We start from the raw sequence: 140,872 nt of genomic DNA on the forward strand, positions 1-140,872 counted from the left end.
AATTCATCTCACAGAGTTACATCTTTCGCTTCAAAAAGCCTTTCGCTAAGGCTGTTCTTGTGGAATTGGCAAAGGGATATTTGGAAGACCATAGAGGCCTATGGTGAAAAAGGAAATATCTTCCGTTCAAAACTGGAAAGAAGCTTTCTGAGAAACTGCTCTCTGTTCTGTTCATTCATCTCACAGAGTTACATCTTTCCCTTCAAGTAGCCTTTCGCTAAGGCTGTTCTTTTGGAATTGGCAAAGGGATATTTGGAAGCCCATAGAGTGCTATGGTGAAAAAGGAAATATCTTCCTTTCAAAAGTGGAAAGAAGCTTTTTGAGAAACTGCTCTGTGTTCTCTTCATTCATCTCACAGAGTTACATCTTTCCCTTCAAGAAGCCTTTCGCTAAGGCTGTTCTTGTGGAATTGGCAAAGGGATATTTGGAAGCCCATAGAGGGCTATGGTGAAAAAGGAAATATCTTCCGTTCAAAACTGGAAAGAAGCTTTCTGAGAAACTGCTCTATGTTCTGTTAATTCATCTCACAGAGTTACATCTTTCCCTTCAAGAAGCCTTTCGCTAAGGCTGTTCTTTGGAATTGGCAAAGTGATATTTGGAAGCCCATAGAGGCCTTTGGTGAAAAAGGAAATATCTTCCGTTCAAAAGTGGAAAGAAGCTTTCTGAGAAACTGCTCTGTGTTCTGTTAATTCATCTCACAGAGTTACATCTTTCACTTCAAGAAGCCTTTCGCTAAGGCTTTTCTTGTGGAATTGGCAAAGGGATATTTGGAAGCCCATAGAGGGCTATGGTGAAAAAGGAAATATCTTCCGTTCAAAACTGGCAAGACGCTTTCTGAGAAACTGCTCTGTGTTCTGTTAATTCATCTCACCGAGTTACATCTTTCCCTTCAAGAAGCCTTTCGCTAAGGCTGTTCTTGTGGAATTGGCAAAGTGATATTTGGAAGCCCTTAGAGGGCTATGGTGAAAAAGGAAATATCTTCCGTTCAAAACTGGAAAGAAGCTTTCTGAGAAACTGCTCTGTGTTCTGTTCATTCATCTCACGGAGTTACATCTTTCCCTTCAAGAAGCCTTTCGCTAAGGCTGTTCTTGTGGAATTGGTAAAGCAATATTTGGAAGCCCATAGAGGCCTATGGTGAAAAAGGAAATATCTTCCGTTCAAAAGTGGAAAGAAGCTTTCTGAGAAACTGCTCTGTGTTCTCTTAATTCACCTCCCCGAGTTACATCTTTCCCTTCAAGAAGCCTTTCGCTAAGGCTGTTCTTGTGGAATTGTCAAAGGGATATTTGGAAGCCCCTAGAGGGCTATGGTGAAAAAGGAAATATCTTCCGTTCAAAACTGGAAAGAAGCTTTCTGAGAAACTGCTCTGTGTTCTGTTAATTCATCTAACAGAATTACATGTTTTACTTCAAGAAGCCTTTCGCTAAGGCTGTTCTTGTGGAATTGGCAAAGGGATATTTGGAAGCCCATAGAGGGCTATGGTGAAAAAGGAAATATCTTTCGTTCAAAAGTGGAAAGAAGCTTTTTGAGAAACTGCTCTGTGTTCTGTTCATTCATCTCACAGAGTTACATCTTTCCCTTCAAGAAGCCTTTCGCTAAGGCTGTTCTTGTGGAATTGGCAAAGGGATATTTGGAAGCCCATAGAGGGCTATGGTGAAAAGCGAAATATCTTCCGTTCGAAAGTGGAAAGAAGCTTTCTGAGAAACGGCTCTGTGTTCTGTTAATACATCTCACAGAGTTACATCTTTCACTTCAAGAAGCCTTTCGCTAAGGCTGTTCTTGTGGTATTGGCAAAGGGATATTTGGAAGCCCATAGAGGTCTATGGTGAAAAAGGAAATATCTTCCGTTAAAAACTGGAAAGAAGCTTTCTGAGAAACTGCTCTATGTTCTGTTAATTCATCTCACAGAGTTACATCTTTGCCTTCAAGAAGCCTTTCGCTAAGGCTGTTCTTGTGGAATTGGCAAAGGGATATTTGGAAGCCCATAGAGGGCTTTGGTGAAAAAGGAAATATCTTCCGTTCAAAACTAGAAAGAAGCTTTTTGAGAAACTGCTCTGTGTTCTGTTCATTCATCTCACAGAGTTACATCTTTTCTTCAAGAAGCCTTTCGCTAAGGCTGTTCTTGTGGAATTGGCAAAGTGATATTTGGAAGCCCATAGAGGGCTATGTTGAAAAAGGAAATATCTTCCGTTCAAAACTGGAAAGAAGCTTTCTGAGAAACTGCTCTGTGTTCTCTTAATTCGTCTCACAGTGTTACATCTTTCCCTTCAAGAAGCCTTTCGCTAAGGCTGTTCTTGTGGAATTGGCAAAGGGATATTTGGAAGCCCATAGAGGGCTATGGTGAAAAAGGAAATATCTTCCGTCCAAAACTGGAAAGAAGCTTTCGGAGAAACTGCTCTGTGTTCTGTTAATTCATCTCACAGAGTTACATCTTTCCCTTCCAGAAGCCTTTCGCTAAGGCTGTTCTTGTGGAATTGGCAAAGGGATATTTGGAAGCCCATAGAGGGCTATGGTGAAAAAGGAAATATCTTCCGTTCAAAACTGGAAAGAAGCTTTCAGAGAAACCGCTCTGTGTTCTGTTAATTCATCTCACCGAGTTACATCTTTCCCTTCAAGAAGCCTTTCGCTAAGGCTGTTCTTGTGGAATTGGCAAAGTGATATTTGGAAGCCCTTAGAGGGCTATGGTGATAAAGGAAATATCTTCCGTTCAAAACTGGAAAGAAGCTTTCTGAGAAACTGCTCTGTGTTCTCTTAATTCTCCTCACCGAGTTACATCTTTCCTTTCAAAAGCCTTTCGGTAAGGCTATTCTTGTGGAATTGGCAAAGGGATATTTGGAAGCCCATATAGGGCTATGGTGAAAAAGGAAATATCTTCCGTTCAAAACTGGAAAGAAGCTTTCTGAGAAACTGCTCTGTGTTCTGTTCATTCATCTCACAGAGTTACAACTTTCCCTTCAACAAGCCTTTCGCTAAGGCTGTTCTTGTGGAATTGGCAAAGGGATATTTGGAAGCCCTTAGAGGCCTATGGTGAAAAAGGAAATATCTTCCGTTCAAAACTGGAAAGAAGCTTTCTGAGAAACTGCTCTGTGTTCTGTTCATTCATCTCAGGGAGTTACATCTTCCCCTTCAAGAAGCCTTTCGCTAAGGCTGTTCTTGTGGAATTGGCAAAGGGATATTTGGAAGCCCATAGAGGGCTATGGTGAAAAAGGAAATATCTTCCGTTCAAAACTGGAAAGAAGCTTTCTGAGAAACTGCTCTGTGTTCTGTTAATTCATCTCACAGAGTTACATCATTCCCTTCAAGAAGCCTTTCGCTAAGGCTGTTCTTGTGGAATTGGCAAAGGGATATTTGGAAGCCCATAGAATGCTTTGGTGAAAAAGGAAATATCTTCCGTTCAAAAGTGGAAAGAAGCTTTCTGAGAAACTGCTCTGTGTTCTGTTAATTCATCTCACAGAGTTACATCTTCCACTTCAAGAAGCCTTTCGCTAAGGCTGTTCTTGTGGAATTGGCAAAGGGATATTTGGAAGCCCATAGAGGGCTATGGTGAAAAAGGAAATATCTTCCGTTCAAAAGTGGCAAAAAGTTTTCTGAGAAACTGCTCTGTGTTCTCTTAATTCTTCTCACAGAGTTACATCTTTCCCTTCAAGAAGCCTTTCGCTAAGGCTGTTCTTGTGGAATTGGCAAAGGGATATTTGGAAGCCCATAGAGGGCTATGGTGAAAAAGGAAATATCTTCCGTTCAAAACTGGAAAGAAGCTTTCTGAGAAACTGCTCTGTGTTCTGTTAATTCATCTCACAGAGTTACATCTTTCCCTTCAACAAGCCTTTCGCTAAGGCTGTTCTTGTGGAATTGGCAAAGGGATATTTGGAAGCCCTTAGAGGCCTATGGTGAAATAGGAAATATCTTCCGTTCAAAACTTGTAAGAAGCTTTCTGAGAAACTGCTCTGTGTTCTGTTCATTCATCTCACAGAGTTACATCTTCCTCTTCAAGAAGCCTTTCGCTAAGGCTGTTCTTGTGGAATTGGCAAAGGGATATTTGGAAGCCCATAGAGGGCTATGGTGAAAAAGGAAATATCTTCCGTTCAAAACTGGAAAGAAGCTTTCTGAGATACTGCTCTGTGTTCTCTTAATTCGTGTCACAGAGTTACATCTTTCCCTTCAAGAAGCCTTTCGCTAAGGCTGTTCTTGTGGAATTGGCAAAGGGATATTTGGAAGCCCATAGAGGGCTATGGTGAAAAAGGAAATATCTTTCGTTCAAAAGTGGAAAGAAGCTTTCTGAGAAACTGTTCTGTGTTCTGTTAATTCATCTCACCGAGTTACATCTTTCCCTTCATGAAGCCTTTCGCTAAGGCTGTTCTTGTGGAATTGGCAAAGGGATATTTGGAAGCCCATAGAGTGCTATGGTGAAAAAGGAAATATCTTCCGTTCAAAACTGGAAAGAAGCTTTCTGAGAAACTGCTCTGTGTTCTGTTAATTCATCTCACAGAATTACATGTTTCACTTCAAGAAGCCTTTCGCTAAGGCTGTTCTTGTGGAATTGGCAAAGGGATATTGGGAAACCCATAGAGGGCTACGGTGAAAAAGCAAATATCTTCCGTTCAAAAGTGGAAAGAAGCTTTTTTGGTAACTGCTCTGTGTTCTGTTCATTCATCTCACAGAGTTACATCTTTCCCTTCAAGAAGCCTTTCGCTAAGGCTGTTCTTGTGGAATTGGCAAAGGGATATTTGGAAGCCCATAGAGGGCTATGGTGAAAAGCGAAATATCTTCCGTTCAAAAGTGGAAAGAAGCTTTCTGAGAAACGGCTCTGTGTTCTGTTAATACATCTCACAGAGTTACATCTTTCCCTTCAAGAAGCCTTTCGCTAAGGCTGTTCTTGTGGTATTGGCAAAGGGATATTTGGAAGCCCATAGAGGGCTATGGTGAAAAAGGAATTATCTTCCGTTCAAAACTAGAAAGAAGCTTTTTGAGAAACTGCTCTCTGTTCTGTTCATTCATCTCACAGAGTTACATCTTTTCTTCTAGAAGCCTTTCGCTAAGGCTGTTCTTGTGGAATTGGCAAAGTGATATTTGGAAGCCCATAGAGGGCTATGGTGAAAAAGGAAATATCTTCCGTTCAAAACTGGAAAGAAGCTTTCTGAGAAACTGCTCTGTGTTCTGTTAATTCATCTCACAGAGTTACCTCTTTCCCGTCAAGAAGCCTTTCGCTAAGGCGGTTCTTGTAGAATTGGTAAAGGGATATTTGGAAGCCCATAGAGGGCTATGGTGAAAAAGGAAATATCTTCCGTTCAAAACTGGAAAGAAGCTTTCTGAGAAACTGCTCTGTGTTCTCTTAATTCATCTCACAGAGTTACATCTTTCCCTTCAAGAAGTCTTTCGCTAAGGCTGTTCTTGTGGAATTGGCAAAGGGATATTTGGAAGCCCATAGAGGGCTATGGCGAAAAAGGAAATATCTTCCGTTCAAAACTGGAAAGAAGCTTTCTGAGAAACTGCTCTGTGTTCTGTTAATTCATCTCACAGAGTTACAACTTTCCCTTCAAAAAGTCTTTCGGTAAGGCTATTCTTGTGGAATTGGCAAAGGGATATTTGGAAGCCCATAGAGGGCTATGGTGAAAAAGGAAATATCTTCCGTTCAAAACTGGAAAGAAGCTTTCTGAGAAACTGCTCTGTGTTCTGATAATTCACCTCACAGACTTACAACTTTCCCTTCAACAAGACTTTCGCTAAGGCTGTTCTTGTGGAATTGGCAAAGGGATATTTGGAAGCACTTAGAGGCCTATGGTGAAAAAGGAAATATCTTCCGTTCAAAACTGGAAAGAAGCTTTCTGAGAAACTGCTCTGTGTTCTGTTCATTCATCTCACAGAGTTACATCTTCCCCTTCAAGAAGCCTTTCGCTAAGGCTGTTCTTGTGGAATTGGCAAAGGGATATTTGGAAGCCCATAGAGGGCTATGGTGAAAAAGGAAATATCTTCCGTTTAAAACTGGAAAGAAGCTTTCTGAGAAACTGCTCTGTGTTCTGTTCATTCATCTCACAGAGTTACATCTTTCCCTTCAAAAAGCCTTTCGCTAAGGCTGTTCTTGTGGAATTGGCAAAGTGATATTTGGAAGCCCATAGAGGCCTTTGGTGAAAAAGGAAATATCTTCCGTTCAAAACTGGAAAGAAGCTTTCTGAGAAACTGCTCTGTGTTCTGTTAATTCATCTCACAGAGTTACATCTTTCACTTCAAGAACCCTTTCGCTAAAGCTGTTCTTGTGGAATTGGCAAAGGGATATTTGGAAGCCCATAGAGGGCTATGGTGAAAAAGGAAATATCTTCCGTTCAAAACTGGAAAGAAGCTTTCTGAGAAACTGCTCTGTGTTCTCTTAATTCTTCTCACAGAGTTACATCTTTCCCTTCAAGAAGCCTTTCGCTAAGGCTGTTCTTGTGGAATTGGCAAAGGGATATTTGGAAGCCCATAGAGGGCTATGGTGAAAAAGGAAATATCTTCCGTTCAAAACTGGAAAGAAGCTTTCTGAGAAACTGCTCTGTGTTCTGATAATTCACCTCACAGACTTACAACTTTCCCTTCAACAAGACTTTCGCTAAGGCTGTTCTTGTGGAATTGGCAAAGGGATATTTGGAAGCACTTAGAGGCCTATGGTGAAAAAGGAAATATCTTCCGTTCAAAACTGGAAAGAAGCTTTCTGAGAAACTGCTCTGTGTTCTGTTCATTCATCTCACAGAGTTACATCTTCCCCTTCAAGAAGCCTTTCGCTAAGGCTGTTCTTGTGGAATTGGCAAAGGGATATTTGGAAGCCCATAGAGGGCTATGGTGAAAAAGGAAATATCTTCCGTTTAAAACTGGAAAGAAGCTTTCTGAGAAACTGCTCTGTGTTCTGTTCATTCATCTCACAGAGTTACATCTTTCCCTTCAAAAAGCCTTTCGCTAAGGCTGTTCTTGTGGAATTGGCAAAGTGATATTTGGAAGCCCATAGAGGCCTTTGGTGAAAAAGGAAATATCTTCCGTTCAAAACTGGAAAGAAGCTTTCTGAGAAACTGCTCTGTGTTCTGTTAATTCATCTCACAGAGTTACATCTTTCACTTCAAGAACCCTTTCGCTAAAGCTGTTCTTGTGGAATTGGCAAAGGGATATTTGGAAGCCCATAGAGGGCTATGGTGAAAAAGGAAATATCTTCCGTTCAAAACTGGAAAGAAGCTTTCTGAGAAACTGCTCTGTGTTCTCTTAATTCTTCTCACAGAGTTACATCTTTCCCTTCAAGAAGCCTTTCGCTAAGGCTGTTCTTGTGGAATTGGCAAAGGGATATTTGGAAGCCCATAGAGGGCTATGGTGAAAAAGGAAATATCTTCCGTTCAAAACTGGAAAGAAGCTTTCTGAGAAACTGCTCTGTGTTCTGTTAATTCATCACAGAGAGTTACATCTTTCCCTTCAAAAAGCCTTTCGCTAAGTCTATTCTTGTGGAATTGCCAAAGGGATATTTGGAAGCCCATAGAGGGCTATGGTGAAAAAGGAAATATCTTCCGTTCAAAGCTGGAAAGAAGCTTTCTGAGAAACTGCTCTGTGTTCTGTTAATTCATCTCACAGAGTTACATCTTTCACTTCAAGAAGCCTTTCGCTAAGGCTTTTCTTGTGGAATTGGAAAAGGGATATTTGGAAGCCCATAGAGGGCTATGGTGAAAAAGGAAATATCTTCCGTTCAAAAGTGGAAAGAAGCTTTCGGAGAAACTGCTCTGTGTTCTGTTAATTCATCTCACAGAGATACATCTTACCCTTCCAAAAGCCTTTCGCTAAGGCTGTTCTTGTGGAATTGGCAAAGGGATATTTGGAAGCCCATAGAGTCCTATGGTGAAAAAGGAAATATCTTCCGTTCAAAACTGGAAAGAAGCTTTCTGAGAAACTGCTCTGTGTTCTGTTAATTCATCTCACAGAGTTACATCTTTCCCTTCAACAAGCCTTTTGCTAAGGCTGTTCTTGTGGAATTGGCAAAGGGATATTTGGAAGCCCATAGAGGGCTTTGGTGAAAAAGGAAATATCTTCCGTTCAAAACTGGAAAGAAGCTTTCTGAGATACTGCTCTGTGTTCTCTTAATTCATGTCACAGAGTTACATCTTTCCCTTCAAGAAGCCTTTCGCTAAGGCTGTTCCTGTGGAATTGGCAAAGGGATATTTGGAAGCCCATAGAGGCCTATGGTGAAAAAGGAAATATCTTCCGTTCAAAAGTGGAAAGAAGCTTTCTGAGAAACTGCTCTGTGTTCTGTTAATTCATCTCACAGAGTTACATCTTTCCCTTCAAGAAGCCTTTCGCTAAGGCTGTTCTTGTGGAATTGGCAAAGGGATATTTGGAAGCCCATAGAGGGCTAGGGTGAAAAAGAAAATATCTTCCGTTCAAAACTGGAAAGAAGCTTTCTGAGAAACTGCTCTGTGTTCTCTTAATTCATCTCACAGAGTTACACCTTACCCTTCAAGAAGCCTTTCGCTAAGGCTGTTCTTGTGGAATTGGCAAAGGGATATTTGGAAGCCCATACAGGGCTATGGTGAAAAAGGAAATATCTTCCGTTCAAAAGTGGAAAGAAGCTTTTTGAGAAACTGCTCTGTGTTCTGTTCATTCATCTCACAGAGTTACATCTTTCCCTTCAATAAGCCTTTCGCTAAGGCTGTTCTTGTGGAATTGGCAAAGGGATATTTGGAAGCCCATAGAGGGCTATGGTGAAAAAGGAACTATCTTCCGTTCAAAAGTGGAAAGAAGCTTTCTGAGAAACGGCTCTGTGTTCTGTTAATACATCTCACAGAGTTACATCTTTCCCTTCAAGAAGCCTTTCGCTAAGGCTGTTCTTGTGGTATTGGCAAAGGGATATTTGGAAGCCCATAGAGGGCTATGGTGAAAAAGGAAATATCTTCCGTTCAAAACTGGAAAGAAGCTTTTTGAGAAACTGCTCTCTGTTCTGTTCATTCATCTCACAGAGTTACATCTTTCCCTTCAAGAAGCCTTTCGCTAAGGCTGTTCTTGTGGAATTGGCAAAGTGATATTTGGAAGCCCATAGAGGGATATGGTGAAAAAGGAAATATCTTCCGTTCAAAACTGGAAAGAAGCTTTCTGAGAAACTGCTCTATGTTCTGTTAATTCATCTCACAGAGTTACATCTTTCCCTTCAAGAAGCCTTTCGCTAAGGCGGTTCTTGTGGAATTGGCAAAGGGATATTTGGAACCCCTAGAAGGCTATGGTGAAAAAGGAAATATCTTCCGTTCAAAACTGGAAAGAAGCTTTCTGAGAAACTGCTCTGTGTTCTGTTAATTCATCTCACAGAGTTACATCGTTCCCTTCAACAAGCCTTTCGCTAAGGCTGTTCTTGTGGAATTGGCAAAGGAATATTTGGAAGCCCTTAGAGGCCTATGGTGAAAAAGGAAATATCTTCCGTTCAAAACTGGAAAGAAGCTTTCTGAGAAACTGCTCTGTGTTCTGTTGATTCATCTCACGGAGTTACATCTTCCCATTCAAGAAGCCTTTCGCTAAGGCTGTTATTGTGGAATTGGCAAAGGGATATTTGGAAGCCCATAGAGGGCTATGGTGAAAAAGGAAATATCTTCCGTTCAAAACTGGAAAGAAGCTTTCTGAGAAACTGCTCTATGTTCTGTTAATTCATCTCACAGAGTTACATCTTTCCCTTCAAGAAGCCTTTCGCTAAGGCTGTTCTTTGGAATTGGCAAAGTGATATTTGGAAGCCCATAGAGGCCTTTGGTGAAAAAGGAAATATCTTCCGTTCAAAAGTGGAAAGAAGCTTTCTGAGAAACTGCTCTGTGTTCTGTTAATTCATCTCACAGAGTTACATCTTTCACTTCAAGAAGCCTTTCGCTAAGGCTTTTCTTGTGGAATTGGCAAAGGGATATTTGGAAGCCCATAGAGGGCTATGGTGAAAAAGGAAATATCTTCCGTTCAAAACTGGCAAGACGCTTTCTGAGAAACTGCTCTGTGTTCTGTTAATTCATCTCACCGAGTTACATCTTTCCCTTCAAGAAGCCTTTCGCTAAGGCTGTTCTTGTGGAATTGGCAAAGTGATATTTGGAAGCCCTTAGAGGGCTATGGTGAAAAAGGAAATATCTTCCGTTCAAAACTGGAAAGAAGCTTTCTGAGAAACTGCTCTGTGTTCTGTTCATTCATCTCACAGAGTTACCTCTTTCCCGTCAAGAAGCCTTTCGCTAAGGCGGTTCTTGTAGAATTGGTAAAGGGATATTTGGAAGCCCATAGAGGGCTATGGTGAAAAAGGAAATATCTTCCGTTCAAAACTGGAAAGAAGCTTTCTGAGAAACTGCTCTGTGTTCTCTTAATTCATCTCACAGAGTTACATCTTTCCCTTCAAGAAGTCTTTCGCTAAGGCTGTTCTTGTGGAATTGGCAAAGGGATATTTGGAAGCCCATAGAGGGCTATGGCGAAAAAGGAAATATCTTCCGTTCAAAACTGGAAAGAAGCTTTCTGAGAAACTGCTCTGTGTTCTGTTAATTCATCTCACAGAGTTACATCTTTCCCTTCAAAAAGTCTTTCGGTAAGGCTATTCTTGTGGAATTGGCAAAGGGATATTTGGAAGCCCATAGAGGGCTATGGTGAAAAAGGAAATATCTTCCGTTCAAAACTGGAAAGAAGCTTTCTGAGAAACTGCTCTGTGTTCTGATAATTCACCTCACAGACTTACAACTTTCCCTTCAACAAGACTTTCGCTAAGGCTGTTCTTGTGGAATTGGCAAAGGGATATTTGGAAGCACTTAGAGGCCTATGGTGAAAAAGGAAATATCTTCCGTTCAAAACTGGAAAGAAGCTTTCTGAGAAACTGCTCTGTGTTCTGTTCATTCATCTCACAGAGTTACATCTTCCCCTTCAAGAAGCCTTTCGCTAAGGCTGTTCTTGTGGAATTGGCAAAGGGATATTTGGAAGCCCATAGAGGGCTATGGTGAAAAAGGAAATATCTTCCGTTTAAAACTGGAAAGAAGCTTTCTGAGAAACTGCTCTGTGTTCTGTTAATTCATCTCACAGAGTTACATCTTTCCCTTCAAAAAGCCTTTCGCTAAGGCTGTTCTTGTGGAATTGGCAAAGTGATATTTGGAAGCCCATAGAGGCCTTTGGTGAAAAAGGAAATATCTTCCGTTCAAAACTGGAAAGAAGCTTTCTGAGAAACTGCTCTGTGTTCTGTTAATTCATCTCACAGAGTTACATCTTTCACTTCAAGAACCCTTTCGCTAAAGCTGTTCTTGTGGAATTGGCAAAGGGATATTTGGAAGCCCATAGAGGGCTATGGTGAAAAAGGAAATATCTTCCGTTCAAAACTGGAAAGAAGCTTTCTGAGAAACTGCTCTGTGTTCTCTTAATTCTTCTCACAGAGTTACATCTTTCCCTTCAAGAAGCCTTTCGCTAAGGCTGTTCTTGTGGAATTGGCAAAGGGATATTTGGAAGCCCATAGAGGGCTATGGTGAAAAAGGAAATATCTTCCGTTCAAAACTGGAAAGAAGCTTTCTGAGAAACTGCTCTGTGTTCTGTTAATTCATCACAGAGAGTTACATCTTTCCCTTCAAAAAGCCTTTCGCTAAGGCTATTCTTGTGGAATTGGCAAAGGGATATTTGGAAGCCCATAGAGGGCTATGGTGAAAAAGGAAATATCTTCCGTTCAAAGCTGGAAAGAAGCTTTCTGAGAAACTGCTCTGTGTTCTGTTAATTCATCTCACAGAGTTACATCTTTCCCTTCAAGAAGCCTTTCGCTAAGGCTTTTCTTGTGGAATTGGAAAAGGGATATTTGGAAGCCCATAGAGGGCTATGGTGAAAAAGGAAATATCTTCCGTTCAAAAGTGGAAAGAAGCTTTCGGAGAAACTGCTCTGTGTTCTGTTAATTCATCTCACAGAGATACATCTTACCCTTCCAAAAGCCTTTCGCTAAGGCTGTTCTTGTGGAATTGGCAAAGGGATATTTGGAAGCCCATAGAGGGCTACGGTGAAAAAGGAAATAACTTCCGTTCAAAACTGGAAAGAAGCTTTCTGAGAAACTGCTCTGTGTTCTGTTAATTCATCTCACAGAGTTACATCTTTCCCTTCAAGAAGCCTTTCGCTAAGGCTGTTCTTGTGGAATTCGCAAAGGGATATTTGGAAGCCCATAGAGGGCTACGGTGAAAAAGGAAATATCTTCCGTTCAAAAGTGGAAGGAAGCTTTCGGAGAAACTGCTCTGTGTTCTGTTAATTCATCTCACAGAGTTATATCTTTCCCTTCAAGAAGCCTTTCGCTAAGGCTGTTCTTGTGGAATTGGCAAAGGGATATTTGGAAGCCCTTAGAGGCCTATGGTGAAAAAGGAAATATCTTCCGTTCAAAACTGGAAAGAAGCTTTCTGAGAAACTGCTCTGTGTTCTGTTCATTCATCTCACAGAGTTACATCTTTCCCTTCAAGAAGCCTTTCGCTAAGGCTGTTCTTGTGGAATTGGCAAAGGGATATTTGGAAGCCCATAGAGGGCTATGGTGAAAAAGGAAATATCTTCCGTTCAAAACTGGAAAGAAGCTTTCTGAGAAACTGCTCTGTGTTCTGTTAATTCATCTCACAGAGTTACAACTTTCCCTTCAACAAGCCTTTCGCTAAGGCTGTTCTTGTGGAATTGGCAAAGGGATATTTGGAAGCCCTTAGAGGCCTATGGTGAAAAAGGAAATATCTTCCGTTCAAAACTGGAAAGAAGCTTTCTGAGAAACTGCTCTGTGTTCTGTTAATTCATCTCACAGAGTTACATCTTCCCCTTCAAGAAGCCTTTCGCTAAGGCTGTTCTTGTGGAATTGGCAAAGTGATATTTGGAAGCCCATAGAGGGCTTTGGTGAAAAAGGAAATATCGTCCGTTCAAAACTGGAAAGAAGCTTTCTGAGAAACTGCTCTGGGTTCTGTTAATTCATCTCACAGAGTTACATCTTTCCCTTCAAGAATCCTTTCGCTAAGGCTGTTCTTGTGGAATTGGCAAAGGGATATCTGGAAGCCCATAGAGGGCTTTGGTGAAAAAGGAAATATTTTCCGTTCAAAACTGGCAAGAAGCTTTCTGAGAAACTGCTCTGTGTTCTCTTAATTCTTCTCACAGAGTTACATCTTTCCCTTCAAGAAGCCGTTCCCTAAGGCTGTTCTTGTGGAATTGGCAAAGGGATATTTGGAAGCCCATAGAGGGCTATGGTGAAAAAGGAAATATCTTCCGTTCAAAACTGGAAAGAAGCTTTCTGAGAAACTGCTCTGTGTTCTGTTAATTCATCACAGAGAGTTACATCTTTCCCTTCAAAAAGCCTTTCGCTAAGGCTATTCTTGTGGAATTGGCAAAGGGATATTTGGAAGCCCATAGAGGGCTATGGTGAAAAAGGAAATATATTCCGTTCAAAACTGGAAAGAAGCTTTATGAGAAACTGCTCTGTGTTCTCTTAATTCATCTCACAGAGTTACATCTTTCCCTTCAAGAAGCCTTTCGCTAAGGCTTTTCTTGTGGAATTGGCAAAGGGATATTTGGAAGCCCATAGAGGGCTATGGTGAAAAAGGAAATATCTTCCGTTCAAAAGTGGAAAGAAGCTGTCGGAGAAACTGCTCTGTGTTCTGTTAATTCATCTCACAGAGTTACATCTTTCCCTTCAAGAAGCCTTTCGCTAAGGCTGTTCTTGTGGAATTGGCAAAGGGATATTTGGAAGCCCATAGAGTGCTATGGTGAAAAAGGAAATATCTTCCGTTCAAAACTGGAAAGAAGCGTTCTGAGAAACTGCTCTGTGTTCTTTTAATTCATCTCACAGACTTACATGTTTCACTTCAAGAAGCCTTTCGCTATGGCTGTTCTTGTGGAATTGGCAAAGGGATATTTGGAAGCCCATAGAGGGCTATGGTGAAAAAGGAAATATCTTCCGTTCAAAAGTGGAAAGAAGCTTTCGGAGAAACGGCTCTGTGTTCTGTTAATTCATCTCACAGAGTTACATCTTTCCCTTCAACAAGCCTTTCGCTAAGGCTGTTCTTGTGGAATTGGCAAAGGGATATTTGGAAGCCCTTAGAGGCCTATGGTGAAAAAGGAAATATCTGCCGTTCAAAACTGGAAAGAAGCTTTCTGAGAAACTGCTCTGTGTTCTGTTAATTCATCTCACAGAGTTACATCTTTCCCTTCAAGAAGCCTTTCGCTAAGGCTGTTCTTGTGGAATTGGCAAAGGGATATTTGGAAGCCCATAGAGGGTTATGGTGAAAAAGGAAATAACTTCCGTTGAAAACTGGAAAGAAGCTTTCTGAGAAACGGCTCTGTGTTCTGTTAATTCATCTCACAGAGTTACATCTTTCCCTTCAAGAAGCCTTTCGCTAAGGCTGTTCTTGTGGAATTGGCAAAGGGATATTTGGAAGCCCATAGAGTCCTATGGTGAAAAAGGAAATATCTTCCGTTCAAAAGTGGAAAGAAGCTTTCTGAGTAACTGCTCTGTGTTCTGTTAATTCATCTCACAGAGTTACATCTTTCACTTCAAGAAGCCTGTCGCTAAGGCTGTTCTTGAGGAATTGGCAAAGGGATATTTGGAAGCCCATAGAGGGCTATGGTGAAAAGGGAAATATCTTCAGTTCAAAACTGGAAAGAAGCTTTCTGAGAAACTGCTCTGTGTTCTGTTAATTCATCTCCCAGAGTTACATCTTTCCCTTCAAGACGCCTTTCGCTAAGGCTGTTCTGGTGGAATTGGCAAAAGGATATTTGGAAGCCCTTAGAGGCCTATGGTGAAAAAGGAAATATCTTCCGTTCAAAACTGGAAAGAAGCTTTCTGAGAAACTGCTCTGTGTTCTATTCATTCATCTCACAGAGTTACATATTCCCCTTCAAGTAGCCTTTCGCTAAGGCTGTTCTTGTGGAATTGGCAAAGGGATATTTGGAAGCCCATAGAGGGCTATGGTGAAAAAGGAAATATCTTCCGTTCAAAACTGGAAAGAAGCTTTCTGAGAAACTGCTCTGTGTTCTGTTAATTCATCTCACACAGTTACAACTTTCCCTTCAACAAGCCTTTCGCTAAGGCTGTTCTTGTGGAATTGGAAAAGGGATATTTGGAAGCCCTTAGAGGCCTATGGTGAAAAAGGAAATATCTTCCGTTCAAAACTGGAAAGAAGCTTTCTGAGAAACTGCTCTGTGTTCTCTTCCTTCATCTCACAGAGATACATCTTCCCCTTCATGAAGCCTTTCGCTAAGGCTGTTCTTGTGGAATTGGCAAAGGGATATTTGGAAGCCCATAGAGGGCTATGGTGAAAAAGGAAATATCTTCCGTTCAAAACTGGAAAGAAGCTTTCTGAGAAACTGCTCTGTGTTCTGTTAATTCATCTCACACAGTTACAACTTTCCCTTCAACAAGCCTTTCGCTAAGGCTGTTCTTGTGGAATTGGCAAAGGGATATTTGGAAGCCCTTAGAGGCCTATGGTGAAAAAGGAAATATCTTCTGTTCAAAACTGGAAAGAAGCTTTCTGAGAAACTGCTATGTGTTCTGTTCATTCATCTCACAGAGTTACATCTTTCCCTTCAAGAAGCCTTTCGCTAAGGCTGTTCTTGTGGAATTGGCAAAGGGATATTTGGAAGCCCATAGAGGGCTATGGTGAAAAGGGAAATATCTTCCGTTCAAAACTGGAAAGAAGCTTTCTGAGAAACTGCTCTGTGTTCTGTTAATTCATCTCACAGAGTTACAACTTTCCCTTCAACAAGCCTTTCGCTAAGGCTGTTCTTGGGGAATTGGCAAAGGGATATTTGGAAGCCCTTAGAGGGCTATGGTGAAAAAGGAAATATCTTCCGTTCAAAACTGGAAAGAAGCTTTCTGAGAAACTGCTCTGTGTTCTGTTCATTCATCTCACAGAGTTACATCTTCCCCTTCAAGAAGCCTTTCGCTAAGGCTGTTCTTGTGGAATTGGCAAAGGGATATTTGGAAGCCCATAGAGGGCTATGGTGAAAAAGGAAATATCTTCCGTTCAAAACTGGAAAGAAGCTTTCTGAGAAACTGCTCTGTGTTCTGTTAATTCATCTCACAGAGTTACATCTTTCCCTTCAAGACGCCTTTCGCTAAGGCTGTTCTTGTGGAATGGGCAAAGTGATATTTGGAAGCCCATAGAGGGCTTTGGTGAAAAAGGAAATATCTTCCGTTCAAAACTGGAAAGAAGCTTTCTGAGAAACTGCTCTGGGTTCTGTTAATTCATCTCACAGAGTTACATCTTTCCCTTCAAGAAGCCTTTCGCTAAGGCTGTTCTTGTGGAATTGGCAAAGGGATATTTGGAAGCCCATAGAGGGCTATGGTGAAAAAGGAAATATCTTCCGTTCAAAACTGGCAAGAAGCTTTCTGAGAAACTGCTCTGTGTTCTCTTAATTCTTCTCACAGAGTTATATCTTTCCCTTCAAGAAGCCTTTCGCTAAGGCTGTTCTTGTGGAATTGGCAAAGGGATATTTGGAAGCCCATAGAGGGCTATGGTGAAAAAGGAAATATCTTCCGTTCAAAACTGGAAAGAAGCTTTCTGAGAAACTGCTCTGTGTTCTCTTAATTCATCTCACAGAGTTACATCTTTCACTTCAAGAACCCTTTCGCTAAAGCTGTTCTTGTGGAATTGGCAAAGGGATATTTGGAAGCCCATAGAGGGCTATGGTGAAAAAGGAAATATCTTCCGTTCAAAAGTGGAAAGAAGCTTTCTGAGAAACTGCTCTGTGTTCTCTTAATTCTTCTCACAGAGTTACATCTTTCACTTCAAGAACCCTTTCGCTAAAGCTGTTCTTGTGGAATTGGCAAAGGGATATTTGGAAGCCCATAGAGGGCTATGGTGAAAAAGGAAATATCTTGCGTTCAAAACTGGAAAGAAGCTTTCTGAGAAACTGCTCTGTGTTCTCTTAATTCTTCTCACAGAGTTACATCTTTCCCTTCAAGAAGCCTTTCGCTAAGGCTGTTCTTGTGGAATTGGCAAAGGGATATTTGGAAGCCCATAGAGGGCTATGGTGAAAAAGGAAATATCTTCCGTTCAAAACTGGAAAGAAGCTTTCTGAGAAACTGCTCTTTGTTCTGTTAATTCATCACAGAGAGTTACATCTTTCCCTTCAAAAAGCCTTTCGCTAAGGCTATTCTTGTGGAATTGGCAAAGGGATATTTGGAAGCCCATAGAGGGCTATGGTGAAAAAGGAAATATCTTCCGTTCAAAGCTGGAAAGAAGCTTTCTGAGAAACTGCTCTGTGTTCTGTTAATTCATCTCACAGAGTTACATCTTTCCCTTCAAGAAGCCTTTCGCTAAGGCTTTTCTTGTGGAATTGGCAAAGGGATATTTGGAAGCCCATAGAGGGCTATGGTGAAAAAGGAAATATCTTCCGTTCAAAAGTGGAAAGAAGCTTTGGGAGAAACTCCTCTGTGTTCTGTTAATTCATCTCACAGAGTTACATCTTTCCCTTCAAAAAGCCTTTCGCTAAGGCTGTTCTTGTGGAATTGGCAAAGGGATATTTGGAAGCCCACAGAGTCCTATGGTGAAAAAGGAAATATCTTCCCTTCAAAACTGGAAAGAAGCTTTCTGAGAAACTGCTCTGTGTTCTGTTAATTCATCTCACAGAGTTACATCTTTCCCTTCAAGAAGCCTTTTGCTAAGGCTGTTCTTGTGGAATTGGCAAAGGGATATTTGGAAGCCCATAGAGGGCTTTGGTGAAAAAGGAAATATCTTTCGTACAAAATGGGAAAGAAGCTTTCTGAGATACTGCTCTGTGTTCTCTTAATTCATGTCACAGAGTTACATCTTTCCCTTCAAGAAGCCTTTCGCTAAGGCTGTTCTTGTGGAATTGGCAAAGGGATATTTGGAAGCCCATAGAGGGCTATGGTGAAAAAGGAAATATCTTTCGTTCAAAAGTGGAAAGAAGCTTTCTGAGAAACTGCTCTGTGTTCTGTTAATTCATCTCACCGAGTTACATCTTTCCGTTCAAGAAGCCTTTCGCTAAGGCTGTTCTTGTGGAATTGGCAAAGGGATATTTGGAAGCCCATAGAGTGCTATGGTGAAAAGGGAAATATCTTCCGTTCAAAACTGGAAAGAAGCTTTCTGAGAAACTGCTCTGTGTTCTGTTAATTCATCTCACAGACTTACATGTTTCACTTCAAGAAGCCTTTCGCTAAGGCTGTTCTTGTGGAATTGGCAAAGGGATATTTGGAAGCCCATAGATGGCTATGGTGAAAAAGGAAATATCTTCCGTTCAAAAGTGGAAAGAAGCTTTTTGAGAAACTGCTCTGTGTTCTGTACATTCATCTCACAGAGTTACATCTTTCCCTTCAAGAAGCCTTTCGCTAAGGCTGTTCTTGTGGAATTGGCAAAGGGATATTTGGAAGCCCATAGAGGGCTATGGTGAAAAAGGAAATATCTTCCGTTCAAAAGTGGAAAGAAACTTTCGGAGAAACTGCTCTGTGTTCTGTTAATTCATCACAGACAGTTACATCTTTCCCTTCAAAAAGCCTTACGCTAAGGCTATTCTTGTGGAATTGGCAAAAGGATATTTGGAAGCCCATAGAGGGCTATGGTGAAAAAGGAAATATCTTCCGTTCAAAAGTGGAAAGAAGCTGTCGGAGAAACTGCTCTGTGTTCTGTTAATTCATCTCACAGAGTTACATCTTTCGCTTCAAAAAGCCTTTCGCTAAGGCTGTTCCTGTGGAATTGGCAAAGGGATATTTGGAAGCCCATAGAGGCCTACGGTGAAAAAGGAAATATCTTCCGTTCAAAACTGGAAAGAAGCTTTCTGAGAAACTGCTCTGTGTTCTGTTAATTCATCTCACAGAGTTACATCTTTCCCTTCAAGAAGCCTTTCGCTAAGGCTGTTCTTGTGGAATTGGCAAAGGGATATTTGGAAGCCCATAGAGGGCTACGGTGAAAAAGAAAATATCTTCCGTTCAAAACTGGAAAGAAGCTTTCTGAGAAACTGCTCTGTGTTCTCTTAATTCATCTCACAGTGTTACACCTTTCCCTTCAAGAAGCCTTTCGCTAAGGCTGTTCTTGTGGAATTGGCAAAGGGATATTTGGAAGCCCATAGAGGGCTATGGTGAAAAAGGAAATATCTTCCGTTCAAAACTGGAAAGAAGCTTTCTGAGATACTGCTCTGTGTTCTCTTAATTCATATCACAGAGTTACATCTTTCCCTTCAAGAAGCCTTTCGCTATGGCTGTTCTTGTGGAATTGGCAAAGGGATATTTGGAAGCCCATAGAGGGCTATGGTGAAAAAGGAAATATCTTTCGTTCAAAAGTGGAAAGAAGCTTTCTGAGAAACTGCTCTGTGTTCTGTTAATTCATCTCACCGAGTTACATCTTTCCCTTCAAGAAGCCTTTCGCTAAGGCTGTTCTTGTGGAATTGGCAAAGGGATATTTGGAAGCCCATAGAGTGCTATGGTGAAAAAGGAAATATCTTCCGTTCAAAACTGGAAAGAAGCGTTCTGAGAAACTGCTCTGTGTTCTGTTAATTCATCTCACAGACTTACACGTTTCACTTCAAGAAGCCTTTCGTTAAGGCTGTTCTTGTGGAATTGGCAAAGGGATATTTGGAAACTCATAGAGGGCTATGGTGAAAAAGGAAATATCTTCCGTTCAAAGCTGGAAAGAAGCTTTCTGAGAAACTGCTCTGTGTTCTGTTAATTCATCTCACAGAGTTACATCTTTCCCTTCAAGAAGCCTTTCGCTAAGGCTGTTCTTGTGGAATTGGCAAAGGGATATTTGGAAGCCCATAGAGGGCTATGGTGAAAAGCGAAATATCTTCCGTTCAAAAGTGGAAAGAAGCTTTCTGAGAAACGGCTCTGTGTTCTGTTAATACATCTCACAGAGTTACATCTTTCCCTTCAAGAAGCCTTTCGCTAAGGCTGTTCTTGTGGTATTGGCAAAGGGATATTTGGAAGCCCATAGAGGGCTATGGTGAAAAAGGAAATATCTTCCGTTCAAAACTGGAAAGAAGCTTTCTGAGAAACTGCTCTCTGTTCTGTTCATTCATCTCACAGAGTTACATCTTTCCCTTCAAGAAGCCTTTCGCTAAGGCTGTTCTTGTGGAATTGGCAAAGTGATATTAGGAAGCCCTTAGAGGGCTATGGTGAAAAAGGAAATATCTTCCGTTGAAAACTGGAAAGAAGCTTTCTGAGAAACTGCTCTGTGTTCTGTTCATTCATCTCACAGAGTTACATCTTTCCCTTCAAGAAGCCTTTCGCTAAGGCTGTTCTTGTGGAATTGGCAAAGGGATATTTGGAAGCCCATAGAGGGCTATGGTGAAAAAGGAAATATCTTCCGTTCAAAACTGGAAAGAAGCTTTCTGAGAAACTGCTCTGTGTTCTGTTATTTCATCTCACAGAGTTACAACTTTCCCTTCAACAAGCCTTTCGCTAAGGCTGTTCTTGTGGAATTGGCAAAGGGATATTTGGAAGCCCTTAGAGGCCTATGGTGAAAAAGGAAATATCTTCCGTTCAAAACTGGAAAGAAGCTTTCTGAGAAACTGCTCTGTGTTCTGTTCATTCATCTCACAGAGTTACATCTTCCCCTTCAAGAAGCCTTTCGCTAAGGCTGTTCTTGTGTAATTGGCAAAGGGATATTTGGAAGCCCATAGAGGGCTATGGTGAAAAAGGAAATATCTTCCGTTTAAAACTGGAAAGAAGCTTTCTGAGAAACTGCTCTGTGTTCTGTTAATTCATCTCACAGAGTTACATCTTTCCCTTCAAGAAGCCTTTCGCTAAGGCTGTTCTTGTGGAATGGGCAAAGTGATATTTGGAAGCCCATAGAGGGCTTTGGTGAAAAAGGAAATATCGTCCGTTCAAAACTGGAAAGAAGCGTTCTGAGAAACTGCTCTGTGTTCTGTTAATTCATCTCACAGACTTACATGTTTCACTTCAAGAAGCCTTTCGCTAAGGCTGTTCTTGTGGAATTGGCAAAGGGATATTTGGAAGCCCATAGAGGGCTATGGTGAAAAAGGAAATATCTTCCGTTCAAAAGTGGAAAGAAGCTTTTTGAGAAACTGCTCTGTGTTCTGTTCATTCATCTCACAGAGTTACATCTTTCCCTTCAAGAAGCCTTTCGCTAAGGCTGTTCTTGTGGAATTGGCAAAGGGATATTTGGAAGCCCATAGAGGGCTATGGTGAAAAAGGAAATATCTTCCGTTCAAAACTGGAAAGAAGCTTTCGGAGAAACTGCTCTGTGTTCTGTTAATTCATCACAGACAGTTACATCTTTCCCTTCAAAAAGCCTTACGCTAAGGCTATTCTTGTGGAATTGGCAAAAGGATATTTGGAAGCCCATAGAGGGCTATGGTGAAAAAGGAAATATCTTCCCTTCAAAAGTGGAAAGAAGCTGTCGGAGAAACTGGTCTGTGTTCTGTTAATTCATCTCACAGAGTTACATCTTTCGCTTCAAAAAGCCTTTCGCTAAGGCTGTTCCTGTGGAATTGGCAAAGGGATATTTGGAAGCCCATAGAGGCCTATGGTGAAAAAGGAAATATCTTCCGTTCAAAACTGGAAAGAAGCTTTCTGAGAAACTGCTCTGTGTTCTGTTAATTCATCTCACAGAGTTACATCTTTCCCTTCAAGAAGCCTTTCGCTAAGGCTGTTCTTGTGGAATTGGCAAAGGGATATTTGGAAGCCCATAGAGTGCTATGGTGAAAAAGGAAATATCTTCCGTTCAAAACTGGAAAGAAGCGTTCTGAGAAACTGCTCTGTGTTCTGTTAATTCATCTCACAGACTTACATGTTTCACTTCAAGAAGCCTTTCGCTAAGGCTGTTCTTGTGGAATTGGCAAAGGGATATTTGGAAGCCCATAGAGGGCTATGGTGAAAAAGGAAATATCTTCCGTTCAAAAGTGGAAAGAAGCTTTCGGAGAAACGGCTCTGTGTTCTGTTAATTCATCTCACAGAGTTACATCTTTCCCTTCAACAAGCCTTTCGCTAAGGCTGTTCTTGTGGAATTGGCAAAGGGATATTTGGAAGCCCTTAGAGGCCTATGGTGAAAAAGGAAATATCTTCCGTTCAAAACTGGAAAGAAGCTTTCTGAGAAACTGCTCTGTGTTCTGTTCATTCATCTCACAGAGTTACATCTTCCCCTTCAAGAAGCCTTTCGCTAAGGCTGTTCTTGTGGAATTGGCAAAGGGATGTTTGGAAGCCCATAGAGGGCTATGGTGAAAAAGGAAATATCTTCCGTTCAAAACTGGAAAGAAGCTTTCTGAGAAACTGCTCTGTGTTCTCTTAATTCATCTCACTGAGTTACATCTTTCCCTTCAAGAATCCTTTCGCTAAGGCTGTTCTTGTGGAATTGGCAAAGGGATAGTTGGAAGCCCATAGAGGGCTATGGTGAAAAAGGAAATATCTTCCGTTCAAAACTGGAAAGAAGCTTTCTGAGAAACTGCTCTGTGTTCTGTTAATTCATCTCACACAGTTACAACTTTCCCTTCAACAAGCCTTTCGCTAAGGCTGTTCTTCTGGAATTGGCAAAGGGATATTTGGAAGCCCTTAGAGGCCTATGGTGAAAAAGGAAATATCTTCCGTTCAAAACTGGAAAGAAGCTTTCTGAGAAACTGCTCTGTGTTCTGCTCATTCATCTCACAGAGTTACATCTTTCCCTTCAAGAAGCCTTTCGCTAAGGCTGTTCTTGTGGAATTGGCAAAGGGATATTTGGAAGCCCATAGAGGGCTATGGTGAAAAAGGAAATATCTTCCGTTCAAAACTGGAAAGAAGCTTTCTGAGAAACTGCTCTGTGTTCTGTTCATTCATCTCACAGAGTTACATCTTCCCCTTCAAGAAGCCTTTCGCTAAGGCTTTTCTTGTGGAATTGGCAAAGGGATATTTGGAAGCCCATAGAGGGCTATGGTGAAAAAGGAAATATCTTCCGTTCAAAACTGGAAAGAAGCTTTCTGAGAAACTGCTCTGTGTTCTGTTAATTCATCTCACAAAGTTACATCTTTCCCTTCAAGAAGCCTTTCGCTAAGGCTGTTCTTGTGGAATTGGCAAAGGGATATTTGGAAGCCCATAGAGGGCTTTGGTGAAAAAGGAAATATCTTCCGTTCAAAACTGGAAAGAAGCTTTCTGAGAAACTGCTCTGTGTTCTGTTAATTCATCTCACAGAGTTACATCTCTCACTTCAAGAAGCCTTTCGCTATGGCTGTTCTTGTGGAATTAGCAAAGGGATATTTGGAAGCCCATAGAGGGCTAGGGTGAAAAAGGAAATATATTCTGTTCAAAACTGGCAAGAAGCTTTCTGAGAAACTGCTCTATGTTCTCTTAATTCTTCTCACAGAGTTACATCTTTCCCTTCAAGAAACCTTTCGCTAAGGCTGTTCTTGTGGAATTGGCAAAGGGATATTTGGAAGCCCATAGAGGGCTATGGTGAAAAAGGAAATATCTTCCGTTCAAAACTGGAAAGAAGCTTTCGGAGAAACTGCTCTGTGTTCTGTTAATTCATCTCAAAGAGTTACATCTTTCCCCTCAACAAGCCTTTCGCTAAGGCTGTTCTTGTGGAATTGGCAAAGGGATATTTGGAAGCCCATAGAGGGCTATGGTGAAAAAGAAAATATCTTCCGTTCAAAACTGGAAAGAAGCTTTCTGAGAAACTGCTCTGTGTTCTCTTAATTCATCTCACTGAGTTACATCTTTCCCTTCAAGAATCCTTTCGCTAAGGCTGTTCTTGTGGAATTGGCAAAGGGATATTTGGAAGCCCATAGAGGGCTATGGTGAAAAAGGAAATATCTTCCGTTCAAAACTGGAAAGAAGCTTTCTGAGAAACTGCTCTGTGTTCTGTTAATTCATCACAGAGAGTTACATCTTTCCCTTCAAAAAGCCTTTCGCTAAGGCTATTCTTGTGGAATTGGCAAAGGGATATTTGGAAGCCCATAGAGGGCTATGGTGAAAAAGGAAATACCTTCCGTTCAAAACTGGAAAGAAGCTTTCTGAGAAACTGCTCTGTGTTCTCTTAATTCATCTCACAGAGTTACATCTTTCCCTTCAAGAAGCCTTTCGCTAAGACTTTTCTTGTGGAGTTGGCAAAGGGATATTTGGAAGCCCATAGAGGGCTATGGTGAAAAAGGATATATCTTCCGTTCAAAACTGGAAAGAAGCTTTCGGAGAAACTGCTCTGTGTTCTGTTAATTCATCTCACAGAGTTACATCTTTCGCTTCAAAAAGCCTTTCGCTAAGGCTGTTCTTGTGGAATTGGCAAAGGGATATTTGGAAGACCATAGAGGCCTATGGTGAAAAAGGAAATATCTTCCGTTCAAAACTGGAAAGAAGCTTTCTGAGAAACTGCTCTCTGTTCTGTTCATTCATCTCACAGAGTTACATCTTTCCCTTCAAGTAGCCTTTCGCTAAGGCTGTTCTTTTGGAATTGGCAAAGGGATATTTGGAAGCCCATAGAGTGCTATGGTGAAAAAGGAAATATCTTCCTTTCAAAAGTGGAAAGAAGCTTTTTGAGAAACTGCTCTGTGTTCTCTTCATTCATCTCACAGAGTTACATCTTTCCCTTCAAGAAGCCTTTCGCTAAGGCTGTTCTTGTGGAATTGGCAAAGGGATATTTGGAAGCCCATAGAGGGCTATGGTGAAAAAGGAAATATCTTCCGTTCAAAACTGGAAAGAAGCTTTCTGAGAAACTGCTCTATGTTCTGTTAATTCATCTCACAGAGTTACATCTTTCCCTTCAAGAAGCCTTTCGCTAAGGCTGTTCTTTGGAATTGGCAAAGTGATATTTGGAAGCCCATAGAGGCCTTTGGTGAAAAAGGAAATATCTTCCGTTCAAAAGTGGAAAGAAGCTTTCTGAGAAACTGCTCTGTGTTCTGTTAATTCATCTCACAGAGTTACATCTTTCACTTCAAGAAGCCTTTCGCTAAGGCTTTTCTTGTGGAATTGGCAAAGGGATATTTGGAAGCCCATAGAGGGCTATGGTGAAAAAGGAAATATCTTCCGTTCAAAACTGGCAAGACGCTTTCTGAGAAACTGCTCTGTGTTCTGTTAATTCATCTCACCGAGTTACATCTTTCCCTTCAAGAAGCCTTTCGCTAAGGCTGTTCTTGTGGAATTGGCAAAGTGATATTTGGAAGCCCTTAGAGGGCTATGGTGAAAAAGGAAATATCTTCCGTTCAAAACTGGAAAGAAGCTTTCTGAGAAACTGCTCTGTGTTCTGTTCATTCATCTCACGGAGTTACATCTTTCCCTTCAAGAAGCCTTTCGCTAAGGCTGTTCTTGTGGAATTGGTAAAGCAATATTTGGAAGCCCATAGAGGCCTATGGTGAAAAAGGAAATATCTTCCGTTCAAAAGTGGAAAGAAGCTTTCTGAGAAACTGCTCTGTGTTCTCTTAATTCACCTCCCCGAGTTACATCTTTCCCTTCAAGAAGCCTTTCGCTAAGGCTGTTCTTGTGGAATTGTCAAAGGGATATTTGGAAGCCCCTAGAGGGCTATGGTGAAAAAGGAAATATCTTCCGTTCAAAACTGGAAAGAAGCTTTCTGAGAAACTGCTCTGTGTTCTGTTAATTCATCTAACAGAATTACATGTTTTACTTCAAGAAGCCTTTCGCTAAGGCTGTTCTTGTGGAATTGGCAAAGGGATATTTGGAAGCCCATAGAGGGCTATGGTGAAAAAGGAAATATCTTTCGTTCAAAAGTGGAAAGAAGCTTTTTGAGAAACTGCTCTGTGTTCTGTTCATTCATCTCACAGAGTTACATCTTTCCCTTCAAGAAGCCTTTCGCTAAGGCTGTTCTTGTGGAATTGGCAAAGGGATATTTGGAAGCCCATAGAGGGCTATGGTGAAAAGCGAAATATCTTCCGTTCGAAAGTGGAAAGAAGCTTTCTGAGAAACGGCTCTGTGTTCTGTTAATACATCTCACAGAGTTACATCTTTCACTTCAAGAAGCCTTTCGCTAAGGCTGTTCTTGTGGTATTGGCAAAGGGATATTTGGAAGCCCATAGAGGTCTATGGTGAAAAAGGAAATATCTTCCGTTAAAAACTGGAAAGAAGCTTTCTGAGAAACTGCTCTATGTTCTGTTAATTCATCTCACAGAGTTACATCTTTGCCTTCAAGAAGCCTTTCGCTAAGGCTGTTCTTGTGGAATTGGCAAAGGGATATTTGGAAGCCCATAGAGGGCTTTGGTGAAAAAGGAAATATCTTCCGTTCAAAACTAGAAAGAAGCTTTTTGAGAAACTGCTCTGTGTTCTGTTCATTCATCTCACAGAGTTACATCTTTTCTTCAAGAAGCCTTTCGCTAAGGCTGTTCTTGTGGAATTGGCAAAGTGATATTTGGAAGCCCATAGAGGGCTATGTTGAAAAAGGAAATATCTTCCGTTCAAAACTGGAAAGAAGCTTTCTGAGAAACTGCTCTGTGTTCTCTTAATTCGTCTCACAGTGTTACATCTTTCCCTTCAAGAAGCCTTTCGCTAAGGCTGTTCTTGTGGAATTGGCAAAGGGATATTTGGAAGCCCATAGAGGGCTATGGTGAAAAAGGAAATATCTTCCGTCCAAAACTGGAAAGAAGCTTTCGGAGAAACTGCTCTGTGTTCTGTTAATTCATCTCACAGAGTTACATCTTTCCCTTCCAGAAGCCTTTCGCTAAGGCTGTTCTTGTGGAATTGGCAAAGGGATATTTGGAAGCCCATAGAGGGCTATGGTGAAAAAGGAAATATCTTCCGTTCAAAACTGGAAAGAAGCTTTCAGAGAAACCGCTCTGTGTTCTGTTAATTCATCTCACCGAGTTACATCTTTCCCTTCAAGAAGCCTTTCGCTAAGGCTGTTCTTGTGGAATTGGCAAAGTGATATTTGGAAGCCCTTAGAGGGCTATGGTGATAAAGGAAATATCTTCCGTTCAAAACTGGAAAGAAGCTTTCTGAGAAACTGCTCTGTGTTCTCTTAATTCTCCTCACCGAGTTACATCTTTCCTTTCAAAAGCCTTTCGGTAAGGCTATTCTTGTGGAATTGGCAAAGGGATATTTGGAAGCCCATATAGGGCTATGGTGAAAAAGGAAATATCTTCCGTTCAAAACTGGAAAGAAGCTTTCTGAGAAACTGCTCTGTGTTCTGTTCATTCATCTCACAGAGTTACAACTTTCCCTTCAACAAGCCTTTCGCTAAGGCTGTTCTTGTGGAATTGGCAAAGGGATATTTGGAAGCCCTTAGAGGCCTATGGTGAAAAAGGAAATATCTTCCGTTCAAAACTGGAAAGAAGCTTTCTGAGAAACTGCTCTGTGTTCTGTTCATTCATCTCAGGGAGTTACATCTTCCCCTTCAAGAAGCCTTTCGCTAAGGCTGTTCTTGTGGAATTGGCAAAGGGATATTTGGAAGCCCATAGAGGGCTATGGTGAAAAAGGAAATATCTTCCGTTCAAAACTGGAAAGAAGCTTTCTGAGAAACTGCTCTGTGTTCTGTTAATTCATCTCACAGAGTTACATCATTCCCTTCAAGAAGCCTTTCGCTAAGGCTGTTCTTGTGGAATTGGCAAAGGGATATTTGGAAGCCCATAGAATGCTTTGGTGAAAAAGGAAATATCTTCCGTTCAAAAGTGGAAAGAAGCTTTCTGAGAAACTGCTCTGTGTTCTGTTAATTCATCTCACAGAGTTACATCTTCCACTTCAAGAAGCCTTTCGCTAAGGCTGTTCTTGTGGAATTGGCAAAGGGATATTTGGAAGCCCATAGAGGGCTATGGTGAAAAAGGAAATATCTTCCGTTCAAAAGTGGCAAAAAGTTTTCTGAGAAACTGCTCTGTGTTCTCTTAATTCTTCTCACAGAGTTACATCTTTCCCTTCAAGAAGCCTTTCGCTAAGGCTGTTCTTGTGGAATTGGCAAAGGGATATTTGGAAGCCCATAGAGGGCTATGGTGAAAAAGGAAATATCTTCCGTTCAAAACTGGAAAGAAGCTTTCTGAGAAACTGCTCTGTGTTCTGTTAATTCATCTCACAGAGTTACATCTTTCCCTTCAACAAGCCTTTCGCTAAGGCTGTTCTTGTGGAATTGGCAAAGGGATATTTGGAAGCCCTTAGAGGCCTATGGTGAAATAGGAAATATCTTCCGTTCAAAACTTGTAAGAAGCTTTCTGAGAAACTGCTCTGTGTTCTGTTCATTCATCTCACAGAGTTACATCTTCCTCTTCAAGAAGCCTTTCGCTAAGGCTGTTCTTGTGGAATTGGCAAAGGGATATTTGGAAGCCCATAGAGGGCTATGGTGAAAAAGGAAATATCTTCCGTTCAAAACTGGAAAGAAGCTTTCTGAGATACTGCTCTGTGTTCTCTTAATTCGTGTCACAGAGTTACATCTTTCCCTTCAAGAAGCCTTTCGCTAAGGCTGTTCTTGTGGAATTGGCAAAGGGATATTTGGAAGCCCATAGAGGGCTATGGTGAAAAAGGAAATATCTTTCGTTCAAAAGTGGAAAGAAGCTTTCTGAGAAACTGTTCTGTGTTCTGTTAATTCATCTCACCGAGTTACATCTTTCCCTTCATGAAGCCTTTCGCTAAGGCTGTTCTTGTGGAATTGGCAAAGGGATATTTGGAAGCCCATAGAGTGCTATGGTGAAAAAGGAAATATCTTCCGTTCAAAACTGGAAAGAAGCTTTCTGAGAAACTGCTCTGTGTTCTGTTAATTCATCTCACAGAATTACATGTTTCACTTCAAGAAGCCTTTCGCTAAGGCTGTTCTTGTGGAATTGGCAAAGGGATATTGGGAAACCCATAGAGGGCTACGGTGAAAAAGCAAATATCTTCCGTTCAAAAGTGGAAAGAAGCTTTTTTGGTAACTGCTCTGTGTTCTGTTCATTCATCTCACAGAGTTACATCTTTCCCTTCAAGAAGCCTTTCGCTAAGGCTGTTCTTGTGGAATTGGCAAAGGGATATTTGGAAGCCCATAGAGGGCTATGGTGAAAAGCGAAATATCTTCCGTTCAAAAGTGGAAAGAAGCTTTCTGAGAAACGGCTCTGTGTTCTGTTAATACATCTCACAGAGTTACATCTTTCCCTTCAAGAAGCCTTTCGCTAAGGCTGTTCTTGTGGTATTGGCAAAGGGATATTTGGAAGCCCATAGAGGGCTATGGTGAAAAAGGAATTATCTTCCGTTCAAAACTAGAAAGAAGCTTTTTGAGAAACTGCTCTCTGTTCTGTTCATTCATCTCACAGAGTTACATCTTTTCTTCTAGAAGCCTTTCGCTAAGGCTGTTCTTGTGGAATTGGCAAAGTGATATTTGGAAGCCCATAGAGGGCTATGGTGAAAAAGGAAATATCTTCCGTTCAAAACTGGAAAGAAGCTTTCTGAGAAACTGCTCTGTGTTCTGTTAATTCATCTCACAGAGTTACCTCTTTCCCGTCAAGAAGCCTTTCGCTAAGGCGGTTCTTGTAGAATTGGTAAAGGGATATTTGGAAGCCCATAGAGGGCTATGGTGAAAAAGGAAATATCTTCCGTTCAAAACTGGAAAGAAGCTTTCTGAGAAACTGCTCTGTGTTCTCTTAATTCATCTCACAGAGTTACATCTTTCCCTTCAAGAAGTCTTTCGCTAAGGCTGTTCTTGTGGAATTGGCAAAGGGATATTTGGAAGCCCATAGAGGGCTATGGCGAAAAAGGAAATATCTTCCGTTCAAAACTGGAAAGAAGCTTTCTGAGAAACTGCTCTGTGTTCTGTTAATTCATCTCACAGAGTTACAACTTTCCCTTCAAAAAGTCTTTCGGTAAGGCTATTCTTGTGGAATTGGCAAAGGGATATTTGGAAGCCCATAGAGGGCTATGGTGAAAAAGGAAATATCTTCCGTTCAAAACTGGAAAGAAGCTTTCTGAGAAACTGCTCTGTGTTCTGATAATTCACCTCACAGACTTGCAACTTTCCCTTCAACAAGACTTTCGCTAAGGCTGTTCTTGTGGAATTGGCAAAGGGATATTTGGAAGCACTTAGAGGCCTATGGTGAAAAAGGAAATATCTTCCGTTCAAAACTGGAAAGAAGCTTTCTGAGAAACTGCTCTGTGTTCTGTTCATTCATCTCACAGAGTTACATCTTCCCCTTCAAGAAGCCTTTCGCTAAGGCTGTTCTTGTGGAATTGGCAAAGGGATATTTGGAAGCCCATAGAGGGCTATGGTGAAAAAGGAAATATCTTCCGTTTAAAACTGGAAAGAAGCTTTCTGAGAAACTGCTCTGTGTTCTGTTCATTCATCTCACAGAGTTACATCTTTCCCTTCAAAAAGCCTTTCGCTAAGGCTGTTCTTGTGGAATTGGCAAAGTGATATTTGGAAGCCCATAGAGGCCTTTGGTGAAAAAGGAAATATCTTCCGTTCAAAACTGGAAAGAAGCTTTCTGAGAAACTGCTCTGTGTTCTGTTAATTCATCTCACAGAGTTACATCTTTCACTTCAAGAACCCTTTCGCTAAAGCTGTTCTTGTGGAATTGGCAAAGGGATATTTGGAAGCCCATAGAGGGCTATGGTGAAAAAGGAAATATCTTCCGTTCAAAACTGGAAAGAAGCTTTCTGAGAAACTGCTCTGTGTTCTCTTAATTCTTCTCACAGAGTTACATCTTTCCCTTCAAGAAGCCTTTCGCTAAGGCTGTTCTTGTGGAATTGGCAAAGGGATATTTGGAAGCCCATAGAGGGCTATGGTGAAAAAGGAAATATCTTCCGTTCAAAACTGGAAAGAAGCTTTCTGAGAAACTGCTCTGTGTTCTGTTAATTCATCACAGAGAGTTACATCTTTCCCTTCAAAAAGCCTTTCGCTAAGTCTATTCTTGTGGAATTGCCAAAGGGATATTTGGAAGCCCATAGAGGGCTATGGTGAAAAAGGAAATATCTTCCGTTCAAAGCTGGAAAGAAGCTTTCTGAGAAACTGCTCTGTGTTCTGTTAATTCATCTCACAGAGTTACATCTTTCACTTCAAGAAGCCTTTCGCTAAGGCTTTTCTTGTGGAATTGGAAAAGGGATATTTGGAAGCCCATAGAGGGCTATGGTGAAAAAGGAAATATCTTCCGTTCAAAAGTGGAAAGAAGCTTTCGGAGAAACTGCTCTGTGTTCTGTTAATTCATCTCACAGAGATACATCTTACCCTTCCAAAAGCCTTTCGCTAAGGCTGTTCTTGTGGAATTGGCAAAGGGATATTTGGAAGCCCATAGAGTCCTATGGTGAAAAAGGAAATATCTTCCGTTCAAAACTGGAAAGAAGCTTTCTGAGAAACTGCTCTGTGTTCTGTTAATTCATCTCACAGAGTTACATCTTTCCCTTCAACAAGCCTTTTGCTAAGGCTGTTCTTGTGGAATTGGCAAAGGGATATTTGGAAGCCCATAGAGGGCTTTGGTGAAAAAGGAAATATCTTCCGTTCAAAACTGGAAAGAAGCTTTCTGAGATACTGCTCTGTGTTCTCTTAATTCATGTCACAGAGTTACATCTTTCCCTTCAAGAAGCCTTTCGCTAAGGCTGTTCCTGTGGAATTGGCAAAGGGATATTTGGAAGCCCATAGAGGCCTATGGTGAAAAAGGAAATATCTTCCGTTCAAAAGTGGAAAGAAGCTTTCTGAGAAACTGCTCTGTGTTCTGTTAATTCATCTCACAGAGTTACATCTTTCCCTTCAAGAAGCCTTTCGCTAAGGCTGTTCTTGTGGAATTGGCAAAGGGATATTTGGAAGCCCATAGAGGGCTAGGGTGAAAAAGAAAATATCTTCCGTTCAAAACTGGAAAGAAGCTTTCTGAGAAACTGCTCTGTGTTCTCTTAATTCATCTCACAGAGTTACACCTTACCCTTCAAGAAGCCTTTCGCTAAGGCTGTTCTTGTGGAATTGGCAAAGGGATATTTGGAAGCCCATACAGGGCTATGGTGAAAAAGGAAATATCTTCCGTTCAAAAGTGGAAAGAAGCTTTTTGAGAAACTGCTCTGTGTTCTGTTCATTCATCTCACAGAGTTACATCTTTCCCTTCAATAAGCCTTTCGCTAAGGCTGTTCTTGTGGAATTGGCAAAGGGATATTTGGAAGCCCATAGAGGGCTATGGTGAAAAAGGAACTATCTTCCGTTCAAAAGTGGAAAGAAGCTTTCTGAGAAACGGCTCTGTGTTCTGTTAATACATCTCACAGAGTTACATCTTTCCCTTCAAGAAGCCTTTCGCTAAGGCTGTTCTTGTGGTATTGGCAAAGGGATATTTGGAAGCCCATAGAGGGCTATGGTGAAAAAGGAAATATCTTCCGTTCAAAACTGGAAAGAAGCTTTTTGAGAAACTGCTCTCTGTTCTGTTCATTCATCTCACAGAGTTACATCTTTCCCTTCAAGAAGCCTTTCGCTAAGGCTGTTCTTGTGGAATTGGCAAAGTGATATTTGGAAGCCCATAGAGGGATATGGTGAAAAAGGAAATATCTTCCGTTCAAAACTGGAAAGAAGCTTTCTGAGAAACTGCTCTATGTTCTGTTAATTCATCTCACAGAGTTACATCTTTCCCTTCAAGAAGCCTTTCGCTAAGGCGGTTCTTGTGGAATTGGCAAAGGGATATTTGGAACCCCTAGAAGGCTATGGTGAAAAAGGAAATATCTTCCGTTCAAAACTGGAAAGAAGCTTTCTGAGAAACTGCTCTGTGTTCTGTTAATTCATCTCACAGAGTTACATCGTTCCCTTCAACAAGCCTTTCGCTAAGGCTGTTCTTGTGGAATTGGCAAAGGAATATTTGGAAGCCCTTAGAGGCCTATGGTGAAAAAGGAAATATCTTCCGTTCAAAACTGGAAAGAAGCTTTCTGAGAAACTGCTCTGTGTTCTGTTCATTCATCTCACGGAGTTACATCTTCCCATTCAAGAAGCCTTTCGCTAAGGCTGTTATTGTGGAATTGGCAAAGGGATATTTGGAAGCCCATAGAGGGCTATGGTGAAAAAGGAAATATCTTCCGTTCAAAACTGGAAAGAAGCTTTCTGAGAAACTGCTCTATGTTCTGTTAATTCATCTCACAGAGTTACATCTTTCCCTTCAAGAAGCCTTTCGCTAAGGCTGTTCTTTGGAATTGGCAAAGTGATATTTGGAAGCCCATAGAGGCCTTTGGTGAAAAAGGAAATATCTTCCGTTCAAAAGTGGAAAGAAGCTTTCTGAGAAACTGCTCTGTGTTCTGTTAATTCATCTCACAGAGTTACATCTTTCACTTCAAGAAGCCTTTCGCTAAGGCTTTTCTTGTGGAATTGGCAAAGGGATATTTGGAAGCCCATAGAGGGCTATGGTGAAAAAGGAAATATCTTCCGTTCAAAACTGGCAAGACGCTTTCTGAGAAACTGCTCTGTGTTCTGTTAATTCATCTCACCGAGTTACATCTTTCCCTTCAAGAAGCCTTTCGCTAAGGCTGTTCTTGTGGAATTGGTAAAGCAATATTTTGAAGCCCATAGAGGCCTATGGTGAAAAAGGAAATATCTTCCGTTCAAAAGTGGAAAGAAGCTTTCTGAGAAACTGCTCTGTGTTCTCTTAATTCACCTCCCCGAGTTACATCTTTCCCTTCAAGAAGCCTTTCGCTAAGGCTGTTCTTGTGGAATTGTCAAAGGGATATTTGGAAGCCCCTAGAGGGCTATGGTGAAAAAGGAAATATCTTCCGTTCAAAACTGGAAAGAAGCTTTCTGAGAAACTGCTCTGTGTTCTGTTAATTCATCTAACAGAATTACATGTTTTACTTCAAGAAGCCTTTCGCTAAGGCTGTTCTTGTGGAATTGGCAAAGGGATATTTGGAAGCCCATAGAGGGCTATGGTGAAAAAGGAAATATCTTTCGTTCAAAAGTGGAAAGAAGCTTTTTGAGAAACTGCTCTGTGTTCTGTTCATTCATCTCACAGAGTTACATCTTTCCCTTCAAGAAGCCTTTCGCTAAGGCTGTTCTTGTGGAATTGGCAAAGGGATATTTGGAAGCCCATAGAGGGCTATGGTGAAAAGCGAAATATCTTCCGTTCGAAAGTGGAAAGAAGCTTTCTGAGAAACGGCTCTGTGTTCTGTTAATACATCTCACAGAATTACATCTTTCCCTTCAAGAAGCCTTTCGCTAAGGCTGTTCTTGTGGTATTGGCAAAGGGATATTTGGAAGCCCATAGAGGTCTATGGTGAAAAAGGAAATATCTTCCGTTAAAAACTGGAAAGAAGCTTTCTGAGAAACTGCTCTATGTTCTGTTAATTCATCTCACAGAGTTACATCTTTGCCTTCAAGAAGCCTTTCGCTAAGGCTGTTCTTGTGGAATTGGCAAAGGGATATTTGGAAGCCCATAGAGGGCTTTGGTGAAAAAGGAAATATCTTCCGTTCAAAACTAGAAAGAAGCTTTTTGAGAAACTGCTCTGTGTTCTGTTCATTCATCTCACAGAGTTACATCTTTTCTTCAAGAAGCCTTTCGCTAAGGCTGTTCTTGTGGAATTGGCAAAGTGATATTTGGAAGCCCATAGAGGGCTATGGTGAAAAAGGAAATATCTTCCGTTCAAAACTGGAAAGAAGCTTTCTGAGAAACTGCTCTGTGTTCTCTTAATTCGTCTCACAGTGTTACATCTTTCCCTTCAAGAAGCCTTTCGCTAAGGCTGTTCTTGTGGAATTGGCAAAGGGATATTTGGAAGCCCATAGAGGGCTATGGTGAAAAAGGAAATATCTTCCGTCCAAAACTGGAAAGAAGCTTTCGGAGAAACTGCTCTGTGTTCTGTTAATTCATCTCACAGAGTTACATCTTTCCCTTCCAGAAGCCTTTCGCTAAGGCTGTTCTTGTGGAATTGGCAAAGGGATATTTGGAAGCCCATAGAGGGCTATGGTGAAAAAGGAAATATCTTCCGTTCAAAACTGGAAAGAAACTTTCAGAGAAACCGCTCTGTGTTCTGTTAATTCATCTCACCGAGTTACATCTTTCCCTTCAAGAAGCCTTTCGCTAAGGCTGTTCTTGTGGAATTGGCAAAGTGATATTTGGAAGCCCTTAGAGGGCTATGGTGATAAAGGAAATATCTTCCGTTCAAAACTGGAAAGAAGCTTTCTAAGAAACTGCTCTGTGTTCTCTTAATTCTCCTCACCGAGTTACATCTTTCCTTTCAAAAGCCTTTCGGTAAGGCTATTCTTGTGGAATTGGCAAAGGGATATTTGGAAGCCCATATAGGGCTATGGTGAAAAAGGAAATATCTTCCGTTCAAAACTGGAAAGAAGCTTTCTGAGAAACTGCTCTGTGTTCTGTTCATTCATCTCACAGAGTTACAACTTTCCCTTCAACAAGCCTTTCGCTAAGGCTGTTCTTGTGGAATTGGCAAAGGGATATTTGGAAGCCCTTAGAGGCCTATGGTGAAAAAGGAAATATCTTCCGTTCAAAACTGGAAAGAAGCTTTCTGAGAAACTGCTCTGTGTTCTGTTCATTCATCTCAGGGAGTTACATCTTCCCCTTCAAGAAGCCTTTCGCTAAGGCTGTTCTTGTGGAATTGGCAAAGGGATATTTGGAAGCCCATAGAGGGCTATGGTGAAAAAGGAAATATCTTCCGTTCAAAACTGGAAAGAAGCTTTCTGAGAAACTGCTCTGTGTTCTGTTAATTCATCTCACAGAGTTACATCATTCCCTTCAAGAAGCCTTTCGCTAAGGCTGTTCTTGTGGAATTGGCAAAGGGATATTTGGAAGCCCATAGAATGCTTTGGTGAAAAAGGAAATATCTTCCGTTCAAAACTGGAAAGAAGCTTTCTGAGAAACTGCTCTGTGTTCTGTTAATTCATCTCACAGAGTTACATCTTTCACTTCAAGAAGCCTTTCGCTAAGGCTGTTCTTGTGGAATTGGCAAAGGGATATTTGGAAGCCCATAGAGGGCTATGGTGAAAAAGGAAATATCTTCCGTTCAAAAGTGGCAAAAAGTTTTCTGAGAAACTGCTCTGTGTTCTCTTAATTCTTCTCACAGAGTTACATCTTTCCCTTCAAGAAGCCTTTCGCTAAGGCTGTTCTTGTGGAATTGGCAAAGGGATATTTGGAAGCCCATATAGGGCTATGGTGAAAAAGGAAATATCTTCCGTTCAAAACTGGAAAGAAGCTTTCTGAGAAACTGCTCCGTGTTCTGTTAATTCATCTCACAGAGTTACATCTTTCCCTTCAACAAGCCTTTCGCTAAGGCTGTTCTTGTGGAATTGGCAAAGGGATATTTGGAAGCCCTTAGAGGCCTATGGTGAAAAAGGAAATATCTTCCGTTCAAAACTTGAAAGAAGCTTTCTGAGAAACTGCTCTGTGTTCTGTTCATTCATCTCACAGAGTTACATCTTCCTCTTCAAGAAGCCTTTCGATAAGGCTGTTCTTGTGGAATTGGCAAAGGGATATTTGGAAGCCCATAGAGGGCTATGGTGAAAAAGGAAATATCTTCCGTTCAAAACTGGAAAGAAGCTTTCTGAGATACTGCTCTGTGTTCTCTTAATTCGTGTCACAGAGTTACATCTTTCCCTTCAAGAAGCCTTTCGCTAAGGCTGTTCTTGTGGAATTGGCAAAGGGATATTTGGAAGCCCATAGAGGGCTATGGTGAAAAAGGAAATATCTTCCGTTCAAAAGTGCAAAGAAGCTTTCTGAGAAACTGCTCTGTGTTCTGTTAATTCATCTCACCGAGTTACATCTTTCCCTTCATGAAGCCTTTCGCTAAGGCTGTTCTTGTGGAATTGGCAACGGGATATTTGGAAGCCCATAGAGTGCTATGGTGAAAAAGGAAATATCTTCCGTTCAAAAGTGGAAAGAAGCTTTCTGAGAAACGGCTCTGTGTTCTGTTAATACATCTCACAGAGTTACATCTTTCCCTTCAAGAAGCCTTTCGCTAAGGCTGTTCTTGTGGTATTGGCAAAGGGATATTTGGAAGCCCATAGAGGGCTATGGTGAAAAAGGAATTATCTTCCGTTCAAAACTAGAAAGAAGCTTTTTGAGAAACTGCTCTCTGTTCTGTTCATTCATCTCACAGAGTTACATCTTTTCTTCAAGAAGCCTTTCGCTAAGGCTTTTCTTGTGGAATTGGCAAAGTGATATTTGGAAGCCCATAGAGGGCTATGGTGAAAAAGGAAATATCTTCCGTTCAAAACTGGAAAGAAGCTTTCTGAGAAACTGCTCTGTGTTCTGTTAATTCATCTCACAGAGTTACCTCTTTCCCGTCAAGAAGCCTTTCGCTAAGGCGGTTCTTGTAGAATTGGTAAAGGGATATTTGGAAGCCCATAGAGGGCTATGGTGAAAAAGGAAATATCTTCCGTTCAAAACTGGAAAGAAGCTTTCTGAGAAACTGCTCTGTGTTCTGTTAATTCATCTCACAGAGTTACATCTTTCCCTTCAAGAAGTCTTTCGCTAAGGCTGTTCTTGTGGAATTGGCAAAGGGATATTTGGAAGCCCATAGAGGGCTATGGCGAAAAAGGAAATATCTTCCGTTCAAAACTGGAAAGAAGCTTTCTGAGAAACTGCTCTGTGTTCTGTTAATTCATCTCACAGAGTTACATCTTTCCCTTCAAAAAGTCTTTCGGTAAGGCTATTCTTGTGGAATTGGCAAAGGGATATTTGGAAGCCCATAGAGGGCTATGGTGAAAAAGGAAATATCTTCCGTTCAAAAGTGGAAAGAAGCTTTCTGAGAAACTGCTCTGTGTTCTCTTAATTCACCTCCCCGAGTTACATCTTTCCCTTCAAGAAGCCTTTCGCTAAGGCTGTTCTTGTGGAATTGTCAAAGGGATATTTGGAAGCCCCTAGAGGGCTATGGTGAAAAAGGAAATATCTTCCGTTCAAAACTGGAAAGAAGCTTTCTGAGAAACTGCTCTGTGTTCTGTTAATTCATCTAACAGAATTACATGTTTTACTTCAAGAAGCCTTTCGCTAAGGCTGTTCTTGTGGAATTGGCAAAGGGATATTTGGAAGCCCATAGAGGGCTATGGTGAAAAAGGAAATATCTTTCGTTCAAAAGTGGAAAGAAGCTTTTTGAGAAACTGCTCTGTGTTCTGTTCATTCATCTCACAGAGTTACATCTTTCCCTTCAAGAAGCCTTTCGCTAAGGCTGTTCTTGTGGAATTGGCAAAGGGATATTTGGAAGCCCATAGAGGGCTATGGTGAAAAGCGAAATATCTTCCGTTCGAAAGTGGAAAGAAGCATTCTGAGAAACGGCTCTGTGTTCTGTTAATACATCTCACAGAGTTACATCTTTCACTTCAAGAAGCCTTTCGCTAAGGCTGTTCTTGTGGTATTGGCAAAGGGATATTTGGAAGCCCATAGAGGTCTATGGTGAAAAAGGAAATATCTTCCGTTAAAAACTGGAAAGAAGCTTTCTGAGAAACTGCTCTATGTTCTGTTAATTCATCTCACAGAGTTACATCTTTGCCTTCAAGAAGCCTTTCGCTAAGGCTGTTCTTGTGGAATTGGCAAAGGGATATTTGGAAGCCCATAGAGGGCTTTGGTGAAAAAGGAAATATCTTCCGTTCAAAACTAGAAAGAAGCTTTTTGAGAAACTGCTCTGTGTTCTGTTCATTCATCTCACAGAGTTACATCTTTTCTTCAAGAAGCCTTTCGCTAAGGCTGTTCTTGTGGAATTGGCAAAGTGATATTTGGAAGCCCATAGAGGGCTATGTTGAAAAAGGAAATATCTTCCGTTCAAAACTGGAAAGAAGCTTTCTGAGAAACTGCTCTGTGTTCTCTTAATTCGTCTCACAGTGTTACATCTTTCCCTTCAAGAAGCCTTTCGCTAAGGCTGTTCTTGTGGAATTGGCAAAGGGATATTTGGAAGCCCATAGAGGGCTATGGTGAAAAAGGAAATATCTTCCGTCCAAAACTGGAAAGAAGCTTTCGGAGAAACTGCTCTGTGTTCTGTTAATTCATCTCACAGAGTTACATCTTTCCCTTCCAGAAGCCTTTCGCTAAGGCTGTTCTTGTGGAATTGGCAAAGGGATATTTGGAAGCCCATAGAGGGCTATGGTGAAAAAGGAAATATCTTCCGTTCAAAACTGGAAAGAAGCTTTCAGAGAAACCGCTCTGTGTTCTGTTAATTCATCTCACCGAGTTACATCTTTCCCTTCAAGAAGCCTTTCGCTAAGGCTGTTCTTGTGGAATTGGCAAAGTGATATTTGGAAGCCCTTAGAGGGCTATGGTGATAAAGGAAATATCTTCCGTTCAAAACTGGAAAGAAGCTTTCTGAGAAACTGCTCTGTGTTCTCTTAATTCTCCTCACCGAGTTACATCTTTCCTTTCAAAAGCCTTTCGGTAAGGCTATTCTTGTGGAATTGGCAAAGGGATATTTGGAAGCCCATATAGGGCTATGGTGAAAAAGGAAATATCTTCCGTTCAAAACTGGAAAGAAGCTTTCTGAGAAACTGCTCTGTGTTCTGTTCATTCATCTCACAGAGTTACAACTTTCCCTTCAACAAGCCTTTCGCTAAGGCTGTTCTTGTGGAATTGGCAAAGGGATATTTGGAAGCCCTTAGAGGCCTATGGTGAAAAAGGAAATATCTTCCGTTCAAAACTGGAAAGAAGCTTTCTGAGAAACGGCTCTGTGTTCTGTTCATTCATCTCAGGGAGTTACATCTTCCCCTTCAAGAAGCCTTTCGCTAAGGCTGTTCTTGTGGAATTGGCAAAGGGATATTTGGAAGCCCATAGAGGGCTATGGTGAAAAAGGAAATATCTTCCGTTCAAAACTGGAAAGAAGCTTTCTGAGAAACTGCTCTGTGTTCTGTTAATTCATCTCACAGAGTTACATCATTCCCTTCAAGAAGCCTTTCGCTAAGGCTGTTCTTGTGGAATTGGCAAAGGGATATTTGGAAGCCCATAGAATGCTTTGGTGAAAAAGGAAATATCTTCCGTTCAAAAGTGGAAAGAAGCTTTCTGAGAAACTGCTCTGTGTTCTGTTAATTCATCTCACAGAGTTACATCTTCCACTTCAAGAAGCCTTTCGCTAAGGCTGTTCTTGTGGAATTGGCAAAGGGATATTTGGAAGCCCATAGAGGGCTATGGTGAAAAAGGAAATATCTTCCGTTCAAAAGTGGCAAAAAGTTTTCTGAGAAACTGCTCTGTGTTCTCTTAATTCTTCTCACAGAGTTACATCTTTCCCTTCAAGAAGCCTTTCGCTAAGGCTGTTCTTGTGGAATTGGCAAAGGGATATTTGGAAGCCCTTAGAGGCCTATGGTGAAATAGGAAATATCTTCCGTTCAAAACTTGTAAGAAGCTTTCTGAGAAACTGCTCTGTGTTCTGTTCATTCATCTCACAGAGTTACATCTTCCTCTTCAAGAAGCCTTTCGCTAAGGCTGTTCTTGTGGAATTGGCAAAGGGATATTTGGAAGCCCATAGAGGGCTATGGTGAAAAAGGAAATATCTTCCGTTCAAAACTGGAAAGAAGCTTTCTGAGATACTGCTCTGTGTTCTCTTAATTCGTGTCACAGAGTTACATCTTTCCCTTCAAGAAGCCTTTCGCTAAGGCTGTTCTTGTGGAATTGGCAAAGGGATATTTGGAAGCCCATAGAGGGCTATGGTGAAAAAGGAAATATCTTTCGTTCAAAAGTGGAAAGAAGCTTTCTGAGAAACTGCTCTGTGTTCTGTTAATTCATCTCACCGAGTTACATCTTTCCCTTCATGAAGCCTTTCGCTAAGGCTGTTCTTGTGGAATTGGCAAAGGGATATTTGGAAGCCCATAGAGTGCTATGGTGAAAAAGGAAATATCTTCCGTTCAAAACTGGAAAGAAGCTTTCTGAGAAACTGCTCTGTGTTCTGTTAATTCATCTCACAGAATTACATGTTTCACTTCAAGAAGCCTTTCGCTAAGGCTGTTCTTGTGGAATTGGCAAAGGGATATTGGGAAACCCATAGAGGGCTACGGTGAAAAAGCAAATATCTTCCGTTCAAAAGTGGAAAGAAGCTTTTTTGGTAACTGCTCTGTGTTCTGTTCATTCATCTCACAGAGTTACATCTTTCCCTTCAAGAAGCCTTTCGCTAAGGCTGTTCTTGTGGAATTGGCAAAGGGATATTTGGAAGCCCATAGAGGGCTATGGTGAAAAGCGAAATATCTTCCGTTCAAAAGTGGAAAGAAGCTTTCTGAGAAACGGCTCTGTGTTCTGTTAATACATCTCACAGAGTTACATCTTTCCCTTCAAGAAGCCTTTCGCTAAGGCTGTTCTTGTGGTATTGGCAAAGGGATATTTGGAAGCCCATAGAGGGCTATGGTGAAAAAGGAATTATCTTCCGTTCAAAACTAGAAAGAAGCTTTTTGAGAAACTGCTCTCTGTTCTGTTCATTCATCTCACAGAGTTACATCTTTTCTTCAAGAAGCCTTTCGCTAAGGCTGTTCTTGTGGAATTGGCAAAGTGATATTTGGAAGCCCATAGAGGGCTATGGTGAAAAAGGAAATATCTTCCGTTCAAAACTGGAAAGAAGCTTTCTGAGAAACTGCTCTGTGTTCTGTTAATTCATCTCACAGAGTTACCTCTTTCCCGTCAAGAAGCCTTTCGCTAAGGCGGTTCTTGTAGAATTGGTAAAGGGATATTTGGAAGCCCATAGAGGGCTATGGTGAAAAAGGAAATATCTTCCGTTCAAAACTGGAAAGAAGCTTTCTGAGAAACTGCTCTGTGTTCTCTTAATTCATCTCACAGAGTTACATCTTTCCCTTCAAGAAGTCTTTCGCTAAGGCTGTTCTTGTGGAATTGGCAAAGGGATATTTGGAAGCCCATAGAGGGCTATGGCGAAAAAGGAAATATCTTCCGTTCAAAACTGGAAAGAAGCTTTCTGAGAAACTGCTCTGTGTTCTGTTAATTCATCTCACAGAGTTACAACTTTCCCTTCAAAAAGTCTTTCGGTAAGGCTATTCTTGTGGAATTGGCAAAGGGATATTTGGAAGCCCATAGAGGGCTATGGTGAAAAAGGAAATATCTTCCGTTCAAAACTGGAAAGAAGCTTTCTGAGAAACTGCTCTGTGTTCTGATAATTCACCTCACAGACTTACAACTTTCCCTTCAACAAGACTTTCGCTAAGGCTGTTCTTGTGGAATTGGCAAAGGGATATTTGGAAGCACTTAGAGGCCTATGGTGAAAAAGGAAATATCTTCCGTTCAAAACTGGAAAGAAGCTTTCTGAGAAACTGCTCTGTGTTCTGTTCATTCATCTCACAGAGTTACATCTTCCCCTTCAAGAAGCCTTTCGCTAAGGCTGTTCTTGTGGAATTGGCAAAGGGATATTTGGAAGCCCATAGAGGGCTATGGTGAAAAAGGAAATATCTTCCGTTTAAAACTGGAAAGAAGCTTTCTGAGAAACTGCTCTGTGTTCTGTTCATTCATCTCACAGAGTTACATCTTTCCCTTCAAAAAGCCTTTCGCTAAGGCTGTTCTTGTGGAATTGGCAAAGTGATATTTGGAAGCCCATAGAGGCCTTTGGTGAAAAAGGAAATATCTTCCGTTCAAAACTGGAAAGAAGCTTTCTGAGAAACTGCTCTGTGTTCTGTTAATTCATCTCACAGAGTTACATCTTTCACTTCAAGAACCCTTTCGCTAAAGCTGTTCTTGTGGAATTGGCAAAGGGATATTTGGAAGCCCATAGAGGGCTATGGTGAAAAAGGAAATATCTTCCGTTCAAAACTGGAAAGAAGCTTTCTGAGAAACTGCTCTGTGTTCTCTTAATTCTTCTCACAGAGTTACATCTTTCCCTTCAAGAAGCCTTTCGCTAAGGCTGTTCTTGTGGAATTGGCAAAGGGATATTTGGAAGCCCATAGAGGGCTATGGTGAAAAAGGAAATATCTTCCGTTCAAAACTGGAAAGAAGCTTTCTGAGAAACTGCTCTGTGTTCTGTTAATTCATCACAGAGAGTTACATCTTTCCCTTCAAAAAGCCTTTCGCTAAGTCTATTCTTGTGGAATTGCCAAAGGGATATTTGGAAGCCCATAGAGGGCTATGGTGAAAAAGGAAATATCTTCCGTTCAAAGCTGGAAAGAAGCTTTCTGAGAAACTGCTCTGTGTTCTGTTAATTCATCTCACAGAGTTACATCTTTCACTTCAAGAAGCCTTTCGCTAAGGCTTTTCTTGTGGAATTGGAAAAGGGATATTTGGAAGCCCATAGAGGGCTATGGTGAAAAAGGAAATATCTTCCGTTCAAAAGTGGAAAGAAGCTTTCGGAGAAACTGCTCTGTGTTCTGTTAATTCATCTCACAGAGATACATCTTACCCTTCCAAAAGCCTTTCGCTAAGGCTGTTCTTGTGGAATTGGCAAAGGGATATTTGGAAGCCCATAGAGTCCTATGGTGAAAAAGGAAATATCTTCCGTTCAAAACTGGAAAGAAGCTTTCTGAGAAACTGCTCTGTGTTCTGTTAATTCATCTCACAGAGTTACATCTTTCCCTTCAACAAGCCTTTTGCTAAGGCTGTTCTTGTGGAATTGGCAAAGGGATATTTGGAAGCCCATAGAGGGCTTTGGTGAAAAAGGAAATATCTTCCGTTCAAAACTGGAAAGAAGCTTTCTGAGATACTGCTCTGTGTTCTCTTAATTCATGTCACAGAGTTACATCTTTCCCTTCAAGAAGCCTTTCGCTAAGGCTGTTCCTGTGGAATTGGCAAAGGGATATTTGGAAGCCCATAGAGGCCTATGGTGAAAAAGGAAATATCTTCCGTTCAAAAGTGGAAAGAAGCTTTCTGAGAAACTGCTCTGTGTTCTGTTAATTCATCTCACAGAGTTACATCTTTCCCTTCAAGAAGCCTTTCGCTAAGGCTGTTCTTGTGGAATTGGCAAAGGGATATTTGGAAGCCCATAGAGGGCTAGGGTGAAAAAGAAAATATCTTCCGTTCAAAACTGGAAAGAAGCTTTCTGAGAAACTGCTCTGTGTTCTCTTAATTCATCTCACAGAGTTACACCTTACCCTTCAAGAAGCCTTTCGCTAAGGCTGTTCTTGTGGAATTGGCAAAGGGATATTTGGAAGCCCATACAGGGCTATGGTGAAAAAGGAAATATCTTCCGTTCAAAAGTGGAAAGAAGCTTTTTGAGAAACTGCTCTGTGTTCTGTTCATTCATCTCACAGAGTTACATCTTTCCCTTCAATAAGCCTTTCGCTAAGGCTGTTCTTGTGGAATTGGCAAAGGGATATTTGGAAGCCCATAGAGGGCTATGGTGAAAAAGGAACTATCTTCCGTTCAAAAGTGGAAAGAAGCTTTCTGAGAAACGGCTCTGTGTTCTGTTAATACATCTCACAGAGTTACATCTTTCCCTTCAAGAAGCCTTTCGCTAAGGCTGTTCTTGTGGTATTGGCAAAGGGATATTTGGAAGCCCATAGAGGGCTATGGTGAAAAAGGAAATATCTTCCGTTCAAAACTGGAAAGAAGCTTTTTGAGAAACTGCTCTCTGTTCTGTTCATTCATCTCACAGAGTTACATCTTTCCCTTCAAGAAGCCTTTCGCTAAGGCTGTTCTTGTGGAATTGGCAAAGTGATATTTGGAAGCCCATAGAGGGATATGGTGAAAAAGGAAATATCTTCCGTTCAAAACTGGAAAGAAGCTTTCTGAGAAACTGCTCTATGTTCTGTTAATTCATCTCACAGAGTTACATCTTTCCCTTCAAGAAGCCTTTCGCTAAGGCGGTTCTTGTGGAATTGGCAAAGGGATATTTGGAACCCCTAGAAGGCTATGGTGAAAAAGGAAATATCTTCCGTTCAAAACTGGAAAGAAGCTTTCTGAGAAACTGCTCTGTGTTCTGTTAATTCATCTCACAGAGTTACATCGTTCCCTTCAACAAGCCTTTCGCTAAGGCTGTTCTTGTGGAATTGGCAAAGGAATATTTGGAAGCCCTTAGAGGCCTATGGTGAAAAAGGAAATATCTTCCGTTCAAAACTGGAAAGAAGCTTTCTGAGAAACTGCTCTGTGTTCTGTTGATTCTTCTCACGGAGTTACATCTTCCCATTCAAGAAGCCTTTCGCTAAGGCTGTTATTGTGGAATTGGCAAAGGGATATTTGGAAGCCCATAGAGGGCTATGGTGAAAAAGGAAATATCTTCCGTTCAAAACTGGAAAGAAGCTTTCTGAGAAACTGCTCTATGTTCTGTTAATTCATCTCACAGAGTTACATCTTTCCCTTCAAGAAGCCTTTCGCTAAGGCTGTTCTTTGGAATTGGCAAAGTGATATTTGGAAGCCCATAGAGGCCTTTGGTGAAAAAGGAAATATCTTCCGTTCAAAAGTGGAAAGAAGCTTTCTGAGAAACTGCTCTGTGTTCTGTTAATTCATCTCACAGAGTTACATCTTTCACTTCAAGAAGCCTTTCGCTAAGGCTTTTCTTGTGGAATTGGCAAAGGGATATTTGGAAGCCCATAGAGGGCTATGGTGAAAAAGGAAATATCTTCCGTTCAAAACTGGCAAGACGCTTTCTGAGAAACTGCTCTGTGTTCTGTTAATTCATCTCACCGAGTTACATCTTTCCCTTCAAGAAGCCTTTCGCTAAGGCTGTTCTTGTGGAATTGGTAAAGCAATATTTGGAAGCCCATAGAGGCCTATGGTGAAAAAGGAAATATCTTCCGTTCAAAAGTGGAAAGAAGCTTTCTGAGAAACTGCTCTGTGTTCTCTTAATTCACCTCCCCGAGTTACATCTTTCCCTTCAAGAAGCCTTTCGCTAAGGCTGTTCTTGTGGAATTGTCAAAGGGATATTTGGAAGCCCCTAGAGGGCTATGGTGAAAAAGGAAATATCTTCCGTTCAAAACTGGAAAGAAGCTTTCTGAGAAACTGCTCTGTGTTCTGTTAATTCATCTAACAGAATTACATGTTTTACTTCAAGAAGCCTTTCGCTAAGGCTGTTCTTGTGGAATTGGCAAAGGGATATTTGGAAGCCCATAGAGGGCTATGGTGAAAAAGGAAATATCTTTCGTTCAAAAGTGGAAAGAAGCTTTTTGAGAAACTGCTCTGTGTTCTGTTCATTCATCTCACAGAGTTACATCTTTCCCTTCAAGAAGCCTTTCGCTAAGGCTGTTCTTGTGGAATTGGCAAAGGGATATTTGGAAGCCCATAGAGGGCTATGGTGAAAAGCGAAATATCTTCCGTTCGAAAGTGGAAAGAAGCTTTCTGAGAAACGGCTCTGTGTTCTGTTAATACATCTCACAGAATTACATCTTTCCCTTCAAGAAGCCTTTCGCTAAGGCTGTTCTTGTGGTATTGGCAAAGGGATATTTGGAAGCCCATAGAGGTCTATGGTGAAAAAGGAAATATCTTCCGTTAAAAACTGGAAAGAAGCTTTCTGAGAAACTGCTCTATGTTCTGTTAATTCATCTCACAGAGTTACATCTTTGCCTTCAAGAAGCCTTTCGCTAAGGCTGTTCTTGTGGAATTGGCAAAGGGATATTTGGAAGCCCATAGAGGGCTTTGGTGAAAAAGGAAATATCTTCCGTTCAAAACTAGAAAGAAGCTTTTTGAGAAACTGCTCTGTGTTCTGTTCATTCATCTCACAGAGTTACATCTTTTCTTCAAGAAGCCTTTCGCTAAGGCTGTTCTTGTGGAATTGGCAAAGTGATATTTGGAAGCCCATAGAGGGCTATGGTGAAAAAGGAAATATCTTCCGTTCAAAACTGGAAAGAAACTTTCAGAGAAAACGCTCTGTGTTCTGTTAATTCATCTCACCGAGTTACATCTTTCCCTTCAAGAAGCCTTTCGCTAAGGCTGTTCTTGTGGAATTGGCAAAGTGATATTTGGAAGCCCTTAGAGGGCTATGGTGATAAAGGAAATATCTTCCGTTCAAAACTGGAAAGAAGCTTTCTAAGAAACTGCTCTGTGTTCTCTTAATTCTCCTCACCGAGTTACATCTTTCCTTTCAAAAGCCTTTCGGTAAGGCTATTCTTGTGGAATTGGCAAAGGGATATTTGGAAGCCCATATAGGGCTATGGTGAAAAAGGAAATATCTTCCGTTCAAAACTGGAAAGAAGCTTTCTGAGAAACTGCTCTGTGTTCTGTTCATTCATCTCACAGAGTTACAACTTTCCCTTCAACAAGCCTTTCGCTAAGGCTGTTCTTGTGGAATTGGCAAAGGGATATTTGGAAGCCCTTAGAGGCCTATGGTGAAAAAGGAAATATCTTCCGTTCAAAACTGGAAAGAAGCTTTCTGAGAAACTGCTCTGTGTTCTGTTCATTCATCTCAGGGAGTTACATCTTCCCCTTCAAGAAGCCTTTCGCTAAGGCTGTTCTTGTGGAATTGGCAAAGGGATATTTGGAAGCCCATAGAGGGCTATGGTGAAAAAGGAAATATCTTCCGTTCAAAACTGGAAAGAAGCTTTCTGAGAAACTGCTCTGTGTTCTGTTAATTCATCTCACAGAGTTACATCATTCCCTTCAAGAAGCCTTTCGCTAAGGCTGTTCTTGTGGAATTGGCAAAGGGATATTTGGAAGCCCATAGAATGCTTTGGTGAAAAAGGAAATATCTTCCGTTCAAAACTGGAAAGAAGCTTTCTGAGAAACTGCTCTGTGTTCTGTTAATTCATCTCACAGAGTTACATCTTTCACTTCAAGAAGCCTTTCGCTAAGGCTGTTCTTGTGGAATTGGCAAAGGGATATTTGGAAGCCCATAGAGGGCTATGGTGAAAAAGGAAATATCTTCCGTTCAAAAGTGGCAAAAAGTTTTCTGAGAAACTGCTCTGTGTTCTCTTAATTCTTCTCACAGAGTTACATCTTTCCCTTCAAGAAGCCTTTCGCTAAGGCTGTTCTTGTGGAATTGGCAAAGGGATATTTGGAAGCCCATATAGGGCTATGGTGAAAAAGGAAATATCTTCCGTTCAAAACTGGAAAGAAGCTTTCTGAGAAACTGCTCTGTGTTCTGTTAATTCATCTCACAGAGTTACATCTTTCCCTTCAACAAGCCTTTCGCTAAGGCTGTTCTTGTGGAATTGGCAAAGGGATATTTGGAAGCCCTTAGAGGCCTATGGTGAAAAAGGAAATATCTTCCGTTCAAAACTTGAAAGAAGCTTTCTGAGAAACTGCTCTGTGTTCTGTTCATTCATCTCACAGAGTTACATCTTCCTCTTCAAGAAGCCTTTCGATAAGGCTGTTCTTGTGGAATTGGCAAAGGGATATTTGGAAGCCCATAGAGGGCTATGGTGAAAAAGGAAATATCTTCCGTTCAAAACTGGAAAGAAGCTTTCTGAGATACTGCTCTGTGTTCTCTTAATTCGTGTCACAGAGTTACATCTTTCCCTTCAAGAAGCCTTTCGCTAAGGCTGTTCTTGTGGAATTGGCAAAGGGATATTTGGAAGCCCATAGAGGGCTATGGTGAAAAAGGAAATATCTTCCGTTCAAAAGTGCAAAGAAGCTTTCTGAGAAACTGCTCTGTGTTCTGTTAATTCATCTCACCGAGTTACATCTTTCCCTTCATGAAGCCTTTCGCTAAGGCTGTTCTTGTGGAATTGGCAACGGGATATTTGGAAGCCCATAGAGTGCTATGGTGAAAAAGGAAATATCTTCCGTTCAAAAGTGGAAAGAAGCTTTCTGAGAAACGGCTCTGTGTTCTGTTAATACATCTCACAGAGTTACATCTTTCCCTTCAAGAAGCCTTTCGCTAAGGCTGTTCTTGTGGTATTGGCAAAGGGATATTTGGAAGCCCATAGAGGGCTATGGTGAAAAAGGAATTATCTTCCGTTCAAAACTAGAAAGAAGCTTTTTGAGAAACTGCTCTCTGTTCTGTTCATTCATCTCACAGAGTTACATCTTTTCTTCAAGAAGCCTTTCGCTAAGGCTTTTCTTGTGGAATTGGCAAAGTGATATTTGGAAGCCCATAGAGGGCTATGGTGAAAAAGGAAATATCTTCCGTTCAAAACTGGAAAGAAGCTTTCTGAGAAACTGCTCTGTGTTCTGTTAATTCATCTCACAGAGTTACCTCTTTCCCGTCAAGAAGCCTTTCGCTAAGGCGGTTCTTGTAGAATTGGTAAAGGGATATTTGGAAGCCCTTAGAGGGCTATGGTGAAAAAGGAAATATCTTCCTTTCAAAAGTGGAAAGAATCTGTCGGAGAAACTGCTCTGTGTTCTGTTAATTCATCTCACAGAGTTACATCTTTCGCTTCAAAAAGCCTTTCGCTAAGGCTGTTCCTGTGGAATTGGCAAAGGGATATTTGGAAGCCCATAGAGGCCTATGGTGAAAAAGGAAATATCTTCCGTTCAAAACTGGAAAGAAGCTTTCTGAGAAACTGCTCTGTCTTCTGTTCATTCATCTCACAGAGTTACATCTTCCCCTTCAAGAAGCCTTTCGCTAAGGCTGTTCTTGTGGAATTGGCAAAGGGATATTTGGAAGCCCTTAGAGGGCTATGGTGAAAAAGGAAATATTTTCCGTTTAAAACTGGAAAGAAGCTTTCTGAGAAACTGCTCTGTGTTCTGTTAATTCATCTCACAGAGTTACATCTTTCCCTTCAAGAAGCCTTTCGCTAAGGCTGTTCTTGTGGAATGGGCAAAGTGATATTTGGAAGCCCATAGAGGGCTTTGGTGAAAAAGGAAATATCGTCCGTTCAAAACTGGAAAGAAGCTTTCTGAGAAACTGCTCTGGGTTCTGTTAATTCATCTCACAGAGTTACATCTTTCCCTTCAAGAAGCCTTTCGCTAAGGCTGTTCTTGTGGAATTGGCAAAGGGATATTTGGAAGCCCATAGAGGGCTATGGTGAAAAAGGAAATATTTTCCGTTCAAAACTGGCAAGAAGCTTTCTGAGAAACTGCTCTGTGTTCTCTTAATTCTTCTCACAGAGTTACATCTTTCCCTTCAAGAAGCCGTTCGCTAAGGCTGTTCTTGTGGAATTGGCAAAGGGATATTTGGAAGCCCATTGAGGGCTATGGTGAAAAAGGAAATATCTTCCGTTCAAAACTGGAAAGAAGCTTTCTGAGAAACTGCTCTGTGTTCTGTTAATTCATCACAGAGAGTTACATCTTTCCCTTCAAAAAGCCTTTCGCTAAGGCTATTCTTGTGGAATTGGCAAAGGGATATTTGGAAGCCCATAGAGGGCTATGGTGAAAAAGGAAATATCTTCCGTTCAAAACTGGAAAGAAGCTTTATGAGAAACTGCTCTGTGTTCTCTTAATTCATCTCACAGAGTTACATCTTTCCCTTCAAGAAGCCTTTCGCTAAGGCTTTTCTTGTGGAATTGGCAAAGGGATATTTGGAAGCCCATAGAGGGCTATGGTGAAAAAGGAAATATCTTCCGTTCAAAAGTGGAAAGAAGCTGTCGGAGAAACTGCTCTGTGTTCTGTTAATTCATCACACAGAGTTACATCTTTCCCTTCAAAAAGCCTTTCGCTAAGGCTGTTGTTGTGGAATTAGCAAAGTGATATTTGGAAGCCCATAGAGGCCTTTGGTGAAAAAGGAAATATCTTCCGTTCAAAACTGGAAAGAAGCTTTCTGAGAAACTGCTCTGTGTTCTGTTAATTCATCTCACAGAGTTACATCTTTCACTTCAAGAACCCTTTCGCTAAAGCTGTTCTTGTGGAATTGGCAAAGGGATATTTGGAAGCCCATAGAGGGCTATGGTGAAAAAGGAAATATCTTCCGTTCAAACCTGGAAAGAAGCTTTCTGAGAAACTGCTCTGTGTTCTCTTAATTCTTCTCACAGAGTTACATCTTTCCCTTCAAGAAGCCTTTCGCTAAGGCTGTTCTTGTGGAATTGGCAAAGGGATATTTGGAAGCCCATAGAGGGCTATGGTGAAAAAGGAAATATCTTCCGTTCAAAACTGGAAAGAAGCTTTCTGAGAAACTGCTCTGTGTTCTGTTAATTCATCACAGAGAGTTACATCTTTCCCTTCAAAAAGCCTTTCGCTAAGGCTATTCTTGTGGAATTGGGAAAGGGATATTTGGAAGCCCATAGAGGGCTATGGTGAAAAAGGAAATATCTTCCGTTCAAAGCTGGAAAGAAGCTTTCTGAGAAACTGCTCTGTGTTCTGTTAATTCATCTCACAGAGTTACATCTTTCCCTTCAAGAAGCCTTTCGCTAAGGCTTTTCTTGTGGAATTGGCAAAGGGATATTTGGAAGCCCATAGAGGGCTATGGTGAAAAAGGAAATATCTTCCGTTCAAAAGTGGAAAGAAGCTTTCGGAGAAACTGCTCTGTGTTCTGTTAATTCATCTCACAGAGATACATCTTACCCTTCAAAAAGCCTTTCGCTAAGGCTGTTCTTGTGGAATTGGCAAAGGGATATTTGGAAGCCCATAGAGTCCTATGGTGAAAAAGCAAATATCTTCCGTTCAAAACTGGAAAGAAGCTTTCTGAGAAACTGCTCTGTGTTCTGTTAATTCATCTCACAGAGTTACATCTTTCCCTTCAACAAGCCTTTTGCTAAGGCTGTTCTTGTGGAATTGGCAAAGGGATATTTGGAAGCCCATAGAGGGCTTTGGTGAAAGAGGAAATATCTTCCGTTCAAAACCTGAAAGAAGCTTTCTGAGATACTGCTCTGTGTTCTCTTAATTCATGTAACAGAGTTACATCTTTCCCTTCAAGAAGCCTTTCGCTAAGGCTGTTCTTGTGGAATTGGCAAAGGGATATTTGGAAGCCCATAGAGGGCTATTTTGAAAAAGGAAATATCTTTCGTTCAAAAGTGGAAAGAAGCTTTCTGAGAAACTGCTCTGTGTTCTGTTAATTCATCTCACCGAGTTACATCTTTCCGTTCAAGAAGCCTTTCGCTAAGGCTGTTCTTGTGGAATTGGCAAAGGGATATTTGGAAGCCCATAGAGTGCTATGGTGAAAAAGGAAATATCTTCCGTTCAAAACTGGAAAGAAGCTTTCTGAGAAACTGCTCTGTGTTCTGTTAATTCATCTCACAGACTTACATGTTTCACTTCAAGAAGCCTTTCGCTAAGGCTGTTCTTGTGGAATTGGCAAAGGGATATTTGGAGGCCCATAGAGGGCTATGGTGAAAAAGGAAATATCTTCCGTTCAAAAGTGGAAAGAAGCTTTTTGAGAAACTGCTCTGTGTTCTGTTCATTCATCTCACAGAGTTACATCTTCCCTTCAAGAAGCCTTACGCTAAGGCTGTTCTTGTGGAATTGGCAAAGGGATATTTGGAAGCCCATAGAGGGCTATGGTGAAAAAGGAAATATCTTCCGTTCAAAAGTGGAAAGAAGCTTTCGGAGAAACTGCTCTGTGTTCTGTTAATTCATCACAGACAGTTACATCTTTCCCTTCAAAAAGCCTTACGCTAAGGCTATTCTTGTGGAATTGGCAAAAGGATATTTGGAAGCCCATAGAGGGCTATGGTGAAAAAGGAAATATCTTCCTTTCAAAAGTGGAAAGAATCTGTCGGAGAAACTGCTCTGTGTTCTGTTAATTCATCTCACAGAGTTACATCTTTCGCTTCAAAAAGCCTTTCGCTAAGGCTGTTCCTGTGGAATTGGCAAAGGGATATTTGGAAGCCCATAGAGGCCTCTGGTGAAAAAGGAAATATCTTCCGTTCAAAATTGGAAAGAAGCTTTCTGAGAAACTGCTCTGTGTTCTGTTCATTCATCTCACAGAGTTACATCTTCCCCTTCAAGAAGCCTTTCGCTAAGGCTGTTCTTGTGGAATTGGCAAAGGGATATTTGGAAGCCCTTAGAGGGCTATGGTGAAAAAGGAAATATTTTCCGTTTAAAACTGGAAAGAAGCTTTTGAGAAACTGCTCTGTGTACTGTTAATTCATCTCACAGAGTTACATCTTTCCCTTCAAGAAGCCTTTCGCTAAGGCTGTTCTTGTGGAATGGGCAAAGTGATATTTGGAAGCCCATAGAGGGCTTTGGTGAAAAAGGAAATATCGTCCGTTCAAAACTGGAAAGAAGCTTTCTGAGAAACTGCTCTGGGTTCTGTTAATTCATCTCACAGAGTTACATCTTTCCCTTCAAGAAGCCTTTCGCTAAGGCTGTTCTTGTGGAATTGGCAAAGGGATATTTGGAAGCCCATAGAGGGCTATGGTGAAAAAGGAAATATTTTCCGTTCAAAACTGGCAAGAAGCTTTCTGAGAAACTGCTCTGTGTTCTCTTAATTCTTCTCACAGAGTTACATCTTTCCCTTCAAGAAGCCGTTCGCTAAGGCTGTTCTTGTGGAATTGGCAAAGGGATATTTGGAAGCCCATTGAGGGCTATGGTGAAAAAGGAAATATCTTCCGTTCAAAACTGGAAAGAAGCTTTCTGAGAAACTGCTCTGTGTTCTGTTAATTCATCACAGAGAGTTACATCTTTCCCTTCAAAAAGCCTTTCGCTAAGGCTATTCTTGTGGAATTGGCAAAGGGATATTTGGAAGCCCATAGAGGGCTATGGTGAAAAAGGAAATATCTTCCGTTCAAAACTGGAAAGAAGCTTTAAGAGAAACTGCTCTGTGTTCTCTTAATTCATCTCACAGAGTTACATCTTTCCCTTCAAGAAGCCTTTCGCTAAGGCTTTTCTTGTGGAATTGGCAAAGGGATATTTGGAAGCCCATAGAGGGCTATGGTGAAAAAGGAAATATCTTCCGTTCAAAAGTGGAAAGAAGCTGCCAGAGAAACTGCTCTGTGTTCTGTTAATTCATCTCACAGAGTTACATCTTTCCCTTCAAAAAGCCTTTCGCTAAGGCTGTTCTTGTGGAATTAGCAAAGTGATATTTGGAAGCCCAAAGAGGCCTTTGGTGAAAAAGGAAATATCTTCCGTTCAAAACTGGAAAGAAGCTTTCTGAGAAACTGCTCTGTGTTCTGTTAATTCATCTCACAGAGTTACATCTTTCACTTCAAGAACCCTTTCGCTAAAGCTGTTCTTGTGGAATTGGCAAAGGGATATTTGGAAGCCCATAGAGGGCTATGGTGAAAAAGGAAATATCTTCCGTTCAAAACTGGAAAGAAGCTTTCTGAGAAACTGCTCTGTGTTCTCTTAATTCTTCTCACAGAGTTACATCTTTCCCTTCAAGAAGCCTTTCGCTAAGGCTGTTCTTGTGGAATTGGCAAAGGGATATTTGGAAGCCCATAGAGGGCTGTGGTGAAAAAGGAAATATCTTCCGTTCAAAACTGGAAAGAAGCTTTCTGAGAAACTGCTCTGTGTTCTGTTAATTCATCACAGAGAGTTACATCTTTCCCTTCAAAAAGCCTTTCGCTAAGGCTATTCTTGTGGAATTGGCAAAGGGATATTTGGAAGCCCATAGAGGGCTATGGTGAAAAAGGAAATATCTTCCGTTCAAAGCTGGAAAGAAGCTTTCTGAGAAACTGCTCTGTGTTCTGTTAATTCATCTCACAGAGTTACATCTTTCCCTTCAAGAAGCCTTTCGCTAAGGCTTTTCTTGTGGAATTGGCAAAGGGATATTTGGAAGCCCATAGAGGGCTATGGTGAAAAAGGAAATATCTTCCGTTCAAAAGTGGAAAGAAGCTTTCGGAGGAACTGCTCTGTGTTCTGTTAATTCATCTCACAGAGATACATCTTACCCTTCAAAAAGCCTTTCGCTAAGGCTGTTCTTGTGGAATTGGCAAAGGGATATTTGGAAGCCCATAGAGTCCTATGGTGAAAAAGGAAATATCTTCCGTTCAAAACTGGAAAGAAGCTTTCTGAGAAACTGCTCTGTGTTCTGTTAATTCATCTCACAGAGTTACATCTGTCCCTTCAACAAGCCTTTTGCTAAGGCTGTTCTTGTGGAATTGGCAAAGGGATATTTGGAAGCCCATAGAGTGCTATGGTGAAAAAGGAAATATCTTCCGTTCAAAACTGGAAAGAAGCTTTCTGAGATACTGCTCTGTGTTCTGTTAATTCATCTCACAGACTTACATGTTTCACTTCAAGAAGCCTTTCGCTAAGGCTGTTCTTGTGGAATTGGCAAAGGGATATTTGGAAGCCCATAGAGGGCTATGGTGAAAAAGGAAATATCTTCCGTTCAAAAGTGGAAAGAAGCTTTTTGAGAAACTGCTCTGTGTTCTGTTAATTCATCTCACAGAGTTACATCTTTCGCTTCAAAAAGCCTTTCGCTAAGGCTGTTCCTGTGGAATTGGCAAAGGGATATTTGAAGCCCATAGAGGACTATGGTGAAAAAGGAAATATCTTCCGTTCAAAACTGGAAAGAAGCTTTCTGAGAAACTGCTCTGTGTTCTGTTCATTCATCTCACAGAGTTACATCTTCCCCTTCAAGAAGCCTTTCGCTAAGGCTGTTCTTGTGGAATTGGCAAAGGGATATTTGGAAGCCCTTAGAGGGCTATGGTGAAAAAGGAAATATCTTCCGTTTAAAACTGGAAATAAGCTTTCTGAGAAACTGCTCTGTGTTCTGTTAATTCATCTCACAGAGTTACATCTTTCCCTTCAAGAAGCCTTTCGCTAAGGCTGTTCTTGTGGAATGGACAAAGTGATATTTGGAAGCCCATAGAGGGCTTTGGTGAAAAAGGAAATATCGTCCGTTCAAAACTGGAAAGAAGCTTTCTGAGAAACTGCTCTGGGTTCTGTTAATTCATCTCACAGAGTTACATCTTTCCCTTCAAGAAGCCTTTCGCTAAGGCTGTTCTTGTGGAATTGGCAAAGGGATATTTGGAAGCCCATAGAGGGCTATGGTGAAAAAGGAAATATTTTCCGTTCAAAACTGGCAAGAAGCATTCTGAGAAACTGCTCTGTGTTCTCTTAATTCTTCTCACAGAGTTACATCTTTCCCTTCAAGAAGCCGTTCGCTAAGGCTGTTCTTGTGGAATTGGCAAAGGGATATTTGGAAGCCCATTGAGGGCTATGGTGAAAAAGGAAATATCTTCCGTTCAAAACTGGAAAGAAGCTTTCTGAGAAACTGCTCTGTGTTCTGTTAATTCATCACAGAGAGTTACATCTTTCCCTTCAAAAAGCCTTTCGCTAAGGCTATTCTTGTGGAATTGGCAAAGGGATATTTGGAAGCCCATAGAGGGCTATGGTGAAAAAGGAAATATCTTCCGTTCAAAACTGGAAAGAAGCTTTATGAGAAACTGCTCTGTGTTCTCTTAATTCATCTCACAGAGTTACATCTTTCCCTTCAAGAAGCCTTTCGCTAAGGCTTTTCTTGTGGAATTGGCAAAGGGATATTTGGAAGCCCATAGAGGGCTATGGTGAAAAAGGAAATATCTTCCGTTCAAAAGTGGAAAGAAGCTGTCGGAGAAACTGCTCTGTGTTCTGTTAATTCATCTCACAGAGTTACATCTTTCCCTTCAAAAAGCCTTTCGCTAAGGCTGTTCTTGTGGAATTAGCAAAGTGATATTTGGAAGCCCATAGAGGCCTTTGGTGAAAAAGGAAATATCTTCCGTTCAAAACTGGAAAGAAGCTTTCTGAGAAACTGCTCTGTGTTCTGTTAATTCATCTCACCGAGTTACATCTTTCCGTTCAAGAAGCCTTTCGCTAAGCCTGTTCTTGTGGAATTGGCAAAGGGATATTTGGAAGCCCATAGAGTGCTATGGTGAAAAAGGAAATATCTTCCGTTCAAAACTGGAAAGAAGCTTTCTGAGAAACTGCTCTGTGTTCTGTTAATTCATCTCACAGACTTACATGTTTCACTTCAAGAAGCCTTTCGCTAAGGCTGTTCTTGTGGAATTGGCAAAGGGATATTTGGAAGCCCATAGAGGGCTATGGTGAAAAAGGAAATATCTTCCGTTCAAAAGTGGAAAGAAGCTTTTTGAGAAACTGCTCTGTGTTCTGTTCATTCATCTCACAGAGTTACATCTTTCCCTTCAAGAAGCCTTACGCTAAGGCTGTTCTTGTGGAATTGGCAAAGGGATATTTGGAAGCCCATAGAGGGCTATGGTGAAAAAGGAAATATCTTCCGTTCAAAAGTGGAAAGAAGATTTCGGAGAAACTGCTCTGTGTTCTGTTAATTCATCACAGACAGTTACATCTTTCCCTTCAAAAAGCCTTACGCTAAGGCTATTCTTGTGGAATTGGCAAAAGGATATTTGGAAGCCCATAGAGGGCTATGGTGAAAAAGGAAATATCTTCCGTTCAAAAGTGGAAAGAAGCTGTCCGAGAAACTGCTCTGTGTTCTGTTAATTCATCTCACAGAGTTACATCTTTCGCTTCAAAAAGCCTTTCGCTAAGGCTGTTCCTGTGGAATTGGCAAAGGGATATTTGGAAGCCCATAGAGGCCTATGGTGAAAAAGGAAATATCTTCCGTTCAAAACTGGTAAGAAGCTTTCTGAGAAACTGCTCTGTGTTCTGTTAATTCATCTCACAGAGTTACATCTTTCACTTCAAGAAGCCTTTCGCTAAGGCTGTTCTTGTGGAATTGGCAAAGGGATATTTGGAAGCCCATAGAGGGCTATGGTGAAAAAGAAAATATCTTCCGTTCAAAACTGGAAAGAAGCTTTCTGAGAAACTGCTCTGAGTTCTCTTAATTCATCTCACAGAGTTACATCTTTCCCTTCAAGAAGCCTTTCGCTAAGGCGGTTCTTGTGGAATTGGCAAAGGGATATTTGGAACCCCTAGAGGGCTATGGTGAAAAAGGAAATATCTTCCGTTCAAAACTGGAAAGAAGCTTTCGGAGAAACTGCTCTGTGTTCTGTTAATTCATCTCACAGAGTTACATCGTTCCCTTCAACAAGCCTTTCGCTAAGGCTGTTCTTGTGGAATTGGCAAAGGAATATTTGGAAGCCCTTAGAGGCCTATGGTGAAAAAGGAAATATCTTCCGTTCAAAACTGGAAAGAAGCTTTCTGAGAACCTCCTCTGTGTTCTGTTCATTCATCTCACGGAGTTACATCTTCCCATTCAAGAAGCCTTTCGCTAAGGCTGTTATTGTGGAATTGGCAAAGGGATATTTGGAAGACCATAGAGGGCTATGGTGAAAAAGGAAATATCTTCCGTTCAAAAGTGGAAAGAAGCTTTCTGAGAAACTGCTCTATGTTCTGTTAATTCATCTCACAGAGTTACATCTTTCCCTTCAAGAAGCCTTTCGCTAAGGCTGTTCTTTGGAATTGGCAAAGTGATATTTGGAAGCCCATAGAGGCCTTTGGTGAAAAAGGAAATATCTTCCGTTCAAAACTGGAAAGAAGCTTTCTGAGATACTGCTCTGTGTTCTCTTAATTCATGTCACAGAGTTACATCTTTCCCTTCAAGAAGCCTTTCGCTAAGGCTGTTCTTGTGGAATTGGCAAAGGGATATTTGGAAGCCCATAGAGGGCTATGGTGAAAAAGGAAATATCTTTCGTTCAAAAGTGGAAAGAAGCTTTCTGAGAAACTGCTCTGTTTTTGTTAATTCATCTCACCGAGTTACATCTTTCCCTTCAAGAAGCCTTTCGCTAAGGCTGTTCTTGTGGAATTGGCAAAGGGATATTTGGAAGCCCATAGAGTGCTATGGTGAAAAAGGAAATATCTTCCGTTCAAAACTGGAAAGAAGCGTTCTGAGAAACTGCTCTGTGTTCTGTTAATTCATCTCACAGACTTACATGTTTCACTTCAAGAAGCCTTTCGCTAAGGCTGTTCTTGTGGAATTGGCAAAGGGATATTTGGAAGCCCATAGAGGGCTATGGTGAAAAAGGAAATATCTTCCGTTCAAAACTGGAAAGAAGCTTTCGGAGAAACGGCTCTGTGTTCTGTTAATTCATCTCATAGAGTTACATCTTTCCCTTCAACAAGCCTTTCGCTAAGGCTGTTCTTGTGGAATTGGCAAAGGGATATTTGGAAGCCCTTAGAGGCCTATGGTGAAAAAGGAAATATCTTCCGTTCAAAACTGGAAAGAAGCTTTCTGAGAAACTGCTCTGTGTTCTGTTCATTCATCTCACAGAGTTACATCTTCCCCTTCAAGAAGCCTTTCGCTAAGGCTGTTCTTGTGGAATTGGCAAAGGGATATTTGGAAGCCCATAGAGGGCTATGGTGAAAAAGGAAATATCTTCCGTTCAAAACTGGAAAGAAGCTTTCTGAGAAACTGCTCTATGTTCTGTTAATTCATATCACAGAGTTACATCTTTCCCTTCAAGAAGCCTTTCGCTAAGGCTGTTCTTGTGGAATTGGCAAAGGGATATTTGGAAGCCCATAGAGGGCTTTGGTGAAAAAGGAAATATCTTCCGTTCAAAACTGGAAAGAAGCTTTCTGAGAAACTGCTCTGTGTTCTCTTAATTCATCTCACAGAGTTACATCTTTCCCTTCAAGAAGACTTTCCTAAGGCTGTTCTTGTGGAATTGGCAAAGGGATATTTGGAAGCCCATAGAGGGCTATGGTGAAAAAGGAAATATCTTCCGTTCAAAACTGGAAAGAAGCTTTCTGAGAAACTGCTCTGTGTTCTCTTAATTCATCTCACTGAGTTACATCTTTCCCTTCAAGAATCCTTTCGCTAAGGCTGTTCTGGTGGAATTGGCAAAGGGATAGTTGGAAGCCCATAGAGGGCTATGGTGAAAAAGGAAATATCTTCCGTTCAAAACTGGAAAGAAGCTTTCTGAGAAACTGCTCTGTGTTCTGTTAATTCATCACAGAGAGTTACATCTTTTCCTTCAAAAAGCCTTTCGCTAAGGCTATTCTTGTGGAATTGGCAAAGGAATATTTGGAAGCCCATAGAGGGCTATGGTGAAAAAGGAAATATCTTCCGTTCAAAACTGGAAAGAAGCTTTCTGAGAAACTGCTCTGTGTTCTCTTAATTCATCTCACAGAGTTACATCTTTCCCTTCAAGAAGCCTTTCGCTAAGGCTTTTCTTGTGGAATTGGCAAAGGGATATTTGGAAGCCCATAGAGGGCTATGGTGAAAAAGGAAATATCTTCCGTTCAAAAGTGGAAAGAAGCTTTCTGAGAAACTGCTCTGTGTTCTGTTAATTCATCTCACAGAGTTACATCTTTCGCTTCAAAAAGCCTTTCGCTAAGGCTGTTCTTGTGGAATTGGCAAAGGGATATTTGGAAGCCCATAGAGGCCTATGGTGAAAAAGGAAATATCTTCCGTTCAAAACTGGAAAGAAGCTTTCGGAGAAACGGCTCTGTGTTCTGTTAATTCATCTCACAGAGTTACATCTTTCCCTTCAAGAAGCCTTTCGCTAAGGCTGTTCTTGTGGAATTGGCAAAGGGATATTTGGAATCCCTTAGAGGCCTATGGTGAAAAAGGAAATATCTTCCGTTCAAAACTGGAAAGAAGCTTTCTGAGAAACTGCTCTGTGTTCTGTTCATTCATCTCACAGAGTTACATCTTCCCCTTCAAGAAGCTTTTCGGTAAGGCTGTTCTTGTGGAATTGGCAAAGGGATATTTGGAACCCCATAGAGGGCTATGGTGAAAAAGGAAATATCTTCCGTTCAAAACTGGAAAGAAGCTTTCTGAGAAACTGCTCTGTGTTCTGTTAATTCATATCACAGAGTTACATCTTTCCCTTCAAGAAGCCTTTCGCTAAGGCTGTTCTTGTTGAATTGGCAAAGTGATATTTGGAAGCCCATAGAGGGCTTTGGTGAAAAAGGAAATATCTTCCGTTCAAAACTGGAAAGAAGCTTTCTGAGAAACTGCTCTGTGTTCTGTGAATTCATCTCACAGAGTTACATCTTTCACTTCAAGAAGCCTTTCCTAAGGCTGTTCTTGTGGAATTGGCAAAGGGATATTTGGAAGTCCATAGAGGGCTATGGTGAAAAAGGAAATATCTTCCGTTCAAAACTGGAAAGAAGCTTTCGGAGAAACTGCTCTGTGTTCTCTTAATTCATCTCACTGAGTTACATCTTTCCCTTCAAGAATCCTTTCGCTAAGACTGTTCTTGTGGAATTGGCAAAGGGATATTTGGAAGCCCATAGAGGGCTATGGTGAAAAAGGAAGTATCTTCCGGTCAAAACTGGAAAGAAGCTTTCTGAGAAACTGCTCTGTGTTCTGTTAATTCATCACAGAGAGTTACATCTTTCCCTTCAAAAAGCCTTTCGCTAAGGCTATTCTTGTGGAATTGGCAAAGGGATATTTGGAAGCCCATAGAGGGCTATGGTGAAAAAGGAAATACCTTCCGTTCAAAACTGGAAAGAAGCTTTCTGAGAAACTGCTCTGTGTTCTCTTAATTCATCTCACAGAGTTACGTCTTTCCCTTCAAGAAGCCTTTCGCTAAGGCTTTTCTTGTGGAATTGGCAAAGGGATATTTGGAAGCCCTTAGAGGACTATGGTGAAAAAGGAAATATCTTCCGTTCAAAACTGGAAAGAAGCTTTCTGAGAAACTGCTCTGTGTTCTGTTCATTCATCTCACAGAGTTACATCTTCCCCTTCAAGAAGCCTTTCGCTAAGGCTGTTCTTGTGGAATTGGCAAAGGGATATTTGGAAGCCCATAGAGGGCTATGGTGAAAAAGGAAATATCTTCCGTTCAAAACTGGAAAGAAGCTTTCTGAGAAACTGCTCTATGTTCTGTTAATTCATATCACAGAGTTACATCTTTCCCTTCAAGAAGCCTTTCGCTAAGGCTGTTCTTGTGGAATTGGCAAAGGGATATTTGGAAGCCCATAGAGGGCTTTGGTGAAAAAGGAAATATCTTCCGTTCAAAACTGGAAAGAAGCTTTCTGAGAAACTGCTCTGTGTTCTCTTAATTCATCTCACAGAGTTACATCTTTCCCTTCAAGAAGCCTTTCGCTAAGGCTGTTCTTGTGGAATTGGCAAAGGGATATTTGGAAGCCCATAGAGGGCTATGGTGAAAAAGGAAATATCTTCCGTTCAAAACTGGAAAGAAGCATTCTGAGAAACTGCTCTGTGTTCTGTTCATTCACCTCAAAGACTTACATCTTTCCCTTCAAGAAGCCTTTCGCTAAGGCTGTTCTTGTGGAATTGGCAAAGGGATATTTGGAAGCCCATAGAGGGCTATGGTGAAAAAGGAAATATCTTCAGTTCAAAACAGGAAGGAAGCTTTCTGAGAAACTGCTCTGTGTTCTGTTAATTCATCTCAAAGAGTTACATCTTTCCCTTCAAGAAGCCTTTCGCTAAGGCTGTTCTTGTGGAATTGGCAAAGGGATATTTGGAAGCCCATAGAGGGCTATGATGAAAAAGGAAATATCTTCCGTTCAAAACTGGAAAGAAGCTTTCTGAGAAACTGCTCTGTATTCTCTTAATTCATCTCAGAGTGTTACATCTTTCCCTTCAAGAAGCCTTTCGCTAAGGCTGTTCTTGTGGAATTGGCAAAGGGATATTTGGAAGCCCATAGAGGGCTTTGGTGAAAAAGGAAATATCTTCCGTTCCAAACTGGAAAGAAGCTTTCTGAGAAACTGCTCTATGTTCTGTTAATTCATCTCACAGAGTTACATCTTTCCCTTCAAGGAGCCTTTCGCTAAGGCTGTTCTTGTTGAATTGGCAAAGTGATATTTGGAAGCCCATAGAGGGCTTTGGTGAAAAAGGAAATATCTTCCGTTCAAAACTGGAAAGAAGCTTTCTGAGAAACTGCTCTGTGTTCTGTTAATTCATCTCACAGAGTTACATCTCTCACTTCAAGAAGCCTTTCGCTATGGCTGTTCTTGTGGAATTGGCAAAGGGATATTTGGAAGCCCATAGAGGGCTAGGGTGAAAAAGGAAATATCTTCTGTTCAAAACTGGCAAGAAGCTTTCTGAGAAACTGCTCTATGTTCTCTTAATTCTTCTCACAGAATTACATCTTTCCCTTCAAGAAGCCTTTCGCTAAGGCTGTTCTTGTGGAATTGGCAAAGGGATATTTGGAAGCCCATAGAGGGCTATGGTGAAAAAGGAAATATCTTCCGTTCAAAACTGGAAAGAAGCTTTCGGAGAAACTGCTCTGTGTTCTGTTAATTCATCTCAAAGAGTTACATCTTTCCCTTCAACAAGCCTTTCGCTAAGGCTGTTCTTGTGGAATTGGCAAAGGGATATTTGGAAGCCCATAGAGGGCTATGGTGAAAAAGAAAATATCTTCCGTTCAAAACTGGAAAGAAGCTTTCTGAGAAACTGCTCTGTGTTCTGTTAATTCATCTCACAGAGTTACATCTTTCCCTTCAAGAAGCCTTTCGCTAAGGCTGTTCTTGTGGAATTGGCAAAGGGATATTTGGAAGCCCATAGAGGGCTATGGTGAAAAAGGAAATATCTTCCGTTCAAAACAGGAAGGAAGCTTTCTGAGAAACTGCTCTCTGTTCTGTTAATTCATCTCAAAGAGTTATATCTTTCCCTTCAAGAAGCCTTTCGCTAAGGCTGTTCTTGTGGAATTGGCAAAGGGATATTTGGAAGCCCATAGAGGGCTATGATGAAAAAGGAAATATCTTCCGTTCAAAACTGGAAAGAAGCTTTCTGAGAAACTGCTCTGTGTTCTCTTAATTCATCTCAGAGTGTTACATCTTTCCCTTCAAGAACCCTTTCGCTAAGGCTGTTCTTGTGGAATTGGCAAAGGGATATTTGGAAGCCCATAGAGGGCTATGGTGAAAAAGGAAATATCTTCCGTTCTAAAGTGGAAAGAAGCTTTCGGAGAAACGGCTCTGTGTTCTGTTAATTCATCTCACAGAGTTACATCTTTCCCTTCAAGAAGCCTTTCGCTAAGGCTGTTCTTGTGGAATTGGCAAAGGGATATTTGGAAGCCCTTAGAGGCCTATGGTGAAAAAGGAAATATCTTCCGTTCAAAACTGGAAAGAAGCTTTCTGAGAAACTGCTCTGTGTTCTCTTAATTCATCTCACAGAGTTACGTCTTTCCCTTCAAGAAGCCTTTCGCTAAGGCTTTTCTTGTGGAATTGGCAAAGGGATATTTGGAAGCCCTTAGAGGCCTATGGTGAAAAAGGAAATATCTTCCGTTCAAAACTGGAAAGAAGCTTTCTGAGAAACTGCTCTGTGTTCTGTTCATTCATCTCACAGAGTTACATCTTCCCCTTCAAGAAGCCTTTCGCTAAGGCTGTTCTTGTGGAATTGGCAAAGGGATATTTGGAAGCCCATAGAGGGCTATGGTGAAAAAGGAAATATCTTCCGTTCAAAACTGGAAAGAAGCTTTCTGAGAAACTGCTCTATGTTCTGTTAATTCATATCACGGAGTTACATCTTTCCCTTCAAGAAGCCTTTCGCTAAGGCTGTTCTTGTGGAATTGGCAAAGGGATATTTGGAAGCCCATAGAGGGCTTTGGTGAAAAAGGAAATATCTTCCGTTCAAAACTGGAAAGAAGCTTTCTGAGAAACTGCTCTGTGTTCTCTTAATTCATCTCACAGAGTTACATCTTTCCCTTCAAGAAGCCTTTCGCTAAGGCTGTTCTTGTGGAATTGGCAAAGGGATATTTGGAAGCCCATAGAGGGCTATGGTGAAAAAGGAAATATCTTCCGTTCAAAACTGGAAAGAAGCATTCTGAGAAACTGCTCTGTGTTCTGTTCATTCACCTCAAAGACTTACATCTTTCCCTTCAAGAAGCCTTTCGCTAAGGCTGTTCTTGTGGAATGGGCAAAGGGATATTTGGAAGCCCATAGAGGGCTATGGTGAAAAAGGAAATATCTTCAGTTCAAAACAGGAAGGAAGCTTTCTGAGAAACTGCTCTGTGTTCTGTTAATTCATCTCAAAGAGTTACATCTTTCCCTTCAAGAAGCCTTTCGCTAAGGCTGTTCTTGTGGAATTGGCAAAGGGATATTTGGAAGCCCATAGAGGGCTATGATGAAAAAGGAAATATCTTCCGTTCAAAACTGGAAAGAAGCTTTCTGAGAAACTGCTCTGTATTCTCTTAATTCATCTCAGAGTGTTACATCTTTCCCTTCAAGAAGCCTTTCGCTAAGGCTGTTCTTGTGGAATTGGCAAAGGGATATTTGGAAGCCCATAGAGGGCTAGGGTGAAAAAGGAAATATCTTCTGTTCAAAACTGGCAAGAAGCTTTCTGAGAAACTGCTCTATGTTCTCTTAATTCTTCTCACAGAATTACATCTTTCCCTTCAAGAAGCCTTTCGCTAAGGCTGTTCTTGTGGAATTGGCAAAGGGATATTTGGAAGCCCATAGAGGGCTATGGTGAAAAAGGAAATATCTTCCGTTCAAAACTGGAAAGAAGCTTTCGGAGAAACTGCTCTGTGTTCTGTTAATTCATCTCACTGAGTTACATCTTTCCCTTCAAGAATCCTTTCGCTAAGGCTGTTCTTGTGGAATTGGCAAAGGGATATTTGGAAGCCCATAGAGGGCTATGGTGAAAAAGGAAGTATCTTCCGGTCAAAACTGGAAAGAAGCTTTCTGAGAAACTGCTCTGTGTTCTGTTAATTCATCACAGAGAGTTACATCTTTCCCTTCAAAAAGCCTTTCGCTAAGGCTATTCTTGTGGAATTGGCAAAGGGATATTTGGAAGCCCATAGAGGGCTATGGTGAAAAAGGAAATACCTTCCGTTCAAAACTGGAAAGAAGCTTTCTGAGAAACTGCTCTGTGTTCTCTTAATTCATCTCACAGAGTTACGTCTTTCCCTTCAAGAAGCCTTTCGCTAAGGCTTTTCTTGTGGAATTGGCAAAGGGATATTTGGAAGCCCTTAGAGGACTATGGTGAAAAAGGAAATATCTTCCGTTCAAAACTGGAAAGAAGCTTTCTGAGAAACTGCTCTGTGTTCTGTTAATTCATCTCACAGAGTTACATCTTCCCCTTCAAGAAGCCTTTCGCTAAGGCTGTTCTTGTGGAATTGGCAAAGGGATATTTGGAAGCCCATAGAGGGCTATGGTGAAAAAGGAAATATCTTCCGTTCAAAACTGGAAAGAAGCTTTCTGAGAAACTGCTCTATGTTCTGTTAATTCATATCACAGAGTTACATCTTTCCCTTCAAGAAGCCTTTCGCTAAGGCTGTTCTTGTGGAATTGGCAAAGGGATATTTGGAAGCCCATAGAGGGCTTTGGTGAAAAAGGAAATATCTTCCGTTCAAAACTGGAAAGAAGCTTTCTGAGAAACTGCTCTGTGTTCTCTTAATTCATCTCACAGAGTTACATCTTTCCCTTCAAGAAGCCTTTCGCTAAGGCTGTTCTTGTGGAATTGGCAAAGGGATATTTGGAAGCCCATAGAGGGCTATGGTGAAAAAGGAAATATCTTCCGTTCAAAACTGGAAAGAAGCATTCTGAGAAACTGCTCTGTGTTCTGTTCATTCACCTCAAAGACTTACATCTTTCCCTTCAAGAAGCCTTTCGCTAAGGCTGTTCTTGTGGAATTGGCAAAGGGATATTTGGAAGCCCATAGAGGGCTATGGTGAAAAAGGAAATATCTTCAGTTCAAAACAGGAAGGAAGCTTTCTGAGAAACTGCTCTGTGTTCTGTTAATTCATCTCAAAGAGTTACATCTTTCCCTTCAAGAAGCCTTTCGCTAAGGCTGTTCTTGTGGAATTGGCAAAGGGATATTTGGAAGCCCATAGAGGGCTATGATGAAAAAGGAAATATCTTCCGTTCAAAACTGGAAAGAAGCTTTCTGAGAAACTGCTCTGTATTCTCTTAATTCATCTCAGAGTGTTACATCTTTCCCTTCAAGAAGCCTTTCGCTAAGGCTGTTCTTGTGGAATTGGCAAAGGGATATTTGGAAGCCCATAGAGGGCTTTGGTGAAAAAGGAAATATCTTCCGTTCCAAACTGGAAAGAAGCTTTCTGAGAAACTGCTCTATGTTCTGTTAATTCATCTCACAGAGTTACATCTTTCCCTTCAAGGAGCCTTTCGCTAAGGCTGTTCTTGTTGAATTGGCAAAGTGATATTTGGAAGCCCATAGAGGGCTTTGGTGAAAAAGGAAATATCTTCCGTTCAAAACTGGAAAGAAGCTTTCTGAGAAACTGCTCTGTGTTCTGTTAATTCATCTCACAGAGTTACATCTCTCACTTCAAGAAGCCTTTCGCTATGGCTGTTCTTGTGGAATTGGCAAAGGGATATTTGGAAGCCCATAGAGGGCTAGGGTGAAAAAGGAAATATCTTCTGTTCAAAACTGGCAAGAAGCTTTCTGAGAAACTGCTCTATGTTCTCTTAATTCTTCTCACAGAATTACATCTTTCCCTTCAAGAAGCCTTTCGCTAAGGCTGTTCTTGTGGAATTGGCAAAGGGATATTTGGAAGCCCATAGAGGGCTATGGTGAAAAAGGAAATATCTTCCGTTCAAAACTGGAAAGAAGCTTTCGGAGAAACTGCTCTGTGTTCTGTTAATTCATCTCAAAGAGTTACATCTTTCCCTTCAACAAGCCTTTCGCTAAGGCTGTTCTTGTGGAATTGGCAAAGGGATATTTGGAAGCCCATAGAGGGCTATGGTGAAAAAGAAAATATCTTCCGTTCAAAACTGGAAAGAAGCTTTCTGAGAAACTGCTCTGTGTTCTGTTAATTCATCTCACAGAGTTACATCTTTCCCTTCAAGAAGCCTTTCGCTAAGGCTGTTCTTGTGGAATTGGCAAAGGGATATTTGGAAGCCCATAGAGGGCTATGGTGAAAAAGGAAATATCTTCCGTTCAAAACAGGAAGGAAGCTTTCTGAGAAACTGCTCTCTGTTCTGTTAATTCATCTCAAAGAGTTATATCTTTCCCTTCAAGAAGCCTTTCGCTAAGGCTGTTCTTGTGGAATTGGCAAAGGGATATTTGGAAGCCCATAGAGGGCTATGATGAAAAAGGAAATATCTTCCGTTCAAAACTGGAAAGAAGCTTTCTGAGAAACTGCTCTGTGTTCTCTTAATTCATCTCAGAGTGTTACATCTTTCCCTTCAAGAACCCTTTCGCTAAGGCTGTTCTTGTGGAATTGGCAAAGGGATATTTGGAAGCCCATAGAGGGCTATGGTGAAAAAGGAAATATCTTCCGTTCTAAAGTGGAAAGAAGCTTTCGGAGAAACGGCTCTGTGTTCTGTTAATTCATCTCACAGAGTTACATCTTTCCCTTCAAGAAGCCTTTCGCTAAGGCTGTTCTTGTGGAATTGGCAAAGGGATATTTGGAAGCCCTTAGAGGCCTATGGTGAAAAAGGAAATATCTTCCGTTCAAAACTGGAAAGAAGCTTTCTGAGAAACTGCTCTGTGTTCTCTTAATTCATCTCACAGAGTTACGTCTTTCCCTTCAAGAAGCCTTTCGCTAAGGCTTTTCTTGTGGAATTGGCAAAGGGATATTTGGAAGCCCTTAGAGGCCTATGGTGAAAAAGGAAATATCTTCCGTTCAAAACTGGAAAGAAGCTTTCTGAGAAACTGCTCTGTGTTCTGTTCATTCATCTCACAGAGTTACATCTTCCCCTTCAAGAAGCCTTTCGCTAAGGCTGTTCTTGTGGAATTGGCAAAGGGATATTTGGAAGGCCATAGAGGGCTATGGTGAAAAAGGAAATATCTTCCGTTCAAAACTGGAAAGAAGCTTTCTGAGAAACTGCTCTATGTTCTGTTAATTCATATCACGGAGTTACATCTTTCCCTTCAAGAAGCCTTTCGCTAAGGCTGTTCTTGTGGAATTGGCAAAGGGATATTTGGAAGCCCATAGAGGGCTTTGGTGAAAAAGGAAATATCTTCCGTTCAAAACTGGAAAGAAGCTTTCTGAGAAACTGCTCTGTGTTCCCTTAATTCATCTCACAGAGTTACATCTTTCCCTTCAAGAAGCCTTTCGCTAAGGCTGTTCTTGTGGAATTGGCAAAGGGATATTTGGAAGCCCATAGAGGGCTATGGTGAAAAAGGAAATATCTTCCGTTCAAAACTGGAAAGAAGCATTCTGAGAAACTGCTCTGTGTTCTGTTCATTCACCTCAAAGACTTACATCTTTCCCTTCAAGAAGCCTTTCGCTAAGGCTGTTCTTGTGGAATGGGCAAAGGGATATTTGGAAGCCCATAGAGGGCTATGGTGAAAAAGGAAATATCTTCAGTTCAAAACAGGAAGGAAGCTTTCTGAGAAACTGCTCTGTGTTCTGTTAATTCATCTCAAAGAGTTACATCTTTCCCTTCAAGAAGCCTTTCGCTAAGGCTGTTCTTGTGGAATTGGCAAAGGGATATTTGGAAGCCCATAGAGGGCTATGATGAAAAAGGAAATATCTTCCGTTCAAAACTGGAAAGAAGCTTTCTGAGAAACTGCTCTGTATTCTCTTAATTCATCTCAGAGTGTTACATCTTTCCCTTCAAGAAGCCTTTCGCTAAGGCTGTTCTTGTGGAATTGGCAAAGGGATATTTGGAAGCCCATAGAGGGCTAGGGTGAAAAAGGAAATATCTTCTGTTCAAAACTGGCAAGAAGCTTTCTGAGAAACTGCTCTATGTTCTCTTAATTCTTCTCACAGAATTACATCTTTCCCTTCAAGAAGCCTTTCGCTAAGGCTGTTCTTGTGGAATTGGCAAAGGGATATTTGGAAGCCCATAGAGGGCTATGGTGAAAAAGGAAATATCTTCCGTTCAAAACTGGAAAGAAGCTTTCGGAGAAACTGCTCTGTGTTCTGTTAATTCATCTCAAAGAGTTACATCTTTCCCTTCAACAAGCCTTTCGCTAAGGCTGTTCTTGTGGAATTGGCAAAGGGATATTTGGAAGCCCATAGAGGGCTATGGTGAAAAAGAAAATATCTTCCGTTCAAAACTGGAAAGAAGCTTTCTGAGAAACTGCTCTGTGTTCTGTTAATTCATCTCACAGAGTTACATCTTTCCCTTCAAGAAGCCTTTCGCTAAGGCTGTTCTTGTGGAATTGGCAAAGGGATATTTGGAAGCCCATAGAGGGCTATGGTGAAAAAGGAAATATCTTCCGTTCAAAACTGGAAAGAAGCTTTCTGAGATACTGCTCTGTGTTCTCTTAATTCATGTCACAGAGTTACATCTTTCCCTTCAAGAAGCCTTTCGCTAAGGCTGTTCCTGTGGAATTGGCAAAGGGATATTTGGAAGCCCATAGAGGCCTATGGTGAAAAAGGAAATATCTTCCGTTCAAAAGTGGAAAGAAGCTTTCTGAGAAACTGCTCTGTGTTCTGTTAATTCATCTCACAGAGTTACATCTTTCCCTTCAAGAAGCCTTTCGCTAAGGCTGTTCTTGTGGAATTGGCAAAGGGATATTTGGAAGCCCATAGAGGGCTATGGTGAAAAAGAAAATATCTTCCGTTCAAAACTGGAAAGAAGCTTTCTGAGAAACTGCTCTGTGTTCTCTTAATTCATCTCACAGGGTTACACCTTACCCTTCAAGAAGCCTATCGCTAAGGCTGTTCTTGTGGAATTGGCAAAGGGATATTTGGAAGCCCATACAGGGCTATGGTGAAAAAGGAAATATCTTCCATTCAAAAGTGGAAAGAAGCTTTTTGAGAAACTGCTCTGTGTTCTGTTCATTCATCTCACAGAGTTACATCTTTCCCTTCAATAAGCCTTTCGCTAAGGCTGTTCTTGTGGAATTGGCAAAGGGATATTTGGAAGCCCATAGAGGGCTATGGTGAAAAGCGAAATATCTTCCGTTCAAAAGTGGAAAGAAGCTTTCTGAGAAACGGCTCTGTGTTCTGTTAATACATCTCACAGAGTTACATCTTTCCCTTCAAGAAGCCTTTCGCTAAGGCTGTTCTTGTGGTATTGGCAAAGGGATATTTGGAAGCCCATAGAGGGCTATGGTGAAAAAGGAAATATCTTCCGTTCAAAACTGGAAAGAAGCTTTTTGAGAAACTGCTCTCTGTTCTGTTCATTCATCTCACAGAGTTACATCTTTCCCTTCAAGAATCCTTTCGCTAAGGCTGTTCTTGTGGAATTGGCAAAGTGATATTTGGAAGCCCATAGAGGGATATGGTGAAAAAGGAAATATCTTCCGTTCAAAACTGGAAAGAAGCTTTCTGAGAAACTGCTCTGTGTTCTGTTAATTCATCTCACAGAGTTACATCTTTCCCTTCAAGAAGCCTTTCGCTAAGGCGGTTCTTGTGGAATTGGCAAAGGGATATTTGGAACCCCTAGAGGGCTATGGTGAAAAAGGAAATATCTTCCGTTCAAAACTGGAAAGAAGCTTTCGGAGAAACTGCTCTGTGTTCTGTTAATTCATCTCACAGAGTTACATCGTTCCCTTCAACAAGCCTTTCGCTAAGGCTGTTCTTGTGGAATTGGCAAAGGAATATTTGGAAGCCCTTAGAGGCCTATGGTGAAAAAGGAAATATCTTCCGTTCAAAACTGGAAAGAAGCTTTCTGAGAAACGGCTCTGTGTTCTGTTAATTCATCTCACGGAGTTACATCTTCCCATTCAAGAAGCCTTTCGCTAAGGCTGTTATTGTGGAATTGCCAAAGGGATATTTGGAAGCCCATAGAGGGCTATGGTGAAAAAGGAAATATCTTCCGTTCAAAACTGGAAAGAAGCTTTCTGAGAAACTGCTCTATGTTCTGTTAATTCATCTCACAGAGTTACATCTTTCCCTTCAAGAAGCCTTTCGCTAAGGCTGTTCTTTGGAATTGGCAAAGTGATATTTGGAAGCCCATAGAGGCCTTTGGTGAAAAAGGAAATATCTTCCGTTCAAAAGTGGAAAGAAGCTTTCTGAGAAACTGCTCTGTGTTCTGTTAATTCATCTCACAGAGTTACATCTTTCACTTCAAGAAGCCTTTCGCTAAGGCTTTTCTTGTGGAATTGGCAAAGGGATATTTGGAAGCCCATAGAGGGCTATGGTGAAAAAGGAAATATCTTCCGTTCAAAACTGGCAAGACGCTTTCTGAGAAACTGCTCTGTGTTCTGTTAATTCATCTCACAGAGTTACATCTTTCCCTTCCAGAAGCCTTTCGCTAAGGCTATTCTTGTGGAATTGGCAAAGGGTTATTTGGAAGCCCATAGAGGGCTATGGTGAAAAAGGAAATATCTTCCGTTCAAAACTGGAAAGAAGCTTTCAGAGAAACCGCTCTGTGTTCTGTTAATTCATCTCACCGAGTTACATCTTTCCCTTCAAGAAGCCTTTCGCTAAGGCTGTTCTTGTGGAATTGGCAAAGTGATATTTGGAAGTCCTTAGAGGGCTATGGTGAAAAAGGAAATATCTTCCGTTCAAAACTGGAAAGAAGCTTTCTGAGAAACTGCTCTGTGTTCTGTTCATTCATCTCACGGAGTTACATCTTTCCCTTCAAGAAGCCTTTCGTTAAGGCTGTTCTTGTGGAATTGGTAAAGCAATATTTGGAAGCCCATAGAGGCCTATGGTGAGAAAGGAAATATCTTCCGTTCAAAAGTGGAAAGAAGCTTTCTGAGAAACTGCTCTGTGTTCTCTTAATTCACCTCCCCGAGTTACATCTTTCCCTTCAAGAAGCCTTTCGCTAAGGCTGTTCTTGTGGAATTGTCAAAGGGATATTTGGAAGCCCCTAGAGGTCTATGGTGAAAAAGGAAATATCTTCCGTTCAAAACTGGAAAGAAGCTTTCTGAGAAACTGCTCTGTGTTCTGTTAATTCATCTAACAGAATTACATGTTTTACTTCAAGAAGCCTTTAGCTAAGGCTGTTCTTGTGGAATTGGCAAAGGGATATTTGGAAGCCCATAGAGGGCTATGGTGAAAAAGGAAATATCTTCCGTTCTAAAGTGGAAAGAAGCTTTCGGAGAAACGGCTCTGTGTTCTGTTAATTCATCTCACACAGTTACATCTTTCCCTTCAAGAAGCCTTTCGCTAAGGCTGTTCTTGTGGAATTGGCAAAGGGATATTTGGAAGCCCTTAGAGGCCTATGGTGAAAAAGGAAATATCTTCCGTTCAAAACTGGAAAGAAGCTTTCTGAGAAACTGCTCTGTGTTCTGTTCATTCATCTCACAGAGTTACATCTTCCCCTTCAAGAAGCTTTTCGGTAAGGCTGTTCTTGTGGAATTGGCAAAGGGATATTTGGAAGCCCATAGAGGGCTATGGTGAAAAAGGAAATAACTTCCGTTCAAAACTGGAAAGAAGCTTTCTGAGAAACTGCTCTATGTTCTGTTAATTCATATCACAGAGTTACATCTTTCCCTTCAAGAAGCCTTTTGCTAAGGCTGTTCTTGTGGAATTGGCAAAGGGATATTTGGAAGCCCATAGAGGGCTTTGGTGAAAAAGGAAATATCTTCCGTTCAAAACTGGAAAGAAGCTTTCTGAGAAACTGCTCTGTGTTCTGTTAATTCATCTCACAGAGTTACATCTTTCACTTCAAGAAGCCTTTCCTAAGGCTGTTCTTGTGGAATTGGCAAAGGGATATTTGGAAGCCCATAGAGGGCTATGGTGAAAAAGGAAATACCTTCCGTTCAAAACTGGAAAGAAGCTTTCTGAGAAACTGCTGTGTGTTCTCTTAATTCATCTCACAGAGTTACGTCTTTCCCTTCAAGAAGCCTTTCGCTAAGGCTGTTCTTGTGGAATTGGCAAAGGGATATTTGGAAGCCCATAGATGGCTTTGGTGAAAAAGGAAATATCTTCCGTTCAAAACTGGAAAGAAGCTTTCTGAGAAACTGCTCTGTGTTCTCTTAATTCATCTCACAGAGTTACATCTTTCCCTTCAAGAAGCCTTTCGCTAAGGCTGTTCTTGTGGAATTGGCAAAGGGATATTTGGAAGCCCATAGAGGGCTATGGTGAAAAAGGAAATATCTTCCGTTCAAAACTGGAAAGAAGCATTCTGAGAAACTGCTCTGTGTTCTGTTCATTCACCTCAAAGACTTACATCTTTCCCTTCAAGAAGCCTTTCGCTAAGGCTGTTCTTGTGGAATTGGCAAAGGGATATTTGGAAGCCCATAGAGGGCTATGGTGAAAAAGGAAATATCTTCAGTTCAAAACAGGAAGGAAGCTTTCTGAGAAACTGCTCTCTGTTCTGTTAATTCATCTCAAAGAGTTACATCTTTCCCTTCAAGAAGCCTTTCGCTAAGGCTGTTCTTGTGGAATTGGCAAAGGGATATTTGGAAGCCCATAGAGGGCTATGATGAAAAAGGAAATATCTTCCGTTCAAAACTGGAAAGAAGCTTTCTGAGAAACTGCTCTGTATTCTCTTAATTCATCTCAGAGTGTTACATCTTTCCCTTCAAGAAGCCTTTCGCTAAGGCTGTTCTTGTGGAATTGGCAAAGGGATATTTGGAAGCCCATAGAGGGCTTTGGTGAAAAAGGAAATATCTTCCGTTCCAAACTGGAAAGAAGCTTTCTGAGTAACTGCTCTATGTTCTGTTAATTCATCTCACAGAGTTACATCTTTCCCTTCAAGGAGCCTTTCGCTAAGGCTGTTCTTGTTGAATTGGCAAAGTGATATTTGGAAGCCCATAGAGGGCTTTGGTGAAAAAGGAAATATCTTCCGTTCAAAACTGGAAAGAAGCTTTCTGAGAAACTGCTCTGTGTTCTGTTAATTCATCTCACAGAGTTACATCTCTCACTTCAAGAAGCCTTTCGCTATGGCTGTTCTTGTGGAATTGGCAAAGGGATATTTGGAAGCCCATAGAGGGCTAGGGTGAAAAAGGAAATATCTTCTGTTCAAAACTGGCAAGAAGCTTTCTGAGAAACTGCTCTATGTTCTCTTAATTCTTCTCACAGAATTACATCTTTCCCTTCAAGAAGCCTTTCGCTAAGGCTGTTCTTGTGGAATTGGCAAAGGGATATTTGGAAGCCCATAGAGGGCTATGGTGAAAAAGGAAATATCTTCCGTTCAAAACTGGAAAGAAGCTTTCGGAGAAACTGCTCTGTGTTCTGTTAATTCATCTCAAAGAGTTACATCTTTCCCTTCAACAAGCCTTTCGCTAAGGCTGTTCTTGTGGAATTGGCAAAGGGATATTTGGAAGCCCATAGAGGGCTATGGTGAAAAAGAAAATATCTTCCGTTCAAAACTGGAAAGAAGCTTTCTGAGAAACTGCTCTGTGTTCTGATAATTCATCTCACAGAGTTACATCTTTCCCTTCAAGAAGCCTTTCGCTAAGGCTGTTCTTGTGGAATTGGCAAAGGGATATTTGGAAGCCCATAGAGGGCTATGGTGAAAAAGGAAATATCTTCCGTTCAAAACTGGAAAGAAGCTTTCTGAGATACTGCTCTGTGTTCTCTTAATTCATGTCACGGAGTTACATCTTTCCCTTCAAGAAGCCTTTCGCTAAGGCTGTTCCTGTGGAATTGGCAAAGGGATATTTGGAAGCCCATAGAGGCCTATGGTGAAAAAGGAAATATCTTCCGTTCAAAAGTGGAAAGAAGCTTTCTGAGAAACTGCTCTGTGTTCTGTTAATTCATCTCACAGAGTTACATCTTTCCCTTCAAGAAGCCTTTCGCTAAGGCTGTTCTTGTGGAATTGGCAAAGGGATATTTGGAAGCCCATAGAGGGCTATGGTGAGAAAGAAAATATCTTCCGTTCAAAACTGGAAAGAAGCTTTCTGAGAAACTGCTCTGTGTTCTCTTAATTCATCTCACAGGGTTACACCTTACCCTTCAAGAAGCCTTTCGCTAAGGCTGTTCTTGTGGAATTGGCAAAGGGATATTTGGAAGCCCATACAGGGCTATGGTGAAAAAGGAAATATCTTCCATTCAAAAGTGGAAAGAAGCTTTTTGAGAAACTGCTCTGTGTTCTGTTCATTCATCTCACAGAGTTACATCTTTCCCTTCAATAAGCCTTTCGCTAAGGCTGTTCTTGTGGAATTGGCAAAGGGATATTTGGAAGCCCATAGAGGGCTATGGTGAAAAGCGAAATATCTTCCGTTCAAAAGTGGAAAGAAGCTTTCTGAGAAACGGCTCTGTGTTCTGTTAATACATCTCACAGAGTTACATCTTTCCCTTCAAGAAGCCTTTCGCTAAGGCTGTTCTTGTGGTATTGGCAAAGGGATATTTGGAAGCCCATAGAGGGCTATGGTGAAAAAGGAAATATCTTCCGTTCAAAACTGGAAAGAAGCTTTTTGAGAAACTGCTCTCTGTTCTGTTCATTCATCTCACAGAGTTACATCTTTCCCTTCAAGAATCCTTTCGCTAAGGCTGTTCTTGTGGAATTGGCAAAGTGATATTTGGAAGCCCATAGAGGGATATGGTGAAAAAGGAAATATCTTCCGTTCAAAACTGGAAAGAAGCTTTCTGAGAAACTGCTCTGTGTTCTGTTAATTCATCTCACAGAGTTACATCTTTCCCTTCAAGAAGCCTTTCGCTAAGGCTGTTCTTGTGGAATTGGCAAAGGGATATTTGGAACCCCTAGAGGGCTATGGTGAAAAAGGAAATATCTTCCGTTCAAAACTGGAAAGAAGCTTTCGGAGAAACTGCTCTGTGTTCTGTTAATTCATCTCACAGAGTTACATCGTTCCCTTCAACAAGCCTTTCGCTAAGGCTGTTCTTGTGGAATTGGCAAAGGAATATTTGGAAGCCCTTAGAGGCCTAGGGTGAAAAAGGAAATATCTTCCGTTCAAAACTGGAAAGAAGCTTTCTGAGAAACTGCTCTGTGTTCTGTTCATTCATCTCACGGAGTTACATCTTCCCATTCAAGAAGCCTTTCGCTAAGGCTGTTATTGTGGAATTGCCAAAGGGATATTTGGAAGCCCATAGAGGGCTATGGTGAAAAAGGAAATATCTTCCGTTCAAAACTGGAAAGAAGCTTTCTGAGAAACTGCTCTATGTTCTGTTAATTCATCTCACAGAGTTACATCTTTCCCTTCAAGAAGCCTTTCGCTAAGGCTGTTCTTTGGAATTGGCAAAGTGATATTTGGAAGCCCATAGAGGCCTTTGGTGAAAAAGGAAATATCTTCCGTTCAAAAGTGGAAAGAAGCTTTCTGAGAAACTGCTCTGTGTTCTGTTCATTCATCTCACAGAGTTACATCTTTCACTTCAAGAAGCCTTTCGCTAAGGCTTTTCTTGTGGAATTGGCAAAGGGATATTTGGAAGCCCATAGAGGGCTATGGTGAAAAAGGAAATATCTTCCGTTCAAAACTGGCAAGACGCTTTCTGAGAAACTGCTCTGTGTTCTGTTAATTCATCTCACAGAGTTACATCTTTCCCTTCCAGAAGCCTTTCGCTAAGGCTATTCTTGTGGAATTGGCAAAGGGTTATTTGGAAGCCCATAGAGGGCTATGGTGAAAAAGGAAATATCTTCCGTTCAAAACTGGAAAGAAGCTTTCAGAGAAACCGCTCTGTGTTCTGTTAATTCATCTCACCGAGTTACATCTTTCCCTTCAAGAAGCCTTTCGCTAAGGCTGTTCTTGTGGAATTGGCAAAGTGATATTTGGAAGTCCTTAGAGGGCTATGGTGAAAAAGGAAATATCTTCCGTTCAAAACTGGAAAGAAGCTTTCTGAGAAACTGCTCTGTGTTCTGTTCATTCATCTCACGGAGTTACATCTTTCCCTTCAAGAAGCCTTTCGTTAAGGCTGTTCTTGTGGAATTGGTAAAGCAATATTTGGAAGCCCATAGAGGCCTATGGTGAAAAAGGAAATATCTTCCGTTCAAAAGTGGAAAGAAGCTTTCTGAGAAACTGCTCTGTGTTCTCTTAATTCACCTCCCCGAGTTACATCTTTCCCTTCAAGAAGCCTTTCGCTAAGGCTGTTCTTGTGGAATTGTCAAAGGGATATTTGGAAGCCCCTAGAGGGCTATGGTGAAAAAGGAAATATCTTCCGTTCAAAACTGGAAAGAAGCTTTCTGAGAAACTGCTCTGTGTTCTGTTAATTCATCTAACAGAATTACATGTTTTACTTCAAGAAGCCTTTCGCTAAGGCTGTTCTTGTGGAATTGGCAAAGGGATATTTGGAAGCCCATAGAGGGCTATGGTGAAAAAGGAAATATCTTCCGTTCTAAAGTGGAAAGAAGCTTTCGGAGAAACGGCTCTGTGTTCTGTTAATTCATCTCACACAGTTACATCTTTCCCTTCAAGAAGCCTTTCGCTAAGGCTGTTCTTGTGGAATTGGCAAAGGGATATTTGGAAGCCCTTAGAGGCCTATGGTGAAAAAGGAAATATCTTCCGTTCAAAACTGGAAAGAAGCTTTCTGAGAAACTGCTCTGTGTTCTGTTCATTCATCTCACAGAGTTACATCTTCCCCTTCAAGAAGCTTTTCGGTAAGGCTGTTCTTGTGGAATTGGCAAAGGGATATTTGGAAGCCCATAGAGGGCTATGGTGAAAAAGGAAATAACTTCCGTTCAAAACTGGAAAGAAGCTTTCTGAGAAACTGCTCTATGTTCTGTTAATTCATATCACAGAGTTACATCTTTCCCTTCAGGAAGCCTTTCGCTAAGGCTGTTCTTGTGGAATTGGCAAAGTGATATTTGGAAGCCCATAGAGGGCTTTGGTGAAAAAGGAAATATCTTCCGTTCAAAACTGGAAAGAAGCTTTCTGAGAAACTGCTCTGTGTTCTGTTAATTCATCTCACAGAGTTACATCTTTCACTTCAAGAAGCCTTTCCTAAGGCTGTTCTTGTGGAATTGGCAAAGGGATATTTGGAAGCCCATAGAGGGCTATGGTGAAAAAGGAAATATCTTCCGTTCAAAACTGGAAAGAAGCTTTCTGAGAAACTGCTCTGTGTTCTCTTAATTCATCTCACTGAGTTACATCTTTCCCTTCAAGAATCCTTTCGCTAAGGCTGTTCTTGTGGAATTGGCAAAGGGATATTTGGAAGCCCATAGAGGGCTATGGTGAAAAAGGAAATATCTTCCGTTCAAAACTGGAAAGAAGCTTTCTGAGAAACTGCTCTGTGTTCTGTTAATTCATCACAGAGAGTTACATCTTTCCCTTCAAAAAACCTTTCGCTAAGGCTATTCTTGTGGAATTGGCAAAGTGATATTTGGAAGTCCTTAGAGGGCTATGGTGAAAAAGGAAATATCTTCCGTTCAAAACTGGAAAGAAGCTTTCTGAGAAACTGCTCTGTGTTCTCTTAATTCACCTCCCCGAGTTACATCTTTCCCTTCAAGAAGCCTTTCGCTAAGGCTGTTCTTGTGGAATTGTCAAAGGGATATTTGGAAGCACCTAGAGGGCTATGGTGAAAAAGGAAATACCTTCAGTTCAAAACTGGAAAGAAGCTTTCTGAGAAACTGCTCTGTGTTCTCTTAATTCATCTCACAGAGTTACATCTTTCCCTTCAAGAAGCCTTTCGCTAAGGCTTTTCTTGTGGAATTGGCAAAGGGATATTTGGAAGCCCATAGAGGGCTATGGTGAAAAAGGAAATATCTTCCGTTCAAAAGTTGAAAGAAGCTTTCGGAGAAACTGCTCTGTGTTCTGTTAATTCATCTCACAGAGTTACATCTTTCGCTTCAAAAAGCCTTTCGCTAAGGCTGTTCTTGTGGAATTGGCAAAGGGATATTTGGAAGCCCATAGAGGGCTAGGGTGAAAAAGGAAATATCTTCTGTTCAAAACTGGCAAGAAGCTTTCGGAGAAACTGCTCTATGTTCTCTTAATTCTTCTCACAGAGTTACATCTTTCCCTTCAAGAAGCCTTTCGCTAAGGCTGTTCTTGTGGAATTGGCAAAGGGATATTTGGAAGCCCATAGAGGGCTATGGTGAAAAAGGAAATATCTTCCGTTCAAAACTGGAAAGAAGCTTTCTGAGAAACTGCTCTGTGTTCTGTTAATTCATCTCAAAGAGTTACATCTTTCCCTTCAACAAGCCTTTCGCTAAGGCTGTTCTTGTGGAATTGGCAAAGGGATATTTGGAAGCCCATAGAGGGCTATGGTGAAAAAGAAAATATCTTCCGTTCAAAACTGGAAAGAAGCTTTCTGAGAAACTGCTCTGTGTTCTGTTAATTCATCTCACAGAGTTACATCTTTCCCTTCAAGAAGCCTTTCGCTAAGGCTGTTCTTGTGGAATTGGCAAAGGGATATTTGGAAGCCCATATAGGGCTATGGTGAAAAAGGAAATATCTTCCGTTCAAAACTGGAAAGAAGCTTTCTGAGATACTGCTCTGTGTTCTCTTAATTCATGTCACAGAGTTACATCTTTCCCTTCAAGAAGCCTTTCGCTAAGGCTGTTCCTGTGGAATTGGCAAAGTGATATTTGGAAGCCCATAGAGGCCTATGGTGAAAAAGGAAATATCTTCCGTTCAAAAGTGGAAAGAAGCTTTCTGAGAAACTGCTCTGTGTTCTGTTAATTCATCTCACAGAGTTACATCTTTCCCTTCAAGAAGCCTTTCGCTAAGGCTGTTCTTGTGGAATTGGCAAAGGGATATTTGGAAACCCAGAGAGGGCTATGGTGAAAAAGAAAATATCTTCCGTTCAAAACTGGAAAGAAGCTTTCTGAGAAACTGCTCTGTGTTCTCTTAATTCATCTCACAGAGTTACACCTTACCCTTCAAGAAGCCTTTCGCTAAGGCTGTTCTTGTGGAATTGGCAAAGGGATATTTGGAAGCCCATACAGGGCTATGGTGAAAAAGGAAATATCTTCCGTTCAAAAGTGGAAAGAAGCTTTTTGAGAAACTTCTCTGTGTTCTGTTCATTCATCTCACAGAGTTACATCTTTCCCTTCAATAAGCCTTTCGCTAAGGCTGTTCTTGTGGAATTGGCAAAGGGATATTTGGAAGCCCATAGAGGGCTATGGTGAAAAAGGAAATATCTTCCGTTCAAAACTGGAAAGAAGCTTTTTGAGAAACTGCTCTCTATTCTGTTCATTCATCTCACAGAGTTACATCTTTCCCTTCAAGAAGCCTTTCGCTAAGGCTGTTCTTGTGGAATTGGCAAAGTGATATTTGGAAGCCCATAGAGGGATATGGTGAAAAAGGAAATATCTTCCGTTCAAAACTGGAAAGAAGCTTTCTGAGAAACTGCTCTGTGTTCTGTTAATTCATCTCACAGAGTTACATCTTTCCCTTCAAGAAGCCTTTCGCTAAGGCGGTTCTTGTGGAATTGGCAAAGGGATATTTGGAACCCCTAGAGGGCTATGGTGAAAAAGGAAATATCTTCCGTTCAAAACTGGAAAGAAGTTTTCGGAGAAACTGCTCTGTGTTCTGTTAATTCATCTCACAGAGTTACATCGTTCCCTTCAACAAGCCTTTCGCTAAGGCTGTTCTTGTGGAATTGGCAAAGGAATATTTGGAAGCCCTTAGAGGCCTATGGTGAAAAAGGAAATATCTTCCGTTCAAAGCTGGAAAGAAGCTTTCTGAGAAACTCCTCTGTGTTCTGTTCATTCATCTCACGGAGTTACATCTTCCCATTCAAGAAGCCTTTCGCTAAGGCTGTTATTGTGGAATTGGCAAAGGGATATTTGGAAGACCATAGAGGGCTATGGTGAAAAAGGAAATATCTTCCGTTCAAAACTGGAAAGAAGCTTTCTGAGAAACTGCTCTATGTTCTGTTAATTCATCTCACAGAGTTACATCTTTCCCTTCAAGAAGCCTTTCGCTAAGGCTGTTCTTTGGAATTGGCAAAGTGATATTTGGAAGCCCATAGAGGCCTTTGGTGAAAAAGGAAATATCTTCCGTTCAAAAGTGGAAAGAAGCTTTCTGAGAAACTGCTCTGTGTTCTGTTAATTCATCTCACAGAGTTACATCTTTCACTTCAAGAAGCCTTTCGCTAAGGCTTTTCTTGTGGAATTGGCAAAGGGATATTTGGAAGCCCATAGAGGGCTATGGTGAAAAAGGAAATATCTTCCGTTCAAAACTGGCAAGACGCTTTCTGAGAAACTGCTCTGTGTTCTGTTAATTCATCTCACAGAGTTACATCTTTCCCTTCCAGAAGCCTTTCGCTGAGGCTATTCTTGTGGAATTGGCAAAGGGTTATTTGGAAGCCCATAGAGGACTATGGTGAAAAAGGAAATATCTTCCGTTCAAAACTGGAAAGAAGCTTTCAGAGAAACCGCTATGTGTTCTGTTAATTCATCTCACCGAGTTACATCTTTCCCTTCAAGAAGCCTTTCGCTAAGGCTGTTCTTGTGGAATTGGCAAAGTGATATTTGGAAGCCCTTAGAGGGCTATGGTGAAAAAGGAAATATCTTCCGTTCAAAACTGGAAAGAAGCTTTTTGAGAAACTGCTCTGTGTTCTGTTCATTCATCTCACCGAGTTACACCTTTCCCTTCAAGAAGCCTTTCGCTAAGGCTATTCTTGTGGAATTGGCAAAGTGATATTTGGAAGCCCTTAGAGGACTATGGTGAAAAAGGAAATATCTTCCGTTCAAAACTGGAAAGAAGCTTTCTGAGAAACTGCTCTGAGTTCTCTTAATGCATCTCACAGAGTTACACCTTTCCCTTCAAGAAGCCTTTCGCTAAGGCTGTTCTTGTGGAATTGGCAAAGGGATATTTGGAAGCCCATAGAGGGCTATGGTGAAAAACGAAATATCTTCCGTTCAAAACTGGAAAGAAGCGTTCTGAGAAACTGCTCTGTGTTCTGTTAATTCATCTCACAGACTTACATGTTTCACTTCAAGAAGTCTTTCGCTAAGGCTGTTCTTGTGGAATTGGCAAAGGGATATTTGGAAGACCATAGAGGGCTATGGTGAAAAAGGAAATATCTTCCGTTCAAAACTGGAAAGAAGCTTTCGGAGAAACGGCTCTGTGTTCTGTTAATTCATCTCACAGAGTTACATCTTTCCCTTCAACAAGCCTTTCGCTAAGGCTGTTCTTGTGGAATTGGCAAAGGGATATTTGGAAGCCCTTAGAGGCCTATGGTGAAAAAGGAAATATCTTCCGTTCAAAACTGGAAAGAAGCTTTCTGAGAAACTGCTCTGTGTTCTGTTCATTCATCTCACAGATTTACATCTTCCCTTTAAGAAGCCTTTCGCTAAGGCTGTTCTTGTGGAATTGGCAAAAGGATATTTGGAAGCCCATAGAGGGCTATGGTGAAAAAGGAAATATCTTCCGTTCAAAACTGGAAAGAAGCTTTCTGAGAAACTGCTCTATCTTCTGTTAATTCATATCACAGAGTTACATCTTTCCCTTCAAGAAGCCTTTCGCTAAGGCTGTTCTTGTGGAATTGGCAAAGGGATATTTGGAAGCCCATAGAGGGCTTTGGTGAAAAAGGAAATATCTTCCGTTCAAAACTGGAAAGAAGCTTTCTGAGAAACTGCTCTGTGTTCTCTTAATTCATCTCACAGAGTTACATCTTTCCCTTCAAGAAGACTTTCCTAAGGCTGTTCTTGTGGAATTGGCAAAGGGATATTTGGAAGCCCATAGAGGGCTATGGTGAAAAAGGAAATATCTTCCGTTCAAAACTGGAAAGAAGCTTTCTGAGAAACTGCTCTGTGTTCTCTTAATTCATCTCACTGAGTTACATCTTTCCCTTCAAGAATCCTTTCGCTAAGGCTGTTCTTGTGGAATTGGCAAAGGGATATTTGGAAGCCCATAGAAGGCTATGGTGAAAAAGGAAATATCTTCCGTTCAAAACTGGAAAGAAGCTTTCTGAGAAACTGCTCTGTGTTCTGTTAATTCATCACAGAGAGTTACATCTTTCCCTTCAAAAAGCCTTTCGCTAAGGCTATTCTTGTGGAATTGGCAAAGGGATATTTGGAAGCCCATAGAGGGCTATGGTGAAAAAGGAAATACCTTCCGTTCAAAATTGGAAAGAAGCTTTCTGAGAAACTGCTCTGTGTTCTCTTAATTCATCTCACAGAGTTACGTCTTTCCCTTCAAGAAGCCTTTCGCTAAGGCTTTTCTTGTGGAATTGGCAAAGGGATATTTGGAAGCCCATAGAGGGCTATGGTGAAAAAGGAAATATCTTCCGTTCAAAAGTGGAAAGAAGCTTTCGGAGAAACTGCTCTGTGTTCTGTTAATTCATCTCACAGAGTTACATCTTTCGCTTCAAAAAGCCTTTCGCTAAGGCTGTTCTTGTGGAATTGGCAAAGGGATATTTGGAAGCCCATAGAGGCCTATGGTGAAAAAGGAAATATCTTCCGTTCAAAACTGGAAAGAAGCTTTCTGAGAAACTGCTCTGTGTTCTGTTCATTCATCTCACAGAGTTACATCTTTCCCTTCAAGTAGCCTTTCGCTAAGGCTGTTCTTTTGGAATTGGCAAAGGGATATTTGGAAGCCCATAGAGTGCTATGGTGAAAAAGGAAATATCTTCCGTTCAAAAGTGGAAAGAAGCTTTTTGAGAAACTGCTCTGTGTTCTGTTCATTCATCTGACAGAGTTACATCTTTCCCTTCATGAAGCCTTTCGCTAAGGCTGTTCTTGTGGAATTGGCAAAGGGATATTTGGAAGCCCTTAGAGGGCTATGGTGAAAAAGGAAATATCTTCCGTTCAAAACTGGAAAGAAGCATTCTGAGAAACTGCTCTGTGTTCTGTTCATTCACCTCAAAGACTTACATCTTTCCCTTCAAGAAGCCTTTCGCTAAGGCTGTTCTTGTGGAATTGGCAAAGGGATATTTGGAAGCCCATAGAGGGCTATGGTGAAAAAGGAAATATCTTCAGTTCAAAACAGGAAGGAAGCTTTCTGAGAAACTGCTCTGTGTTCTGTTAATTCATCTCAAAGAGTTACATCTTTCCCTTCAAGAAGCCTTTCGCTAAGGCTGTTCTTGTGGAATTGGCAAAGGGATATTTGGAAGCCCATAGAGGGCTATGGTGAAAAAGGAAATATCTTCCGTTCAAAACTGGAAAGAAGCTTTCGGAGAAACTGCTCTGTGTTCTGTTAATTCATCTCAAAGAGTTACATCTTTCCCTTCAACAAGCCTTTCGCTAAGGCTGTTCTTGTGGAATTGGCAAAGGGATATTTGGAAGCCCATAGAGGGCTATGGTGAAAAAGAAAATATCTTCCGTTCAAAACTGGAAAGAAGCTTTCTGAGAAACTGCTCTGTGTTCTGTTAATTCATCTCACAGAGTTACATCTTTCCCTTCAAGAAGCCTTTCGCTAAGGCTGTTCTTGTGGAATTGGCAAAGGGATATTTGGAAGCCCATAGAGGGCTATGGTGAAAAAGGAAATATCCTCCGTTCAAAACTGGAAAGAAGCTTTCTGAGATACTGCTCTGTGTTCTCTTAATTCATGTCACAGAGTTACATCTTTCCCTTCAAGAAGCCTTTCGCTAAGGCGGTTCTTGTGGAATTGGCAAAGGGATATTTGGAACCCCTAGAGGGCTATGGTGAAAAAGGAAATATCTTCCGTTCAAAACTGGAAAGAAGCTTTCGGAGAAACTGCTCTGTGTTCTGTTAATTCATCTCACAGAGTTACATCGTTCCCTTCAACAAGCCTTTCGCTAAGGCTGTTCTTGTGGAATTGGCAAAGGAATATTTGGAAGCCCTTAGAGGCCTATGGTGAAAAAGGAAATATCTTCCGTTCAAAACTGGAAAGAAGCTTTCTGAGAAACTGCTCTGTGTTCTGTTCATTCACCTCACGGAGTTACATCTTCCCATTCAAGAAGCCTTTCGCTAAGGCTGTTATTTTGGAATTGCCAAAGGGATATTTGGAAGCCCATAGAGGGCTATGGTGAAAAAGGAAATATCTTCCGTTCAAAACTGGAAAGAAGCTTTCAGAGAAACCGCTCTGTGTTCTGTTAATTCATCTCACCGAGTTACATCTTTCCCTTCAAGAAGCCTTTCGCTAAGGCTGTTCTTGTGGAATTGGCAAAGTGATATTTGGAAGCCCTTAGAGGGCTATGGTGAAAAAGGAAATATCTTCCGTTCAAAACTGGAAAGAAGCTTTCTGAGAAACTGCTCTGTGTTCTGTTCATTCATCTCACGGAGTTACATCTTTCCCTTCAAGAAGCCTTTCGCTAAGGCTGTTCTTGTGGAATTGGTAAAGCAATATTTGGAAGCCCATAGAGGCCTATGGTGAAAAAGGAAATATCTTCCGTTCAAAAGTGGAAAGAAGCTTTCTGAGAAACTGCTCTGTGTTCTCTTAATTCACCTCCCCGAGGTACATCTTTCCCTTCAAGAAGCCTTTCGCTAAGGCTGTTCTTGTGGAATTGTCAAAGGGATATTTGGAAGCCCCTAGAGGGCTATGGTGAAAAAGGAAATATCTTCCGTTCAAAACTGGAAAGAAGCTTTCTGAGAAACTGCTCTGTGTTCTGTTAATTCATCTAACAGAATTACATGTTTTACTTCAAGAAGCCTTTCGCTAAGGCTGTTCTTGTGGAATTGGCAAAGGGATATTTGGAAGCCCATAGAGGGCTATGGTGAAAAAGGAAATATCTTCCGTTCAAAAGTGGAAAGAAGCTTTTTGAGAAACTGCTCTGTGTTCTGTTCATTCATCTCACAGAGTTACATCTTTCCCTTCAAGAAGCCTTTCGCTAAGGCTGTTCTTGTGGAATTGGCAAAGGGATATTTGGAAGCCCATAGAGGGCTAAGGTGAAAAGCGAAATATCTTCCGTTCGAAAGTGGAAAGAAGCTTTCTGAGAAACGGCTCTGTGTTCTGTTAATACATCTCACAGAGTTACATCTTTCCCTTCAAGAAGCCTTTCGCTAAGGCTGTTCTTGTGGAATTGGCAAAGGGATATTTGGAAGCCCATAGAGGGCTATGGTGAAAAAGGAAATATCTTCCGTTCAAAACTGGAAAGAAGCTTTCTGAGAAACTGCTCTGTGTTCTCTTAATTCTCCTCACCGAGTTACATCTTTTCCTTCAAGAAGCCTTTCGCTAAGTCTGTTCTTGTGGAATTGGCAAAGGGATATTTGGAAGCCCATAGAGGGCTACGGCGAAAAAGGAAATATCTTCCGTTCAAAACTGGAAAGAAGCTTTCTGAGAAACTGCTCTGTGTTCTGTTAATTCATCTCACAGAGTTACATCTTTCCTTTCAAAAAGCCTTTCGGTAAGGCTATCCTTGTGGAATTGGCAAAGGGATATTTGGAAGCCCATAGAGGGCTATGGTGAAAAAGGAAATATCTTCTGTTCAAAACTGGAAAGAAGCTTTCTGAGAAACTGCTCGTGTTCTGTTCATTCATCTCACAGAGTTACAACTTTCCCTTCAGCAAGACTTTCGCTAAGGCTGTTCTTGTGGAATTGGCAAAGGGATATTTGGAAGCCCTTAGAGGCCTATGGTGAAAAAGGAAATATCTTCCGTTCAAAACTGGAAAGAAGCTTTCTGAGAAACTGCTCTGTGTTCTGTTCATTCATCTCAGGGAGTTACATCTTCCCCTTCAAGAAGCCTTTCGCTAAGGCTGTTCTTGTGGAATTGGCAAAGGGATATTTGGAAGCCCATAGAGGGCTATGGTGAAAAAGGAAATATCTTCCGTTCAAAACTGGAAAGAAGCTTTCAGAGAAACCGCTCTGTGTTCTGTTAATTCATCTCACCGAGTTACATCTTTCCCTTCAAGAAGCCTTTCGCTAAGGCTGTTCTTGTGGAATTGTCAAAGTGATATTTGGAAGCCCTTAGAGGGCTATGGTGATAAAGGAAATATCTTCCGTTCAAAACTGGAAAGAAGCTTTCTGAGAAACTGCTCTGTGTTCTGTTCATTCATCTCACAGAGTTACATCTTTCGCTTCAAGAAGCCTTTCGCTAAGGCTGTTCTTGTGGAATTGGCAAAGGAATATTTGGAAGCCCATAGAGGCCTATGGTGAAAAAGGAAATATCTTCCGTTCAAAACTGGAAAGAAGCTTTCTGAGAAACTGCTCTGTGTTCTCTTAATTCTCCTCACCGAGTTACATCTTTTCCTTCAAGAAGCCTTTCGCTAAGGCTGTTCTTGTGGAAATGGCAAAGGGATATTTGGAAGCTCATAGAGGGCTACGGTGAAAAAGGAAGTATCCTCCGTTCCAAACTGGAAAGAAGCTTTCTGAGAAACTGCTCTGTGTTCTCTTAATTCATCTCACAGGGTTACATCTTTCCCTTCAAGAAGTCTTTCGCTAAGGCAGTTCTTGTGGAATTGGCAAAGGGATATTTGGAAGCCCATAGAGGGCTACGGCGAAAAAGAAATATCTTCCTTTCAAAACTGGAAAGAAGCTTTCTGAGAAACTGCTCTGTGTTCTCTTAATTCATCTCACAGAGTTACATCTTTCTCTTCAAAAAGCCTTTCGGTAAGGCTGTTCTTGTGGAATTGGCAAAGGGATATTTGGAAGCCCATAGAGGGCTATGGTGAAAAAGGAAATATCTTCCGTTCAAAACTGGAAAGAAGCTTTCTGAGAAACTGCTCTGTGTTCTGTTAATTCATCTCACAGAGTTACAACTTTCCCTTCAACCAGCCTTTCGCTAAGGCTGTTCTTGTGGAATTGGCAAAGGGATATTTGGAAGCCCTTAGAGGCCTATGGTGAAAAAGGAAATATCTTCCGTTCAAAACTGGAAAGAAGCTTTCTGAGAAACTGCTCTGTGTTCTGTTCATTCATCTCAGGGAGTTACATCTTCCCCTTCAAGAAGCCTTTCGCTAAGGCTGTTCTTGTGGAATTGGCAAAGGGATATTTGGAAGCCCATAGAGGGCTTTGGTGAAAAAGGAAATATCTTCCGTTCAAAACTGGAAAGAAGCTTTCTGAGAAACTGCTCTGTGTTCTGTTAATTCATCTCACAGAGTTACATCTTCCTCTTCAAGAAGCCTTTCGCTAAGGCTGTTCTTGTGGAATTGGCAAAGGGATATTTTGAAGCCCATAGAGGGCTATGGTGAAAAAGGAAATATCTTCCGTTCAAAACTGGAAAGAAGCTTTCTGAGATACTGCTCTGTGTTCTCTTAATTCGGGTCACAGAGTTACATCTTTCCCTTCAAGAAGCCTTTCGCTAAGGCTGTTCTTGTGGAATTGGCAAAGGGATATTTGGAAGCCCATAGAGGGCTATGGTGAAAAAGGAAATATCTTTCGTTCAAAAGTGGAAAGAAGCTTTCTGAGAAACTGCTCTGTGTTCTGTTAATTCATCTCACCGAGTTACATCTTTCCCTTCATGAAGCCTTTCGCTAAGGCTGTTCTTGTGGAATTGGCAAAGGGATATTTGGAAGCCCATAGAGTGCTATGGTGAAAAAGGAAATATCTTCCGTTCAAAACTGGAAAGAAGCTTTCTGAGAAACTGCTCTGTGTACTGTTAATTCATCTCACAGAATTACATGTTTCACTTCAAGAAGCCTTTCGCTAAGGCTGTTCTTGTGGAATTGGCAAAGGGATATTTGGAAACCCATAGAGGGATACGGTGAAAAAGCAAATATCTTCCCTTCAAAAGTGGAAAGAAGCTTTTTTGGAAACTGCTCTGTGTTCTGTTCATTCATCTCACAGAGTTACATCTTTCCCTTCAAGAAGCCTTTCGCTAAGGCTGTTCTTGTGGAATTGGCAAAGGGATATTTGGAAGCCCATAGAGGGCTATGGTGAAAAGCGAAATATCTTCCGTTCAAAAGTGGAAAGAAGCTTTCTGAGAAACGGCTCTGTGTTCTGTTAATACATCTCACAGAGTTACATCTTTCCCTTCAAGAAGCCTTTCGCTAAGGCTGTTCTTGTGGTATTGGCAAAGGGATATTTGGAAGCCCATAGAGGGCTATGGTGAAAAAGGAATTATCTTCCGTTCAAAACTAGAAAGAAGCTTTTTGAGAAACTGCTCTCTGCTCTGTTCATTCATCTCACAGAGTTACATCTTTTCTTCAAGAAGCCTTTCGCTAAGGCTGTTCTTGTGGAATTGGCAAAGTGATATTTGGAAGCCCATAGAGGGCTATGGTGAAAAAGGAAATATCTTCCGTTCAAAACTGGAAAGAAGCTTTCTGAGAAACTGCTCTGTGTTCTGTTAATTCATCTCACAGAGTTACCTCTTTCCCTTCAAGAACCTTTCGCTAAGGCGGTTCTTGTAGAATTGGCAAAGGGATATTTGGAAGCCCATAGAGGGCTATGGTGAAAAAGGAAATATCTTCCGTTCAAAACTGGAAAGAAGCTTTCTGAGAAACTGCTCTGTGTTCTCTTAATTCATCTCACAGTGTTACATCTTTCCCTTCAAGAAGCCTTTCGCTAAGGCTGTTCTTGTGGAATTGGCAAAGGGATATTTGGAAGCCCATAGAGGGCTATGGTGAAAAAGGAAATATCTTCCGTTCAAAACTGGAAAGAAGCTTTCGGAGAAACTGCTCTGTGTTCTGTTAATTCATCTCACAGAGTTACATCTTTCCCTTCCAGAAGCCTTTCGCTAAGGCTGTTCTTGTGGAATTGGCAAAGGGATATTTGGAAGCCCATAGAGGGCTACGGTGAAAAAGGAAATATCTTCCGTTCAAAACTGGAAAGAACCTTTCAGAGAAACCGCTCTGTGTTCTGTTAATTCATCTCACCGAGTTACATCTTTCCCTTCAAGAAGCCTTTCGCTAAGGCTGTTCTTGTGGAATTGGCAAAGTGATATTTGGAAGCCCTTAGAGGGCTATGGTGATAAAGGAAATAACTTCCTTTCAAAACTGGAAAGAAGCTTTCTGAGAAACTGCTCTGTGTTCTGTTCATTCATCTCACAGAGTTACATCTTTCCCTTCAAGAAGCCTTTCGCTAAGGCTGTTCTTGTGGAATTGGCAAAGGAATATTTGGAAACCCATAGAGGCCTATGGTGAAAAAGGAAATATCTTCCGTTCAAAACTGGAAAGAAGCTTTCTGAGAAACTGCTCTGTGTTCTCTTAATTCTCCTCACCGAGTTACATCTTTCCCTTCAAGAAGCCTTTCGCTAAGGCTGTTCTTGTGGAATTGGCAAAGGGATATTTGGAAGCTCATAGAGGGCTACGGTGAAAAAGGAAGTATCCTACGTTCCAAACTGGAAAGAACCTTTCTGAGAAACTGCTCTGTGTTCTCTTAATTCATCTCACAGAGTTACATCTTTCCCTTCAAGAAGTCTTTCGCTAAGGCTGTTCTTGTGGAATTGGCAAAGGGATATTTGGAAGCCCATAGAGGGCTATTTCGAAAAAGGAAATATCTTCCGTTCAAAACTGGAAAGAAGCTTTCTGAGAAACTGCTCTGTGTTCTGTTCATTCATCTCAGGGAGTTACATCTTCCCCTTCAAGAAGCCTTTCGCTAAGGCTGTTCTTGTGGAATTGGCAAAGGGATATTTGGAAGCCCATAGAGGCCTATGGTGAAAAAGGAAATATCTTCCGTTCAAAACTGGAAAGAAGCTTTCTGAGAAACTGCTCTGTGTTCTGTTAATTCATCTCACAGAGTTACATCATTCCCTTCAAGAAGCCTTTCGCTAAGGCTGTTCTTGTGGAATTGGCAAAGGGATATTTGGAAGCCCATAGAGGGCTTTGGTGAAAAAGGAAATATCTTCCTTTCAAAACTGGAAAGAAGCTTTCTGAGAAACTGCTCTGTGTTCTGTTAATTCATCTCACAGAGTTACATCTTTCACTTCAAGAAGCCTTTCGCTAAGGCTGTTCTTGTGGAATTGGCAAAGGGATATTTGGAAGCCCATAGAGGGCTATGGTGAAAAAGGAAATATCTTCCGTTCAAAACTGGCAAGAAGCTTTCTGAGAAACTGCTCTGTGTTCTCTTAATTCTTCTCACAGAGTTACATCTTTCCCTTCAAGAAGCCTTTCGCTAAGGCTGTTCTTGTGGAATTGGAAAAGGGATATTTGGAAGCCCATAGAGGGCTATGGTGAAAAAGGAAATATCTTCCGTTCAAAACTGGCAAGAAGCTTTCTGAGAAACTGCCCTGTGTTCTGTGAATTCATCACAGAGAGTTACATCTTTCCCTTCAAAAAGCCTTTCGCTAAGGCTATTCTTGTGGAATTGGCAAAGGGATATTTGGAAGCCCATAGAGGGCTATGGTGAAAAAGGAAATATCTTCCGTTCAAAACTGGAAAGAAGCTTTCTGAGAAACTGCTCTGTGTTCTCTTAATTCATCTCACAGAGTTACATCTTTCCCTTCAAGAAGCCTTTCGCTAAGGCTTTTCTTGTGGAATTGGCAAAGGGATATTTGGAAGCCCATAGAGGGCTATGGTGAAAAAGGAAATATCTTCCGTTCAAAAGTGGAAAGAAGCTGTCGAAGAAACTGCTCTGTGTTCTGTTAATTCATCTCACAGAGTTACATCATTCCCTTCAAAAAGCCTTTCGCTAAGGCTGTTCTTGTGGAATTGGCAAAGGGATATTTGGAAGCCCATAGAGGCCTATGGTGAAAAAGGAAATATCTTCCGTTCAAAACTGGAAAGAAGCTTTCTGAGAAACTGCTCTGTGTTCTGTTCATTCATCTCACAGAGTTACATCTTTCCCTTCAAGAAGCCTTTCGCTAATGCTGTTCTTCTGGAATTGGCAAAGGGATATTTGGAAGCCCATAGAGGGTTATGGTGAAAAAGGAAATAACTTCCTTTGAAAACTGGAAAGAAGCTTTCTGAGAAACGGCTCTGTGTTCTGTTAATTCATCTCACAGAGTTACATCTTTCCCTTCAAGAAGCCTTTCGCTAAGGCTGTTCTTGTGGAATTGGCAAAGGGATATTTGGAAGCCCATAGAGGGCTATGGTGAAAAAGGAAATATCTTCCGTTCAAAAGTGGAAAGAAGCTTTCTGAGTAACTGCTCTGTGTTCTGTTAATTCATCTCACAGAGTTACATCTTTCACTTCAAGAAGCCTTTCGCTAAGGCTGTTCTTGTGGAATTGGAAAAGGGATATTTGGAAGCCCATAGAGGGCTATGGTGAAAAGGGAAATACCTTCCGTTCAAAACTGGAAAGAAGCTTTCTGAGAAACTGCTCTGTGTTCTGTTAATTCATCTCACAGAGTTACATCTTTCCCTTCAAGAAGCCTTTCGCTAAGGCTGTTCTTGTGGAATTGGCAAAGGGATATTTGGAAGCCCTTAGAGGCCTATGGTGAAAAAGGAAATATCTTCCGTTCAAAACTGGAAAGAAGCTTTCTGAGAAACTGCTCTGTGTTCTGTTCATTCATCTCACAGAGTTACATCTTCCCCTTCAAGAAGCCTTTCGCTAAGGCTGTTCTTGTGGAATTGGCAAAGGGATATTTGGAAGCCCATAGTGGGCTATGGTGAAAAAGGAAATATCTTCCGTTCAAAACTGGAAAGAAGCTTTCTGAGAAACTGCTCTGTGTTCTGTTAATTCATCTCACACAGTTACAACTTTCCCTTCAACAAGCCTTTCGCTAAGGCTGTTCTTGTGGAATTGGCAAAGGGATATTTGGAAGCCCTTAGAGGCCTATGGTGAAAAAGGAAATATCTTCCGTTCAAAACTGGAAAGAAGCTTTCTGAGAAACTGCTCTGTGTTCTGTTCATTCATCTCAAGGAGTTACATCTTCCCCTTCAAGAAGCCTTTCGCTAAGGCTGTTATGTGGAATTGGCAAAGGGATATTTGGAAGCCCATAGAGGGCTATGGTGAAAAAGGAAATATCTTCCGTTCAAAACTGGAAAGAAGCTTTCTGAGAAACTGCTCTGTGTTCTGTTAATTCATCTCACAGAGTTACAACTTTCCCTTCAACAAGCCTTTCGCTAAGGCTGTTCTTGTGGAATTGGCAAAGGGATATTTGGAAGCCCTTAGAGGCCTATGGTGAAAAAGGAAATATCTTCCGTTCAAAACTGGAAAGAAGCTTTCTGAGAAACTGCTCTGTGTTCTGTTCATTCATCTCACAGAGTTACATCTTCCCCTTCAAGAAGCCTTTCGCTAATGCTGTTCTTGTGGAATTGGCAAAGGGATATTTGGAAGCCCATAGAGGGTTACGGTGAAAAAGGAAATAACTTCCTTTGAAAACTGGAAAGAAGCTTTCTGAGAAACGGCTCTGTGTTCTGTTAATTCATCTCACAGAGTTACATCTTTCCCTTCAAGAAGCCTTGCGCTAAGGCTGTTCTTGTGGAATTGGCAAAGGGATATTTGGAAGCCCATAGAGGGCTATGGTGAAAAAGGAAATATCTTCCGTTCAAAACTGGAAAGAAGCTTTCTGAGTAACTGCTCTGTGTTCTGTTAATTCATCTCACAGAGTTACATCTTTCACTTCAAGAAGCCTGTCGCTAAGGCTGTTCTTGTGGAATTGGCAAAGGGATATTTGGAAGCCCATAGAGGGCTATGGTGAAAAGGGAAATATCTTCCGTTCAAAACTGGAAAGAAGCTTTCTGAGAAACTGCTCTGTGTTCTGTTAATTCATCTCACAGAGTTACATCTTTCCCTTCAAGAAGCCTTTCGCTAAGGCTGTTCTTGTGGAATTGGCAAAGGGATATTTGGAAGCCCTTAGAGGCCTATGGTGAAAAAGGAAATATCTTCCGTTCAAAACTGGAAAGAAGCTTTCTGAGAAACTGCTCTGTGTTCTGTTCATTCATCTCACAGAGTCACATCTTCCCCTTCAAGAAGCCTTTCGCTAAGGCTGTTCTTGTGGAATTGGCAAAGGGATATTTGGAAGCCCATAGAGGGCTATGGTGAAAAAGGAAATATCTTCCGTTCAAAACTGGAAAGAAGCTTTCTGAGAAACTGCTCTGTGTTCTGTTAATTCATCTCACACAGTTACAACTTTCCCTTCAACAAGCCTTTCGCTAAGGCTGTTCTTGTGGAATTGGCAAAGGGATATTTGGAAGCCCTTAGAGGCCTATGGTGAAAAAGGAAATATCTTCCGTTCAAAACTGGAAAGAAGCTTTCTGAGAAACTGCTCTGTGTTCTGTTCATTCATCTCACAGAGTTACATCTTCCCCTTCAAGAAGCCTTTCGCTAAGGCTGTTCTTGTGGAATTGGCAAAGGGATATTTGGAAGCCCATAGAGGGATATGGTGAAAAAGGAAATATCTTCCGTTCAAAACTGGAAAGAAGCTTTCTGAGAAACTGCTCTGTGTTCTGTTCATTCATCTCACAGAGTTACATCTTTCCCTTCAAGAGGCCTTTCGCTAAGGCTGTTCTTGTGGAATTGGCAAAGTGATATTTGGAAGCCCATAGAGGGCTTTGGTGAAAAAGGAAATATCTTCCGTTCAAAACTGGAAAGAAGCTTTCTGAGAAACTGCTCTGTGTTCTGTTAATTCATCTCACAGAGTTACATCTTTCACTTCAAGGAGCCTTTCGCTAAGGCTGTTCTTGTGGAATTGGCAAAGGGATATTTGGAAGCCCATAGAGGGCTATGGTGAAAAAGGAAATATCTTCCGTTCAAAACTGGAAAGAAGCTTTCTGAGAAACTGCTCTGTGTTCTCTTAATTCTTCTCACAGAGTTACATCTTTCCCTTCAAGAAGCCTTTCGCTAAGGCTGTTCTTGTGGAATTGGCAAAGGGATATTTGGAAGCCCATAGAGGGCTATGATGAAAAAGGAAATATCTTCCGTTCAAAACTGGAAAGAACCTTTCTGAGAAACTGCTCTGTGTTCTGTTAATTCATCACAGAGAGTTACATCTTTCCCTTCAAAAAGCCTTTCGCTAAGGCTATTCTTGTGGAATTGGCAAAGGGATATTTGGAAGCCCATAGAGGGCTATGGTGAAAAAGGAAATATCTTCCGTTCAAAACTGGAAAGAAGCTTTCTGAGAAACTGCTCTGTGTTCTCTTAATTCATCTCAAAGAGTTACATCTTTCCCTTCAAGAAGCCTTTCGCTAAGGCTTTTCTTGTGGAATTGGCAAAGGGATACTTGGAAGCCCATAGAGGGCTATGGTGAAAAAGGAAATATCTTCCGTTCAAAAGTGGAAAGAAGCTGTCGGAGAAACTGCTCTGTGTTCTGTTAATTCATCTCACAGAGTTACATCTTTCCCTTCAAAAAGCCTTTCGCTAAGGCTGTTCTTGTGGAATTGGCAAAGGGATATTTGGAAGCCCATAGAGACCTCTGGTGAAAAAGGAAATATCTTCCGTTCAAAACTGGAAAGAAGCTTTCTGAGAAACTGCTCTGTGTTCTGTTAATTCATCTCACAGAGTTACATCTTTCCCTTCAAGAAGCCTTTCGCTAATGCTGTTCTTGTGGAATTGGCAAAGGGATATTTGGAAGCCCATAGAGGGTTATGGTGAAAAAGGAAATAACTTCCGTTGAAAACTGGAAAGAAGCTTTCTGAGAAACGGCTCTGTGTTCTGTTAATTCATCTCACAGAGTTACATCTTTCCCTTCAAGAAGCCTTTCGCTAAGGCTGTTCTTGTGGAATTGGCAGAGGGATATTTGGAAGCACATAGAGGGCTATGGTGAAAAGGGAAATATCTTCCGTTCAAAACTGGAAAGAAGCTTTCTGAGAAACTGCTCTGTGTTCTGTTAATTCATCTCACAGAGTTACATCTTTCCCTTCAAGAAGCCTTTCGCTAAGGCTGTTCTTGTGGAATTGGCAAAGGGATATTTGGAAGCCCTTAGAGGCCTATGGTGAAAAAGGAAATATCTTCCGTTCAAAACTGGAAAGAAGCTTTCTGAGAAACTGCTCTGTGTTCTGTTCATTCATCTCACAGAGTTACATCTTCCCCTTCAAGAAGCCTTTCGCTAAGGCTGTTCTTGTGGAATTGGCAAAGGGATATTTGGAAGCCCATAGAGGGCTATGGTGAAAAAGGAAATATCTTCCGTTCAAAACTGGAAAGAAGCTTTCTGAGAAACTGCTCTGTGTTCTGTTAATTCATCTCACACAGTTACAACTTTCCCTTCAACAAGCCTTTCGCTAAGGCTGTTCTTGAGGAATTGGCAAAGGGATATTTGGAAGCCCTTAGAGGCCTATGGTGAAAAAGGAAATATCTTCCGTTCAAAACTGGAAAGAAGCTTTCTGAGAAACTGCTCTGTGTTCTGTTCATTCATCTCACAGAGTTACATCTTCCCCTTCAAGAAGCCTTTCGCTAAGGCTGTTCTTGTGGAATTGGCAAAGGGATATTTGGAAGCCCATAGAGGGCTATGGTGAAAAAGGAAATATCTTCCGTTCAAAACTGGAAAGAAGCTTTCTGAGAAACTGCTCTGTGTTCTGTTAATTCATCTCACAGAGTTACAACTTTCCCTTCAACAAGCCGTTCGCTAAGGTTGTTCTTGTGGAATTGGCAAAGGGATATTTGGAAGCCCTTAGAGGCCTATGGTGAAAAAGGAAATATCTTCCGTTCAAAACTGGAAAGAAGCTTTCTGAGAAACTGCTCTGTGTTCTGTTCATTCATCTCACAGAGTTACATCTTCCCCTTCAAGAAGCCTTTCGCTAAGGCTGTTCTTGTGGAATTGGCAAAGGGATATTTGGAAGCCCATAGAGGGCTATGGTGAAAAAGGAAATATCTTCCGTTCAAAACTGGAAAGAAGCTTTCTGAGAAACTGCTCTGTGTTCTGTTAATTCATCTCACAGAGTTACAACTTTCCCTTCAACAATCCTTTCGCTTACTCTGTTCTTGTGGAATTGGCAAAGGGTTATTTGGCAGCCCTTAGGGGCCTATGGTGAAAAAGGAAATATCTTCCGTTCAAAACTGGAAAGAAACTTTCTGAGAAACAGCTCTGTGTTCTGTTCATTCATCTCACAGAGTTACATCTTCCCCTTCAAGAAGCCTTTCGCTAAGGCTGTTCTTGGGGAATTGGCAATTGATATTTGGAAGCCCTTAGAGGGCTATGGTGAAAAAGGAAATATCTTCCGTTCAAAACTGGAAAGAAGCTTTCTGAGAAACTGCTCTGTGTTCTGTTAATTCATCTCACAGAGTTACATCTTTCCCTTCAAGAAGCCTTTCGCTAAGGCTGTTCTTGTGGAATTGGCAAAGTGATATTTGGAAGCCCATAGAGGGCTTTGGTGAAAAAGGAAATATCTTCCGTTCAAAACTGGAAAGAAGCTTTCTGAGAAACTGCTCTGTGTTCTGTTAATTCATCTCACAGAGTTACATCTTTCCCTTCAAGAAGCCTTTCGCTAAGGCTGTTCTTGTGGAATTGGCAAAGGGATATTTGGAAGCCCATAGAGGTCTATGGTGAAAAAGGAAATATCTTCCGTTCAAAACTGGCAAGAAGCTTTCTGAGAAACTGCTCTGTGTTCTCTTAATTCTTCTCACAGAGTTACATCTTTCCCTTCAAGAAGCCTTTCGCTAAGGCTGTTCTTGTGGAATTGGCAAAGGGATATTTGGAAGCCCATAGAGGGCTATGGTGAAAAAGGAAATATCTTCCGTTCAAAACTGGAAAGAAGCTTTCTGAGAAACTGCTCTGTGTTCTGTTAATTCATCACAGAGAGTTACATCTTTCCCTTCAAAAAGCCTTTCGCTAAGGCTATTCTTGTGGAATTGGCAAAGGGATATTTGGAAGCCCATAGAGGGCTATGGTGAAAAAGGAAATATCTTCCGTTCAAAACTGGAAAGAAGCTTTCTGAGAAACTGCTCTGTGTTCTCTTAATTCATCTCACAGAGTTACATCTTTCCCTTCAAGAAGCCTTTCGCTAAGGCTTTTCTTGTGGAATTGGCAAAGGGATATTTGGAAGCCCATAGAGGGCTATGGTGAAAAAGGAAATATCTTCCGTTCAAAAGTGGAAAGAAGCTGTCCGAGAAACTGCTCTGTGTTCTGTTAATTCATCTCACAGAGTTACATCTTTCCCTTCAAGAAGCCTTTCGCTAAGGCTGTTCTTGTGGAATTGGCAAAGGGATATTTGGAAGCCCATAGAGGCCTATGGTGAAAAAGGAAATATCTTCCGTTCAAAACTGGAAAGAAGCTTTCTGAGAAACTGCTCTGTGTTCTGTTAATTCATCTCACAGAGTTACATCTTTCCCTTCAAGAAGCCTTTCGCTAATGCTGTTCTTGTGGAATTGGCAAAGGGATATTTGGAAGCCCATAGAGGGTTACGGTGAAAAAGGAAATAACTTCCTTTGAAAACTGGAAAGAAGCTTTCTGAGAAACGGCTCTGTGTTCTGTTAATTCATCCCACAGAGTTACATCTTTCCCTTCAAGAAGCCTTGCGCTAAGGCTGTTCTTGTGGAATTGGCAAAGGGATATTTGGAAGCCCATAGAGGGCTATGGTGAAAAAGGAAATATCTTCCGTTCAAAACTGGAAAGAAGCTTTCTGAGTAACTGCTCTGTGTTCTGTTAATTCATCTCACAGAGTTACATCTTTCACTTCAAGAAGCCTGTCGCTAAGGCTGTTCTTGTGGAATTGGCAAAGGGATATTTGGAAGCCCATAGAGGGCTATGGTGAAAAGGGAAATATCTTCCGTTCAAAACTGGAAAGAAGCTTTCTGAGAAACTGCTCTGTGTTCTGTTAATTCATCTCACAGAGTTACATCTTTCCCTTCAAGAAGCCTTTCGCTAAGGCTGTTCTTGTGGAATTGGCAAAGGGATATTTGGAAGCCCTTAGAGGCCTATGGTGAAAAAGGAAATATCTTCCGTTCAAAACTGGAAAGAAGCTTTCTGAGAAACTGCTCTGTGTTCTGTTCATTCATCTCACAGAGTCACATCTTCCCCTTCAAGAAGCCTTTCGCTAAGGCTGTTCTTGTGGAATTGGCAAAGGGATATTTGGAAGCCCATAGAGGGCTATGGTGAAAAAGGAAATATCTTCCGTTCAAAACTGGAAAGAAGCTTTCTGAGAAACTGCTCTGTGTTCTGTTAATTCATCTCACACAGTTACAACTTTCCCTTCAACAAGCCTTTCGCTAAGGCTGTTCTTGTGGAATTGGCAAAGGGATATTTGGAAGCCCTTAGAGGCCTATGGTGAAAAAGGAAATATCTTCCGTTCAAAACTGGAAAGAAGCTTTCTGAGAAACTGCTCTGTGTTCTGTTCATTCATCTCACAGAGTTACATCTTCCCCTTCAAGAAGCCTTTCGCTAAGGCTGTTCTTGTGGAATTGGCAAAGGGATATTTGGAAGCCCATAGAGGGATATGGTGAAAAAGGAAATATCTTCCGTTCAAAACTGGAAAGAAGCTTTCTGAGAAACTGCTCTGTGTTCTGTTCATTCATCTCACAGAGTTACATCTTTCCCTTCAAGAGGCCTTTCGCTAAGGCTGTTCTTGTGGAATTGGCAAAGTGATATTTGGAAGCCCATAGAGGGCTTTGGTGAAAAAGGAAATATCTTCCGTTCAAAACTGGAAAGAAGCTTTCTGAGAAACTGCTCTGTGTTCTGTTAATTCATCTCACAGAGTTACATCTTTCACTTCAAGGAGCCTTTCGCTAAGGCTGTTCTTCTGGAATTGGCAAAGGGATATTTGGAAGCCCATAGAGGGCTATGGTGAAAAAGGAAATATCTTCCGTTCAAAACTGGAAAGAAGCTTTCTGAGAAACTGCTCTGTGTTCTCTTAATTCTTCTCACAGAGTTACATCTTTCCCTTCAAGAAGCCTTTCGCTAAGGCTGTTCTTGTGGAATTGGCAAAGGGATATTTGGAAGCCCATAGAGGGCTATGATGAAAAAGGAAATATCTTCCGTTCAAAACTGGAAAGAACCTTTCTGAGAAACTGCTCTGTGTTCTGTTAATTCATCACAGAGAGTTACATCTTTCCCTTCAAAAAGCCTTTCGCTAAGGCTATTCTTGTGGAATTGGCAAAGGGATATTTGGAAGCCCATAGAGGGCTATGGTGAAAAAGGAAATATCTTCCGTTCAAAACTGGAAAGAAGCTTTCTGAGAAACTGCTCTGTGTTCTCTTAATTCATCTCAAAGAGTTACATCTTTCCCTTCAAGAAGCCTTTCGCTAAGGCTTTTCTTGTGGAATTGGCAAAGGGATACTTGGAAGCCCATAGAGGACTATGGTGAAAAAGGAAATATCTTCCGTTCAAAAGTGGAAAGAAGCTGTCGGAGAAACTGCTCTGTGTTCTGTTAATTCATCTCACAGAGTTACATCTTTCCCTTCAAAAAGCCTTTCGCTAAGGCTGTTCTTGTGGAATTGGCAAAGGGATATTTGGAAGCCCATAGAGACCTCTGGTGAAAAAGGAAATATCTTCCGTTCAAAACTGGAAAGAAGCTTTCTGAGAAACTGCTCTGTGTTCTGTTAATTCATCTCACAGAGTTACATCTTTCCCTTCAAGAAGCCTTTCGCTAATGCTGTTCTTGTGGAATTGGCAAAGGGATATTTGGAAGCCCATAGAGGGTTATGGTGAAAAAGGAAATAACTTCCGTTGAAAACTGGAAAGAAGCTTTCTGAGAAACGGCTCTGTGTTCTGTTAATTCATCTCACAGAGTTACATCTTTCCCTTCAAGAAGCCTTTCGCTAAGGCTGTTCTTGTGGAATTGGCAGAGGGATATTTGGAAGCACATAGAGGGCTATGGTGAAAAGGGAAATATCTTCCGTTCAAAACTGGAAAGAAGCTTTCTGAGAAACTGCTCTGTGTTCTGTTAATTCATCTCACAGAGTTACATCTTTCCCTTCAAGAAGCCTTTCGCTAAGGCTGTTCTTGTGGAATTGGCAAAGGGATATTTGGAAGCCCTTAGAGGCCTATGGTGAAAAAGGAAATATCTTCCGTTCAAAACTGGAAAGAAGCTTTCTGAGAAACTGCTCTGTGTTCTGTTCATTCATCTCACAGAGTTACATCTTCCCCTTCAAGAAGCCTTTCGCTAAGGCTGTTCTTGTGGAATTGGCAAAGGGATATTTGGAAGCCCATAGAGGGCTATGGTGAAAAAGGAAATATCTTCCGTTCAAAACTGGAAAGAAGCTTTCTGAGAAACTGCTCTGTGTTCTGTTAATTCATCTCACACAGTTACAACTTTCCCTTCAACAAGCCTTTCGCTAAGGCTGTTCTTGAGGAATTGGCAAAGGGATATTTGGAAGCCCTTAGAGGCCTATGGTGAAAAAGGAAATATCTTCCGTTCAAAACTGGAAAGAAGCTTTCTGAGAAACTGCTCTGTGTTCTGTTCATTCATCTCACAGAGTTACATCTTCCCCTTCAAGAAGCCTTTCGCTAAGGCTGTTCTTGTGGAATTGGCAAAGGGATATTTGGAAGCCCATAGAGGGCTATGGTGAAAAAGGAAATATCTTCCGTTCAAAACTGGAAAGAAGCTTTCTGAGAAACTGCTCTGTGTTCTGTTAATTCATCTCACAGAGTTACAACTTTCCCTTCAACAAGCCGTTCGCTAAGGTTGTTCTTGTGGAATTGGCAAAGGGATATTTGGAAGCCCTTAGAGGCCTATGGTGAAAAAGGAAATATCTTCCGTTCAAAACTGGAAAGAAGCTTTCTGAGAAACTGCTCTGTGTTCTGTTCATTCATCTCACAGAGTTACATCTTCCCCTTCAAGAAGCCTTTCGCTAAGGCTGTTCTTGTGGAATTGGCAAAGGGATATTTGGAAGCCCATAGAGGGCTATGGTGAAAAAGGAAATATCTTCCGTTCAAAACTGGAAAGAAGCTTTCTGAGAAACTGCTCTGTGTTCTGTTAATTCATCTCACAGAGTTACAACTTTCCCTTCAACAATCCTTTCGCTTACTCTGTTCTTGTGGAATTGGCAAAGGGTTATTTGGCAGCCCTTAGGGGCCTATGGTGAAAAAGGAAATATCTTCCGTTCAAAACTGGAAAGAAACTTTCTGAGAAACAGCTCTGTGTTCTGTTCATTCATCTCACAGAGTTACATCTTCCCCTTCAAGAAGCCTTTCGCTAAGGCTGTTCTTGTGGAATTGGCAATTGATATTTGGAAGCCCTTAGAGGGCTATGGTGAAAAAGGAAATATCTTCCGTTCAAAACTGGAAAGAAGCTTTCTGAGAAACTGCTCTGTGTTCTGTTAATTCATCTCACAGAGTTACATCTTTCCCTTCAAGAAGCCTTTCGCTAAGGCTGTTCTTGTGGAATTGGCAAAGTGATATTTGGAAGCCCATAGAGGGCTTTGGTGAAAAAGGAAATATCTTCCGTTCAAAACTGGAAAGAAGCTTTCTGAGAAACTGCTCTGTGTTCTGTTAATTCATCTCACAGAGTTACATCTTTCCCTTCAAGAAGCCTTTCGCTAAGGCTGTTCTTGTGGAATTGGCAAAGGGATATTTGGAAGCCCATAGAGGTCTATGGTGAAAAAGGAAATATCTTCCGTTCAAAACTGGCAAGAAGCTTTCTGAGAAACTGCTCTGTGTTCTCTTAATTCTTCTCACAGAGTTACATCTTTCCCTTCAAGAAGCCTTTCGCTAAGGCTGTTCTTGTGGAATTGGCAAAGGGATATTTGGAAGCCCATAGAGGGCTATGGTGAAAAAGGAAATATCTTCCGTTCAAAACTGGAAAGAAGCTTTCTGAGAAACTGCTCTGTGTTCTGTTAATTCATCACAGAGAGTTACATCTTTCCCTTCAAAAAGCCTTTCGCTAAGGCTATTCTTGTGGAATTGGCAAAGGGATATTTGGAAGCCCATAGAGGGCTATGGTGAAAAAGGAAATATCTTCCGTTCAAAACTGGAAAGAAGCTTTCTGAGAAACTGCTCTGTGTTCTCTTAATTCATCTCACAGAGTTACATCTTCCCCTTCAAGAAGCCTTTCGCTAAGGCTTTTCTTGTGGAATTGGCAAAGGGATATTTGGAAGCCCATAGAGGGCTATGGTGAAAAAGGAAATATCTTCCGTTCAAAAGTGGAAAGAAGCTGTCCGAGAAACTGCTCTGTGTTCTGTTAATTCATCTCACAGAGTTACATCTTTCCCTTCAAGAAGCCTTTCGCTAAGGCTGTTCTTGTGGAATTGGCAAAGGGATATTTGGAAGCCCATAGAGGCCTATGGTGAAAAAGGAAATATCTTCCGTTCAAAACTGGAAAGAAGCTTTCTGAGAAACTGCTCTGTGTTCTGGTAATTCATCTCACAGAGTTACATCTTTCCCTTCAAGAAGCCTTTCGCTAATGCTGTTCTTGTGGAATTGGCAAAGGGATATTTGGAAGCCCATAGAGGGTTATGGTGAAAAAGGAAATAACTTCCTTTGAAAACTGGAAAGAAGCTTTCTGAGAAACGGCTCTGTGTTCTGTTAATTCATCTCACAGAGTTACATCTTTCCCTTCAAGAAGCCTTGCGCTAAGGCTGTTCTTGTGGAATTGGCAAAGGGATATTTGGAAGCCCATAGAGGGCTATGGTGAAAAAGGAAATATCTTCCGTTCAAAACTGGAAAGAAGCTTTCTGAGTAACTGCTCTGTGTTCTGTTAATTCATCTCACAGTGTTACATCTTTCACTTCAAGAAGCCTGTCGCTAAGGCTGTTCTTGTGGAATTGGCAAAGGGATATTTGGAAGCCCATAGAGGGCTATGGTGAAAAGGGAAATATCTTCCGTTCAAAACTGGAAAGAAGCTTTCTGAGAAACTGCTCTGTGTTCTGTTAATTCATCTCACAGAGTTACATCTTTCCCTTCAAGAAGCCTTTCGCTAAGGCTGTTCTTGTGGAATTGGCAAAGGGATATTTGGAAGCCCTTAGAGGCCTATGGTGAAAAAGGAAATATCTTCCGTTCAAAACTGGAAAGAAGCTTTCTGAGAAACTGCTCTGTGTTCTGTTCATTCATCTCACGGAGTCACATCTTCCCCTTCAAGAAGCCTTTCGCTAAGGCTGTTCTTGTGGAATTGGCAAAGGGATATTTGGAAGCCCATAGAGGGCTATGGTGAAAAAGGAAATATCTTCCGTTCAAAACTGGAAAGAAGCTTTCTGAGAAACTGCTCTGTGTTCTGTTAATTCATCTCACACAGTTACAACTTTCCCTTCAACAAGCCTTTCGCTAAGGCTGTTCTTGTGGAATTGGCAAAGGGATATTTGGAAGCCCTTAGAGGCCTATGGTGAAAAAGGAAATATCTTCCGTTCAAAACTGGAAAGAAGCTTTCTGAGAAACTGCTCTGTGTTCTGTTCATTCATCTCACAGAGTTACATCTTCCCCTTCAAGAAGCCTTTCGCTAAGGCTGTTCTTGTGGAATTGGCAAAGGGATATTTGGAAGCCCATAGAGGGATATGGTGAAAAAGGAAATATCTTCCGTTCAAAACTGGAAAGAAGCTTTCTGAGAAACTGCTCTGTGTTCTCTTCATTCATCTCACAGAGTTACATCTTTCCCTTCAAGAGGCCTTTCGCTAAGGCTGTTCTTGTGGAATTGGCAAAGTGATATTTGGAAGCCCATAGAGGGCTTTGGTGAAAAAGGAAATATCTTCCGTTCAAAACTGGAAAGAAGCTTTCTGAGAAACTGCTCTGTGTTCTGTTAATTCATCTCACAGAGTTACATCTTTCACTTCAAGAAGCCTTTCGCTAAGGCTGTTCTTGTGGAATTGGCAAAGGGATATTTGGAAGCCCATAGAGGGCTATGGTGAAAAAGGAAATATCTTCCGTTCAAAACTGGAAAGAAGCTTTCTGAGAAACTGCTCTGTGTTCTCTTAATTCTTCTCACGGAGTTACATCTTTCCCTTCAAGAAGCCTTTCGCTAAGGCTGTTCTTGTGGAATTGGCAAAGGGATATTTGGAAGCCCATAGAGGGCTATGGTGAAAAAGGAAATATCTTCCGTTCAAAACTGGAAAGAACCTTTCTGAGAAACTGCTCTGTGTTCTGTTAATTCATCACAGAGAGTTACATCTTTCCCTTCAAAAAGCCTTTCGCTAAGGCTATTCTTGTGGAATTGGCAAAGGGATATTTGGAAGCCCATAGAGGGCTATGGTGAAAAAGGAAATATCTTCCGTTCAAAACTGGAAAGAAGCTTTCTGAGAATCTGCTCTGTGTTCTCTTAATTCATCTCAAAGAGTTACATCTTTCCCTTCAAGAAGCCTTTCGCTAAGGCTTTTCTTGTGGAATTGGCAAAGGGATACTTGGAAGCCCATAGAGGGCTATGGTGAAAAAGGAAATATCTTCCGTTCAAAAGTGGAAAGAAGCTGTCGGAGAAACTGCTCTGTGTTCTGTTAATTCATCTCACAGAGTTACATCTTTCCCTTCAAAAAGCCTTTCGCTAAGGCTGTTCTTGTGGAATTGGCAAAGGGATATTTGGAAGCCCATAGAGACCTCTGGTGAAAAAGGAAATATCTTCCGTTCAAAACTGGAAAGAAGCTTTCTGAGAAACTGCTCTGTGTTCTGTTAATTCATCTCACAGAGTTACATCTTTCCCTTCAAGAAGCCTTTCGCTAATGCTGTTCTTGTGGAATTGGCAAAGGGATATTTGGAAGCCCATAGAGGGTTATGGTGAAAAAGGAAATAACTTCCGTTGAAAACTGGAAAGAAGCTTTCTGAGAAACGGCTCTGTGTTCTGTTAATTCATCTCACAGAGTTACATCTTTCGCTTCAAGAAGCCTTTCGCTAAGGCTGTTCCTGTGGAATTGGCAGAGGGATATTTGGAAGCACATAGAGGGCTATGGTGAAAAGGGAAATATCTTCCGTTCAAAACTGGAAAGAAGCTTTCTGAGAAACTGCTCTGTGTTCTGTTAATTCATCTCACAGAGTTACATCTTTCCCTTCAAGAAGCCTTTCGCTAAGGCTGTTCTTGTGGAATTGGCAAAGGGATATTTGGAAGCCCTTAGAGGCCTATGGTGAAAAAGGAAATATCTTCCGTTCAAAACTGGAAAGAAGCTTTCTGAGAAACTGCTCTGTGTTCTGTTCATTCATCTCACAGAGTTACATCTTCCCCTTCAAGAAGCCTTTCGCTAAGGCTGTTCTTGTGGAATTGGCAAAGGGATATTCGGAAGCCCATAGAGGGTTATGGTGAAAAAGGAAATATCTTCCGTTCAAAACTGGAAAGAAGCTTTCTGAGAAACTGCTCTGTGTTCTGTTAATTCATCTCACACAGTTACAACTTTCCCTTCAACAAGCCTTTCGCTAAGGCTGTTCTTGAGGAATTGGCAAAGGGATATTTGGAAGCCCTTAGAGGCCTATGGTGAAAAAGGAAATATCTTCCGTTCAAAACTGGAAAGAAGCTTTCTGAGAAACTGCTCTGTGTTCTGTTCATTCATCTCACAGAGTTACATCTTCCCCTTCAAGAAGCCTTTCGCTAAGGCTGTTCTTGTGGAATTGGCAAAGGGATATTTGGAAGCCCATAGAGGGCTATGGTGAAAAAGGAAATATCTTCCGTTCAAAACTGGAAAGAAGCTTTCTGAGAAACTGCTCTGTGTTCTGTTAATTCATCTCACAGAGTTACAACTTTCCCTTCAACAAGCCGTTCGCTAAGGTTGTTCTTGTGGAATTGGCAAAGGGATATTTGGAAGCCCTTAGAGGCCTATGGTGAAAAAGGAAATATCTTCCGTTCAAAACTGGAAAGAAGCTTTCTGAGAAACTGCTCTGTGTTCTGTTCATTCATCTGACAGAGTTACATCTTCCCCTTCAAGAAGCCTTTCGCTAAGGCTGTTCTTGTGGAATTGGCAAAGGGATATTTGGAAGCCCATAGAGGGCTATGGTGAAAAAGGAAATATCTTCCGTTCAAAACTGGAAAGAAGCTTTCTGAGAAACTGCTCTGTGTTCTGTTAATTCATCTCACAGAGTTACAACTTTCCCTTCAACAATCCTTTCGCTTACTCTGTTCTTGTGGAATTGGCAAAGGGTTATTTGGCAGCCCTTAGGGGCCTATGGTGAAAAAGGAAATATCTTCCGTTCAAAACTGGAAAGAAACTTTCTGAGAAACTGCTCTGTGTTCTGTTCATTCATCTCACAGAGTTACATCTTCCCCTTCAAGAAGCCTTTCGCTAAGGCTGTTCTTGTGGAATTGGCAATTGATATTTGGAAGCCCTTAGAGGGCTATGGTGAAAAAGGAAATATCTTCCGTTCAAAACTGGAAAGAAGCTTTCTGAGAAACTGCTCTGTGTTCTCTTAATTCATCTCACAGAGTTACATCTTTCCCTTCAAGAAGCCTTTCGCTAAGGCTGTTCTTGTGGAATTGGCAAAGTGATATTTGGAAGCCCATAGAGGGCTTTGGTGAAAAAGGAAATATCTTCCGTTCAAAACTGGAAAGAAGCTTTCTGAGAAACTGCTCTGTGTTCTGTTAATTCATCTCACAGAGTTACATCTTTCCCTTCAAGAAGCCTTTCGCTAAGGCTGTTCTTGTGGAATTGGCAAAGGGATATTTGGAAGCCCATAGAGGTCTATGGTGAAAAAGGAAATATCTTCCGTTCAAAACTGGCAAGAAGCTTTCTGAGAAACTGCTCTGTGTTCTCTTAATTCTTCTCACAGAGTTACATCTTTCCCTTCAAGAAGCCTTTCGCTAAGGCTGTTCTTGTGGAATTGGCAAAGGGATATTTGGAAGCCCATAGAGGGCTATGGTGAAAAAGGAAATATCTTCCGTTCAAAACTGGAAAGAAGCTTTCTGAGAAACTGCTCTGTGTTCTGTTAATTCATCACAGAGAGTTACATCTTTCCCTTCAAAAAGCCTTTCGCTAAGGCTATTCTTGTGGAATTGGCAAAGGGATATTTGGAAGCCCATAGAGGGCTATGGTGAAAAAGGAAATATCTTCCGTTCAAAACTGGAAAGAAGCTTTCTGAGAAGCTGCTCTGTGTTCTCTTAATTCATCTCACAGAGTTACATCTTTCCCTTCAAGAAGCCTTTCGCTAAGGCTTTTCTTGTGGAATTGGCAAAGGGATATTTGGAAGCCAATAGAGGGCTATGGTGAAAAAGGAAATATCTTCCGTTCAAAAGTGGAAAGAAGCTGTCAGAGCAACTGCTCTGTGTTCTGTTAATTCATCTCACAGAGTTACATCTTTCTCTTCAAGAAGCCTTTCGCTAAGGCTGTTCTTGTGGAATTGGCAAAGGGATATTTGGAAGCCCATAGAGGCCTATGGTGAAAAAGGAAATATCTTCCGTTCAAAACTGGAAAGAAGCTTTCTGAGAAACTGCTCTGTGTTCTGGTAATTCATCTCACAGAGTTACATCTTTCCCTTCAAGAAGCCTTTCGCTAATGCTGTTCTTGTGGAATTGGCAAAGGGATATTTGGAAGCCCATAGAGGGTTATGGTGAAAAAGGAAATAACTTCCTTTGAAAACTGGAAAGAAGCTTTCTGAGAAACGGCTCTGTGTTCTGTTAATTCATCTCACAGAGTTACATCTTTCCCTTCAAGAAGCCTTGCGCTAAGGCTGTTCTTGTGGAATTGGCAAAGGGATATTTGGAAGCCCATAGAGGGCTATGGTGAAAAAGGAAATATCTTCCGTTCAAAACTGGAAAGAAGCTTTCTGAGTAACTGCTCTGTGTTCTGTTAATTCATCTCACAGAGTTACATCTTTCACTTCAAGAAGCCTGTCGCTAAGGCTGTTCTTGTGGAATTGGCAAAGGGATATTTGGAAGCCCATAGAGGGCTATGGTGAAAAGGGAAATATCTTCCGTTCAAAACTGGAAAGAAGCTTTCTGAGAAACTGCTCTGTGTTCTGTTAATTCATCTCACAGAGTTACATCTTTCCCTTCAAGAAGCCTTTCGCTAAGGCTGTTCTTGTGGAATTGGCAAAGGGATATTTGGAAGCCCTTAGAGGCCTATGGTGAAAAAGGAAATATCTTCCGTTCAAAACTGGAAAGAAGCTTTCTGAGAAACTGCTCTGTGTTCTGTTCATTCATCTCACGGAGTCACATCTTCCCCTTCAAGAAGCCTTTCGCTAAGGCTGTTCTTGTGGAATTGGCAAAGGGATATTTGGAAGCCCATAGAGGGCTATGGTGAAAAAGGAAATATCTTCCGTTCAAAACTGGAAAGAAGCTTTCTGAGAAACTGCTCTGTGTTCTGTTAATTCATCTCACACAGTTACAACTTTCCCTTCAACAAGCCTTTCGCTAAGGCTGTTCTTGTGGAATTGGCAAAGGGATATTTGGAAGCCCTTAGAGGCCTATGGTGAAAAAGAAAATATCTTCCGTTCAAAACTGGAAAGAAGCTTTCTGAGAAACTGCTCTGTGTTCTGTTCATTCATCTCACAGAGTTACATCTTCCCCTTCAAGAAGCCTTTCGCTAAGGCTGTTCTTGTGGAATTGGCAAAGGGATATTTGGAAGCCCATAGAGGGATATGGTGAAAAAGGAAATATCTTCCGTTCAAAACTGGAAAGAAGCTTTCTGAGAAACTGCTCTGTGTTCTGTTCATTCATCTCACAGAGTTACATCTTTCCCTTCAAGAGGCCTTTCGCTAAGGCTGTTCTTGTGGAATTGGCAAAGTGATATTTGGAAGCCCATAGAGGGCTTTGGTGAAAAAGGAAATATCTTCCGTTCAAAACTGGAAAGAAGCTTTCTGAGAAACTGCTCTGTGTTCTGTTCATTCATCTCACAGAGCTACATCTTTCACTTCAAGAAGCCTTTCGCTAAGGCTGTTCTTGTGGAATTGGCAAAGGGATATTTGGAAGCCCATAGAGGGCTATGGTGAAAAAGGAAATATCTTCCGTTCAAAACTGGAAAGAAGCTTTCTGAGAAACTGCTCTGTGTTCTCTTAATTCTTCTCACAGAGTTACATCTTTCCCTTCAAGAAGCCTTTCGCTAAGGCTGTTCTTGTGGAATTGGCAAAGGGATATTTGGAAGCCCATAGAGGGCTATGGTGAAAAAGGAAATATCTTCCGTTCAAAACTGGAAAGAACCTTTCTGAGAAACTGCTCTGTGTTCTGTTAATTCATCACAGAGAGTTACATCTTTCCCTTCAAAAAGCCTTTCGCTAAGGCTATTCTTGTGGAATTGGCAAAGGGATATTTGGAAGCCCATAGAGGGCTATGGTGAAAAAGGAAATATCTTCCGTTCAAAACTGGAAAGAAGCTTTCTGAGAAACTGCTCTGTGTTCTCTTAATTCATCTCAAAGAGTTACATCTTTCCCTTCAAGAAGCCTTGCGCTAAGGCTTTTCTTGTGGAATTGGCAAAGGGATACTTGGAAGCCCATAGAGGGCTATGGTGAAAAAGGAAATATCTTCCGTTCAAAAGTGGAAAGAAGCTGTCGGAGAAACTGCTCTGTGTTCTGTTAATTCATCTCACAGAGTTACATCTTTCCCTTCAAAAAGCCTTTCGCTAAGGCTGTTCTTGTGGAATTGGCAAAGGGATATTTGGAAGCCCATAGAGACCTCTGGTGAAAAAGGAAATATCTTCCGTTCAAAACTGGAAAGAAGCTTTCTGAGAAACTGCTCTGTGTTCTGTTAATTCATCTCACAGAGTTACATCTTTCCCTTCAAGAAGCCTTTCGCTAATGCTGTTCTTGTGGAATTGGCAAAGGGATATTTGGAAGCCCATAGAGGGTTATGGTGAAAAAGGAAATAACTTCCGTTGAAAACTGGAAAGAAGCTTTCTGAGAAACGGCTCTGTGTTCTGTTAATTCATCTCACAGAGTTACATCTTTCGCTTCAAGAAGCCTTTCGCTAAGGCTGTTCTTGTGGAATTGGCAGAGGGATATTTGGAAGCACATAGAGGGCTATGGTGAAAAGGGAAATATCTTCCGTTCAAAACTGGAAAGAAGCTTTCTGAGAAACTGCTCTGTGTTCTGTTAATTCATCTCACAGAGTTACATCTTTCCCTTCAAGAAGCCTTTCGCTAAGGCTGTTCTTGTGGAATTGGCAAAGGGATATTTGGAAGCCCTTAGAGGCCTATGGTGAAAAAGGAAATATCTTCCGTTCAAAACTGGAAAGAAGCTTTCTGAGAAACTGCTCTGTGTTCTGTTAATTCATCTCACAGAGTTACAACTTTCCCTTCAACAAGCCGTTCGCTAAGGTTGTTCTTGTGGAATTGGCAAAGGGATATTTGGAAGCCCTTAGAGGCCTATGGTGAAAAAGGAAATATCTTCCGTTCAAAACTGGAAAGAAGCTTTCTGAGAAACTGCTCTGTGTTCTGTTCATTCATCTCACAGAGTTACATCTTCCCCTTCAAGAAGCCTTTCGCTAAGGCTGTTCTTGTGGAATTGGCAAAGGGATATTTGGAAGCCCATAGAGGGCTATGGTGAAAAAGGAAATATCTTCCGTTCAAAACTGGAAAGAAGCTTTCTGAGAAACTGCTCTGTGTTCTGTTAATTCATCTCACAGAGTTACATCTTTCCCTTCAAGAAGCCTTTCGCTAAGGCTGTTCTTGTTTAATTGGCAAAGGGATATTTGGAAGCCCTTAGAGGCCTATGGTGAAAAAGGAAATATCTTCCGTTCAAAAGTGGAAAGAAGCTTTCTGAGAAACTGCTCTGTGTTCTGTTCATTCATCTCAAGGAGTTACATCTTCCCCTTCAAGAAGCCTTTCGCTAAGGCTGTTCTTGTGGAATTGGCAAAGGGATATTTGGAAGCCCATAGAGGGCTATGGTGAAAAAGGAAATATCTTCCGTTCAAAACTGGAAAGAAGCTTTCTGAGAAACTGCTCTGTGTTCTGTTAATTCATCTCACAGAGTTACAACTTTCCCTTCAACAAGCCTTTCGCTAAGGCTGTTCTTGTGGAATTGGCAAAGGGATATTTGGAAGCCCTTAGAGGCTTATGGTGAAAAAGGAAATATCTTCCGTTCAAAACTGGAAAGAAGCTTTCTGAGAAACTGCTCTGTGTTCTGTTCATTCATCTCACAGAGTTACATCTTCCCCTTCAAGAAGCCTTTCGCTAATGCTGTTCTTCAGGAATTGGCAAAGGGATATTTGGAAGCCCATAGAGGGTTATGGTGATAAAGGAAATAACTTCCGTTGAAAACTGGAAAGAAGCTTTCTGAGAAACGGCTCTGTGTTCTGTTAATTCATCTCACAGAGTTACATCTTTCCCTTCAAGAAGCCTTTCGCTAAGGCTGTTTTTGTGGAATTGGCAAAGGGATATTTGGAAGCCCTTAGAGGGCTATGGTGAAAAAGGAAATATCTTCCGTTCAAAAGTGGAAAGAAGCTTTCTGAGTAACTGCTCTGTGTTCTGTTAATTCATCTCACAGAGTTACATCTTTCACTTCAAGAAGCCTGTCGCTAAGGCTGTTCTTGTGGAATTGGCAAAGGGATATTTGGAAGCCCATAGAGGGCTATGGTGAAAAGGGAAATATCTTCCGTTCAAAACTGGAAAGAAGCTTTCTGAGAAACTGCTCTGTGTTCTGTTCATTCATCTCACAGAGTTACATCTTTCCCTTCAAGAAGCCTTTCGCTAAGGCTGTTCTTGTGGAATTGGCAAAGGGATATTTGGAAGCCCTTAGAGGCCTATGGTGAAAAAGGAAATATCTTCCGTTCAAAACTGGAAAGAAGCTTTCTGAGAAACTGCTCTGTGTTCTGTTCATTCATCTCACAGAGTTACATCTTCCCCTTCAAGAAGCCTTTCGCTAAGGCTGTTCTTGTGGAATTGGCAAAGGGATATTTGGAAGCCCATAGAGGGCTATGGTGAAAAAGGAAATATCTTCCGTTCAAAACTGGAAAGAAGCTTTCTGAGAAACTGCTCTGTGTTCTGTTAATTCATCTCACAGAGTTACAACTTTCCCTTCAACAATCCTTTCGCTTACTCTGTTCTTGTGGAATTGGCAAAGGGATATTTGGAAGCCCATAGAGGGCTATGGTGAAAAAGGAAATATCTTCCGTTCAAAACTGGCAAGAAGCTTTCTGAGAAACTGCTCTGTGTTCTCTTAATTCTTCTCACAGAGTTACATCTTTCCCTTCAAGAAGCCTTTCGCTAAGGCTGTTCTTGTGGAATTGGCAAAGGGATATTTGGAAGCCCATAGAGGGCTATGGTGAAAAAGGAAATATCTTCCGTTCAAAACTGGCAAGAAGCTTTCTGAGAAACTGCTCTGTGTTCTGTTAATTCATCACAGAGAGTTACATCTTTCCCTTCAAAAAGCCTTTCGCTAAGGCTATTCTTGTGGAATTGGCAAAGGGATATTTGGAAGCCCATAGAGGGCTATGGTGAAAAAGGAAATATCTTCCGTTCAAAACTGGAAAGAAGCTTTCTGAGAAACTCCTCTGTGTTCTGTTAATTCATCTCACAGAGTTACAACTTTCCCTTCAACAATCCTTTCGCTTACTCTGTTCTTCTGGAATTGGCAAAGGGATATTTGGCAGCCCTTAGGGGTCTATGGTGAAAAAGGAATTATCTTCCGTTCAAAACTGGAAAGAAACTTTCTGAGAAACTGCTCTGTGTTCTGTTCATTCATCTCACAGAGTTACATCTTCCCCTTCAAGAAGCCTTTCGCTAAGGCTGTTCTTGTGGAATTGGCAATTGATATTTGGAAGCCCTTAGAAGGCTATGGTGAAAAAGGAAATATCTTCCGTTCAAAACTGGAAAGAAGCTTTCTGAGAAACTGCTCTGTGTTCTGTTAATTCATCTCACAGAGTTACATCTTTCCCTTCAAGAAGCCTTTCGCTAAGGCTGTTCTTGTGGAATTGGCAAAGTGATATTTGGAAGCCCATAGAGGGCTTTGGTGAAAAAGGAAATATCTTCCGTTCAAAACTGGAAAGAAGCTTTCTGAGAAACTGCTCTGTGTTCTGTTCATTCATCTCACAGAGTTACATCTTTCACTTCAAGAAGCCTTTCGCTAAGGCTGTTCTTGTGGAATTGGCAAAGGGATATTTGGAAGCCCATAGAGGGCTATGGTGAAAAAGGAAATATCTTCCGTTCAAAACTGGCAAGAAGCTTTCTGAGAAACTGTTCTGTGTTCTCTTAATTCTTCTCACAGAGTTACATCTTTCCCTCCAAGAAGCCTTTCGCTAAGGCTGTTCTTGTGGAATTGGCAAAGGGATATTTGGAAGCCCATAGAGGGCTATGGTGAAAAAGGAAATATCTTCCGTTCAAAACTGGAAAGAAGCTTTCTGAGAAACTGCTCTGTGTTCTGTTAATTCATCACAGAGAGTTACATCTTTCCCTTCAAAAAGCCTTTCGCTAAGGCTATTCTTGTGGAATTGGCAAAGGGATATTTGGAAGCCCATAGAGGGCTATGGTGAAAAAGGAAATATCTTCCGTTCAAAACTGGAAAGAAGCTTTCTGAGAAACTGCTCTGTGTTCTCTTAATTCATCTCACAGAGTTACATCTTTCCCTCCAAGAAGCCTTTCGCTAAGGCTTTTCTTGTGGAATTGGCAAAGGGATATTTGGAAGCCCATAGAGGGCTAGGGTGAAAAAGGAAATATCTTCCGTTCAAAAGTGGAAAGAAGCTGTCCGAGAAACTGCTCTGTGTTCTGTTAATTCATCTCACAGAGTTACATCTTTCCCTTCAAGAAGCCTTTCGCTAAGGCTGTTCTTGTGGAATTGGCAAAGGGATATTTGGAAGCCCATAGAGGCCTATGGTTAAAAAGGAAATATCTTCCGTTCAAAACTGGAAAGAAGCTTTCTGAGAAACTGCTCTGTGTTCTGTTAATTCATCTCACAGAGTTACATCTTTCCCTTCAAGAAGCCTTTCGCTAATGCTGTTCTTGTGGAATTGGCAAAGGGATATTTGGAAGCCCATAGAGGGCTATGGTAAAAAAGGAAATAACTTCCTTTGAAAACTGGAAAGAAGCTTTCTGAGAAACGGCTCTGTGTTCTGTTAATTCATCTCACAGAGTTACATCTTTCCCTTCAAGAAGCCTTGCGCTAAGGCTGTTCTTGTGGAATTGGCAAAGGCATATTTGGAAGCCCATAGAGGGCTATGGTGAAAAAGGAAATATCTTCCGTTCAAAACTGGAAAGAAGCTTTCTGAGTAACTGCTCTGTGTTCTGTTAATTCATCTCACAGAGTTACATCTTTCACTTCAAGAAGCCTGTCGCTAAGGCTGTTCTTGTGGAATTGGCAAAGGGATATTTGGAAGCCCATAGAGGGCTATGGTGAAAAGGGAAATATCTTCCGTTCAAAACTGGAAAGAAGCTTTCTGAGAAACTGCTCTGTGTTCTGTTAATTCATCTCACAGAGTTACATCTTTCCCTTCAAGAAGCCTTTCGCTAAGGCTGTTCTTGTGGAATTGGCAAAGGGATATTTGGAAGCCCTTAGAGGCCTATGGTGAAAAAGGAAATATCTTCCGTTCAAAACTGGAAAGAAGCTTTCTGAGAAACTGCTCTGTGTTCTGTTCATTCATCTCACAGAGTCACATCTTCCCCTTCAATAAGCCTTTCGCTAAGGCTGTTCTTGTGGAATTGGCAAAGGGATATTTGGAAGCCCATAGAGGGCTAGGGTGAAAAAGGAAATATCTTCCGTTCAAAAGTGGAAAGAAGCTTTCTGAGAAACTGCTCTGTGTTCTGTTAATTCATCTCACACAGTTACAACTTTCCCTTCAACAAGCCTTTCGCTAAGGCTGTTCTTGTGGAATTGGCAAAGGGATATTTGGAAGCCCTTAGAGGCCTATGGTGAAAAAGGAAATATCTTCCGTTCAAAACTGGAAAGAAGCTTTCTGAGAAACTGCTCTGTGTTCTGTTCATTCATCTCACAGAGTTACATCTTCCCCTTCAAGAAGCCTTTCGCTAAGGCTGTTCTTGTGGAATTGGCAAAGGGATATTTGGAAGCCCATGGAGGGCTATGGTGAAAAAGGAAATATCTTCCGTTCAAAACTGGAAAGAAGCTTTCTGAGAAACTGCTCTGTGTTCTGTTCATTCATCTCACAGAGTTACATCTTTCCCTTCAAGAAGCCTTTCGCTAAGGCTCTTCTTGTGGAATTGGCAAAGTGATATTTGGAAGCCCATAGAGGGCTTTGGTGAAAAAGGAAATATCTTCCGTTCAAAACTGGAAAGAAGCTTTCTGAGAAACTGCTCTGTGTTCTGTTAATTTATCTCACAGAGTTACATCTTTCGCTTCAAGAAGCCTTTCGCTAAGGCTGTTCTTGTGGAATTGGCAAAGGGATATTTGGAAGCCCATATAGGGCTATGGTGAAAAAGGAAATATCTTCCGTTCAAAAGTGGAAAGAAGCTTTCTGAGAATCTGCTCTGTGTTCTCTTAATTCTTCTCACAGAGTTACATCTTTCCCTTCAAGAAGCCTTTTGCTAAGGCTGTTCTTGTGGAATTGGCAAAGGGATATTTGGAAGCCCATAGAGGGCTATGGTGAAAAAGGAAATATCTTCCGTTCAAAACTGGAAAGAAGCTTTCTGAGAAACTGCTCTGTGTTCTGTTAATTCATCACAGAGAGTTACATCTTTCCCTTCAAAAAGCCTTTCGCTAAGGCTATTCTTGTGGAATTGGCAAAGGGATATTTGGAAGCCCATAGAGGGCTATGGTGAAAAAGGAAATATCTTCCGTTCAAAATTGGAAAGAAGCTTTCTGAGAAACTGCTCTGTGTTCTCTTAATTCATCTCACAGAGTTACATCTTTCCCTTCAAGAAGCCTTTCGCTAAGGCTTTTCTTGTGGAATTGGCAAAGGGATATTTGGAAGCCCATAGAGGGCTATGGTGAAAAAGGAAATATCTTCCGTTCAAAAGTGGAAAGAAGCTGTCGGAGAAACTGCTCTGTGTTCTGTTAATTCATCTCACAGAGTTACATCTTTCCCTTCAAAAAGCCTTTCGCTAAGGCTGTTCTTGTGGAATTGGCAAAGGGATATTTGGAAGCCCATAGAGACCTCTGGTGAAAAAGGAAATATCTTCCGTTCAAAACTGGAAAGAAGCTTTCTGAGAAACTGCTCTGTGTTCTGTTAATTCATCTCACAGAGTTACATCTTTCCCTTCAAGAAGCCTTTCGCTAATGCTGTTCTTGTGGAATTGGCAAAGGGATATTTGGAAGCCCATAGAGGGTTATGGTGAAAAAGGAAATAACTTCCGTTGAAAACTGGAAAGAAGCTTTCTGAGAAACGGCTCTGTGTTCTGTTAATTCATCTCACAGAGTTACAACTTTCCCTTCAAGAAGCCTTTCGCTAAGGCTGTTCTTGTGGAATTGGCAAAGGGATATTTGGAAGCCCATAGAGGGCTATGGTGAAAAGGGAAATATCTTCCGTTCAAAACTGGAAAGAAGCTTTCTGAGAAACTGCTCTGTGTTCTGTTAATTCATCTCACAGAGTTGCATCTTTCCCTTCAAGAAGCCTTTCGCTAAGGCTGTTCTTGTGGAATTGGCAAAGGGATATTTGGAAGCCCTTAGAGGCCTATGGTGAAAAAGGAAATATCTTCCGTTCAAAACTGGAAAGAAGCTTTCTGAGAAACTGCTCTGTGTTCTGTTCATTCATCTCACAGAGTTACATCTTCCCCTTCAAGAAGCCTTTGGCTAAGGCTGTTCTTGTGGAATTGGCATAGGGATATTTGGAAGCCCATAGAGGGCTATGGTGAAAAAGGAAATATCTTACGTTCAAAACTGGAAAGAAGCTTTCTGAGAAACTGCTCTGTGTTCTGTTAATTCATCTCACACAGTTACAACTTTCCCTTCAACAAACCTTTCGCTAAGGCTGTTCTTGTGGAATTGGCAAAGGGATATTTGGAAGCCCTTAGAGGCCTATGGTGAAAAAGGAAATATCTTCCGTTCAAAACTGGAAAGAAGCTTTCTGAGAAACTGCTCTGTGTTCTGTTCATTCATCTCACAGAGTTACATCTTCCCCTTCAAGAAGCCTTTCGCTAAGGCTGTTCTTGTGGAATTGGCAAAGGGATATTTGGAAGCCCATAGAGGGCTATGGTGAAAAAGGAAATATCTTCCGTTCAAAACTGGAAAGAAGCTTTCTGAGAAACTGCTCTGTGTTCTGTTAATTCATCTCACAGAGTTACAACTTTCCCTTCAACCAGCCGTTCGCTAAGGTTGTTCTTGTGGAATTGGCAAAGGGATATTTGGAAGCCCTTAGAGGCCTATGGTGAAAAAGGAAATATCTTCCGTTCAAAACTGGAAAGAAGCTTTCTGAGAAACTGCTCTGTGTTCTGTTCATTCATCTCACAGAGTTACATCTTCCCCTTCAAGAAGCCTTTCGCTAAGGCTGTTCTTGTGGAATTGGCAAAGGGATATTTGGAAGCCCATAGAGGGCTATGGTGAAAAAGGAAATATCTTCCGTTCAAAAGTGGAAAGAAGCTGTCGGAGAAACTGCTCTGTGTTCTGTTAATTCATCTCACAGAGTTACATCTTTCCCTTCAAAAAGCCTTTCGCTAAGGCTGTTCTTGTGGAATTGGCAAAGGGATATTTGGCAGCCCCTAGAGGGTTATGGTGAAAAAGGAAATAACTTCCGTTGAAAACTGGAAAGAAGCTTTCTGAGAAACGGCTCTGTGTTCTGTTAATTCATCTCACAGAGTTACATCTTTCCCTTCAAGAAGCCTTTCGCTAAGGCTGTTCTTGTGGAATTGGCAAAGGGATATTTGGAAGCCCATAGAGGGCTATGGTGAAAAGGGAAGTATCTTCCGTTCAAAACTGGAAAGAAGCTTTCTGAGAAACTGCTCTGTGTTCTGTTAATTCATCTCACAGAGTTGCATCTTTCCCTTCAAGAAGCCTTTCGCTAAGGCTGTTCTTGTGGAATTGGCAAAGGGATATTTGGAAGCCCTTAGAGGCCTATGGTGAAAAAGGAAATATCTTCCGTTCAAAACTGGAAAGAAGCTTTCTGAGAAACTGCTCTGTGTTCTGTTCATTCATCTCACAGAGTTACATCTTCCCCTTCAAGAAGCCTTTGGCTAAGGCTGTTCTTGTGGAATTGGCATAGGGATATTTGGAAGCCCATAGAGGGCTATGGTGAAAAAGGAAATATCTTCCGTTCAAAACTGGAAAGAAGCTTTCTGAGAAACTGCTCTGTGTTCTGTTAATTCATCTCACACAGTTACAACTTTCCCTTCAACAAACCTTTCGCTAATGCTGTTCTTGTGGAATTGGCAAAGGGATATTTGGAAGCCCTTAGAGGCCTATGGTGAAAAAGGAAATATCTTCCGTTCAAAACTGGAAAGAAGCTTTCTGAGAAACTGCTCTGTGTTCTGTTCATTCATCTCACAGAGTTACATCTTCCCCTTCAAGAAGCCTTTCGCTAAGGCTGTTCTTGTGGAATTGGCAAAGGGATATTTGTAAGCCCATAGAGGGCTATGGTGAAAAAGGAAATATCTTCCGTTCAAAACTGGAAAGAAGCTTTCTGAGAAACTGCTCTGTGTTCTGTTAATTCATCTCACAGAGTTACAACTTTCCCTTCAACCAGCCGTTCGCTAAGGTTGTTCTTGTGGAATTGGCAAAGGGATATTTGGAAGCCCTTAGAGGCCTATGGTGAAAAAGGAAATATCTTCCGTTCAAAACTGGAAAGAAGCTTTCTGAGAAACTGCTCTGTGTTCTGTTCATTCATCTCACAGAGTTACATCTTCCCCTTCAAGAAGCCTTTCGCTAAGGCTGTTCTTGTGGAATTGGCAAAGGGATATTTGGAAGCCCATAGAGGGCTATGGTGAAAAAGGAAATATCTTCCGTTCAAAAGTGGAAAGAAGCTGTCGGAGAAACTGCTCTGTGTTCTGTTAATTCATCTCACAGAGTTACATCTTTCCCTTCAAAAAGCCTTTCGCTAAGGCTGTTCTTGTGGAATTGGCAAAGGGATATTTGGAAGCCCATAGAGGCCTATGGTGAAAAAGGAAATATCTTCCGTTCAAAACTGGAAAGAAGCTTTCTGAGAAACTGCTCTGTGTTCCGTTAATTCATCTCACAGAGTTACATCTTTCCCTTCAAGAAGCCTTTCGTTAATGCTGTTCTTGTGGAATTGGCAAAGGGATATTTGGCAGCCCCTAGAGGGCTATGGTGAAAAAGGAAATATCTTCCGTTCAAAAGTGGAAAGAAGCTTTCTGAGAAACTGCTCTGTGTTCTGTTAATTCATCTCACAGAGTTACATCTTTCCCTTCAAGAAGCCTTTCGCTAAGGCTGTTCTTGTGGAATTGGCAAAGGGATATTTGGAAGCCCATAGAGGGCTATGGTGAAAAGGGAAATATCTTCCGTTCAAAACTGGAAAGAAGCTTTCTGAGAAACTGCTCTGTGTTCTGTTAATTCATCTCACAGAGTTACATCTTTCCCTTCAAGAAGCCTTTCGCTAAGGCTGTTCTTGTGGAATTGGCAAAGGGATATTTGGAAGCCCTTAGAGGCCTATGGTGAAAAAGGAAATATCTTCCGTTCAAAACTGGAAAGAAGCTTTCTGAGAAACTGCTCTGTGTTCTGTTCATTCATCTCACAGAGTCACATCTTCCCCTTCAAGAAGCCTTTCGCTAAGGCTGTTCTTGTGGAATTGGCAAAGGGATATTTGGAAGCCCATAGAGGGCTATGGTGAAAAAGGAAATATCTTCCGTTCAAAACTGGAAAGAAGCTTTCTGAGAAACTGCTCTGTGTTCTGTTAATTCATCTCACACAGTTACAACTTTCCCTTCAACAAGCCTTTCGCTAAGGCTGTTCTTGTGGAATTGGCAAAGGGATATTTGGAAGCCCATAGAGGGCTATGGTGAAAAAGGAAATATCTTCCGTTCAAAACTGGAAAGAAGCTTTCTGAGAAACTGCTCTGTGTTCTCTTAATTCATCTCACAGAGTTACATCTTTCCCTTCAAGAAGCCTTTCGCTAAGGCTTTTCTTGTGGAATTGGCAAAGGGATATTTGGAAGCCCATAGAGGGCTATGGTGAAAAAGGAAATATCTTCCGTTCAAAAGTGGAAAGAAGCTGTCGGAGAAACTGCTCTGTGTTCTGTTAATTCATCTCACAGAGTTACATCTTTCCCTTCAAGAAGCCTTTCGCTAAGGCTGTTCTTGTGGAATTGGCAAAGGGATATTTGGAAGCCCATAGAGGCCTATGGTGAAAAAGGAAATATCTTCCGTTCAAAACTGGAAAGAAGCTTTCTGAGAAACTGCTCTGTGTTCTGTTAATTCATCTCACAGAGTTACATCTTTCCCTTCAAGAAGCCTTTCGCTAATGCTGTTCTTGTGGAATTGGCAAAGGAATATTTGGAAGCCCATAGAGGGTTATGGTGAAAAAGGAAATAACTTCCGTGGAAAACTGGAAAGAAGCTTTCTGAGAAACTGCTCTGTGTTCTGTTAATTCATCTCACAGAGTTACATCTTTCCCTTCAAGAAGCCTTTCGCTAAGGCTGTTATTGTGGAATTGGCAAAGTGATATTTGGAAGCCCATAGAGGGCTTTGGTGAAAAAGGAAATATCTTCCGTTCAAAACTGGAAAAAAGCTTTCTGAGAAACTGCTCTGTGTTCTGTTAATTCATCTCACAGAGTTACATCTTTCACTTCAAGAAGCCTTTCGCTAAGGCTTTTCTTGTGGAATTGGCAAAGGGATATTTGGAAGCCCATAGAGGGCTATGGTGAAAAAGGAAATATCTTCCGTTCAAAAGTGGAAAGAAGCTGTCGGAGAAACTGCTCTGTGTTCTGTTAATTCATCTCACAGAGTTACATCTTTCCCTTCAAAAAGCCTTTCGCTAAGGCTGTTCTTGTGGAATTGGCAAATGGATATTTGGAAGCCCATAGAGGCCTATGGTGAAAAAGGAAATATCTTCCGTTCAAAACTGGAAAGAAGCTTTCTGAGAAACTGCTCTGTGTTCTGTTAATTCATCTCACAGAGTTACATCTTTCCCTTCAAGAAGCCTTTCGCTAATGCTGTTCTTGTGGAATTGGCAAAGGGATATTTGGCAGCCCCTAGAGGGTTATGGTGAAAAAGGAAATAACTTCCGTTGAAAACTGGAAAGAAGCTTTCTGAGAAACGGCTCTGTGTTCTGTTAATTCATCTCACAGAGTTACATCTTTCCCTTCAAGAAGCCTTTCGCTAAGGCTGTTCTTGTGGAATTGGCAAAGGGATATTTGGAAGCCCATAGAGGGCTATGGTGAAAAGGGAAATATCTTCCGTTCAAAACTGGAAAGAAGCTTTCTGAGAAACTGCTCTGTGTTCTGTTAATTCATCTCACAGAGTTACATCTTTCCCTTCAAGAAGCCTTTCGCTAAGGCTGTTCTTGTGGAATTGGCAAAGGGATATTTGGAAGCCCTTAGAAGCCTATGGTGAAAAAGGAAATATCTTCCGTTCAAAACTGGAAAGAAGCTTTCTGAGAAACTGCTCTGTGTTCTGTTCATTCATCTCACAGAGTTACATCTTCCCCTTCAAGAAGCCTTTCGCTAAGGCTGTTCTTGTGGAACTGGCAAAGGGATATTTGGAAGCCCATAGAGGGCTATGGTGAAAAAGGAAATATCTTCCGTTCAAAACTGGAAAGAAGCTTTCTGAGAAACTGCTCTGTGTTCTGTTAATTCATCTCACAGAGTTACATCTTTCTCTTCAAGAAGCCTTTCGCTAAGGCTGTTCTTGTGGAATTGGCAAAGGGATATTTGGAAGCCCTTAGAGGGCTATGGTGAAAAAGGAAATATCTTCCGTTCAAAACTGGAAAGAAGCTTTCTGAGAAACTGCTCTGTGTTCTGTTAATTCATCTCACAGAGTTACATCTTTCCCTTCAAGAAGCCTTTCGCTAAGGCTGTTCTTGTGGAATTGGCAAAGGGATATTTGGAAGCCCTTAGAGGCCTATGGTGAAAAAGTAAATATCTTCCGTTCAAAACTGGAAAGAAGCTTTCTGAGAAACTGCTCTGTGTTCTGTTCATTCATCTCACAGAGTCACATCTTCCCCTTCAAGAAGCCTTTCGCTAAGGCTGTTCTTGTGGAATTGGCAAAGGGATATTTGGAAGCCCATAGAGGGCTATGATGAAAAAGGAAATATCTTCCGTTCAAAACTGGAAAGAAGCTTTCTGAGAAACTGCTCTGTGTTCTGTTAATTCATCTCACACAGTTACAACTTTCCCTTCAACAAGCCTTTCGCTAAGGCTGTTCTTGTGGAATTGGCAAAGGGATATTTGGAAGCCCATAGAGGGCTATGGTGAAAAAGGAAATATCTTCCGTTCAAAACTGGAAAGAAGCTTTCTAGAAACTGCTCTGTGTTCTCTTAATTCATCTCACAGAGTTACATCTTTCCCTTCAAGAAGCCTTTCGCTAAGGCTTTTCTTGTGGAATTGGCAAAGGGATATTTGGAAGCCCATAGAGGGCTATGGTGAAAAAGGAAATATCTTCCGTTCAAAAGTGGAAAGAAGCTGTCGGAGAAACTGCTCTGTGTTCTGTTAATTCATCTCACAGAGTTACATCTTTCCCTTCAAGAAGCCTTTCGCTAAGGCTGTTCTTGTGGAATTGGCAAAGGGATATTTGGAAGCCCATAGAGGCCTATGGTGAAAAAGGAAATATCTTCCGTTCAAAACTGGAAAGAAGCTTTCTGAGAAACTGCTCTGTGTTCTGTTAATTCATCTCACAGAGTTACATCTTTCCCTTCAAGAAGCCTTTCGCTAATGCTGTTCTTGTGGAATTGGCAAAGGAATATTTGGAAGCCCATAGAGGGTTATGGTGAAAAAGGAAATAACTTCCGTGGAAAACTGGAAAGAAGCTTTCTGAGAAACTGCTCTGTGTTCTGTTAATTCATCTCACAGAGTTACATCTTTCCCTTCAAGAAGCCTTTCGCTAAGGCTGTTATTGTGGAATTGGCAAAGTGATATTTGGAAGCCCATAGAGGGCTTTGGTGAAAAAGGAAATATCTTCCGTTCAAAACTGGAAAAAAGCTTTCTGAGAAACTGCTCTGTGTTCTGTTAATTCATCTCACAGAGTTACATCTTTCACTTCAAGAAGCCTTTCGCTAAGGCTTTTCTTGTGGAATTGGCAAAGGGATATTTGGAAGCCCATAGAGGGCTATGGTGAAAAAGGAAATATCTTCCGTTCAAAAGTGGAAAGAAGCTGTCGGAGAAACTGCTCTGTGTTCTGTTAATTCATCTCACAGAGTTACATCTTTCCCTTCAAAAAGCCTTTCGCTAAGGCTGTTCTTGTGGAATTGGCAAATGGATATTTGGAAGCCCATAGAGGCCTATGGTGAAAAAGGAAATATCTTCCGTTCAAAACTGGAAAGAAGCTTTCTGAGAAACTGCTCTGTGTTCTGTTAATTCATCTCACAGAGTTACATCTTTCCCTTCAAGAAGCCTTTCGCTAATGCTGTTCTTGTGGAATTGGCAAAGGGATATTTGGCAGCCCCTAGAGGGTTATGGTGAAAAAGGAAATAACTTCCGTTGAAAACTGGAAAGAAGCTTTCTGAGAAACGGCTCTGTGTTCTGTTAATTCATCTCACAGAGTTACATCTTTCCCTTCAAGAAGCCTTTCGCTAAGGCTGTTCTTGTGGAATTGGCAAAGGGATATTTGGAAGCCCATAGAGGGCTATGGTGAAAAGGGAAATATCTTCCGTTCAAAACTGGAAAGAAGCTTTCTGAGAAACTGCTCTGTGTTCTGTTAATTCATCTCACAGAGTTACATCTTTCCCTTCAAGAAGCCTTTCGCTAAGGCTGTTCTTGTGGAATTGGCAAAGGGATATTTGGAAGCCCTTAGAAGCCTATGGTGAAAAAGGAAATATCTTCCGTTCAAAACTGGAAAGAAGCTTTCTGAGAAACTGCTCTGTGTTCTGTTCATTCATCTCACAGAGTTACATCTTCCCCTTCAAGAAGCCTTTCGCTAAGGCTGTTCTTGTGGAACTGGCAAAGGGATATTTGGAAGCCCATAGAGGGCTATGGTGAAAAAGGAAATATCTTCCGTTCAAAACTGGAAAGAAGTTTTCTGAGAAACTGCTCTGTGTTCTGTTAATTCATCTCACAGAGTTACATCTTTCTCTTCAAGAAGCCTTTCGCTAAGGCTGTTCTTGTGGAATTGGCAAAGGGATATTTGGAAGCCCATAGAGGGCTATGGTGAAAAAGGAAATATCTTCCGTTCAAAACTGGAAAGAAGCTTTCTGAGAAACTGCTCTGTGTTCTCTTAATTCATCTCACAGAGTTACATCTTTCCCTTCAAGAAGCCTTTCGCTAACCTTTTCTTGTGGAATTGGCAAAGGGATATTTGGAAGCCCATAGAGGGCTATGGTGAAAAAGGAAATATCTTCCGTTCAAAACTGGAAAGAAGCTTTCTGAGAAACTGCTCTGTGTTCTGTTAATTCATCTCACACAGTTACAACTTTCCCTTCAAGAAGCCTTTGGCTAAGGCTGTTCTTGTGGAATTGGCAAAGGGATATTTGGAAGCCCTTAGAGGCCTATGGTGAAAAAGGAAATATCTTCCGTTCAAAACTGGAAAGAAGCTTTCTGAGAAACTGCTCTGTGTTCTGTTCATTCATCTCACAGAGTTACATCTTCCCCTTCAAGAAGCCTTTCGCTAAGGATGTTCTTGTGGAATTGGCAAAGGGATATTTGGAAGCCCATAGAGGGCTATGGTGAAAAAGGAAATATCTTCCGTTCAAAACTGGAAAGAAGCTTTCTGAGAAACTGCTCTGTGTTCTCTTAATTCTTCTCACAGAGTTACATCTTTCCCTTCAAGAAGCCTTTCGCTAAGGCTGTTCTTGTGGAATTGGCAAAGGGATATTTGGAAGCCCATAGAGGGCTATGGTGAAAAAGGAAATATCTTCCGTTCAAAACTGGAAAGAAGCTTTCTGAGAAACTGCTCTGTGTTCTGTTAATTCATCACAGAGAGTTACATCTTTCCCTTCAAAAAGCCTTTCGCTAAGGCTATTCTTGTGGAATTGGCAAAGGGATATTTGGAAGCCCATAGAGGGCTATGGTGAAAAAGGAAATATCTTCCGTTCAAAACTGGAAAGAAGCTTTCTGAGAAACTGCTCTGTGTTCTCTTAATTCATCTCACAGAGTTACATCTTTCCCTTCAAGAAGCCTTTCGCTAAGGCTTTTCTTGTGGAATTGGCAAAGGGATATTTGGAAGCCCATAGAGGGCTATGGTGAAAAAGGAAATATCTTCCGTTCAAAAGTGGAAAGAAGCTGTCGGAGAAACTGCTCTGTGTTCTGTTAATTCATCTCACAGAGTTACATCTTTCCCTTCAAAAAGCCTTTCGCTAAGGCTGTTCTTGTGGAATTGGCAATGGGATATTTGGAAGCCCATAGAGGCCTATGGTGAAAAAGGAAATATCTTCCGTTCAAAACTGGAAAGAAGCTTTCTGAGAAACTGCTCTGTGTTCTGTTAATTCACCTCACAGAGTTACATCTTTCCCTTCAAGAAGCCTTTCAATAATGCTGTTCTTGTGGAATTGGCAAAGGGATATTTGGAAGCCCATAGAGGGTTATGGTGAAAAAGGAAATAACTTCCGTTGAAAACTTGAAAGAAGCTTTCTGAGAAACGGCTCTGTGTTCTGTTAATTCATCTCACAGAGTTACATCTTTCCCTTCAAGAAGCCTTTCGCTAATGCTGTTCTTGTGGAATTGGCAAAGGGATATTTGGAAGCCCATAGAGGGCTATGGTGAAAAGGGTAATATCTTCCGTTCAAAACTGGAAAGAAGCTTTCTGAGAAACTGCTCTGTGTTCTGTTAATTCATCTCACAGAGTTACATCTTTCCCTTCAAGAAGCCTTTCGCTAAGGCTGTTCTTGTGGAATTGGCAAAGGGATATTTGGAAGCCCTTAGAGGCCTATGGTGAAAAAGGAAATATCTTCCGTTCAAAACTGGAAAGAAGCTTTCTGAGAAACTGCTCTGTGTTCTGTTCATTCATCTCACAGAGTTACATCTTACCCTTCAAGAAGCCTTTCGCTAAGGCTGTTCTTGTGGAATTGGCAAAGGGATATTTGGAAGCCAATAGAGGGCTATGGTGAAAAAGGAAATATCTTCCGTTCAAAACTGGAAAGAAGCTTTCTGAGAAACTGCTCTGTGTTCTGTTATTTCATCTCACACAGTTACAACTTTCCCTTCAACAAGCCTTTCGCTAAGGCTGTTCTTGTGGAATTGGCAAAGGGATATTTGGAAGCCCTTAGAGGCCTATGGTGAAAAAGGAAATACCTTCCGTTCAAAACTGGAAAGAAGCTTTCTGAGAAACTACTCTGTGTTCTGTTCATTCATCTCACAGAGTTACATCTTCCCCTTCAAGAAGCCTTTCGCTAAGGCTGTTCTTGTGGAATTGGCAAAGGGATATTTGGAAGCCCATAGAGGTCTATGGTGAAAAAGGAAATATCTTCCGTTCAAAACTGGAAAGAAGCTTTCTGAGAAACTGCTCTGTGTTCTCTTAATTCATCTCACACAGTTACAACTTTCCCTTCAACAAGCCTTTCGCTAAGGCTGTTCTTGTGGAATTGGCAAAGGGATATTTGGAAGCCCTTAGAGGCCTATGGTGAAAAAGGAAATATCTTCCGTTCAAAACTGGAAAGAAGCTTTCTGAGAAACTGCTCTGTGTTCTGTTCATTCATCTCACAGAGTTACATCTTCCCCTTCAAGAAGCCTTTCGCTAAGGCTGTTCTTGTGGAATTGGCAAAGGGATATTTGGAAGCCCATAGAGGGCTATGGTGAAAAAGGAAATATCTTCCGTTCAAAACTGGAAAGAAGCTTTCTGAGAAACTGCTCTGTGTTCTGTTAATTCATCTCACAGAGTTACAACTTTCCCTTCAATAAGCCGTTCGCTAAGGTTGTTCTTGTGGAATTGGCAAAGAGATATTTGGAAGCCCTTAGAGGCCTATGGTGAAAAAGGAAATATCTTCCGTTCAAAACTGGAAAGAAGCTTTCTGAGAAACTGCTCCGTGTTCTGTTCATTCATCTCACAGAGTTACATCTTCCCCTTCAAGAAGCCTTTCGCTAAGGCTGTTCTTGTGGAATTGGCAATTGATATTTGGAAGCCCTTAGAGGGCTATGGTGAAAAAGGAAATATCTTCCGTTCAAAACTGGAAAGAAGCTTTCTGAGAAACTGCTCTGTGTTCTGTTAATTCATCTCACAGAGTTACATCTTTCCCTTCAAGAAGCCTTTCGCTAAGGCTGTTCTTGTGGAATTGGCAAAGTGATATTTGGAAGCCCATAGAGGGCTTTGGTGAAAAAGGAAATATCTTCCGTTCAAAACTGGAAAGAAGCTTTCTGAGAAACTGCTCTGTGTTCTGTTAATTCATCTCACAGAGTTACATCTTTCACTTCAAGAAGCCTTTCGCTAAGGCTTTTCTAGTGGAATTGGCAAAGGGATATTTGGAAGCCCATAGAGGGCTATGGTGAAAAAGGAAATATCTTCCGTTCAAAAGTGGAAAGAAGCTGTCGGAGAAACTGCTCTGTGTCCTGTTAATTCATCTCACAGAGTTACATCTTTCCCTTCAAAAAGCCTTTCGCTAAGGCTGTTCTTGTGGAATTGGCAAAGGGATATTTGGAAGCCCATAGAGGCCTATGGTGAAAAAGGAAATATCTTCCGTTCAAAACTGGAAAGAAGCTTTCTGAGAAACTGCTCTGTGTTCTGTTAATTCATCTCACAGAGTTACATCTTTCCCTTCAAGAAGCCTTTCGCTAATGCTGTTCTTGTGGAATTGGCAAAGGGATATTTGGAAGCCCATAGAGGGTTATGGTGAAAAAGGAAATAACTTCCGTTGAAAACTGGAAAGAAGCTTTCTGAGAAACGGCTCTGTGTTCTGTTAATTCATCTCACAGAGTTACATCTTTCCCTTCAAGAAGCCTTTCGCTAAGGCTATTCTTGTGGAATTGGCAAAGGGATATTTGGAAGCCCATAGAGGGCTATGGTGAAAAGGGAAATATCTTCCGTTCAAAACTGGAAAGAAGCTTTCTGAGAAACTGCTCTGTGTTCTGTTAATTCATCTCACAGAGTTACATCTTTCCCTTCAAGAAGCCTTTCGCTAAGGCTGTTCTTGTGGAATTGGCAAAGGGAGATTTGGAAGCCCTTAGAGGCCTATGGTGAAAAAGGAAATATCTTCCGTTCAAAACTGGAAAGAAGCTTTCTGAGAAACTGCTCTGTGTTCTGTTCATTCATCTCACAGAGTTACATCTTTCCCTTCAAGAAGCCTTTCTCTAAGGCTGTTCTTGTGGAATTGGCAAAGTGATATTTGGAAGCCCATAGAGGGCTTTGGTGAAAAAGGAAATATCTTCCGTTCAAAACTGGAAAGAAGCTTTCTGAGAAACTGCTCTGTGTTCTGTTAATTCATCTCACAGAGTTACATCTTTCACTTCAAGAAGCCTTTCGCTAAGGCTGTTCTTGTGGAATTGGCAAAGGGATATTTGGAAGCCCATAGAGGGCTATGGTGAAAAAGGAAGTAACTTCCGTTCAAAAGTGGAAAGAAGCATTCTGAGAAACTGCTCTGTGTTCTGTTCATTCATCTCACAGAGTTACATCTTCCCCTTCAAGAAGCCTTTCGCTAAGGCTGTTCTTGTGGAATTGGCAAAGGGATATTTGGAAGCCCATAGAGGGCTATGGTGAAAAAGGAAATATCTTCCGTTCAAAACTGGAAAGAAGCTTTCTGAGAAACTGCTCTGTGTTCTGTTAATTCATCTCACACAGTTACAACTTTCCCTTCAACAAGCCTTTCGCTAAGGCTGTTCTTGTGGAATTGGCAAAGGGATATTTGGAAGCCCTTAGAGGCCTATGGTGAAAAAGGAAATACCTTCCGTTCAAAACTGGAAAGAAGCTTTCTGAGAAACTACTCTGTGTTCTGTTCATTCATCTCACAGAGTTACATCTTCCCCTTCAAGAAGCCTTTCGCTAAGGCTGTTCTTGTGGAATTGGCAAAGGGATATTTGGAAGCCCATAGAGGACTATGGTGAAAAAGGAAATATCTTCCGTTCAAAACTGGAAAGAAGCTTTCTGAGAAACTGCTCTGTGTTCTGTTAATTCATCTCACAGAGTTACATCTTTCCCTTCAAGAAGCCTTTCGCTAAGGCTGTTCTTGTGGAATTGGCAAAGGGATATTTGGAAGCCCTTAGAGGCCTATGGTGAAAAAGGAAATATCTTCCGTTCAAAACTGGAAAGAAGCTTTCTGAGAAACTGCTCTGTGTTCTGTTCATTCATCTCACAGAGTTACATCTTTCCCTTCAAGAAGCCTTTCTCTAAGGCTGTTCTTGTGGAATTGGCAAAGTGATATTTGGAAGCCCATAGAGGGCTTTGGTGAAAAAGGAAATATCTTCCGTTCAAAACTGGAAAGAAGCTTTCTGAGAAACTGCTCTGTGTTCTGTTAATTCATCTCACAGAGTTACATCTTTCACTTCAAGAAGCCTTTCGCTAAGGCTGTTCTTGTGGAATTGGCAAAGGGATATTTGGAAGCCCATAGAGGGCTATGGTGAAAAAGGAAATAACTTCCGTTCAAAAGTGGAAAGAAGCATTCTGAGAAACTGCTCTGTGTTCTGTTCATTCATCTCACAGAGTTACATCTTCCCCTTCAAGAAGCCTTTCGCTAAGGCTGTTCTTGTGGAATTGGAAAAGGGATATTTGGAAGCCCTTAGAGGCCTATGGTGAAAAAGGAAATATCTTCCGTTCAAAACTGGAAAGAAGCTTTCTGAGAAACTGCTCTGTGTTCTGTTCATTCATCTCACAGAGTTACATCTTCCCCTTCAAGAAGCCTTTCGCTAAGGCTGTTCTTGTGGAATTGGCAAAGGGATATTTGGAAGCCCATAGAGGTCTATGGTGAAAAAGGAAATATCTTCCGTTCAAAACTGGAAAGAAGCTTTCTGAGAAACTGCTCTGCGTTCTGTTAATTCATCTCACAGAGTTACAACTTTCCCTTCAACAAGCCGTTCGCTAAGGTTGTTCTTGTGGAATTGGCAAAGGGATATTTGGAAGCCCTTAGAGGCCTATGGTGAAAAAGGAAATATCTTCCGTTCAAAACTGGAAAGAAGCTTTCTGAGAAACTGCTCTGTGTTCTGTTCATTCATCTCACAGAGTTACATCTTCCCCTTCAAGAAGCCTTTCGCTAAGGCTGTTCTTGTGGAATTGGCAAATGGATATTTGGAAGCCCATAGAGGGCTATGGTGAAAAAGGAAATATCTTCCGTTCAAAACTGGAAAGAAGCTTTCTGAGAAACTGCTCTGTGTTCTGTTAATTCATCTCACAGAGTTACATCTTTCCGTTCAAGAAGCCTTTCGCTAAGGCTGTTCTTGTGGAATTGGCAAAGGGATATTTGGAAGCCCATAGAGGGCTATGGTGAAGAAGGAAATATCTTCCGTTCAAAACTGGAAAGAAGCTTTCTGAGAAACTGCTCTGTGTTCTGTTAATTCATCTCACAGAGTTACATCTTTCCCTTCAAGAAGCCTTTCGCTAAGGCTGTTCTTGTGGAATTGGCAAAGGGATATTTGGGAGCCCATAGAGGGCTTTGGTGAAAAAGGAAATATCTTCCGTTCAAAACTGGAAAGAAGCTTTCTGAGAAACTGCTCTGTGTTCTGTTAATTCATCTCACAGAGTTACATCTTTCACTTCAAGAAGCCTTTCGCTAAGGCTGTTCTTGTGGAATTGACAAAGGGATATTTGGAAGCCCATAGAGGGCTATGGTGAAAAAGGAAATATCTTCCGTTCAAAACTGGCAAGAAGCTTTCTGAGAAACTGCTCTGTGTTCTCTTAATTCTTCTCACAGAGTTACATCTTTCCCTTCAAGAAGCCTTTCGCTAAGGCTGTTCTTGTGGAATTGGCAAAGGGATATTTGGAAGCCCATAGAGGGCTATGGTGAAAAAGGAAATATCTTCCGTTCAAAACTGGAAAGAAGCTTTCTGAGAAACTGCTCTGTGTTCTGTTAATTCATCACAGAGAGTTACATCTTTCCCTTCAGAAAGCCTTTCGCTAAGGCTATTCTTGTGGAATTAGCAAAGGGATATTTGGAAGCCCATAGAGGGCTATGGTGAAAAAGGAAATATCTTCCGTTCAAAACTGGAAAGAAGCTTTCTGAGAAACTGCTCTGTGTTCTCTTAATTCATCTCACAGAGTTACATCTTTCCCTTCAAGAAGCCTTTCGCTAAGGCTTTTCTTGTGGAATTGGCAAAGGGATATTTGGAAGCCCATAGAGGGCTATGGTGAAAAAGGAAATATCTTCCGTTCAAAAGTGGAAAGAAGCTGTCGGAGAAACTGCTCTGTGTTCTGTTAATTCATCTCACAGAGTTATATCTTTCCCTTCAAGAAGCCTTTCGCTAAGGCTGTTCTTGTGGAATTGGCAAAGGGATATTTGGAAGCCCATAGAGGGCTATGGTGAAAAAGGAAATATCTTCCGTTCAAAAGTGGAAAGAAGCTTTCTGAGTAACTGCTCTGTGTTCTGTTAATTCATCTCACAGAGTTACATCTTTCACTTCAAGAAGCCTGTCGCTAAGGCTATTCTTGTGGAATTGGCAAAAGGATATTTGGAAGCCCATAGAGGGCTATGGTGAAAAGGGAAATATCTTCAGTTCAAAACTGGAAAGAAGCTTTCTGAGAAACTGCTCTGTGTTCTGTTAATTCATCTCCCAGAGTTACATCTTTCCCTTCAAGAAGCCTTTCGCTAAGGCTGTTCTTGTGGAATTGGCAAAGGGATATTTGGAAGCCCTTAGAGGCCTATGGTGAAAAAGGAAATATCTTCCGTTCAAAACTGGAAAGAAGCTTTCTGAGAAACTGCTCTGTGTCCTGTTCATTCATCTCACAGAGTTACATCTTCCCCTTCAAGAAGCCTTTCGCTAAGGCTGTTCTTGTGGAATTGGCAAAGGGATATTTGGAAGCCCATAGAGGGCTATGGTGAAAAAGGAAATATCTTCCGTTCAAAATTGGAAAGAAGCTTTCTGAGAAACTGCTCTGTGTTCTGTTAATTCATCTCACACAGTTACAACTTTCCCTTCAACAAGCCTTTCGCTAAGGCTGTTCTTGTGGAATTGGCAAAGGGATATTTGGAAGCCCTTAGAGGCCTATGGTGAAAAAGGAAATATCTTCCTTTCAAAACTGGAAAGAAGCTTTCTGAGAAACTGCTCTGTGTTCTCTTAATTCATCTCACAGAGTTACATCTTCCCCTTCATGAAGCCTTTCGCTAAGGCTGTTCTTGTGGAATTGGCAAAGGGATATTTGGAAGCCCATAGAGGGCTATGGTGAAAAAGGAAATATCTTCCGTTCAAAACTGGAAAGAAGCTTTCTGAGAAACTGCTCTGTGTTCTGTTAATTCATCTCACAGAGTTACAACTTTCCCTTCAACAAGCCTTTCGCTAAGGCTGTTCTTGTGGAATTGGCAAAGGGATATTTGGAAGCCCTTAGAGGCCTATGGTGAAAAAGGAAATATCTTCCGTTCAAAACTGGAAAGAAGCTTTCTGAGAAACTGCTCTGTGTTCTGTTCATTCATCTCACAGAGTTACATCTTCCCGTTCAAGAAGCCTTTCGCTAAGGCTGTTCTTGTGGAATTGGCAAAGGGATATTTGGAAGCCCATAGAGCGCTATGGTGAAAAAGGAAATATCTTCCGTTCAAAACTGGAAAGAAGCTTTCTGAGAAACTGCTCTGTGTTCTGTTAATTCATCTCACACAGTTACAACTTTCCCTTCAACAAGCCTTTCCCTAAGGCTGTTCTTGTGGAATTGGCAAAGGGATATTTGGAAGCCCTTAGAGGCCTATGGTGAAAAAGGAAATATCTTCCGTTCAAAACTGGAAAGAAGCTTTCTGAGAAACTGCTCTGTGTTCTGTTCATTCATCTCACAGAGTTACATCTTCCCCTTCAAGAAGCCTTTCGCTAAGGCTGTTCTTGTGGAATTGGCAAAGGGATATTTGGAAGCCCATAGAGGGCTATGGTGAAAAAGGAAATATCTTCCGTTCAAAACTGGAAAGAAGCTTTCTGAGAAACTGCTCTGTGTTCTGTTAATTCATCTCACAGAGTTACATCTTTCCCTTCAAGAAGCCTTTCGCTAAGGCTGTTCTTGTGGAATTGGCAAAGGGATATTTGGAAGCCCATAGAGGGCTTTGGTGAAAAAGGAAATATCTTCCGTTCAAAACAGGAAAGAAGCTTTCTGAGAAACTGCTCTGTGTTCTGTTAATTCATCTCACAGAGTTACATCTTTCACTTCAAGAAGCCTTTCGCTAAGGCTGTTCTTGTGGAATTGGCAAAGGGATATTTGGAAGCCCATAGAGGGCTATGGTGAAAAAGGAAATATCTTCCGTTCAAAACTGGCAAGAAGCTTTCTGAGAAACTGCTCTGTGTTCTCTTAATTCTTCTCACAGAGTTACATCTTTCCCTTCAAGAAGCCTTTCGCTAAGGCTGTTCTTGTGGAATAGGCAAAGGGATATTTGGAAGCCCATAGAGGCCTATGGTGAAAAAGGAAATATCTTCCGTTCAAAACTGGAAAGAAGCTTTCTGAGAAACTGCTCTGTGTTCTGTTAATTCATCACAGAGAGTTACATCTTTCCCTTCAAAAAGCCTTTCGCTAAGGCTATTCTTGTGGAATTGGCAAAGGGATATTTGGAAGCCCATAGAGGGCTATGATGAAAAAGGAAATATCTTCCGTTCAAAACTGGAAAGAAGCTTTCTGAGAAACTGCTCTGTGTTCTCTTAATTCATCTCACAGAGCTACATCTTTCCCTTCAAGAAGCCTTTCGCTAAGGCTTTTCTTGTGGAATTGGCAAAGGGATATTTGGAAGCCCTTAGAGGGCTATGGTGAAAAAGGAAATATCTTCCCTTCAAAAGTGGAAAGAAGCTGTCGGAGAAACTGCTCTGTGTTCTGTTCATTCATCTCACAGAGTTACATCTTTCCCTTCAAAAAGCCTTTCGCTAAGGCTGTTCTTGTGGAATTGGCAAAGGGATATTTGGAAGCCCATAGAGGGCTATGGTGAAAAAGGAAATATCTTCCGTTCAAAACTGGAAAGAAGCTTTCTGAGAAACTGCTCTGTGTTCTGTTAATTCATCTCACAGAGTTACATCTTTCCCTTCAAGAAGCCTTTCGCTAAGGCTGTTCTTGTGGAATTGGCAAAGGGATATTTGGAAGCCCTTAGAGGACTATGGTGAAAAAGGAAATATCTTCCGTTCAAAACTGGAAAGAAGCTTTCTGAGAAACTGCTCTGTGTTCTGTTAATTCATCACAGAGAGTTACATCTTTCCCTTCAAAAAGCCTTTCGCTAAGGCTATTCTTGTGGAATTGGCAAAGGGATATTTGGAAGCCCATAGAGGGCTATGGTGAAAAAGGAAATATCTTCCGTTCAAAACTGGAAAGAAGCTTTCTGAGAAACTGCTCTGTGTTCTCTTAATTCATCTCACAGAGTTACATCTTTCCCTTCAAGAAGCCTTTCGCTAAGGCTTTTCTTGTGGAATTGGCAAAGGGATATTTGGAAGCCCATAGAGGGCTATGGTGAAAAAGGAAATATCTTCCGTTCAAAAGTGGAAAGAAGCTGTCGGAGAAACTGCTCTGTGTTCTGTTAATTCATCTCACAGAGTTATATCTTTCCCTTCAAGAAGCCTTTCGCTAAGGCTGTTCTTGTGGAATTGGCAAAGGGATATTTGGAAGCCCATAGAGGGCTATGGTGAAAAAGGAAATATCTTCCGTTCAAAAGTGGAAAGAAGCTTTCTGAGTAACTGCTCTGTGTTCTGTTAATTCATCTCACAGAGTTACATCTTTCACTTCAAGAAGCCTGTCGCTAAGGCTGTTCTTGTGGAATTGGCAAAGGGATATTTGGAAGCCCATAGAGGACTATGGTGAAAAGGGAAATATCTTCAGTTCAAAACTGGAAAGAAGCTTTCTGAGAAACTGCTCTGTGTTCTGTTAATTCATCTCTCAGAGTTACATCTTTCCCTTCAAGAAGCCTTTCGCTAAGGCTGTTCTTGTGGAATTGGCAAAGGGATATTTGGAAGCCCTTAGAGGCCTATGGTGAAAAAGGAAATATCTTCCGTTCAAAACTGGAAAGAAGCTTTCTGAGAAACTGCTCTGTGTTCTGTTCATTCATCTCACAGAGTTACATCTTCCCCTTCATGAAGCCTTTCGTTAAGGCTGTTTTTGTGGAATAGGCAAAGGGATATTTGGAAGCCCATAGAGGGCTATGGTGAAAAAGGAAATATCTTCCGTTCAAAACTGGAAAGAAGCTTTCTGAGAAACTGCTCTGTGTTCTGTTAATTCATCTCACAGAGTTACAACTTTCCCTTCAACAACCCTTTCGCTAAGGCTGTTCTTGTGGAATTGGCAAAGGGATATTTGGAAGCCCTTAGAGGCCTATGGTGAAAAAGGAAATATCTTCCGTTCAAAACTGGAAAGAAGCTTTCTGAGAAACTGCTCTGTGTTCTGTTCATTCATCTCACAGAGTTACATCTTCCCCTTCAAGAAGCCTTTCGCTAAGGCTGTTCTTGTGGAATTGGCAAAGGGATATTTGGAAGCCCATAGAGCGCTATGGTGAAAAAGGAAATATCTTCCGTTCAAAACTGGAAAGAAGCTTTCTGAGAAACTGCTCTGTGTTCTGTTAATTCATCTCACACAGTTACAACTTTCCCTTCAACAAGCCTTTCGCTAAGGCTGTTCTTGTGGAATTGGCAAAGGGATATTTGGAAGCCCTTTGAGGCCTATGGTGAAAAAGGAAATATCTTCCGTTCAAAACTGGAAAGAAGCTTTCTGAGAAACTGCTCTGTGTTCTGTTCATTCATCTCACAGAGTTACATCTTCCCCTTCAAGAAGCCTTTCGCTAAGGCTGTTCTTGTGGAATTGGCAAAGGGATATTTGGAAGCCCATAGAGGGCTATGGTGAAAAAGGAAATATCTTCCGTTCAAAACTGGAAAGAAGCTTTCTGAGAAACTGCTCTGTGTTCTGTTAATTCATCTCACAGAGTTACATCTTTCCCTTCAAGAAGCCTTTCGCTAAGGCTGTTCTTGTGGAATTGGCAAAGGGATATTTGGAAGCCCATAGAGGGCTTTGGTGAAAAAGGAAATATCTTCCGTTCAAAACTGGAAAGAAGCTTTCTGAGAAACTGCTCTGTGTTCTGTTAATTCATCTCACAGAGTTACATCTTTCACTTCAAGAAGCCTTTCGCTAAGGCTGTTCTTGTGGAATTGGCAAAGGGATATTTGGAAGCCCATAGAGGGCTATGGTGAAAAAGGAAATATCTTCCGTTCAAAACTGGCAAGAAGCTTTCTGAGAAACTGCTCTGTGTTCTCTTAATTCTTCTCACAGAGTTACATCTTTCCCTTCAAGAAGCCTTTCGCTAAGGCTGTTCTTGTGGAATTGGCAAAGGGATATTTGGAAGCCCATAGAGGGCTATGGTGAAAAAGGAAATATCTTCCGTTCAAAACTGGAAAGAAGCTTTCTGAGAAACTGCTCTGTGTTCTGTTAATTCATCACAGAGAGTTACATCTTTCCCTTCAAAAAGCCTTTCGCTAAGGCTATTCTTGTGGAATTGGCAAAGGGATATTTGGAAGCCCATAGAGGGCTATGATGAAAAAGGAAATATCTTCCGTTCAAAACTGGAAAGAAGCTTTCTGAGAAACTGCTCTGTGTTCTCTTAATTCATCTCACAGAGTTACATCTTTCCCTTCAAGAAGCCTTTCGCTAAGGCTTTTCTTGTGGAATTGGCAAAGGGATATTTGGAAGCCCTTAGAGGGCTATGGTGAAAAAGGAAATATCTTCCCTTCAAAAGTGGAAAGAAGCTGTCGGAGAAACTGCTCTGTGTTCTGTTCATTCATCTCACAGAATTACATCTTTCCCTTCAAAAAGCCTTTCGCTAAGGCTGTTCTTGTGGAATTGGCAAAGGGATATTTGGAAGCCCATAGAGGCCTATGGTGAAAAAGGAAATATCTTCCGTTCAAAACTGGAAAGAAGCTTTCTGAGAAACTGCTCTGTGTTCTGTTAATTCATCTCACAGAGTTACATCTTTCCCTTCAAGAAGCCTTTCGCTAATACTGTTCTTGTGGAATTGGCAAAGGGATATTTGGAAGCCCATAGAGGGTTATGGTGAAAAAGGAAATAACTTCCGTTGAAAACTGGAAAGAAGCTTTCTGAGAAACTGCTCTGTGTTCTGTTAATTCATCTCACAGAGATACATCTTTCCCTTCAAGAAGCCTTTCGCTAAGGCTGTTCTTGTGGAATTGGCAAAGGGATATTTGGAAGCCCTTAGAGGGCTATGGTGAAAAAGGAAATATCTTCCGTTCAAAACTGGAAAGAAGCTTTCTGAGTAACTGCTCTGTGTTCTGTTAATTCATCTCACAGAGTTACATCTTTCACTTCAAGAAGACTGTCGCTAAGGCTGTTCTTGTGGAATTGGCAAAGGGATATTTGGAAGCCCAAAGAGGGCTATGGTGAAAAGGGAAATATCTTCCGTTCAAAACTGGAAAGAAGCTTTCTGAGAAACTGCTCTGTGTTCTGTTAACTCATCTCACGGAGTTACATCTTTCCCTTCAAGAAGCCTTTCGCTAAGGCTGTTCTTGTGGAATTGGCAAAGGGATATTTGGAAGCCCTTAGAGGACTATGGTGAAAAAGGAAATATCTTCCGTTCAAAACTGGAAAGAAGCTTTCTGAGAAACTGCTCTGTGTTCTGTTCATTCATCTCACAGAGTTACATCTTCCCCTTGAAGAAGCCTTTCGCTAAGGCTGTTTTTGTGGAATTGGCAAAGGGATATTTGGAAGCCCATAGAGGGCTATGGTGAAAAAGGAAATATCTTCCGTTCAAAACTGGAAAGAAGCTTTCTGAGAAACTGCTCTGTGTTCTGTTAATTCATCTCACACAGTTACAACTTTCCCTTCAACAAGCCTTTCGCTAAGGCTGTTCTTGTGGAATTGGCAAAGGGATATTTGGAAGCCCTTAGAGGCCTATGGTGAAAAAGGAAATACCTTCCGTTCAAAACTGGAAAGAAGCTTTCTGAGAAACTACTCTGTGTTCTGTTCATTCATCTCACAGAGTTACATCTTCCCCTTCAAGAAGCCTTTCGCTAAGGCTGTTCTTGTGGAATTGGCAAAGGGATATTTGGAAGCCCATAGAGGGCTATGGTGAAAAAGGAAATATCTTCCGTTCAAAATTGGAAGGAAGCTTTCTGAGAAACTGCTCTGTGTTCTGTTAATTCATCTCACACAGTTACAACTTTCCCTTCAACAAGCCTTTCGCTAAGGCTGTTCTTGTGGAATTGGCAAAGGGATATTTGGAAGCCTTAGAGGCCTATGGTGAAAAAGGAAATATCTTCCGTTCAAAACTGGAAAGAAGCTTTCTGAGAAACTGCTCTGTGTTCTCTTCATTCATCTCACAGAGTTACATCTTCCCCTTCATGAAGCCTTTCGCTAAGGCTGTTCTTGTGGAATTGGCAAAGGGATATTTGGAAGCCCATAGAGGGCTATGGTGAAAAAGGAAATATCTTCCGTTCAAAACTGGAAAGAAGCTTTCTGAGAAACTGCTCTGTGTTCTGTTAATTCATCTCACAGAGTTACAACTTTCCCTTCAACAAGCCTTTCGCTAAGGCTGTTCTTGTGGAATTGGCAAAGGGATATTTGGAAGCCCTTAGAGGCCTATGGTGAAAAAGGAAATATCTTCCGTTCAAAACTGGAAAGAAGCTTTCTGAGAAACTGCTCTGTGTTCTGTTCATTCATCTCACAGAGTTACATCTTCCCGTTCAAGAAGCCTTTCGCTAAGGCTGTTCTTGTGGAATTGGCAAAGGGATATTTGGAACCCCATAGAGCGCTATGGTGAAAAAGGAAATATCTTCCGTTCAAAACTGGAAAGAAGCTTTCTGAGAAACTGCTCTGTGTTCTGTTAATTCATCTCACACAGTTACAACTTTCCCTTCAACAAGCCTTTCGCTAAGGCTGTTCTTGTGGAATTGGCAAAGGCATATTTGGAAGCCCTTAGAGGCCTATGGTGAAAAAGGAAATATCTTCCGTTCAAAACTGGAAAGAAGCTTTCTGAGAAACTGCTCTGTGTTCTGTTCATTCATCTCACAGAGTTACATCTTCCCCTTCAAGAAGCCTTTCGCTAAGGCTGTTCTTGTGGAATTGGAAAAGGGATATTTGGAAGCCCTTAGAGGCCTATGGTGAAAAAGGAAATACCTTCCGTTCAAAACTGGAAAGAAGCTTTCTGAGAAACTACTCTGTGTTCTGTTCATTCATCTCACAGAGTTACATCTTCCCCTTCAAGAAGCCTTTCGCTAAGGCTGTTCTTGTGGAATTGGCAAAGGGATATTTGGAAGCCCATAGAGGGCTATGGTGAAAAAGGAAATATCTTCCGTTCAAAATTGGAAAGAAGCTTTCTGAGAAACTGCTCTGTGTTCTGTTAATTCATCTCACACAGTTACAACTTTCCCTTCAACAAGCCTTTCGCTAAGGCTGTTCTTGTGGAATTGGCAAAGGGATATTTGGAAGCCCTTAGAGGCCTATGGTGAAAAAGGAAATATCTTCCGTTCAAAACTGGAAAGAAGCTTTCTGAGAAACTGCTCTGTGTTCTCTTCATTCATCTCACAGAGTTACATCTTCCCCTTCATGAAGCCTTTCGCTAAGGCTGTTCTTGTGGAATTGGCAAAGGGATATTTGGAAGCCCATAGAGGGCTATGGTGAAAAAGGAAATATCTTCCGTTCAAAACTGGAAAGAAGCTTTCTGAGAAACTGCTCTGTGTTCTGTTAATTCATCTCACAGAGTTACAACTTTCCCTTCAACAAGCCTTTCGCTAAGGCTGTTCTTGTGGAATTGGCAAAGGGATATTTGGAAGCCCTTAGAGGCCTATGGTGAAAAAGGAAATATCTTCCGTTCAAAACTGGAAAGAAGCTTTCTGAGAAACTGCTCTGTGTTCTGTTCATTCATCTCACAGAGTTACATCTTCCCGTTCAAGAAGCCTTTCGCTAAGGCTGTTCTTGTGGAATTGGCAAAGGGATATTTGGAAGCCCATAGAGCGCTATGGTGAAAAAGGAAATATCTTCCGTTCAAAACTGGAAAGAAGCTTTCTGAGAAACTGCTCTGTGTTCTGTTAATTCATCTCACACAGATACAACTTTCCCTTCAACAAGCCTTTCGCTAAGGCTGTTCTTGTGGAATTGGCAAAGGGATATTTGGAAGCCCTTAGAGGCCTATGGTGAAAAAGGAAATATCTTCCGTTCAAAACTGGAAAGAAGCTTTCTGAGAAACTGCTCTGTGTTCTGTTCATTCATCTCACAGAGTTACATCTTCCCCTTCAAGAAGCCTTTCGCTAAGGCTGTTCTTGTGGAATTGGCAAAGGGATATTTGGAAGCCCATAGAGGGCTATGGTGAAAAAGGAAATATCTTCCGTTCAAAACTGGAAAGAAGCTTTCTGAGAAACTGCTCTGTGTTCTGTTAATTCATCTCACAGAGTTACATCTTTCCCTTCAAGAAGCCTTTCGCTAAGGCTGTTCTTGTGGAATTGGCAAAGGGATATTTGGAAGCCCATAGAGGGCTTTGGTGAAAAAGGAAATATCTTCCGTTCAAAACTGGAAAGAAGCTTTCTGAGAAACTGCTCTGTGTTCTGTTAATTCATCTCACAGAGTTACATCTTTCACTTCAAGAAGCCTTTCGCTAAGGCTGTTCTTGTGGAATTGACAAAGGGATATTTGGAAGCCCATAGAGGGCTATGGTGAAAAAGGAAATATCTTCCGTTCAAAACTGGCAAGAAGCTTTCTGAGAAACTGCTCTGTGTTCTCTTAATTCTTCTCACAGAGTTACATCTTTCCCTTCAAGAAGCCTTTCGCTAAGGCTGTTCTT

The sequence above is a fragment of the Chlorocebus sabaeus genome, chromosome 5 (assembly GCF_047675955.1).
Source record: "Chlorocebus sabaeus isolate Y175 chromosome 5, mChlSab1.0.hap1, whole genome shotgun sequence".
Taxonomy (NCBI): Eukaryota; Metazoa; Chordata; class Mammalia; order Primates; family Cercopithecidae; genus Chlorocebus; species Chlorocebus sabaeus.